This window comes from Streptopelia decaocto, assembly GCF_964273445.1.
Source record: "Streptopelia decaocto genome assembly, chromosome: 19".
NCBI lineage: Eukaryota > Metazoa > Chordata > Aves > Columbiformes > Columbidae > Streptopelia > Streptopelia decaocto.
The window spans coordinates 5043522-5182096 of record NC_138674.1 but is presented as its reverse complement, the minus strand read 5'-3'; the positions used below and the strand labels follow the sequence as shown (position 1 = coordinate 5182096).

Below are 138575 nucleotides of genomic sequence, written 5' to 3'. Positions count from 1 at the left end.
ACACAGGGAAAAGCTCGACTTTCCCCTGCACTGGTGGGTACAGAGATCTTGCTGTTCCTGAGAGCAGAGGGTTTGCAGCGCTTCATCCTCCTGCATCTCTCTGTTTGATGTTTATACAGCCCCCAGTCCTCCTGCGGACTCAGAGAATTGTTTTGGTTGGGAGAAACGATTAAATCATTGAGTCCAACCATTCCCCACCCCTGTCCCTGCCCCATGTCCTGAGAACCTCATGTCCATCTGTCCAGCCCTCCAGGGATGGTGACTCCAGCACTGCCCTGGGCAGCCTGTTCCAATGCCCCACAGCCCTTTGGGGAAGAAATTGTTCCCAGATCCAACCTCAACCTCCCCTGGCGCAACTTGAGGCCGTTTCCTCTGCTCCTGGCGCTTGTTCCTGGGGAGCAGAGCCCGACCCCCCCTGGCTCCAAGCTCCTTTCAGGCCGTTCAGAGATCAGAAGGTCTCCCCTCAGCTCCTGTTCTCCAGCTGAACCCCCAGCTCCCTCAGCCGCTCCCATCACACTTGTGCTCCAGCCCCTCACCAGCTCCATTCCCTTCTCTCCACTCGCTCCAGCACCTCAAGGCCTTTCTTGGTGTGAGGGACCCAAAACTGCTCCCAGGATTCGAGGTTTGGCCTCCCCAGTGTGCAGGGGGCAACGTCCCTCTCCCCAGTTCCCTACCAGGGAGGTCAGCAGGTTGGAGACCCAGAGATGGGGCTTCAGCTGCCTGCGGTGACCTGGAGATTCGGAGCTGCTGCAAGGAGTGGGCGCAAAGGCTGTGCCCTGTGTGCAGCCCCAGGTTGCCGTTTGATCCTCCTCTTGGCCGCACTCAGCCAGCTTGCCTCCCTCGCCATCTCCTTGTAGGACTTTGTTGTTTGCATATCTCGAGGTTTGTGTTGGCCCCGTGTTCAAAAGCATCGAGGCCCCTCTGGGTTGGAGTTCTGCCACTTGCGTTAGCTGCTCACAGTATTTTGGGGTTATCTGCAAATTTGCACATCAAGGGGCCTCTTGATAGTGTCTCACCGGATACCTTTCAGGAAAGAGGAGAGAGAAACAGAGGCATTTGTATTGTGCCAAGGAGCTGCGTGGTGGCTGAGGCTGGCGCTCAGGTGCTTGCCCTGCACGTGAGCCCATGTCCCTGGGGCTGCTGATTTCCCATGGTCCTGGAGGATTTGGAGGTGCCCGAGCACAGGGGGAAGGCAGTGGCTCCAGGTGCTTTGGGGACATGGTGCCAGAGCCCGCTGGGTTTGGTGCCATCAGGGGTCAGCTCCTGCTCTTTGTGCGACCTGAACTCTACCCCTGCCCTGTGGTGGCAGAAATGGAAGAGGTGTTGGGGGAGAAGAAGCTGTGTTTCCAGCCACGGGGACAAGCTGGACACTCTACAGCACCAAGGGTCGGTCACCCTGGGCCCTGGCGAGGGGTAATAGCAGGGCTGTGACCTAACGAGGTGCCGGTGCCCTGGGTACCTCTGCGAGTGCAGTCTCCCATCATTGTCCCGCTTCCTCCCTTTTCCTGGCACAGAAAGGGGTTGTGAGGCCCCACGGCTCCCAGGACAGGGGAATTTCTGCTGCTCCTGCCTGGCAGGACCAGTGGAGGCAGCGAATACTGCTGGGTGCTGTCACCGTGGGTCCCGTGGGCATCCCAAGTCCTGCTAATTAGCAGCTTGGTGCATCTGTGCAAACAGCAAACATCCGTGGGTGGTCTCCATGTGTGCGGATATGGAACAGCTGCTGGAGCACTGCTGGTGGCTGCCCCGTCCCTGCCCCGTCCCTGCCCCGTCCCTGCCCCGTCCCTGCCCCATCTCTGCCCCATCTCTGCCCCATCCATGCCCCATCCCTGTCCCATCTCTGCCCCATCCCTGCCCCATCCCTGTCCCATCTCTGCCCCATCCCTGTCCCTGCCGTCCCGCCCTGACGCTGCCTCTGCCTGTGCTTCTGCCGCAGGATGCCGAACTGGGGAGGAGGAAAGAAGTGTGGAGTGTGCCAGAAGGCCGTGTACTTCGCCGAGGAGGTGCAATGTGAAGGCGGCAGCTTCCACAAGTCCTGCTTCTTGTGCAGTGAGTACCAGCTCTTCCTTCGCCCCCCTCCCTACCCGCTTCCTGGCTCTCCGCCCCCGTCATGTCCTGTTTATGGGCCGTGGAAAAGCTCATTAGGGTTTCTCTCCGAGCAGCCCGGCTGCGGGAGCTGTGTGGCAGGCTTTCTGCTGTTCTCCAGACTTGGTGGTTAGTTCTGCTGAAGGAAGACAGAGCATCCCAGGACATCAGGGGCCATCCAGGCTGTCAGGGCTGACCTCAGCCAGCACCCACGCAAAGCCTGGGGCTGTCCCTACACGGGGAGAGGCGAGGCTGAGCCCTTTAGTCTGTCTCCAGATGTTCGAGATTAGAGCATGAGACAGGGACTCTCCAAACAGTGGCAGCAGGAGGTGCATGTCCCATGCCCTGCACTGGGGTGACGCCAGCTTTAGTCTTCTAAGTGGCTTTGCCACACTGAAAAGGTGATTTGGCCTTGGGCACTGGCGTGGGATCTGTCCCTGTGTCCCAGGAGATGATGGGAGGAAGATGTGGTCCTGTCCTGGCCCTTCTGCTGATGGAAAGCTTACTGTGAAGTGATAAAGCATCCCCCCCAGCCTGCCTGGAAATCTGCTACTGTTGTGTGTTTAGACCCAAGTGTCACCTCCAGGGAGGAGCAGGAGGACAGGATCTGGCTGGGGGTTGACTCAGTGCAGATGTCCCTTCCTCTGCAGACCCTGCAGGTACTCTTGGGTTCATGCTGCGGGTCCCCAGACACCCTTCCCCTGCCCTTGGGGACAACAGGGCAGCAGTGAGGGACAGGTCACCATGGGGAGTGTCACCGTGCTGAGAGCAGCTCCTCAAACCTGGGGGATCCATCCAGGGGGGCTCAGGACCTTTGAACAAAAAGATGACCACTGTCCTCAGCCTGTGTTTTGCCAGATTTCTGTCCCCTGCCCTCGAAGACTGTCACATAACAGAACTAGTGATTCCCGTGTGCAACCAGGAACGTGCATGTTTGTGTCCACTGATGGCTCATCAGCCCATGGCATCTGACACAGACTGGAACAGGTGGTGGATGCCCCATCCCTGGGGACATCCCAGACCAGGCTGGATGTGGCTCTGAGCAACCTGAGCTGGTGCAGATGTCCCTGCTCATGGCAGGGGGGGCACTGGGGGAGCTGGGAAGGTCCTTCCAACCCAAACTGTCCTATAATTCTATGATTCTAAGTGTGTCTTCAGAGCTGTCTTTGCAGCAGAGCCTCACTGAGGTTCAGCATTTTCTCAGCCCGTCCCTGTACCCTGTTCCCCGTGTCACCGTCCCGTTGCAGCAGGGAGCACAGATGGGATCTTTCCCACATGGGCAGCGAGCAGAGCTGGGCTCTATAAACAGGCACACAGCTAGAACTCATCCAGGAGGCTTATTCCAGCAGGGAAATACCAGTGTCCCCATGGGGCCGATCCCTGCCATGCTGCTGTGTCCACCTGGCATGGATACTGGATATTCTTGGCCAGTCTGCCTGGGACACGGCATGCACAGCTGGATGCAGATGTGCAAGAGAGAGGCTGTTGCTCCCTGTGCGGCAGGAAGAGTGGCCGGCGTCACCGGTAGCTCTTGAATGTGGGAGTTTCCAGGCTGGAAAGCTCATTTTGGCTGGAGAGGACTAAGAAAGGGAGTTGCAGAGAGGTTTTCCCAGGCGGGCAGGGGTTGGCAGGCTGTTGTGTCCTTCCGGCAGCCGCTCTCTGCAGCGGGAAGTTGTGTTTCTGCTGCAGCCTCAGATAAGGAGGGTGGGAACGTGAAAGGGCTGGAGCACAAGTGTGATGGGAGCGGCTGAGGGAGCTGGGGGGTTCAGCTGGAGAACAGGAGCTGAGGGGAGACCTTCTGATCTCTGAACTGCCTGAAAGGAGCTTGGAGCCAGGGGGGTCGGGCTCTGCTCCCCAGGAACAAGCGCCAGGAGCAGAGGAAACGGCCTCAAGTTGCGCCAGGGGAGGTTGAGGTTGGATGTGGGGAACAATTTCTTCCCCAAAGGGCTGTGGGGCATTGGAACAGGCTGCCCAGGGCAGTGCTGGAGTCACCATCCCTGGAGGGCTGGACAGACGGACATGAGGTTCTCAGGACATGGGGCAGTGCCAGGGCTGGGGGAACGGTTGGACTCGATGATCTTGAGGGTCTTTCCAACCAAAATGATTCCATGATTCTATGTTACCCTCATCTCTCTCCCACCAGTGGCTTTTGCTGTCTGAGTCCATGTTGGTGGAAAACCTCAGTGTGGGTGTAAAGATGTTATTGCACCACATCTGCCCTTCCCTGTGACCCCGTGCACACAGCGGGACTTCTTGGGAAAGCTGTGCGATGCTGGCACCATGAAATCAGGCAAAAGGCCTTGCTTTGGGAAGGCCAATATGGGGAAGAAGGTCACCCAGTGTCCCCTCATGGCAGCAGGTCCCCAGGGAGTGCTCCAGAGCCGACAGCAGCCAGCGCTCCTGTCCCTGTGCCTTGCGGATGGACAGACTCCATACGCACCCCAGTGTCCTGCCCATCCAGCTGCAGGTGATGCTGAGCTGCACCCAAATCCAGCATTCCCAGTCTGTTCCCCAGTGCTGCGTTTGGGCCTCATCAGGGAACCCGAAGCCATTATCTTTAGGGAAGAAAAAACAAATACTTCAACCTGATCTGCCATAAAAATAATCAAAAAAGGAGCCAAACCTACCGCAGTGCATCAGAACCAGAGATCGGCTCAGGGAGTGACTTGGTGATTGACTCGGTGGCATCGATCCAACTGAGCTGATAGTACAGGGTGGAAATGTGCTGCAGTGAGAGTGTTTGGCCTCTGCAAGTGGCAGCAGCTCTTGTCGAATTGTTTTGTGGAGCAACTCCCTGCTCTTAGAAAAACAAAGGGTCCTTAACCCGATGAGTGCGGTGCGCTGGAATTTCTGCAATGCAGAAAGCCAGGAGCTGGGGGTTGATTTCTAGGAAGCAGACCAGGAAAGAATGTTTTCTGCCGCCTCTCAAAGCGCCTGTGGCTGGTACACATGAGGGACTGGGAGAGCTTTGCTTAGAGCTCTAAATCCACCAACACGGTGGGAGAGACAGACGCCAATGAGATCAGTCCCTCCCACCGCTAGGACAAAGCTCTTTCAATGTGCCAGTAAAAGTGCCCAAATTCCCCTCCTGGAGGGTCTGGATGCAACGTTGCTCCCCATGAGCTCCAGGTAACTCAGAGACACCCCAACACCAGCCCAGGAGCTTGGCAGCTCTGGGACCAGTTAACCAGAGCTGGTCTTCATCAACGAGGATGCTCCATCCCCAGCTCCTGCTGGGGTGGGATGGGAGAGGACCCTTCCAGACCCTTCTTAGATGGCAGGAGATGTTTCCCTTCCCACCTCCTCCCAGCAGCAGCACACGGGGTTTTCTGCGGCCCCGGAGGAGAAGCACCATATTTAGTAATTGTGCCGAGGAAAGCTGCATCTCACCCTGCGCTCAGCGCCGCGGTTTGCGCTGCTGGGAGCCGAGCTCTGCTCTGTTTGCATTCCTGTGATATTGGTAAAGGCCAAGAAACGTTTCTGCTGGCCAAGAGGCCAGCATGCCGCTGGAAGCCTTGACATTTAAGGCGTGTAAGCGGGATGGGGAAGGCTGTGTGGCTGCTGTAACAGGATCTGTTTTGGGGCCGGCTGCCAGCGCTGCGGACTCTGCCCCGGGCGTCTGGATGCTGCACCGGGCAGGTAAACACAGCAGATCACTGCGAGCCCGGTTGGGTGCTGTTTGCCTCCCGCCCCGGCCTACTGGGTGATGTGTTCCAGGAAGGGTTTGGAAGCCAACGTGAAGGCTGAGATCAGAGCTGGGACAGGGGTTGGGCAAACCTAAACTCGGGAGCAGAGTCTGTGTGGGCTGAGCCCAGCACCAAGCTCAAAGCTCTGGCTGGGCTGAGCTGTGACCCTGAGCGTGGCTGCTGGCTCCTCCTGTCCCACCTGACGTCCCATACTGATCCCTGGTTGTGGCTCGGACCGGGGCGACGTGTTAACACAAACCCTTCCATCGTGGTCTCAGGGTCTGGAGAGGCAACTGTGCACAATAGCGTACCGTGCCAAAGACTTACTGTGGTGATGGCTGCAGCTCTGCTTTTAGTTAAACACAAAGCAAAATATATTTGCTTGCGTTACTTTCCCCCAGCGCCTGTTGCTGCGATTTGCAGCGGGCTGGGATGTGGCAGAGCTGCGGTGGGGCAGGACGTCCATCCCTGCCAACCCCGCGGTGACTTGTAGGGAAATGTCAACCCCCCTCTGGTTTAAGTGCATCAAGAGCTTACCCTGTAGCTTTGGTGGTTGCTTCCTTTTAAAGCCAGACAATGTTCTTGTTGTGATCCTTATCTCTGGCTGTTTTGCATGCGCTCCCTTCAGCACTGACCTCGGCTGGGGTTTCCTACTCCTTGAAAGCTGAGCTGTGCTCTCCTTGTGAGGACTTGTTTTCTGCACCTAATTAGCAGGCTCTGGATGAGCAGGCTAATGGCACCGCCCTCCTCTCTTTTCCAGTGGTCTGTAAGAAGAACCTGGACAGCACCACTGTTGCTGTGCATGGAGACGAGATCTACTGCAAGTCGTGCTACGGCAAGAAGTACGGCCCCAAGGGCTACGGCTACGGGCTGGGAGCTGGGACCCTCAGCACAGACAAGGGCGAGTCTCTGGGAATCAAATATGAAGAGTGAGTTTAAGTCTTGTTTTCAAAACCATGCCTGTTGTGGGCACCTTTTCCCCCACATCTATATGCTTTTGATGCGTGGATGTGCAGCCTGTGCTGAACTTGGAGCGGTGTGTAATCTGGAGAGCGCCGTGGGCTGCTCTGCCTTTCTGCTCCTCGGGGGAAACCCGCTGAACCCTCTTGGCAGGGTGGGATGGGGCTTGATGGGACATGCCCCCATTGCCCGGGCACGCTGCCCGTCCCCTCCCAGCACGCAGCCGTGAGGCTGGAGTTTCCGTGCGGCTCAACACATTGTGCCTAAAGCTCCAGGCCCTTCAAAACTGGGATTTGTGATTCCATAGCTCTTGCTTGTGCAGCCCTAATCACAAACTCCTTCCCATCCACAGGGGCCAGCCCCACCGACCCACCAACCCAAACGCATCCCGAATGGCCCAGAAGGTCGGGGGTTCTGATGGGTGCCCTCGCTGTGGCCAAGCGGTGTATGCGGCTGAGAAGGTGATTGGAGCTGGAAAGGTAAGAATGGGGATGGATGGATGGATGGATGGATGGATGGATGGATGGATGGGACACACACATGCCACGAGTTGCTGTGTGGCAGGGAGACCTTCAGAGAAGGTCTGGACCTGACCCACAGGCTGTTCAGGCTGGACTAGGGATCTGGTGGCCATGGTCACCAGGAGGTCTGGCACCAAAAGGAGATCTTGGCATGTCTGGAAACCAGGTTCTCCAGGCTGCATTGCTCTTGCAGATTTGTAGATGGGAGAGAAATACATTTTATATTAAATATTCGGAGCACTGCTCAGCAGAGGTCACAGTGGATGTCCCCAGTGCCAGATGTGTTGGTAGGATGAGCAGCGATGTGGGCCGTGGCCACCGCCACCACTAACTGAACAAGCGCAACGTCCAGTGAGGCTCTGCCCCTGTGCCGCGGGCTGGGACGCCACAGCCCGGGTTTGTGCCAGGAAATGGATTCCAGTGGCCAGTGCTGCCCACGAACAGGGCACGGGGTTGCAGCTGTGGGCACCCGCTCGGTGCTTCTCTCCTGGGCTGTTCTGCTGGTGGACAGGATCTGCTCAGGGCCAGGTGGGAAGGACGTTCTGCAACAGCCCTGGGACATCCTGTGTCAAGTTTATCACCTCACTAGGGTCCTTTGCATCCCGAGCTGTGGCCTCATCCTCACCCAGCTCTGGGAAGCTCTCGGTGGGGCACAGGGACATATTCTGCTCTGCCAGCCCTGGGAACCTGGCTGAGGTCCCTGCCCTGGAGCAACCTCCCTTCCAAGGTTGGGTACAGGTGCAGAGCTGGCCAAGGCGGCGGCTTAGGCCTGGCTTTGTGCCGCAGGGGATGGGATGGCCATGCTGGGAAACCCTCCCCGGTGACATGGGGACACTCACTGACCCCTCTGTGCTCTGCCCTCCCTGGGGCTTCTCTGTTTGTCCTCTGTCCCCAGAGCAAGGGGAGACGCATCCAGTCCACAGCAAGGGCCTCCTGGCATCCCTGTGCCCCAGCTGGCAGTGCAGGGGTTTGTGATGGACACTTGGAGTGTCAGCCCAGGGTCAGAAACAAAACTTACCCTTAAAGTCACAATCTGGGCTTCCTACGTTTCTGGCCTCGATGTTTATGGGGAACCAAAGCTGGCAAAGCAATTACACTCCAGCAAACCCGTGGAGGATTCCAGAGCATGTATTCCATGTACTAATGTTTGCTGGATGACTCCATCTGCTACCTCCTCCTCCAGCCCCCCAATTTCACATTTTCTTCCAAAAAAGGTTTTGTGTTTTCCAAAGTGTTTATTTAAATTCCTCCGTGAGCAGCTCTGGCCACTCGAGGTTTGCTCGGAGGCTGTGAGCTCATTTATCCCCAGGGGACTGGCAGAGCCATGGGGGGAGTTTTATTTTTAAACCCTGGCTGATTTCTGCATTCTTAGTGTCTGTTTGCTGCCTTCCTTGGAGCTGGAGCTGTGGAGGGGCAGGTGTCCCAGCCCTGGTGCCACCCCAGGGTAACGTACGGCAGCTGTGGGTCTCAGCTGGATAACTCAGGGGATTTATCACGCTGCTCAAGTGAGGACAATCTCCAAAGAGGGGAGTGATTGCTCCCCACAAATTATTGTACAAATTATTGTACAAATTATTGTACAAATTGTGATACAAATGACTTCTGTGAATCATGGTGACAGCTCTCTGGAACCAGATCGCCATGGGAGCCATGACCACACCTGATGTGCCCTCTCTGTATCTTCCCCCCGGGGCTGGGGGGACGGCTCTGTCCAGGCAAACACTTTTATCCCATTCAGACCTCTTTGCCAAGCGCTTTGGGTCAGAAACAGAAAAGTGACCCTGTTTGGTAGCCAGAGCATCCCTGGGTGTTGTCTGACCGGGCTCTGCTCCTGTCCCGCAGTCCTGGCACAAGTCCTGCTTCCGCTGCGCCAAGTGTGGCAAGAGCCTGGAGTCCACCACCCTGGCAGACAAAGACGGGGAGATCTACTGCAAAGGTGAGTGTCCCCGTCCCCGCCGGCTTGTCCTGGACTCCAAAGGGTGGAGGTGGCGGGGGGAGCAACCCCTGTGCAGGGAACCTGGATGGGACGACGGTTTGGGGAGGTGGTGGCTGCACCAGTGGGGTGATTTCCTACTACACCTGGGGCCTCTTTGCCCAACAAATATGACAAATCCTGTCCTGTTTAAGTCCTCCTGCTTCGAGAGGAGGACCCGCTTGTGTTTGGCTACCGGCCTTACCCATCTCTGCATTCCCATCCTCTGCAGGTTGCTACGCCAAGAACTTCGGTCCCAAGGGCTTTGGCTTTGGGCAGGGTGCCGGGGCGCTGATCCACTCGCAGTGAGGCAGGAGGAGCTGGGCTTTCCGCTCGCCCTGGGCTAGTCCAGACCAGCCTGGGCTGCCCGACGCTTCCTGCGCCCGCAGTGAGCATCCCCACCGTCATCAGTATCCACCCGCTGCTTCCCAGCACGAGCCCCTTGCTCCCCGCCCTGACCCAGCGCACCCCAAAGCTGGGGGAGTCCCAGCGTGGTCCCCACCGGGTCCTGCCGGTGCGGGTGCTGGCGGGGAGACAGCTCAGCTCGCACCCACCCGCAGCGAGGCCCGTGGGCCCGAAATGTTTTGCTCCGCGTTGCCTGTCCTGGCGGGATGCCAGCTCAGCCGGGCCATGCCGTGCCATGCCGTGCCATGCCGTGCCATGCCGTGCCACCAAGCAAGCAATAAACATCAAAGCTGACCCATGCCTGGCCTTGCTGGAGAGTTTATTCCCCATCTGGGGCTGGGTGACCAGAGCTGGAGGTGAGGAGGTAGAGGGAGGACAGGAAATATTTCCAATTATGTCTTGCAATTAAAGCAGGAAGGCAGGAGCTGCTCGATGCAGGGTGACGTGGCCCAGCTGAGCCCTGCGGGTCGCTGAATTGGGCTCTCCCGCACTGCAAAAGCATTTCCAAAGCAGCAGCTGATGCTGGGAGGCCCAGCGCAGACCTTCGTGGGTGTGTTGGTAGCACAACACGTGTGCACGCCCTGTGAAACCCCTATCCCTGCTTCTCCGTGGCGCGTCTCCAAACAGGCGTGCCCGGCAGTGCTGAATAATTAACAGCTTTTCACCTACTCCCTGGATTTTTGCAGCATTGTGGATCGTTAAGCCGTCAGTTCCAAGATATAATTAGTTTTCATCTAAACTCTTCACTTTCTTTCTGTGATTCTCTCTTTGACCGGCGTGACATACCCACAAGATCAGCCTCACTGCAACTTGGAGTTATGAACTCCACGGGGAATTCACTTTTGGGGATTTTTTTAAGTTATAAACATTGTGGTTGAGTAAATGAGACGGGTAGTGTTTTGAGAAGCACAACAGAGGCAGAAATCCTTTTGAGGGACAGGGCTTGGGCTCCTTTATCAACTTAAACGCTTTGCTCCTGTTCATCACACCCTTGTTTTTGAAACTGAGGTGGGGAGAAAGCTCTTCAAGCATCTCCAAAAATCCCTCCCCCAGGTTTCCCAGCCTGGGACCCAAATTCTAGCTGGTCCCATTGCCGTGGGGTGTGTGGTTGGGTTTGGTGAGGTGACAGCAGGTGGCACTTGGGGCAGGCGGCCGGGGCTGAGGGGCGGGAGCTGGAGCACCTGGGGCTCAGGTGCCACCTTGGTGTGGAGACCGAAACCTGGCAGAGGCCCCCGAGGTGTGGGGGTGAGGAACCCACCTGCCTTCTCCATGAGTGGGAGGTGGATGCTGGATGTGCCACAGGTGCCCAGGCAACGCTGTTTAATCAATAAAGCAAGAACCAGTTTTCTGAAGTCTCTTCTTCCCGTAGTTTGTAGGGGTTGTGTCACAGAGAGGGGAGGTACGGAAGTATCGCAAGGGTGATGGAACCCAGAGGGCCATTTGCTCCTGGACACCTGGTCAAAGGCAGGAGAAAACGCTGGATTTGGGTTCTGTGGGGTCACAGAAAGACGTAGGGTGTAAGGGCCCAACAGAGGTCTGAGTCCAACCTCCTCTTGCGCAGGGCTCGCTCCAAAGGTCAGGTGCGCCACACCTGCTGGTGTCCACTCGGCTTTGGAAGCCCTCCAAGGATGGAGGGCCCACCACTGCAGGTCTTGTCACAGCACATACACCCAGGGAAGGTCATTTTCCTTTCAGAGCTCCCCTTGTGGCACTTGTGCCTGTTGTCTCTTGTCCTTTTGCCGTGCCCTTCTGTGTCTCCCTTCTCCACGCAGTGGAAAACTGAAGTTGGGTCTCCCCAAGCCCTCTCTTCTCCAGGCCTCTGAGTCTCTGCTGAGGTTTCAGCCCCAAAGGCCCCAGGTGACAACACGAGCAGTGTCCTGGGGCAGGGACCTTGCCCTGAAGCTGCACTGTTCACCCGAGTGACAGACAGGCTGTCGGTGGGGACACCAGGACCGGCACCGCTGGGGCTGCACAGCCCGAGGGCATGAGCTGCTGGGCTGGAATTAGAGGTGCTTTTGGGGCACCCCCTGCCCAAACGGCAGCGGGACGGCTGTGACCATCTGCTACCCTCTGCTGGTTACTGCTCCCCGTGCGCGGCTGGCGCCAGACAGACGGACACTCTGGACACCTGCACCCAAGTGTTCAACTCCCTTTAGAGGCAGCAGAGCAGCGTTGCACCCAGCAGCCACTGCTCGGGGCTGGAGGCCTCGGGAAAGGGCTGCGGGACCCAAACCTGCCCAGAAACAGCCAAACCAGGGGGTCGATTAGTGGCCGAGCACCTGCAGCCTGCAGGGACCCCTTACAAAGGGTGGGACTGGAGCCCCCCGAACCTCCATGGGCAGCGGTGCCGGGGGATCTTGTGGTGGGTGATGCCACATTGTCACCTCCCCGTGCTGGCCGTGAACTCTTTGTGGGGGTGTAACCCAGCAGCTGCTGAGTGGTGAGGAGGGAGATCGGGCTGGCTGGTGAACCACAAGTGCCTGTGGACACCCCAGCTCACTGGGCCAGAGCCCAGAGTGACAGTCCCAAAACTATTCACCCAAAATTTCCAAGGCTCAGCATCCCTAGAACTGAACTTGACCTGTGTGTCGGAAAACAGCCTTGGATGCTCTTTTGTGGGGGGGAACCACACACCTGCTCTGCTCTTCTAAAATGCCAGGGTGCTCGGGGTGACCTCCGGGCTGTGCCAGCCCCCCCCAGCTGTGCCAGCCCCCCCAGCTGTGCCAGCCCCCCCCAGCTGTGCCAGCCCCCCCAGCTGTGCCAGCCCCCCAGCTGTGCCAGCCCCCAAGCTGTGCCAGCCCCCCCAGCTGTGCCAGCCCGCGCTGCCTTTGGCCGCAGGGCCGGTGAGGGCCGCGGGGCAGCCGGGGCCGCCCGACATCACGAAACCGGGTCTCCTGAGACAGCCGGGCCTGGTGCCAGCGTGGCGAGGTTGGCCCCAGGGAGCATGAACCAGTTCCTGGCTCCAGCAGCCGCTGCCCTGCCCTCTTAATGAGGGATAATTAGGTGCATCTCATCAGCGCTGCAGACTTGCCCCCCCGGCCATGCCGGCTGCAGGCGATGCCCCCAGCGGGGATGGGGATGATGGGGGGGTTGGGGCTCAGCAGGGGGCACCGGGGGGGCTCTGTGGGGACACAAGCATGGGGATGTGAGGAGTGAGTGGCTGCAAGCCAGGGAGCCGTGGGTCGACCTGCTGCTGGACCCAGCCAGTCACCCCAGCGTGTCCCTCAGGGGATTTTCCCCTTCCAGACCACACCTGGGTGAAGGGACCCACATGCTCAGCATCTCCAGGGGCACATCCAGCTGCCCAGCAGGCTGTGACCATCACCCCCATGGTCAGCACCCCAGATGTCCCCGCCGGCAGCCCGGCACGGTGAACCCGCGGTGCCAGGCGCTGGCACAGGAACAGACAAGGCTGCGGTGCCCACGAATGAGCCGGGCTGGAAAGGAGCCGGGCTGTGGCTGCAGGGGAGGGTGGACTCGGGCAGGACTGGGCTGTGCTGCCCGGCCCTGGTCCCGCGCTGGGTCTGTGTCCCCCCGCACAGCTCACATGAGCCTGGGGGGTGCTGGTCCTTGCAGTGGGACAGGCTGGGGGCTTCAAATCCCTGTCCCAGGGGATCTGGGGAAGGGGAGCTTTGTGTGCTGAGGGCTGCGTGGGTGCTGGGTGTCCAGGGCTGTCCCCATTGCAGGGCACCCTGCACAACCACCCTGGAGTGGTGTCGCCAGACATCTCCTGCCTGCCCGTGTCCCCCCTCCCAGGGGTCTCCACAGCCTCTGCCCGGCTGGTGCTGCACACACAGCACATGCCACAGCACCCCATAACCTTCTGCCCTGGATACAACTGCACCTCATAGTGCCTTCCTGGCTGGCACTGCACCCTCAGCCCCCACCCCAACTGGCACTGCACCCTGTAGCTCCTTCCTGGCTGGCACTGCACCCAGAGGCCCCATCCCAGCTGGGGCTGCACCCAACAACCCATCTACAAGGGACACTGCGCCCCACAACCCTGCGCCTGGTGGGGGCTGCACCCCACAGGCCCGCTACCCACAAGCACTGCACCCTATAGCCCTATTCCAGCTGGCACTGCACCTCCCACAGCTGGCACTGCACCTCCCACAGCTGACAGTGCACCCCTAAGAGCTGGCACAGCACCCAAACAGCTGGTACTGCAACCCACAGAGCTGAAAATGCACCCCACAGCTGGCACTGCACCCCAACAGCTGAAAATCCACCCCCAAGAGCTGGCACCACACATTCCACAGCTGGCACTGCACCCCAACAGCTGGTACTGCACCCTCCACAGCTGGCACTCCGCCCCCACAGCTGGCACTGCAACCCCACAGCTGGCACTGCACCCGTGCCCAGGTCACTGTACACAAGTCCCCGAGCCTGTCCCGGCCCCGCCGCCGTGCAGACCTGTGCCCACACGCTGCCTGTTCACGCCAGGCCCCGGGGCAGCGCCTGCCCGCGGGCTCCCCGAACGGGCTCCCGGTGAAGCGGGGCTGTGCCGGGCCTGGCCGGGCTGCGCCTGGGCGTGAAGGCTGCCTGTGCGGCAGGAGGGGCCAGGCGAGGCGGGGAGGAATGCGAGTGGGAGAGCAGTCGGGCATGTAGCGACAGCTCCTGGGGCGCGCGGAGCCGGGGATCCCACACGCTGCGCAGAGCGGGGAGCAGAGCCCTGGCAGCAGCGCTGGCGGCCGGCATGGGGGACCCCATTGCTCACCCCCTCTGAGAGCTGGGGTGCGGACGGCGACGAGTGCCAAGGGGCAGCACGGCTGCCGTGGGGCTCCTGGCCCCAGGAGCTCAGCTCCGACGTGGGGGGCTGGAAATCCCCCCGTGGGTGATGCTCGACTGTGCCGACACGAGGTGCTGAGCATCCCGGGGGGCCGAGGAGCTGCAATGACCCCCGAGAAGGTGCTGAGGGAGGGGGTGCTGGAGAAGCGGAGCGGGGGGCTGCTGCAGCTCTGGAAGAAGAAGCGGTGCCTGCTGACGGAGAAGGGGCTGCAGCTCTTCGAGCCCAAGGGCTCGCGGCGCAAGGAGCTGAGCTTCTCCCGCATGAAGGCGGTGGAGTGCGTGGAGTGGAAGGAGCGGCACATCTACTTCACGGTGGTGATGGACGACAGCCACGAGATCGACTTCCGCTGCGCCCAGGAGGACCCGGGCTGGAACGCTGAGATCACCATGGGCCTCGTCCGCTTCAAGAACCAGCAGGCGATCCAGGTCGTGCGCGCCCGGCACAGCTGCCGAGCAGGTACCAGACCCCCCTGTGCTGTGGGGCAGGGTGCGGGACCCACCAGAGAATGAGGTCCACAGCTGTCGGGTCCCACCTCCAAGTGGTTTGGCCTCCCCATGGGAACCACAGAGGGGGTCCTGTGGGTGGGGAAGGGTCTGCAGAGTGACAGCCCCATGTCCCCCCAGCGCTGGCTGGGCTCTGCCCTTCACATCCCTGCTGGGTGTCACCTCCCTGCATCCCTGCAGAGTCTTTCTAACACCTCCCTATGTCTAAGGTGGCCCTGAGGGACATGGGGCTCTTTGCCATCTGGCACGTGGGATGGCGGTGAGGACCGTGTCTGGCTCCGCTCCCTGGCTCCCCTCAGGGCCAGATCCTGCCCCAGGTCCCAGCGCTGGCCAGGAGGGGTAACACGCACCTTCTCTCCGCAGTGGTGCAGTTCGACACAGCCCCGGGGGGACAGCCCATGGACACGCCACATCCGAGGAGCAGGATGGAGATGGCCCTTGGCTCAGCAGGTGGTGGGGAGAACGGCATCCCGGCGGGGAAGTGAGGCCACTGCTGTCTGCAGCCGGGATGGGGACGGTGGCCCCAGGGAAGCTGGTGCAGGCGCTGGCTCCCTGCGTCCTGGGGCAGGACAGAAGCACCGCGGAAATTGGGCTGCACAGCTGCAGGGGTCCAGCCACATCTCCTTAGCATGACGGGGCAAAGGACACGGTCAGGGCCACCAGCTGGGGCTCTGGACATGGCAGGAGGTGACATCCCTGCCTGGGGGTCCATCATCCCTCACCTGACAAGGGCAGGACCTTGGTGGACTGTTGGGGACTATTGCACCTCTCCTGCAGGACAGGGGATGGCATGGATGAGGTTGAGCCTGGAAGAAGCTTTGCCTGAGCACCAGTGACACTGGGACAGATGGATGTGGCTGAGGATAAGGCTCCCCCGGAGCCCCCACGTTGAAAAGGGGCTGGAGAGCTGCTGCTGCAGCAGGGACACCTCCAGGCACCGGACCTGGATGGCACGGTGACGCAACCATGCTTCTGGACATTGTCCTGCCCTGGGCTGCCCTTGGGCTAATGGGGGACTCTGGGGAAGGCAATGGGGACCCTGACTCCCTGTACAAAAAGTGTCCCCAAACAAGACCTTCTGCTGCTTCTCCTGGTGTTACTTTGGTTTGTGGGACCCTGCAGGGTGTGGGAGAGCACAAATCCTGCACAGAGCTTCACTGGTTGTGGGCATCCCCCTAAATCTGGCAGCATCCCCCAGGCAGGCACCAAGCCCCCCGCTGCACCCCGAGCTTTGCCAGTCACCCATCCCGCTGCTCCCGTGTCCCCAGGGATTCCCATGGCGGTTTGTGGGCGGGTGACCCGGAGCAGCGCTGCCTGGCTTTGCAGGCGGGACGGCAGGCAGGGGAAGGGACGGCTCTGCCCCGACAGGCAGCGCAGACACCAGCGCCTCGAGCCACCTGGCTCCGCAAGCCGGAGCCTGATCCCCAGCCCACGGCCGGAGGCACCGCGGATCCTCCCGGAGATTGCCCGGCTGCGTGGGAATTGGGGAGCGTGGTGCCCCGTCCCCTCGGGCTGCTGCAGCCGCCCCAACCTGCGCCCTGGTCACCTGCTCCCAACCCCAGGGGGGCCATGGGGTCCCATCGCAGTGCCAGGGCAGCTCCGGGATGGCTTTCATAGAATCACAGAATGGTTTGGGTTGGAGGGACCTTCCCAGCTCCCCCAGTGCCCCCCCTGCCATGAGCAGGGACATCTGCACCAGCTCAGGTTGCTCAGAGCCCCGTCCAGCCTGGCCTGGGATGTCTCCAGGGATGCTTCAGCCACCACCTCTCTGGCCAACCTGGGCCAGGCTCTCACCACCCTCAGGGACAACAATTTCTTCCTCATGTCCAGCCTGAATCTCCCTCCTTTAGTTTAAAACCATCACCCCTTGTCCTGTCGCAACAGCCCCTGCACAAAAGTCTATCCCCATCTTTCTTATCGGCCCCTTTTAAGTCCAGAAAGGTCACAATAAAGTCTCTGAGGGGGACCTTATTGGGAGGTACCTTATTGGTGAGGGATGGTGACATGGTCAGAGCCCGCTCACCGTGCAGGGCCAGGCTCAGGCCGGCTCTTTCCCAAAAGTCTGGGAATGAGCAGTTTTGTGCTTTTCCACCTTGCTTGGCCTTTCCTGGTTCTCAGAGCTTCCTGGCGGTCCAAGCTGAGGGGACACAGAACCAAACCCCGCACAGGCCCTGAGCTCTGCACTGTCCCTGGGCAGGGACAGAGGCACCACACCATGGCGGGTTCCAGGGATGGTGGGACTTGGTCTCCTGGCTGCAGGGAGATGTTCTGGGCGCAGAGCCCCCTAACCTGGGTCCCCACACACTTGTCTGGAGGGAACGGGGTTGTCAGTTGTCAGAGGAAGGTGCTGATGCTCACACAGCATTTCTATGGCAAGGATCTCTGTCCTGGCTTTTCTCAGAAATCCCCAGCTCCCCGAGTCAGGGGATTCCGTGGGGCTCATTCAAAGTGCCGTGAGCATCCTGGCAGGGCAGCACCCAGGGGTGGGAGCACCCAGCACGAGGGGTTTTTTCAAGTCTGCTGAATTTTGAGCCAGTTTGGGGGGGAGCCTGACTCCTCACTTGCAGCTTTTCTGCTCTCGTACTCACTGTAAACAGGTATTTTCTGTTCTCCAAGCGCCAGCAAGGAGCTGGGGAACGATCGAGGTGGGTGTGTGTGAGCACCAGCCGTGGCTGGCGACACATCCCCTGCGCACTGACGGATGGGGCAACAGAGACCCAGTGGCACCCACAACCTGGGGGGAAATTTAGACACTTAATAGAGGGAGAGGGATAGAAAGAGCAAAGCAAATCGCTACGCTGATGTTTCAGGTCCAGGCATGGGGAAGGTCAGGGTTTTCCATCCCCATTCCAAGCTCCTCATCACCTCCAGACCAACATGCAGCCAGTGCCACTGCCTGTACCGTGTGTCCCCCCACGGCTGGGATTTTCCTCTGTGCAGACACCCAAATGTGCCAGATCCCCCTTGGCGGGTGGGTTCCCAGGGTGCAGGGGGTGGGGGGAAGGCAGGACGGGGTCACTCGCCGCCGGGAAGGGCTGAGATTTGCATGCAGAGCAAAAGGTCATGGAGAGATGGAAAAGAAAATAAACATCCAAAGAGACTCCGGCAGCCAGAGGAGCAGGACCGGGGCGGGCGGCTGGTGCATCCCCCATCACCAGGAGCACAGTCCCAGGCCCAGATGGGTGAAACTGGGGAAATGGGGTGATTTTACCCGGGATAAAACTCCTACAGGCATGGGCTCAGAGCCCAGCCGGGTTTGCAGAGGAAAGCAAGCATGGAGGGAACGGAGGGAGAAGGGCCCTGGGAGCATTGCAGGGGGTCAAGCACTGTCACAGTATTTTTACTTGACTGTTTGCACAGTTAGGGATATGAGGGAACGTGTGTGGCTCTTCAGCCTGAAAAGCAGAGCCAGGACACACAGGAAGCTTTTCCAATGCTCCTGGAGGTGGGGAAACTGAGGCACGGCAGGGGTTTGGGAGGTACCTGGCCTCCTAGCCCCCCCACGGCACATTGGCTCCTGCTGCGAGCAGGGACCGGCTCCTGGGGACCCCTGTGCTGGGGGACACTGAGCAGAGCTGGGGCTGAGCCCCAAAGTACAGCGAGGTGCCCTGGAGCTCCCAAGTTCAAAGGCAGGAGCCTGAAAAGCCGGATTTGCTGCTCCCAGGCCCGAGGTGCAGCATTGACCCCCCACATTGCTTGGAGGGTGTTGGGGTGCAGGATGGGGCCGCCCTGTGCCCCCAGCCCTGGGGCCAGCAGCTCCACCAGCGCCCATGGGTGCTGGGGCTGGCACCACCTCCGGGGTGGCTGCAGGGGAGGGGGCAGCAGGAGCTGCAGGGCCCTTTATTTCAGCAATCCCAGCACCCCGCCCTGGCTGTGGGGTCAGTTTGGGGCTGGCTGGACCCCCTGGTGCAGGTTGGGGGGTCACGCTGCCGCGACGGGCGTTTACAGCGTGATGGTGCCAACGCGTTTTGGCAGGTGGGACCGTGTGTTCCTCCTCCGCCACCGTGTGCCCGCGGGGGGGCTGGCGGTGCCTCGCTCCGCCTCCGAACATCGGTGGAATTCGTGGGTGATTTTTCCTCAGATAAAACGAAACAAGATATAGTTGTAGCAAGCAGCATATTTATTAGCTTTGGGCCGAGTGTCTGGCTTCCTGCAGATGCTCCTAAAATTATTGCATTGTTGACCATCCTTATTTATAATTCCTAAATCATCAGATTTCATTTTGGAATCCAGGACCTGCCCCTGCTCCCTCAGGGCTGCCCCATTCCCCCCCCCCCACCACTGCTGGGTTTGACCATCGCCAATAAAGTCCTTGAGTTTTAGCATAGGAAGAAATGCCATTGTTGATAACGTAGAGCTCGGGGTGCTGCGGGGGGCCCAGGCACGGACACAGGCTGCGCAGGGGTGGCGTGTGTGGGAATTCGCCATCCTAAATGTCCCCATGATGTGCCTTGGGGAAGGTGTCCCAGGGAGGTGGAGGCGATGGTGAGCGATGGGCGCGTCCATGGAACGGGGCTGCGGGAGCCGCCGGGAGGGACGCGAGGGGGCTCAGCGCCCCATCTGGCACCACATCAAGGAGTAAAAATACCAGCCAAGCGTTGCTGGAGCTGCAGAGGGCAGCAACGGAGCTGAGCACACGCCAGCACCGCGCTGTCACCCTCTGTCCCCGAGCAGGAGTCACCAGGCTGCCCTGGCCATGGGGATGGCTCAGCCTTGCAGCTGAAGGGGATGCTGAAACACGTCGAGTGTCCTGGAGACAGATGGGACGGCCTGGAAATACCCTGAAAATGTCTTTACAAGCGTGTCAGGGTCCCTGCCTGCGCCTGGAATTTTGGATTATTGGGAATAGTCTTTCCCAATGTGAAATATTTTGCCTGAGGCTGGAAACGACGCTGGTTTTTAAGATATTTGAACTGACATCACTGTTGAACCGCGTCAGCCCATTAACATGAACAGAACAGCGAATACCCTCCTCTTGTTTATAAGACTTGACAAGATCAACATTGGGAAGGTTTCATGTGTCACTTGGCAAAACCATGGAAAGCTTAAATTCTTCAGTGGGTGGCTCAGCTCCATTTTAATAATGTCTTTCTATTGTCCCAAAGTAGATAATTCTTCCTTATTTAATAAAGATTTTTCTATGTGCCAATGGCATAAGGCAGGGAGCTGTTCGTAAAGGACCCGCTGACTTTGAGAGACCCTTCCTCAGCTTCAGCACCTTCTGTGAGCATTCAAAGTCTTCCCTAACGAAACAACCGCTCATCACTGTTTGCAAACCAGGAATGCAGACCCAAAATGTCCTCATTCTGCAGACTGGAGAGGAGGGATGGAGAGATCCTGGGCTCCTCACAGTCCTGCTGCTGCTGGGCCCCCACGTCAGCACCGAGGCTTTGAAACGGATGCCGAAGCCCCAAATCGAGGGGTCCTGCTGTCCCATCCTTTTCTCGCTCTTTCCTCCTCGTCCCAGCACAGGATGAAACCTGAGACTGGAGCAAATGGCATCCAAATCAGCCCTTATCCCGCAGCAGCGGGAGCTGGTGGGTCCCCGGAGCACGTCTGCAGGGAATGCAGAGCCTTTGTCACAGGCTAATTTTGGCTCCTCTGTGCTCCGAAAACAATCCCAAGGCAGCCAGGAGGAAAGATGCTGGAGGCACAGCCCGACGGGGGCTTTTTCCTTATAAAGGTCTAACGGGGCTGGTATAAATCCGCCTCCTCCTCGGTGCTGGGAACAGATCTGCGGCGCTGGCGCTTGGAGCCGGGAAAGGGGAAACATCTTTGGAGGGGCCCCCGAGGAGTGTGGGCGCTGGGGGGTTCCCCTGTGCTTGCTGGGACCTGACTAGGGCATGTCAGACAAGGATGGGACGGACACTGACGCTGCCGTTTGCGGGAGGAGTTGGGGAAGGAGCTGGGGAAGGGGCTGTGCATCCCCTGCTCTGTGGGACGGGGGGGTGACTTTGCTCCCCACCATGAGAGCTGCCCTTTGCATGCAGCTGTGTGCCCCTCCGTGACCATAATAGTCTCAGGATTAAAATACCGGGCATTGTCCCTGCTGGGCTGCACGCTGGGAATTGTTTGCTCCTAAACTTGCCCCTAAAAATATCGCAGGGAACAGGTGCTGCCTGCCCCTGCCATGTGAAGCCTCCCTCGGCGGGGACCCTGGGCGAGGGGCTCGCTGGGGTGCAGATGGGCGAGACGGCAGCTTTCCTGCTGCTTTTCAGGAATTTCACGGGGAAAACATCAGGGTTTATGGGGGGCTGAAAGCTGCTTGAACACTTCAACCCCCTGTGCTGTACTGGGTGAGTCTGGACCATCCTGCTCCCCAAAGAGGGGACTGCCCCATCCTTAATCCCAACCGATCATCTGGCCTGATGCTGTAACCCCGTCTCTGTTTCACCGCATCGCCCCTTGACAGTGTGTCCTGTCGTGGCCCCGGGTGGCTTTGTCCTGGCTGTGGTGGCTCCAGGGAGGCCCCTCAGCCAGTATTCCCGTGGGGACATCACTTTGTGCTTGCAGCATTGCGGAGCATGTGTGCACCATCGGGCTCAGCACCGTGTCATCTCCCCAGGCTGCTCACACTCCCCCATCTCCCCTTCTGGGACTTTCTGAAAGAAAAAAGCAAACAAAAGCAAAAACTTCAGGAGATTTTCTGCCTGCTCACGGTGTCGGCCTCTTCGCAGGCTCAGGGCTTTGCCAGCACCCCCAATGCTGGTTTACATCAAGAGGAGCGAGGCAGATGCGCCACGATGAATACATCCCGTCTGCATTGGCATTGCCGTCACGCCACAGCCAGCCCGACCCGGCACATCTCGTGCTCACACACCACACGCGTGTGAGCAAAGCGCTGGGTGGCGAGTGCTGGCCAAGCTGGGCGACCCGCATGCAAACAGCACAGGAATTCACCAAGCCCTCTGTGTGTGGGGGCCGGGGGCGCAATGAATCACGGGGGCACCGACGTGCGCGGGTGATGTGTGTGCCCCAGGTGTGTGCAGCTCGTCATGGGGCACCGGGGCTTGTGCACACGAGAGGGGATTTGTGCTATTTTTACTGACCACTTGCAGGCAGGCTGTGGTTTCACACTCCCCCTGCGCCGCCGGCCCCCGGCAGTGCGCGGCTCTGCGGGGACCAGCCGTCACCTCCTCCTGCACAGCACAGGTAAGTGCCCCGTGTCCCCCCGTGTCCCCCGGGTGTGCTGGTGGTGACACAGGCGTGGGACACCTGGTATCTGTAGAGAGGAGCCCCCGGCATGGGATTTATCTGCATTTCTCCCCCTGTCTGAGGTTGTTCTCTGCTCTTGGAGAGAGGATGTTTGAGGCTGCAATGGGGAGAAACACCATGAAAATTCCCAGCTGAGCTTCAGAGCTGAGATTTGCTTGATTTTTCCGAAAACTGGCAAACGGGGCCGTTCTGGGGAGCATTTGCTCATGTGTCACAGCCTGATTGCTCATGGTCACTTGTGTGACCGGGGAGGTGCGAGCAGAGCGCGGGGACATCGCGTCAGCTGGGGCTGTGTCTGTGGGATGTCTCTGGCCCCCTGGGATGGGGAGGATGTCAGGACTGACCTTGTTTGGATTTTGGGGGTTATTTCTTTTGAGGATTTCTGTGATCTAAAGGTTTAACAAGCTTTTTAAGCTTTTCATGGGTGGGGGCATGCAAACAGTGCTGAATTACCTCATCTAGACCCTCTCATCCCCATCAGAGAGCGAAGCCTCTTGCGGATGCTCCAGATGGAGCCCAAAAGTCGCTGCATGGGGGCACTGGGGACGTCGTAGTGACACAGCCGAGTCCTGGCTGTCCCTTGGGGAGCCCATTTAGAAACATCTGGGCCTAAAAACGGGGTGACCTTGGCAGAGGTCATCAGCCCGAGGTGCAGTCCCACCTTCCAGTGGGTCGCGAAAGGCAGGAGATGTGAGAGGCTTTGCCCAGTCCCTGATCACATCCACGGAGCCAAAGGCTTTTCTGCCATCCCCAAAATAAATTGGGGGGAGCAGCTGCCACCCGCCCTGCTCAGCGCCTTCCCTGCGTGTTCTCTGGAGCGTTTGTTGGATCGCCAAAAACCTCTGAAAAAGCACAAAACCAGGGGGTCCATCTGGATCTGAGTGATGTGGCTTCTTGCAGAAAAAATCCCTGTTCTTGGGATTTTAGCTTGTAAACCTGGAGATCTGGCGGGCTCTGCGGGAGGTGATTCCTGATGGCTTTCTATGGCTTTTCCTTCATCAACTCTGTTCCTTCAGGCCGCGGCTCTGGCCCGGCAGCGCGGGACACGGGGAGGGGACAGGGACAAGCGATGGAGCTGGGAGCTGCACGGAGATTCGCTTGGGACGGGCTCCTGGGAGCAGCTGTTTGAGACAAGAATGTTTTCTTTCCCCCAGGAGGAATCTCTTGGATTTAAGCAATTTCCAAATTGAGGGGGATGTAAAGAGATAGAGGCAAAAAAATCCCAACTTTGCCATTTCCATTCTAAGGACTAAACTCACAGCTGGAAAACACTGTTTCTTCCTGAAATACAGCATTAGTTTTGTACTACTCAGGCGTGCGCGGTGCCCCAGCTCCTTGGCAGGAGAGGGCAGTGTTAGCGGCAGTGTGGCGGGGCAGCGCGTTTGGAAGCAGCTGCCAGGGCATAGGGTTACACATAAAATGTAAAATATGAAACCGTATTTCACCAGGGATGCTGATGCGAAAGGCAAATGCTCAGCCGCTTGGCAGGGGCTTGTTGCCCCTCGCTCTGTCTCCCCCGAGACGGATTGGGCTCCACCGTCTTTGCCATTGCCCACGGGGAGCTGCGGGACGGGACTCCCCGAGCCAACACAACCCGAGGCGCCCCGTTTGTTGTGCTCTTCCCAGCCACGCTCGCCCCCGGCTGGGGTGGGTGATGCAGCCAGCGGGGAGCAGCTCGGAGCTTGGGAAACCCCCCGGGGAGCAGGAGCCGGGTCCTGCAGGGCCGGCTGCCGGCAGGTCGGAGCTCGCCCCAGATCAGGATTCCTCGGAGCGCTGCGGTTCATCTCGCTGTTTCACGGTGCAGTTGCGGAGTCGCTTCCCTGCGCCGACAGCACGGGGCAGCACCGGACCTCGGGAACCTCCGCTGCCGCTTCCTGGGTTCGGGTGGATTTGGGATTTGCTCCTTTGTTTCAGCTTCTTTCCCTTTTTCTTGCAGGTGAACAGTGTTACACCGCGATGCCGGAGCCGTAAGTAGCACAAGTTTCCCTTGGATTTCGCTAAACCCTCAGCTGGCTGCTGGGCTGCTCGTGCTGGCTGAGCTTGTCCATTTTTTGGGGGGGTTTAGCTGGGAGTGCAGCCCATGAACCACCTGTGCCGTTCCCCTTGCAAAAAACTGTTTTTAAATAAAAATTGTTAGCCATTTCAATGTCCCAATTCAAACCCCGGGGCTTTCACAGATACCGAAATTGGGATCTGAGGTGGGCAGCACTTGTTTTGCCATGAGGGTTTTCCTAGTACATTGTACAAATATAACATATTTCCCAGTGTGAACAGAAGAGAGAATCCACCCTGCAGGGCTTTCATCAAGCAATGGCACTGGGATGCCCCAGCCCTGCAAACCTGAACAGGGTCCAAGCATCCTGCATGAGGATGCGTGAGGAACGTGTGAACGAGGGTGTTGTGACCCGAACCTCAGGGACCCAGCCAGGGCTGGCCCTACGGGCACTGTGACAGCTCCTGTGCCACATTTTCAGTGGCATTTTGGCTTTCTGAGCCATAGCTGTGAGTGCCCACTGCATTTCCAGAGAGCACATCATCTCAAACCTGGCTCACCTGCAGATGATGACTGTTAGATAGAGAAATAAGGAAACCAGCTGCAATGAATTAGTTTGATGGGGAGGAGCTGAGGGAGCTGGGGGGTTCAGCTGGAGAACAGGAGCTGAGGGGAGACCTTCTGATCTCTGAACTGCCTGAAAGGAGCTTGGAGCCAGGGGGGGTCGGGCTCTGCTCCCCAGGAACAAGCACCAGGAGCAGAGGAAACGGCCTCAAGTTGTGCCAGGGGAGGTTGAGGTTGGATGTGGGGAACAATTTCTTCCCCAAAGGGCTGTGGGGCATTGGAACAGGCTGCCCAGGGCAGTGCTGGAGTCACCATCCCTGGAGGGTTGGACAGACGGACATGAGGTTCTCAGGACATGGGGCAGGGACAGGGGTGGGGGAATGGTTGGACTCGATGATCTTGAGGGTCTTTTCCAACTACAATGATTCTATGTTTCTATAAGTCACATGAAATGCTTTTCTTGACTGTCACCTCTTTTTGACTCTTATTCACTGGTGCCTTGTTCTCTTCTCTTGTTCCTTACTGCTCCCTCCCGAATTCCTGCATGCAGGGAGGTAAGTGCTTTTCCTTTTGGGAGCGACCTCCATGCTGCTCTGCGTTTGCTGTGGGTTTGTTTTCAAAGGGTTTATGTTTTTCTCTCCTTTCCTCTAGAGAAAATCCAAGATCACAGCCTCACGCAAACTCTTGTTGAAGGTGAGTCCTGAGGGCTGGAAACTCCCTGGGGTTTGTCTTGCTGGGGAAAAGGAGCTGGGCTGAGGTGCGTGGTTGGTGGGACATTGATGGGGAGAGGCAGAAGGATGGGCAGCTCTTGTTCCCACCTCTTGTTTCTCAGAAATCCTCCCTCATGTGGTCTTCGTGGCCCACACACCAAACAAACCTCCCCTCGTCTCCACTTTAAGGTGGGGAGAAACTCCAATGCCTTCAGCTCTAAAGCCACAGCCTCGAGTTTGTGTACCAGCAGCTCTGCAGCACAAGCTTGAGAGCTCCTCGCGTTGTGGCTTGGGAAAATCATTTATTGCCACAGCAGAGCAAAGCGATGCAAAGAAAGTGCCGATGTCAGCACCCATCGGGACCACCGCAGCCCTGCGGCACCTCTGGCCATGCTGTGTCCCTGCCTGCGGGGCCACCACACGAAAGGTGTCGGGATTTTTTGACGTGTGTTGCAGCAGCACGGCAGTTTTGGGAGGACAGCCGCAGCAGGGAGGCAGGCAGGGATGTCCCGTCCCACACATGTTGCACAAGGAGGCTCAGGGGGAACAGAGGAGCCCATATGTTCATGCTTCTGCCATTTACCTGTGTTTGTAGAGTTTGATGCTGGCAAAAGCAAAGGAGGAGTGGGAGCAGGAGATCGTGGACAAGCAAGCGGAGAAGGAAAGATACTTGGCTGAGCGGGTCACACCGCTGCACACCAATGGCCTTTCCTTGAGCCAGCTCCAGGTATCTCCCAGGGTTGACAGTGCAGTGAGCTCCTTGGGAGCGTGGAGCATCGCTCACCGCTCTGCTGTTGTGTTTGGCCCCCAGGACCTGTGCAGGGAGCTGCATGAGAAGGTTGAAATTGTGGATGAAGAGAGATACGACATTGAAGCAAAATGCAACCATAACACTCGGGAGGTAGGAGACAGGATGGGCTGTTCACTCCTCCGTTAACTCTCTCCCACATGGTAGCTGGGGCCTCGGTGGGGGTCTGTCGTGGACTGGGCTGAGCTTGGACGTAGGGCTTGCACCAGGGTTATCTAAGGGTTGGTGTTTGCTCTGCAAGGTGTCACTCAGCACAAGGTTCGTCCCTGTCTCAGGGAATTCAAACTGTCCGCTGGGTCCAGAGGAAGCCTCCTCATTCTGATCATCCCTTGTACCTTCTCATGGTACAGCTGCCACCCCAGCAGGCTGGGGCAAGGCAGTGACAACAGCTCTGTGCTCAGAGGGACAGCTGGGGAAGAAGGTCCCCATGGCTGCAGGAGATGTACAGACCCCCCTGGCGCTCGGTCTTGGCAGAGACTCCTGCTTCACACAGGAGCTTTCTGTGCAAGGCAGCCATGCAGTGACCTCCCACTCCTCCTCCTTTCCTCACCCTGCAGATTAAGGATCTGAAAATCAAGGTGCTTGACCTGCGAGGAAAGTTCAAGCGCCCGCCGCTGCGGCGAGTCCGCGTCTCCGCCGATGCCATGCTGAGGGCTCTGCTGGGCTCCAAGCACAAGGTCTCCATGGACCTGAGAGCCAACCTGAAGTCTGTCAAGAAGGAGGACACGGAGAAGGTGGGTGACTCTTCTAGAGGCCAGAGATGGAGACACCTCCTAGGGATGCCCTTGCCCACATTCTCCATGGTCCCCTGTGAAGCCTGCGTGGGTTCTGCTCATCCCTTGTAAGCCTCAGAAATAATCCTTGCGAGGTACTGCCATTGTGGGATGCTGTAGGACCACCTGGGAGCAGTTGGACTGGGCCAGGTGACCGGTGGATGATAACAAGTGAGATTTAGCACTGCGGCCATGATGCTTTTGTCTCCCAGAGCACCCAGGGGTCTTTTGGGTGGGGGTCCCTTGGCCTGTCTGTTGAGCTGTGATTGCAGAGTTTGGTTTCTGGTCTTCTAGGGAACCAGAAGAGCTCAAATTCAGTGCAATCACACCCAGAAAACACCCAAGAAACTCCCAGACCCAGATTAGATAAGGCAGAGCAAGTCTGATAAGCTTGCTTGGCTTGAGATAAATGGCCCAGGTCACACCAGGTTTGCAGAGACATGAGAGGGGAAAGTCTCAGTACCAGAGCTAGGGAATGATGCTCAAACCTGCCTGGGGTGTGCAGGCACCCCAACGTGAAGAGTTGTGCCAGTTTTGTAGGGCTTCCCCCAAAACCAAGGTTTTAGCCTTTGGTCCCAGCTCAGTAAGTGGGATGAGAATCACAATTTGCAATTATTTTTCCTTTTTTTTTTTGTTTCCCTCCCTTGTTGTTAGTATAGCATGTTTTCAGTACTTTGGATAGAAAACTGTGTTTACAGTCCTCAACACCAGGTGGTGAATAGATTTGAGTTCATTTTAGATGTCGTGAGATGATTTTGGGGCACGGCTTGTAATCTATGAATGCTTGTGGGTTGGCAGAGCAGACACCTGGGCCTGATCCCAGAGCTGCCGTCATCTCCCCTCGCTGCTCTGGGAGCGGCTGCCAGGCTCTCACCGTCACACCAGCAACCCCAGTGTCCTCCAGATGCTTGGAGAAGGTGCAGATGGGTTTTATATGGGCTGGGATGTCTATGCAGAAAGCGTTTTTGCTTGTGTTTGCCCCAGTGTGCTGGTGTAAATCTAGAGTAAGTCCAATGTGGTGATTTCTTCTTCCTAAAGAGATTTTCTGGGATTTTTGTGCCTACTGCATGAATGAAATTTAGACAGGCTTTGGCAGGGGGGGATCCACATGAATTCAGACATCCAGCTCTGGGTCCTCAGCACAGGACACACATGGAGCTGCTGGAGAGGGGCCAGAGGAGCCACAAGAATGATCCGAGGCTGGAACAGCTCTGCTGGGGGACAGGCTGAGAGAGTTGGGGTGTTCAGCTGGAGAAGAGAAGCTCCAGGGAGACCTTATTGTGATCTTTCCATACTTAAAATGGGACAATATGAAAGGTGGGGACAGGCTTTTGAGCAGGGGCTGTTGCAACAGGACAAGGGGTGATGGTTTTAAACTAAAGGAGGGAGATTCAGGCTGGACATGAGGAAGAAATTGTTGGCCCTGAGGGTGGTGAGAGCCTGGCCCAGGTTGGCCAGAGAGGTGGTGGATGAACCATCCCTGGAGACATCCCAGGCCAGGCTGGACGGGGCTCTGAGCAACCTGAGCTGGTGCAGATGTCCCTGCTCATGGCAGGGGGGGCACTGGGGGAGCTGGGAAGGTCCCTCCAACCCAAACCATCCTGTGATTCTATGATTTCCTGAGGACATCAGACCACTGTTTCCCATCTCTTGGCCAGCTTCCCACACAGTGGCACATGGTGGGGCTGGGTCAGAGACCGAGGGTGTTTGTAAGAGGGCAGCTACCTTCCTCCTGCTGTCTGCATGCCGGGCCAAGTGCTCTGTGCAACAGGATGGGACAGTATGGGGCTGCTGGTCACCCTCTCACATGGCCATTGCAACCTCTGTCCCCATCCCTCCCCACAGGAGCGCCCCGTGGAAGTGGGCGACTGGCGCAAGAACGTGGAGGCCATGTCAGGGATGGAGGGGAGAAAGAAGATGTTCGATGCTGCCAAGTCCCCAACAGGCCAGTGAGAGGTAGGGGACCGTCCTCTTCCCCTGCGATGCCCTGTGCCCCCTGCAGCATCCCCCTTCTTCACCCTGGACCCCCACTGCAGAAAAGGCACCAGCTGCCCCATCTCCCACCCCACACATGACAGGTGCCTGTCCTGCATGTCCCCACCTCACACTCACCCTACACATTTTGGGCATCGCTGGCTCCAGCTTTCAGCACCCAAAATCTCCTCTTCTGCCCCACTGCTCCGCTCTGTTTCTTTCCCACAGGACCGTGGGGATGAAGAGCCACCTCCCTGCTGCCTCCCTGTCCCCGGCTGTCCCTTGTGTGCTTTGCCTCTCACCCTGAATTCACCACTGAGATGAAACATATGGACGACTGTGTGGGAAGGAGATCCGAGCTTCTTTCTGTCAGCTCTGCCACCAGCCCTGCTCCTGCACGGCCCCGGCACAGTGTCCCCCTGGTGTCACCTGAACAGGCCAGGCTGTCTCCAGGAGGCCGCCATCCAACTGTCCCCTCCTGCCACTGCACAGAGACCCTGGGGGCAGCTGCTGGTCCCCTCTGTCCCCCTTTCCCTGGCGGGTGCAGCCTGAGATGTACCCGCGTGGCTGCATGTGTATTAAAGGACGGTGTCCCGGGCAGAGCGCTGCGTGGGCTTGTCACTGTGGGAGCACTGGCCAGGGGATGGTGATGGCCCACAGCCCTGTGGGGACCTTTTCTGCCACCCTGCGATGTCCCCATGCTGTCCCCTGGGATCAGAATTGGTTTGGGCTTATCCCTTCTGGCCCCCCTGGTTGTTCCCAGTGGCCCACAAGCTCTACTGAGACCCCCAGCCCCACGCAGAGCCCCTCTCCCCTCCCCTGCACCGCAGCCCCTGCAGCAGTTCACCAGCCCCAAAGGTAGCGAGGTTTGGGTCTTGCTGTGGAGATGATGGTTCACTAGCTCCCCCAACCCCTTCTGCTCCTCTGGGTTTGGAAAAACCTTCAGAGCTTTTTCACCCAGGCACCAGCTGTCCCACCGGCTGCCCCATCACAGGCACGGGAGCCAGGGGAAGTGGGACAGCCCCATTTCAAGGCTTAAATTGAGCAGTGTTTCAGATAGAACTAGGGGTGATGGTTTTAAACTAAAGGAGGGAGATTCAGGCCGGACATGAGGAAGAAATTGTTGGCCCTGAGGGTGGTGAGAGCCTGGCCCAGGTTGGCCAGAGAGGTGGTGGCTGAACCATCCCTGAGACATCCCAGGCCAGGCTGGACGGGGCTCTGAGCAACCTGAGCTGGTGCAGATGTCCCTGCTCATGGCAGGGGGGGCACTGGGGGAGCTGGGAAGGTCCCTTCAACCCAAACCATTCTATGATTCTGTGATCAGCGATCATACATGGCGAGATCCCACCACTAAAGGTAAAAGGTTTTGGTGGTGATCTCGCCCCTCCAAGCTTGCAGGAGCTCTGCCGAGGCAGCGTCCTGGGATCTCGCTATCCCCAGAGGGAACTCACACACTCAGCAGTGATCCTGGCAGAGGAAGAAAGGTGTGGAGGGAGAGGTAATCACTGCTACCTGACCAACTGGTATAGCTGGAAAATGCAGGGAGGTTTCATGGAAACAAAGGCTTCTTCAGACGTGGAACAAAAAATGGCAAGCCGACTCCAGGTTGAGAACAGTTGCTCTGAGCTTAGTGCAATTATGGTAATTTGGTAATTAAAAAAAAAAAGGGGGTGGTGTTTGTGGTGCAGGGAGGGCTGGTAGTGAGATGAAAGGCAACATGGGCGATGGGTCTGCGGGACCAGGCTCCGGTCGATGCTGAGAATCGAGCCTGTGCCCAGCTCATCGACAGACCCTGCGCACCAAGACACCGAAGCCGCTGTAGAGCAAAACCTGTGGGCCAGCGGCACGTCTCTGCAGCCCCGGTACGAGCAGCCGTGTGTATCAGCAGAGCCCACACGTACTCATCACAGGCTAGAGCTGAGTCTGTGGGGCTGCCTTGTGTTGTAGGTTAGCGGGGGGAAGAAAAACCTCATCCCAAAACTCTTTGTTCTGCAAGTTCCCCTACTTCTTCAAAGTATGACGCTCCCCAGTCACCATGTCTTGCTTTCATCCTTCTACAGTGAAAAACCACATTGATCAGTCATGGGGAAATGAAGTTTTATGGATTGCAGCTTTATTAGAAACACGGAAAAAATGCCATGTGCTTGCAGGGGTTGAATCCCAAGGGGAAAATGCATGTGTCTGCTCTGAGCACAGAGCTCTCCGGGTTGGAGCAGGGGACGGGGAGCCAAGTCTTCTCCTCCACCTCCGCTCCAGAGCTGCTTCTGTGGCTCTGGGCAGATTGAGCCTTTTGTCCCAGGATGTTCCTGGCTTCCCTTGCCCAGAGCCAGCTCTGCAGTCCCACCATTGTTTCCCTCCTAGGTGACAATAATCTCGACTTCTCTCTGAATTAGAAGGGAACTCTATGGTAATCCCTTGTTACTGAAAATTCAGCCCAAATAAGGGACTTGCAAGGCTCTTATAAGGGAGAAAACCTGATGCTGGAATGGTCGCTTATGAAATTGTATTTATTTCCAAAAGAAATGCAAAAGCCAGTCCTGTCTCCTCGAACGGAGCAGAGCCCTGTCCCTGCCCTCTGCCAGGCTGCTCCATTGCAGCCAAGAGCCCCCAAAGCAAAGAGCTGGAAGCTTGAAGTTGCCAACATCATTTAAATTGAACAGTAGAAAAAATACTAATCAATCCAATGATTTTCTACTGGAAAGGTTTTTTTTCTGACAAAACTACAATGAGGGAGATGCAAAGGGCTTGTCCTGACATGGCCTTTCAAAAACGTCCCTCCTAGTTGGCTGTAAAATGGTCCTGAGATGCTCTACAACCTCCTTGCTAATCAGCCATGGCTGGAGACGACTGAATCGTGCCCAAATATTTCCCTGAGCGTATTTGCAGCTCGGCAGGTGGCTGGACCTGCAAAGGGAGGAAGGGGAGGAGGATTAGCAGCAGCGGGCAGCCCCGGGGTAGGAAGGGGTAAAGTTTACCCCATCCACGGTGCTCTCAGTGCCAGGTCAAACCCTGTGGCTGCAGCTGCACAGGAGGTGACCTGGGACCATCGCACCACTTGGGAGGGTTGTAGCACACCACCCACCACCCCGAGGGTTGTCACTGCCTTCCTGTGTGTCCCTTGCAGTATAAACTGGGGAGAAATGGGTTTCTTCACCCCTATCTTCCCCTTCTGCTGCCTTCCAGGCTGGGGTCCTGCAGCGGGGCTGGGTTGGAGTACAGCGCTTGGCATGAGCAGGTACATCCACCGTGTCCACCTTCCCTTGCTGTGCCCTCCCACTGCTCGTGTTAGAGGGGATTTCTCACTAATTGCAACTAATTTCACATGCTATCAGGGTTGCAGTCTGTCATACAGCTGCTGGCAATTAGTCACACATTCTATCCATTACCTGAAAAGTCTCCTCTGCCACCACTTCTGGGGATGTCCATGGTTCTCCATGGGGCATCACAGCAGATGGCATCTAATAAGATGAGACCTGCAGAGGAAAATGGGAACATGAAGGCCACTGTAGAATCTATGGGGCACCATGGTGGCATTTCTGAACCAGGATTTGTCTAGCTCTTGTAGCTAGGTATAAGGTAGTTTGGCCAATGTATATTCCCTTCCTGCAGAAAGCATGAGTCCATGGTTGGGTTTTGTTCAGTTTCTGAGCAACACACATCAGTCTCAGACATTTTCTGGCTTTCTTCTCACAGCAGAGCTATCTCCGTGCTATCAGTCTCTAGCGCATTGCACACATCTTCCTGAAAGCTGAGGGAATTGTGGCTGGGGACGGACAGCCCTGGACCATCCCAGCGCCTGCAGAGCACCAGGGAGACCTTTGTGTGCGGGGGGGAGCGGAGGTTCCTACAAGGTTTGCTGGTGGGACCTTGGCGAGTGCTGCAGTTGTGGGATGGCACCTGAGCCAGGGTGAAAATCAACATTCCTGGCCATCGAGCCCCATGGCCTGACCTGCTGGGGAAGCTGATGATGCTGGTGACTCCGCTCCATTGACAGCAACAGGGATGAGCCCATGGAGCCCGGGGAGCAGCTGAGCGCTGGTTGATGCTGGGGATGGGCACGGGTGGAGGTGGCAGGTTCAGTGCTGGGCCCACGGGGAGGCTGAGGAATGCCCTAATTACAGCCTGGTGGTGGAAATTGGGAGATCTGCACTGCCCTGTAGCCAAAGAAACAGACTCTCTGCCTAGGGATGAGACGCAGGACACTGTTCCCAAGGGAAAAATAAAACCAACCCTGCTGATACTGGTCTGGCTCCTTAGTGGGTATAAATGTGTGTCTTCTGCTGATCTGCATCAGATGAAGATCTGATGAAGATGCAGCTCTGCCTGCAGAGCCCTCCCGTGCAGCGGCTGGAAAGCCACCCCCAGGCAAAGGGGAACCTGCAGAGAAATGTGGTTTTACACACGGCAGAGCCCTGTGGCACAACTCCTCTGGGCGCCAGCTCAGAGCTTTGCTCTCCCGTCGTAGATCTGGGACAGCAGATACGGCAGCCTGGTGCGTAGGATAAATGTCAGACTGGTTCCCCTGAGCACGGACCCAAGACCCTGCCTAGTTTCATCACCTTCAGCTTCCTGGACCTGCAGTTGGGTCTGTGCTTTGGTGAGGACCTCAGTGAGGTGAAAATATAATAGTTTTCATAAAGGGAATAGATTTCACAAAGTGACTGGCATTCACCGAAGCATCAATGAACTGGTGGATAAGGGTGACCTGGTTGATAAGATTTCAAGAAGCAAAGACCTTTAGATCAGCCATTGCTAAGAGGGAAAGTCCAAGTAGAGGTAAATAATCAATTAGCAGATAGGAACTGATAAACAAACTCTACTGATAATTCTTGTGTTTTCAGGCTGATGATGCAGCTGTTCAGAAAAATCTTGCAGGGCTTGGGGTTTGGGGTTAAAATGGCAGGGGATGCTTGGGGGAGTATGAAGACACACAGGGAAAAATCCAGCATGACTTCATGTACAAGACGATGGGCTCTGGGTTGGCCATTGCCTGCTTGGGAGTGATAGGTTTGGATTATGGTAAAAATGAAAAAACAGGAGGAACATCAGGGGAAACATGAGCTAAATGCTCCATAGCAGCGAAGATCTCGAACCATGAGAGATTAGTGATTTGTGCTGCCAAACAGCCCAGCAGGACCCCATTCAAACTGAGGAAGAGGTGGGAGCTTTTCCTGCAGTGGGGAACAGACTCCTTGCTGAAGGATGGTTTTATACTAACAGCTTTCCTGGGTTTGAGGGAAACTGGGCAAATCCACGGAGGAAAAAAACACTAAAGGGTCTTAAATAAGGAGGAAATGACCTTCAGCTCAAAAGGTCTCTGAGATGAAAATAAAGACCGGGGGAGTGTGAGGGGTGAGTGTCATCGAGGTTTGTCCTCTGCCTAATCCCCGGTCGCTAAATGCCTGTCTAGAATTTCTCCACCTTAACAAGAAGAGGAATCATAAAACATGAAGTTTTATATTCCCTTGCCGTGTAGAACCGTGCTGGGGCTGTTCTTTCACCACATTTGGTCTAAACCGTTACTGTTAAGTCCTGTGCTTCAGTGATATCCTTTGGCAACGAGTTTTGCAACTGAAGTGCTCACTATGCATTAACGAGAGAGGTTTATTGCTTTATAGCAACTTGCTGATGCCGAACTGCTATATATAGTTTGTCAGCAATTAGCAGGACACTTGCAAAGTTATTTAAGTAATTTTTTTTCCTGTATGAATGAAAACACTTGAAAGACAACTGATGACTGCAAGAAGGAAGAAAACCAGAGAACAAGCCCTCCTTGGAGCGGATGGCTCATTACATAGGGCTATCTTATAGAAATGGGATTTTACTCAGGAACCTTTGATTAAAATAGTTCCTTTGGTTCTCAGGTCCCAGGCACACCCCTGTGGGCTGGAGGAATATGTGGCAAGCCCAGCCTTATAACCAGTCCCTTGGGGATGGGTCTCACCAGGATCATAGAAGCATAGAATGGTTTGGGTTGTAGGGACCTTCCCAGCTGCCCCAGTGCCCCCCTGCCATGAGCAGGGACATCTTCACCAGCTCAGGTTGCTCAGAGCGCTGTCCTTGTGTCCTGGCCATGTGGTGTGGTGGGACTGGCCCCAGGCGGAAACCAGGCTTGCACCTGGCTCTGTTGTGCCTGGATGCCCCCGTCACCCCGATCAGACAGCCCCCCCATTGCCTTCACACCTGCCTTTTGAAGGAGAGTGTTGCCCTGTGTACATCTGGGGGGTCAGGGTCTCAGGACCAGCCTGGTGGGCATGACAGGTTTGATGGATGGGTCCAGGCATGGGCCCAGCCTGGACAGACAGCCCCCCTCTGGCACAGGGCTTCAGCACCCAAAAACCGGAGCCCCCGAGGCATCTGCCAGGTACTCCGAGCCTTCATGAGTGCTCCCTACTGCAGCAAAGCTCACAACGACAGGGAATCCCTGATGGCTCAATCCAAGATGTCCAGAAAAGGCTGAAAGGAGCGGGGCAGCCTCCCACGCTCTTCGGAAAACACTGGACTGCACCCAGACGGAGGTGTTTTAATAACTGTTTTGGATCCCTGGGAGCCAGCCTCCTCCCACTCAGCCCAAGGTAATTCACCTCCTCCGCTGGTGCTGGAGGAGTTGTTGACTGGTGGAGAGCGGCTGGTAGAACAGGTTCTCTGCAGGGAGTTGTCTCCGAAACCCTGGGAGACCTGGACGGATGGAGCCCTGAGCGTGGGTCTCTGCTCGAACCCTGGCACAGGAGTGATTAGCTTTTGTGTGGCACTCCTGGGCAGGGCGGCTTTTGCGCGGCACCACTAGTAGACAAATTACAGCCTTGCCTCTGTCAAGGTAGATAAGAAACCATGTGATGCAGCCTGATGGTAAACGAGTTGCAGGCAGGGTAAAGGTGCACAGGGAAATAACCTTGGAGGGAGTTCCTCCCTCCTCGGGGAGCGGAGTCTTTGTGCAGCGCAGATCTCCGCGGGTCCAACAGCCCCTTGGCCTTGATGCCCACGCAAGTTTTCGGGGCTCTCTGAATCTCACACAAAGCAGGAATGTCTTCTAGCAGAAGGAACTGGTCGGATCTCTCCAGGTAGGTGCTGTGGTTTAATGCTTAACCCTTTCCAGCGGTGGGGTGGAGGGGGCGAGGGGGAGCTGCCGGCATGGTGGGGTTTTGGGGAGGATGGGAAGAGGGGACAGCCACCGCGGGGCCGGTGCTTGCAGAGAGGTGCTAACTCCGGCGAGTGCTCAGCGCTGCTGGAGCTTCTCGTGTGTGGGCAAGATCAGAGACAAGTTCATTTCTGCTGCACGGGGAAGGTGAGCGCTATGCAGGAAAATGGCTCTGGAAATGCATCCTTGCCCCATATTGGGTATATTTTTGGTCTGGTTTGCCTTTCCTTGGGGTAGGAGCTGGCTGGCTGGGCTGTGGGCTTGCTCTGGAGCTGGCTGCGGGGTTTTTTCACTCGCCCCGTATCCGTACAGCCCCTGGGTGCATGTCCCGACTCCGCCATGCAGAGGTTGCAGCCTCTGCCCATCCGGCGCTGAGCAAGCCCTGATTCATTGGCAGCGCTGAATGATCCCCAGCCCCGCGGCATTCGCCAGTCTGCTCAGTCTTTCCTAAAAAGTGATTTTGTCTCCAACGAAGGAGGGGCAGGTGGGGCTCACGGGTGAGTCAGGGGCTCACGCAAAGCCTGGGTGATGTGGGGATCACCCCCGACCCCCCGCAGAATCCAGGACAGGCACTGCCAGCCTCGGCTGCCCAGGCGGGGTGGCAGCGACTCAAACACAGCCGTGATCTCCCACCAAAAGGAGCAGAAATCCTGGAAATGCTGGTTCCAAGACCTCAGTGCAAACCCCGGTATTTAGGGTAGGACACCCACCACGGCCAGCCCAGAAATGGGAATTAAGTGCCACCCCGTTGCTCATTGCTGGCACACACCCTGTCTCCATCACGGATCCAGAGGGCATCCCAGCCCCAAACGGATCATCTTCTGCAGCGCAGACCTGCCCCAACGCCAGCCCGCGGGGTCCTGCGCCCAGGCTGTTTCACAACCTGGGAAGGCAGTTTCTCTCTCATTAGATGAGACAGCGTTCACTGAAACAGCACAAATGTCAGATATCTCAGCACTAATGATTAACAGGGCAGGAGAGGACAAGGCAGGGGCAGACTTGCTGATCTTTTTTTATTCATCTCTTTGAGGTTAAAAAAGGTAAGACAGTGAGAAATGAATCCCTCTTGGAAAACAGGAGGGAAAGACTCGCAAAGCAAATCCAGAGCCTAATGGGTGGTTTACCTAATTATTAATAATGAGAAACTGCATGTTGATAATGCCAGATTATGTGCTGCCTCTGCAGGAGCCAAGTGAATTCAAGGCAGGAAAATCTCATTTTCATTTTGAAGGAGCTTGTGCATGTGAAAGAGAAGAAGTAACTGTCTCTCAAGGGGTTTAAAGTGGCGTTAGCACTGTGCTGTCACCGCTCGAGGGACATGCAGAGGGTGCTTAGAAGAGGCAGCTGCGTGCATACGTCCCCACGCATGTGCTGCCTTTGTGGGGTGGGAAGGTGTGTGTGCAGTGATTGCTGCAGCACATCGTGCCGGGAGATCACACCACGCCGTGCAAACAGAACCGTGCTGCCTTCCCAGTGCAGCTAAGCCGTGCACAAATATTTACAGGGTCAGGCCCAAGGAGCTGAGCAGGGAGGTGTCCCCGACGTGGTGAGAGCTGGATGGGGATGCTCATGGGCTCCCTGGGGCAGCTCCCAGCCTTCTCCATCCCCGTCTTGCCCGATGCCAAGAGCAGCATCAGGGACCACCCTGCAGCCCCCCAGATGTGGGTCCCATTGCTGTTGGGGTCTGAAGGTGCCTGGTGGAACAGGAGGAGGTGGGGATGGAGGGAAAGGCAGCACAGCCCCAGCATCGCCCTGTCCCCAAACAGGCGCTGAGTCTCAGCCAGGACCCGTCCCCCCTTCGCTCTCCGTTCTGCTCTGCTGACCCCTCCGCCCTCCCCCGCCTCCCTCCACCAGGAAGAACAGAAGCCGTGAATATTTGCGGGGGGTAATGCGGTTTAATTTATGACCCAGCTTTCATTACACAGTAACTCGTAAACCGTGCTGCAAGTCACCGTGTCCGCAGCGGCGATACCACAGGCCTGGACCTGCTCTGACTTTCATGTTCTTAAAAGTCAAATTCAAAGTAAACTCTGAGTCTGGATGAAACCAGAGTGCCAGCTCCAGAGCTGGGTCACCGTGAAGGGACAGATCCTGCCAGGGAGGGCTCTTGGGGCTGTGGGGACCTCCACTGGCACCCGTGCATGTTTTTGCAGCTGGTTGAGGACTGCAGCTGTAAGTAAATCAACAGTGTCGAGAAAAGCTCAATCCAGCCAGTAAAGACATATTCCAACACAGTTCATGCACCAATAGAGCGGGTGGGCATGTTTTGCACAAAGAAAGGAAGGGAAAACTGGTCTTCCCCAAATGAGTTTTTACTCAGGCTGACATTTTATCCAAAAAAATATCCATTTGGCTTGTGCAAAATAAAATCTTTAAAGATGACTCCTTAAAGATGATTACAAACCTTGTCTTTCTAGTACAATCTGTGATTATCAACACTTCCCAGTCGAAGAGGAGCTCCTGTTGTCCCTGTTTCCAGGCTGAGCTTGTCAGCAGTGCTTACCCTTCAGCCTCTGATGCTTTTGCGTCTGAGGCTTTTTGCTCAATAAAAATGAAAATGCCATTGCCACAACTCGTGTTGGGGCTAAAATCTTCTGCCACTAGTGGTTACCCTCCCAGTTCATGTGGTTGAGATCTGTGTGGTGGCTCTCAGATCTTGGCCTTGATGAGTTACAGGTTAAATATCCTTGCCCGGGAAGGTTTGCTTAATGTAGGGATTCCTTTTAAATGAGTGCTCCCTCCAAAAGAACAAATTAGGAGTTGTAAAGCCAAGTGCTTGTGTTGGGAAATGCCTGCATCAGCTGGGTGGAGCGAGAGTGCTTTGCCACACATTGCTCGCGTTGGCGTCCCTCTCCTCCAGCCCCCATGCAGGTGGGGATGGCAATGTCCGTCAGCCCCTTGGCCCTTGCCCAAGGGTGTCTCAGTCTCCTTTCCTGTCTGGAAACAGACCTGCAAGCTCCCTGTGGAGGACACGCTTCACCATTTCCTTGTGTTTCATCCCAAACAGCCTGGCCAGGCAGAGGACCCTTGAGGATGAAGAAGAACAGCAAAGGGAGCGCCGGCGAAGGCACCGGAGCCTGCTGTCCTCCTCATCAACAGATGAAGAACCTCCTAGACCTGGGAAAGACACCAGTCCAGCTTCTAGCAGGTGTGTGGGGTCCTGCCAGCCTCGGTCTTCCTCATGATGCTGATGGTTCACAGCTTGCTGCCTTGTTTTTCTCAACCCTAGAATCATAGAATCATAGAACATCCTGAGTGGAAGGATCATGGAGTCCAACTCCTGTCTCTGTATAGGACAACCCTAAACTTCACACCATGTGTCTGAGGGTGTTGTTAAATTGATTCTTGAACACCATCAGACTTGGGGCTGTGACACCTCCCCGGGGGAGCCTGTTCAGTGTCCAGCACCTCTGGGTGAAGAACCTTTTCCTCATGTCCCACTGACGCCCCCTGGCACATCTTCTGCCACTTCCTCAGGTCCCCTGAGCCAAAGCTGCTGCAGCTGGTGGAGTCTCTTGCGGATGAGAGTGGGATGAGCTGTGGGAAGAGCAGGGGTCCAACAAGCCCTTGGGCAGAAGGATGGGTTTCAAGGGAGGAACACGAGAAGAGGGCTGTACCTCTGGTGGGCTCAGTCCAGGGCCTTGGCATGTCCCATGGCACAGAGAGCCGGCGTGCCAGGGTGAGGGTTGGTGCCGGGGCTGAGCTCAGGGCGGTGCTGGCCATGCCCTGGTGGGATCTGGAGCAGGTAAGAGCAGACAGGCACCCAACTCTGCAGGACAGGTGAGCTGAGCATGCAGAGCCTGGCTCTTCTCCTCCTCCTCCTCCCATGAAACTTGCAGGGATGTTGTGTGGCCTTTGCTGAAGTGGGGAGGTGACCCAATGGCTTTCCAGGGGTGCTCCCCAAGTCCCTTGCTGCAGGGAGCTGGGATTTGGAGGTGCCCTGAGATCAGGCTGCCCTTACACAACCCGTCCTACTCCCTAAATTGATCCTGGAAATGTCCAATATTCAGAAGGGTTTTGTCCACAGTGGCACTCTTGCTCTAGAGATGTTTCTGTGTTTCAGACAGGTGGGATTTTTATGTCCCCCCAGAGCCTTTCATCTGGGTTGACCTGACATGCAGCACAAAATCCATCACTCTGGCCCTGGGGTGCTGAGGTTGACCCCCCATTTTGTCTCTGTCTCCAGACCTCAATCCTTGGTGAAGCCGGTGTCTCCAGAGGATGGAGAGGAGCGTAAGCTCTCGGAGGCACTGAAGACGCAAGAAGGGAGAAGGACAAGGGCCCCGATGGCTGTCTCTGCAAAGCTGAGGCAGGAGAAGGAGCAGCAGGAGCCAAGGGTGGGATTGAGCCGTACGAGGACAGGGATGCAACCGCGTGTGGGGCAGGAGAACATCCAGGATGGCGAGCGGGGTCAGGATGCGGCCAAGGGCAGAGGGAACCCACCAGGACACCAGCACCCGGAGCCAGCCTCGGAGAAGAAGGCAGTGGTGAGGGGACGTCTCTGGGACAAAGAGGGACAAGGTGTGGGGACACCTCGGGAGGAGCCAAGGAAGGAGGTGGGGGAGCCGCCGAAGAGGACATCGCCGGAGCTGGGGGGCTGCCGGCTGCGTGAAGTGAAGATCCTGACTGGGCAGGGAAGCCGCAGTGTGGAGGAGAAGACCGCCTTGGTGGTGACCGCATCACAAGACCAGCAGGTGAGCAGGAACAGACAAGGAACCAGCCCTTGGGGTGAGAGCTCCTGCGTGCTGGGAGGACGGCAGAGAGAGGGAGAGCCCAAAGTTACCAGGAGGGAAATGGGACCCATGGGCTTTGGGGGAAGCTCTGAGAGCTGTAATCTACGAGGTGGTGGACAGGGTCCCACCACATCCTTTCCCTCCCTTGCATGTACTACTCTGATCACCTTCTCCAGCAAGCCCCTACTGATGGCCATCATGCTTTCACTGAGGAGGTGTTTGGGGCTTTGCATATCTGAGACAGCCAAGGTTTGGAGGATTTCCTTCTCAAACTCCTGCCTCCAAACCTGCTTCCCACCCTGACTGCTCTGCTCCCTGTGCCTCAGCCTCTCTGCAGACTCTGCAGGGATGCATTGGACGTCTGCTTTTTCCTCAGCAACCACCCAGAAATCCCTCAAAGGAGGTAATACAGCTGTCTCTCACCCGAGAAGAACCCGCAGACAAGTCAGATACTTCTCCAACTCATGTCACCTACAGCAGCTCCATCAGACGAACCAGCCCAAGAACTGTCTCCTTTCGGGTAAGAGCTAAAGCAAGTGGGTTGCTTCGGTCTCCATGTTATGTGGGCAGAACCTGTTCCCAATAGTACGTTCAAAATCTGGGCATTGAAGTTCTGCTTCAGCCTTTTCTCCGTTTCCATTGGCTGTGCCTGACCAAAGGCCTGTGATGATGAACACGTCCATGTTCGTATGCTTTGTGCTGGCATGGAAACTTGTGGGAAGTAATGAGAAAACAGGGAGCTCGTTGTCCCCAGATTTTCCAAAGACTCACAGGAATGACCATCTGCCCTCTGGCATTTCTCTGAGAGCACAGGATAAAAACAAAATCAATCCTTCTTTCTGTTCCTTTTTACATTTCTGAGAATATCTTAAATTCTAGACTGTTCAAAAAAGATCTTTGGAATAAAGTGCTTGGAGAGGCTGGGAAAGCCAAGAGCTGTTTGAGATCCTCCCTGCTGTGGATCAGGGCTGACTGGCCAGGCTTAGCTGGCAGTCATAATGCTTTATTGGGAATAAAACTGCTAGCACTACAACATGTCTCTTGTCTGAAGGGCTCTGAGATACAAGTTCTGGTGTGGATGAAAATGGAGCTTGTTTGAAAACGAGGGAGACAAATCTGAGACAGTTTCTCCCATATTTATCTTTGATAACCAAAGATGTCTTATTTCCTTGTGTCTTCCAGGTGATCTCAAGAAAACAGAAAGAAGAAAGCCAAAGCCCTCTCTCAAGGAGGTCAGCACCTCTCTTCTTGTTACTTTGGTCTGGCTGGGCAGGATTTGTCATCCTTTGTTTTCCAAGGGAGGAGCAGGTGATGGGACCTGGTACCAGCTAGTGAGTGCCCTGGCACAGGTCTGCTGAACATTGGTCCCTGGAGTGCCTGGTGATTGGGCAGGGGACAGGACAATGTCCAACGTACAGCTTGCATCTGCACAAGATCCCTCAGCTGGCTCCTGCTCTCTCTTGGTTGATGCAGCTTCTCACTGGTGCTTGTGTCTGCACAGGAGTGGTTAAGTGTTGAGCGGTGCAGCACCACAACAGGGTCCCATCCTTGGAGATAAGAACACCCACTCTACAGGTCCATGAGCAACCTGATCTGGCTTTGGTGGCCAGATCAAGCAGTCTTCCACATCTCCATGGCAAGGTTTGGACAGGTGGCATAAAAACCCTTGAGGAACCAAGGGCTCAGGTGTGAATGCAAGGAGTGGAGAGGATGCCCTCCCTCACCTGTGAAAGTGGCGCAGGACGCTAGGCTTGCATGAATGCATACTACGGGAAAGCTTATACTGATATCGATGAAGATGCAGTTCAGACCTGGCAGTGGTGAAGACAGGGAAAACTGAGGAGCTCAAAGCTATTTTTCAGTGTACAGTGTGGCCCCAGTAAGGTGGTGAGACCCAGAGATCTCGGTCACCAGCAGGGAATGAGCTGCCTCGATTCACTCGGTGGAGGGATGCAGGAGAAGTGCCTGGGTTGGATGGGGTCTTCTCCCAGGACCATGGGCTGAGTCCCAGGGCATCCTAAGGAGGCTGTGTTCAACTCCCTCCCCTCTTCTTCACCAGTGCGAGTCTGAGGATCCCAGGGAGCAGCAGCACCATTGAGGAGAAGCTGGAAAAGTACAACTCAGCTGTGCAGGTACCAAAATCCCTTGGCACAGCTGGGCTGGTGTGAGGGATGTGTGGGGAGAGAGGTGACCTGGATCAGAACAGGGAAGGGAGAGAGGGATTGAGCTGCACTGAACAACGAGCACTAACGGGGTTGAAGAAGATTGGATCTGGGGAACAATTTCTTCCCCAAAGGGCTGTGGGGCATTGGAACAGGCTGCCCAGGGCAGTGCTGGAGTCACCATCCCTGGAGGGCTGGACAGACGGACATGAGGTTCTCAGGGACATGGGGCAGTGGTGGACTTGACAGTGTTAGGTTAATGGTTGGACTCGATCTTAAAGATCTTTTCCAACCAAAACAATTCTATGATTCTAAGGTGGTCCCAAGGTAGAAAAAAGAGATTGGCCTCAGGGTTTTAGGAGCACCGAGGGGATGTCCATTGGAAAGGGTCATGGGGATGTTGCATGGTCCTGCTGGGGGAAGCAATGGAGCAAGCCCCTAAGCTGGTGATGGGCAGGGAGGGGACAGACCCCAATGGGTTTGGGGCACAAGCCAGAAGCTGGACTGTGCTTTTTACCGCTTGGGGTGCAGCGCAGCCCCTGCTGATGCTCCTCTCTCCTCCCAGCGCTCGGAGGTGGTGAAATCATCCCTGACCATTCAGAAGAGCCTCTTGCTGTCCTCGGACGGGGTGGCCAGCAAGCGCAACTTCTTCGAGGGAAGCGCTCCCAGCAAGGCTGAGCCGCTCGCTGTCAGGAAGGTAAGAGCTGGCCTGACCTTTCAGAGGGGGCTTGCGTTGGGGCAGGCACCAGCTTTTTGGGCGAATCTTCCCCTCTTTGGACACAAAAGCCCAGCGCAACAAGCTGCTGCCCGGATGCAGTTTGGTGGGAGCTCGGTGCCTGTTGAGCCCAGACTGGGCTGGGCTGGGCTCAGGCAGTGGCTGCCACCGAAACTCTGCTCTGGCGGTGTGTGGGTTCATGCTGATGCGCTGGTATTTAAGGAGCTGGGTTGGAGCCAAGGTGTAGGCTGGGCTCTGCCTGATGCAGGTTTGCTCAGTCTCCCCGTGCCCTGGGGACTGTCGCAGGTTATGTTGGTGCAGTGGGAGAGCTGCTGCCATAAACCTGATGTCACTCTCTGTCCCACAGGACAACCTGAAGATCCCGGGATCAGTGACATCGCGCATTAATCTGTGGATCAGCCGAGCTCAGGAGCCTGCCAAGGAGGAAAAGAGCAAGGTACTGGCTTATCCTGACACCTCGGGCTAGAACCCTGAGGCTAGGCAGCACAGCAGGATGTGTCCCTGCACCTGGGCTGGTGGGGATGGAAGGGCTGATGAACCCTTGGCTGAAACCATTAAAGGGTCCGAGAGGACCTTAGAAAGGGTCAAAGGTTTTGGTGCTGCAGGGCCATCATGGTGAGATGTTGGGGCTCTGCTTGTTGCTGTGCCTTGATCCTGAGCCCAAAGTGCCCAAGGCAGCTGCTCCCAGCCCGTGGTGCAGTGAGGAAGGAGCAGATACCAGGTGGGTGTATGTCCCAGGGGACATGCAGGGGACCTGGCCCCGCCACCAGTGAGAGAGATCACCCCAGCATGATCCATCTCTACCAGTGTCTGAAGGACCAGACCTGATCCGGAGGCCACTGAAGATGAACGATATGCTCAGTCCTTCAGTGCTGGGCTCTGCGGGGCCTGGAGACCTGTGTGTGCACTGAGAGGTCCTGCTGCATGTCACGTTTGGAGCGATTTGCACCACTGTGTGTATCCCAGCCCCCCAAAATGGGGTGTCTTGTGGCTGTGGGGTCAAAGTGCCCAGCTGAGGGGACTCAGGTGTCACCACTTTGCCACCATGACTGCTCCATGGACATGGATGTGAGGGAGACAAACAAAAGACCCTTTGGCCTTAGATGATTTGGCTGTGCTTGGAAAGGAGAGGTTCAGCCAGACTCTTATCGCTGTTTACAGCAACAAGGTGTTTTGCTGCTGCTCGTAGCAGAGTCTCCTGCAGCCGCCCGGGTGCGGGACCAGGAGGGGCAGCTCCAGCCCAGCCCTGCAGCCGGGCAGGCAGGTCCGGGCACCCCCTGCGCTGAGCTGCGGGGATTAGCGCTGCCCAGACGTGTCTGCACTGGAGACTGCGCTGGCTCCGTCTGCCAGGAAAGGGTTTGCTCCTGGGGTCACCCCTGGGTAAAGCTTGCAGCTCCTCTATCAGGTTTTCCTGTAATAACGCCTGCTGCCCTCTGCCTCTGTGGGCTGGAGCTGCACTTGGTTTGGAGGGTTTACCAGGTGCAGCATCTGCATCTCCAGCTGCTGGTTTTACCTGGGGCATGTGTGCTCAAGGTTTGGTTAAAGTCAGAGCAAGGCAACACTGCACATGATGCATGGGAAGAACCTGCTTGTGCCACTGACACCTCTCCTGTTTGCAGGACATCAGGAAAATAAACAGCCTGACAAACCGTGATGTCTGGGTGAAGCAGCCTGGGGACACCCCTGGAGACACCAAGGTAGACATGGAGCTGCTCTGAAAGCTGGTGAATCCTCTGAGCTACAGGCAGAGCTGGGACCTGCCCGCTGGTGTGGGGCAGGTGTGGGAGAACAAGGTTATGGGGGTGAGAGGGGTCGTGGGGGACATCTAGGACCCAAAGACTTGGGAGACTCAGCAGGAGGGGACAACTGGAGGCAGCTGTAAGGGTGGGAAGTCTGATCTGGGAGAAGAAGGCAAGTGGCATGTGGTGGGATTTAGGGGATGCCTTCCTGTCCCATCCCCTGTTTGGAAGAAGTGTGGTCCTGGTTAAAGCAGCTGCCTTTGCGGGGTTTGCAGCCTCAGGCACAGTCTCACTGTTCCTCGCTTTCTTTTCCAGTTGTAATAACATCAGTGGTAATATCAGACAATCTGGGAAAAACTGAAGATCAAAGCCCAGCCCTACCGAACCGTCCAGCAGCCCACTGCCATGAGAGTCCCCGCACCACCTGTAGGTGCACCCCGGGTCGCCAGGGTCCTCTGCTCATGGGATGGGAAGCAAGAAGGCTGGAAGGTTATTCCTGTGCCCCCAGTCCTGACTCACTGCCTGTGCAGGAGCACCCAGGCCTGGAGGCTCCTTGCAGACGCTGAGTGCAGACTCTTGCCTCATTTCCTCACAACATTTTGGTGTTTTGCTCCTAATCTCTGCCCGTGCCTCATAACTGTTCTAGCAAAGGGGATCAACCTGTTTGTCTCCCTTGCAGCTGGATGATGCCAGTGGGGCAAGAAACTGCCTGGCCAAGGGACATTCAGCTGCGTGTCCATGGATCATGTAATAGAATTACAGAATCATAGAATTGTTTGGGTTGCAAGGGACCTTCAAACTCATCGAGTCCAACCCACCTGCCATGAGCAGGGACATCTTCACCTGGCTCAGGTTGCTCAGAGCAGTCCCTGCTGCCTGTTCATATGGGGTGAGGTGGGACGGGCAGATGTCACTCCCCCCTCCCAAGCTGTCACTGCTGGAGGGACCCAACCAAAGGCAAACGGTGTTTGCCAAGTCACGCGTGCACTGGTGCATCTTGGAGATGCCTCATGGAAGAAAGATGGACATGATGGTCCTGGTGCTTCCCTCCAGCATGCAGCTGAGCCAGAGCCTTGGCCTTCTCCCCCCTGCCCTTGCCATCCCCTGCCCTCTACAAGCAGTGACCCCTTTCTCCCAGTGGTACGGGAAGGGTGGCCTGGCCACAACTCTATTTTTTAGGTTGCATGGAGCCGAGTGCCCCATTTTTGCCCCCTTCCCCAAACCATTTCCTCCTTGCCCTTTGCCTATGCAGACCCTTGATTCTGCACCCCCCGGCTGCTGAGCCCACCCAGACGGGATGTGGGGTGCTCTCTTAAGTCCAGCTTCAGGGTGCCGTGGGCAGCCCATAAAATGATGCTCAGACACTTGTGCTGGGGCCATTCAATGGGCTAGAGCTGTGCCTTGAGCAACCGTTGTGGTGTCCAAATCCGGTGTGGGACTCTACTGCTGCTCCTGGATCTGATCTTGCTTGTTGGGCTTTGGAAATGACCTGGTTTTCTCTGTGTCTTTTTATTTTTCTAATAAAAATTGCTCTATTTAAGACACTCCCAGTGACCATCTTTGGGGCTGGGAGCGGGAATTGTTCATTTCCTTTCTTCTAGTAAGAGGAGAAAAGGCAAAAATCCGACACAAATGTGTTCTGCGTAGGTAAAAGCAGCCTGAGACTCTTCCCTTCTCATTACAGCATCTTGGACTCGATGCAGCATCTGAGCAAGCCTGGGCTGGGGGCTACAATGGAGGGTCTGGTCCTTTGCTCATGGCTGCGTCCTCTTATCAGTGTCCTCAGCCCTAGAAAAGTGACAGCTGGCTGGCTTGTGTCAGCCCCTCGGGTACTCACGTATCTCGGTCTGGAGGGTTTTAAATAGCAAACCTCTGAGGCCACACAATAGCTTGGGCTTATATGGGCTCCTGGGGGGGAAGGGGGAGCGGCGGAGGGGGCCGGGGCCGCGGCTGCCGAAATAGCAGCTCACAAGTGTTGCATTCCTTGCTGGGCGCCGGGCACATTCCTCCCGACGCTGCCCGCCCCGGGGTGGGCGCTGGAGCCCCCTTAAAGCCTTCTGCCCCCAAAGAGCATTTCCCAGACACCCCACCAGCTTCCCCTTGGCTCCCGGGACCTCACTGGTACCCGTGCAGAGGTAAGGCTGGGCAGTGGGATGCTCAGGGCAGTTGTTACAGACCCACAAGGGATCCGGCTCAGGGTTACTGGTCCTGCACTGGGATGTATTTTTGCCATGAAGGCATTCCCATGGATAAAGCACCCAGACCCACTCCAGGGGGTTGTGTTTGCAACTTGCCTAATGCCTATTGAACCACCCTGACGTGTGTCAAGGCAGCTGAGAAGGATTTTGGCTGCCCTGGTGATGGGGAAATCACAGAGATCCCCATTCCCAGAGTATCTGGAGGGGACAGGAGGGATGCGATGCCCATGGTGGGGGTCAGGCCAAACTGGACCTGGCCCGCTGGCAGACCGTGGGATGGGTTAGAGCTGGGGTGGGTTATAGCTGAGGTGGGTTATAGCTGGGGTGGGTTAGAGCTGGGGTGGGTTAGAGCTGGGATGGGTTAGAGCTGAGGTGGGTTAGAGCTGGGATGGGTTAGAGCTGGGGTGGGTTAGAGCTGGGATGGGTTAGAGCTGGGATGGGTTAGAGCTGGGGTGGGTTAGAGCTGGGGTGGGTTAGAGCTGGGGTGGGTTAGTGCTGGGATGGGTTAGAGCTGGGGTGGGTTAGAGCTGGGGTGGGTTAGATCTGGGGTGGGTTAGAGCTGGGATGCTCCTGTGCATGGTCTGACGCTGCTGCGGGAGAAGTGATGTGACCCATGCTGTAGCAAACGCTCGGCAACGAGAGCTCCATGTCTGGGTAGCCTGGAGGAAAGCGGGGACTGCAAACCATGGAGGGTTAACTCAGCCCTAGGGGTGTGACCAGCCGGCCCTGAGCTGATGGAAAAGGGGATTTTTAAGGAACAGGAGGGATATCTGGAGTATTTATTCCACAGCAAATAATGGGCATTTTTTTTCAGTCAAAAAAAATGTGCAGTGATTCCTCTTTAACTCTGCAATATATCTGCTGGGTTTTCTTAACTCTTTCAAAACAAGGATTCAAAACTTTAATGGAAAGGTTTATATGTTTCTGTGCAAAGGATGGATGAATATTTCCCAGAACCTGGTACATCATCGATTTTTCTTGTATGCCCCCTTCACAGTCCTGGTTTTATTGTTATTCCTCAGCAAATGCTCTGTGGGATCTGGTGATGTGTGAGAGAGGAGGTGAAAGGAAACGTAGAAATGAATTTTCACAAAGGCGTGTTTGCATTTGTCATGGCCAGGAGGGAACCTCCGCTCCTGTCGTGAGAGGTTCACATGGAGTCTTGGGTGCTCAAGAGGCCACATAAATGATTTGGCCAAACTCTGGGGGTAGCAGGACTGTGCTAAGCCTGGGGGAAAAGTAGGGGCAGGAACTGGTGTTTGATGGGGAGCAGAGATTGAGGGGATGTTGCTGGACCGGGGTGCATACGGTCAAGCCCCAATGCATCAGAGGGAACGCCAGCAGCAGAAGTGGGCAGTGAACCCAAGGCAGATGGGGCTGGTTTCTGACTTTGTCTCCAAAAAGTACCTTCTGAGTCATTGCTCAAAAGTGAGATTTGACAACCCCCTGGGAGCCACAGCTATGCAGCAGCACCCCTCCTGTAACGCGCCTTTCCCGTGCTTGTGGATTCCAGTCCTTGATTCAGCATCTTGAATAAGCCACCCCAAAGCCTGTCCTACCCATCCCGGGTAACAAATGCTCAACAGATGTAGCCAGGAGCAGTTGTTCCCAGACACCCGTCAGGAGGAGAAGTGAAGCAGGCTGGGCAGGGAACAGGTGGTTTAGCACATGGAAGTTATTTCTAGAGCTGCCTTGCGTTGTCCCGCTGCATCTTTGCTGAGGTCTGGCACGAACACGAGTGATGGACGGGCTGTGCGTGGGCTGGGGCTGATGCTCAGGGCTGCTCCGGGATGCCCAGGGCTGGGGCTGATGCTCAGGGCTGCTCCGGGATGCCCAGGGCTGGGGCTGATGCTCAGGGCTGCTCCGGGATGCCCAGGGCTGGGGCTGATGCTCAGGGCTGGTCTGTGCAAACCTTGTGGTGGAAACTAGATGAGATGGCATGATGAATGAAGTCCTCCCGGCCACGTCTGCGATGGAGATGGGTGTGCTGGGAAGATGAGCACAGATGTTTCTGCAGAGTTATTTGCCCTATTGCTAAACTAGGCTGTGAATTATTCCTTTTAGCTGACTTCAGCCTCAGGGCCGGGACAGAATGCTCCTGATGAGCCCAGATCGCCCCTTTCCAGAGCGTGTTCTGCACTCAGAGGTCTGGGAGGTCTCACCAAGATCTGCTGTGGCTTGTGCAGGGCTGTAAATCTGAGATTACGGGCTGTCCCTGCAACTTTCTATATCCCAACCGAGCTAAGAATAGTCAAAAAGCAAAACAAACGGAATGTTATAATTGGTTTGTTTCCCGTGCCCTGAGCAAACACAGCCCCCTGAGATAGCTGTGTGTCCTGGACACGGCTCCTGACAGCAGTTATCGGTGTTGTGCGAGGCTGTGTCTAATCTCCTGCCTCCTATTTGGGGCAAGCTGTGATCCTGGGACGGGAGGGGATGGGGGAGCCTTATCTCTGTTGAGATAATGCTGTCACAGCCTGGCTGGGGACAACTTAAAGCTCCAAGTGATTCGGAGAGACGCAGCATCTCTGTGTCCGTGTCTCAGGCACCGGAGGACAGGCTGTGCTTGTCCTTATCTCAGCTCCTAACTCTCGCTTTTTCCAATCTGCCTCGAATTCTGCTAGATAACCAGGCATGTCGGACTCCGAAGAGGTTGTTGAAGAATGTGAGCAGTAAGTGGTGTGTTTTTAAACACCCTTCCTTTCTCCTTATACTTTCCCTCCCATGGGGTCGCAGAATTGCTTAGGGGTGCTGTTTGGAGGGCCCCAGAAGTGGGGAGTTTTACATTAGGAGCTGTATCAACACATACAGAGCAAGGCACAGGCCCTGCATTAAAATTGCTGGGGTCCAAATCAGTGAGATAGTGCTTGGAAAACCAGATGTCATCAGTGTGCTGCTGGGGTCCTACTGCTTCATCCAGAGCATCGCTCCCCAAGGCCCAGATTTGAGGATGATTTTTGCTAGTGAGGGCTGCTGGACCATAAGATGCAACCCGGAGAGAAAGGGCTCAATATCTGAGCTGTATGGTTACAGGGATCAGTCCAAACACAGCTCCTGCTTCTCATCCACCAGCAGAAAATGTAGATCTGAATCCTCCTCTGACATTTAAATGTCACGACAGACTCGCATGTCTGGCCAGCATCCCCTGGACTCTCCTGGGGACAGACTGTGCATCTCCCCTGAGGTCAGGAAAGACCTTTGGGGCAAAGGTGGGATGCGAGATGCCCTTTTCTAGGATTGCAGGCCATGGGCACTTGATCTTCTCAGGCTGCAAAATGGTGTTGAACTCTGACCACTGTCAAAGTGTTGGTTGAGCACTTAGCCCCTGTGTCCACAGCCTACGGGTGATCTGGGTCTTGTCCTGTCCCCTCTGCCACCTCACAGTGTGGCACCCAGCAGCCTGCCCAGTGACCACCGCCCATTCCTACCAAAAACGGGAGCCAACATGGAGGAGATTTCAAATTCCCCTTTGGCCTCGCTGATAGACACATGCCCTGTTGCAGCATGTCTCTCTAACTCTGCGTATTTGTGTTGTGCTTTGCAGGGAGCAGGAAGGTAAGAGGATGGGGAGCATCTACCGCTGCCCTGAGGCTGAAGCTAAGAAATGATCAGAGCAGCTTCAATAACGTGTGTCTTTTTCCCTTCCCTCTCTCCTGTCCACACGTGTGCTCTGAGAAGAGGAGTACGTGGAAGAAGGTAGGTGTTTCACACGTGGGTGCGAGGACCAAAGACAAGGGCTGTTAGTGTTTTCTTGAGTGGGTTATGGTGTGGCTCCTTGACTGCAATGGTCAAATCATGACCAGGACAGGCAAATGAGACCATATTCTAGATTTCTTCATCTGAAACATCAGTAGGATCAAACCCAGCCTGCATTTTCTTGGGATCTATTATGTCGGAGTGATCCCTTGACTTGAAACGAGTGGAAATGTTGGACTTGGGCACTGGCACAGGTGTGAACCCAATAACTCAATGGGTGCTGGAGCCTCAGCTGAATGTAAATGAATGATGCTCAAGCACAAGCCTCCAGTTGCCTCAGTCCCATGAAGAAGCAAAAGCCACGATGCACACAGCTGCTCTGGGGCACAGCTGGGCTGGGTTTGGGGCTGGGTTTGGGGCTGGGTTTGGGAGCTGGGTTTGGGGCTGGGTTTTGCTGAGCCTCTTGCAGCTCCAGGGCGCTGCCAGGCACCTGGACTGCTGCACAGCAAACCGTCCTGAACGTTAAAAGCAAAGGGAGGCACAAGGGGGAACCTACCGCGGTGCTAGAGCCCTTGTCTCATGCACACCATAGCTACACCCCACAGCTTTATGGCATCCAACTAACCTCTGTGCTTATTCCTTTCCCTCCTCCCTGGCTCAGAAGAGGAAGAATGGATAGAGGAAGAAGACGGTAGTTATTGTACCTTTCTTTATTTCATCTCTCCACTGCTGCTGTGAATTGTTGTGGATCGGTGTGTCTTTTGCCTCTCCCTAGTTGGGAAATGGTTTTCTTTCATTCTTCCACTTATCTCTCTTGCTTCTTGCACTCCCCCGTTCCCACCCTGCTGTGCTGTGTGTATCTATCTGCTCCTGTGTCTGTGGCTTCTCTCTTACATCTATCGACCAAATGTGGTTTGCTATCTTCTCTTTCTTTCCTTTTCTCTTGCTGTGGGACCACAAGTCTTCCCAGGACCTGTGGGCCCCAGACTCTGACTCCAATGGAGGACTCTTGTGGGGATACTGCTCCCTCCAGTGGAAAAATGCTCCAACAGTGTCATAAATGAGATCATGAAGGTGCTGAAGGCATGTTCTCTAATGCCAGCCAGGCTTGTTCTTTGCTGGTTAGAGGAGAGCAATAGAAATCACTCCCCCATCCAGGGCTCTGAGACTATGGATAGCAGGAGAGGGAATGAGGGACAAACCAAGAGGGTGCTATAAATCCTTTGATTTTAGTTTTTCCCCTGCCCAAGCACAGAGATCTTGGGTGAAGGTTAGAGCGAAGCCCTTTGCTTTCTGAGCCCTGGTTCTTTCTCCTGTGGCTGTGTCTCCACGGGTCTCTCGCCTGGTTCCGTGCCACCGTTGTCCTGGTACCGCGGTCCACAGGGAGCAGAGAGAGCGGGGGCTGTTGGACTCATGCTGCACGTTATTCCACAGGCCAGGAAGAACAAGCAGAGGAGGCGGAGGAGGAAACCGAAGAAACCAAGGCAGAAGGTGTGTGGTGGCTTTGGCAGCGGGCTCTCATGGCTTGAATGGAGCCATGCTCTGTTTCAGTGGGGTCCTGGCAGGGTCTGGCATGTCCCAGCATGATCTGTGACAATGGGCCAGTGATACAGATGGGCAGCTCGCTCCTGGATCTGTGGTTTCCAGTAAGGAGGATGTCAAAGCTGAGCTGCCCTTTCTTGATCTACCGAGTGCTTTGGCCCTGCAAGCATGAGGATAATGTGGGTTTTTTTCTGCTGGTTGCTGATCAGTTTGTGTCCAGCACTTTGAAATAATGCCAAAAACGAGTTAAGTGTGTTCCACCAAGAGGTTCCTGTAGCCTTAGAGGGGGAATTTGCAGAGCTGAGGTCATGCTTCGTTGTGTCTCACCATCCGAAGAGCACTGGGCTTCATGAGACCTCTGTGGTGCCGATGGGGTTGTCCGATGCATGTCCCTGTGCTGTCACGGCTGGTGGGGCCAGCTCAGATCCCCGAGTCAGGGTCCTGGGACCCCTCTGTGCTGGGGGATGTGGCTGCCTTCACCCATCGATGCTCATATTCTGCCCATTGCTTTTGAAACAGAACAAGAAGATGAAACGAAAGCACCAGAAGAAGGTAAAGCGGGAATGGAGGAGGGACAGGTTTTTGCCATTTCAGTCTTGATCCCAGTCTCCCAAGGCACTGGTCCCACTGGGGTTTTCAGTCTTGAATTCACTGGCTGCTGAAGAGAGAAAATATGTGCTAAATGGGCCAAAGCTGCCCTGGCCCATCCTCCACCAGGGTTGGGGCAGCAGGTGGTCTGCAGGAGGGATGGCTTTGTGCTGTCTAGGTAAGAAGATCACCCAAAATACAGATGGAGAGGGTAGTATTACTGCTTTCCCAGCCCGAGCTATTGCAAAGCTTGTCTGGGTTCCTCCTGGAGAGAATCTGGGGCTCTCCTGGTCTGTCTGTGGGTGAGGGATGTCCGTGAGGGACCCGATCTCTCCTGGTTGATCCTGGGGGGATGGAGCTGTGGTGGGGACAAGCACAAGCAGAGGGGAACAGCCTGGCTGGGCAGGGGGCATGGCAGGACTGGCCTTTGGGAGCCAAAGCATCATGTTTTCCACAGGTGGAGAGGGGGATGGAGAGAAGGAGCCTGGGGAAGGTGAAGTATCCATCCTCGTTCTTCTCTGGGGTGGGAGGGACTATCCTTTCACCTGTGTAAGGAGGTACCAAACACCTATCTGCTCAACCAGGAGCATGAAGATGAGTCTTGGGTTTTGTCACACAGATGGACACCCCACTGGCTGGCTGTTTGCTGGAGGGTGATCCCCAGAGCAGTCTGTGCTGAGCTCAGCTTAGTGTTGTGGGGTTTGGGTCAAGGTGTGAATGCAAACGCCTCTGTGACACTAACGTTGTCTTTCTCTCCTGCTCCTGGGGACCCGCAGGTGAATCGAAGCCAAAGCCCAAGTAAGTGTTGGTGCATTTTCTCTGGTGCAAGGTCTGAACTAGAAGCTGCACCAGGGCAGAGGCTTCGTGTGGTGGGCTTAGCACCACGATGCACAAAGGGCATGGGACAGGGGGCCTCAAAAGCATGAAAGCAGGGTGAGGACCTGGGTATGGATAGAAAAAAGGAGAGAAACAGACAGATAAACATAGAATATGAAGAGGATCCTAAGAATGAAGTCTTGAAGCATTTGTGTGCTCCTTGGAGGAGGCCCAGCCGTCCTGTGGCCCTGCAGCTGGTAAAAACCTGCGTGCACCCCTGCCTGGGGTACATGGTCCATGGCACAGCCAGGGTCTCACCTCTCCAACCTGCTCCTGGCCATGGCTAGCGTGGGGCAGGCACTGCATGAGTGCCAGCATCCCCGGGACAGGAGCACCCGCCTGAAGAAAAGGGGCTGCGAACCATTGCCAGGAGGCTGCAGGTCCTCATGGAACACCGGATTGCTCCATGCCAGGAGGCAGATCTGCCCTCAGCTGTGATCTCCTCATCCCTTTGTGTCTTTATGTGCCCCTACTGAGCACCTCCTGCCCTCCCTCAAGCCCACAGAGGATGAGGATGGTTTCCAGCTCCCTGTGCCAGGTCACACTGGAGCACACTGTTCCTCTGTCCTCTTTTGGGTGAGCAGGGGGTACCTGCCAGCCCCAGGGTGCCTGGCAAAGGGTCGTGGCCAAGGTTGCCTTCAGCTTGCAGAGTTATTCCAGCCATCTGGGCACCTTGGAGTGTTTCCTGGGAATACCAGAGGTCTTCCTCTGAGCCTGTCCAGCTGGCAACCTCCAACAATTACACTTCCTTGTCCTCAAAATGTACCCAGTCTGCATCCCCGGGGGCTCCGAGGCTCAGAGGGGAGGGCTGGGCAGATCAATGCATGGATGAAAAGCACCGGCCTGTCCCAGGGGTCTGCTGCAGGCTCACCATCCTCCTGCTCACCTTCCATTGCAGGGTCTTCATGCCAAACCTGGTGCCTCCCAAAATCCCAGATGGCGAGAGACTGGATTTTGATGTGAGTAGTGCACTCAGGGTCAACCCCCACCAGGTGATCCCCTCACATCGCTCCTCCACACGGTGTCCAGGATCTCTGCAGCTCCTGGAGGGCTTCACTCGTGGGTGGGAGCACAGCCATCAGTGCTGTTTCTGTCTGGTGCAGGACATCCACCGCAAGCGCATGGAGAAGGACCTGAATGAACTGCAGGCCCTCATCGAAGCCCACTTTGAGAGCAGGAAGAAGGAGGAAGAGGAGCTCATCTCCCTCAAGGACAGGATTGTATGTCTGCAGAGCCCCCCCTGCCACCCTTATTACCATCCCTGTGGGCAAACACCATCCTTTCCTCACAGTCCCAACCACAAGACCTGAGACATCCCATGTCCCTGCAAGTCAGAGACTGAGATTTGATCCAGGTTTTGTACCATCATGATGGGAAGCCACTAGTCTGGCTGACTGATGGACACACACTTTCCTCTGCAGGCTCTGGTCCATGTGCTCTCCTGGGAGATGTGGGAGCAGCAGATGTGCTCTTGGGGCTCTTAGGGCTTTTGGGGTCAGGGATGTGTCCCTAGGGACAGGGAGGGTGCAGACTGGGGTGTCCAAGCCAACGTCCTTTCCTCCTGCAGGAGCAGCGGCGAGCAGAGAGGGCAGAGCAGCAGCGGATTCGCAGCGAGAGGGAGAAGGAGCGCCAAGCCCGCATGGCCGTGAGTGTCCCTCCGGGGCTGGGGGGCTTGGGGTGGTCTTGGGGAGCACAAGCACACAGGTGCACGAGCTGTGTGTTGCATGCAAGACAGTCCATGAGGTCTCCATCCATCCACTCCTGACCCACTCCTGATCCTGGCAGGAAGAAAGAGCTCGCAAAGAGGAAGAGGAGGCACGGAAGAGGGCTGAGGAAGAAGCACGGAAGAAGAAAGCTTTGTCCAACATGCTGCATTTTGGAGGTTACATGCAAAAGGTGTGATCCCACCTCAGATGGTTGCAATGAAGCCACTGGTGCTCCTGGGAAGGGCTTGACCATGGGCTGGCCCCACAGCACCATGCACGTTCTCTGCTGGTAGACTGTGGTTGCTACAAGCAGCAGAAGAAAGGCCACCAGAGCTGGGTCACAGCAGAGGTCAGAGGACCAAAGTGAGGCCACATGCTGGCCTCATCCCTGGCTCTGGGACAGGGATGGGGTGTGAGGGGTGTCTTGTCCACTATTTCCAAAATTTCTTTGAGGACCTCATGTGCTTCTGGACTCCCAAAAGCAGAGGGTGTTGGGGGCAGAGCTAAGGACAGGGGCAGAGCAAAAGCTGGGCAGATTTCCTTCCCTCTGACAGACTGATGGTTTCCTCAGTCAGAGAAAAAGGGTGGGAAGAGGCAAACGGAGCGGGAAAAGAAGAAGAAGATCCTCAGCGAACGGCGGAAGCCCCTGAACATTGACCATCTCAGCGAAGACAAGCTGAGGTGAGCACGGGCTGCGGGAGGGATGTCCAGGACAGGGGCTCTGCTTTGGGTCCCACCTCCTGGGACAGGACCCTGGGCCGGCGATGGCTTTGTGGGGCTTGCAACCTGGACAAGAGGTGGTGGCACAGCTGGGAGATGGGCTGTGACACGCCACCGGGAACATGGGCTCGGTGGCTCTGCTGGGCCACCGCTGCCAGGCTGCTGCTGGCCATCAGAGGGAGCCATGCTCACATGCATGGGACATGCATGTCTCATGTATCCCAACTTCCCACCCATGTGTTCCGTCCCCACCTGGGACTGGCCAACGCACCCCTGGGTGTGCACAGAGCCTGCAGAGACCCATCCTGGGGCAGCGGGTGGCATCACTGCCCTGTCCCCTGCAGTGACCTCCCTGTGAGCCCCATCCATTTTCGGCACTGACACCAGCCAGCTCTTCCCACAGGGAAAAGGCCAAGGAGCTCTGGCAAACCATCCGCGACCTAGAGGCTGAGAAATTTGACCTGCAGGAAAAGTTCAAGCGGCAGAAATACGAGGTGAGCCAGGAGGTCCTCCTGTGGGTTTGCTCGCCCTCCATGTGCCCGGCTGCTCCTTCTGCTCCCACGTTGGACACGAGGTGTGTTGTCCGGCTGGTGATGCTGTTGCAGGAAAACTGGCTGCATCAGAAAAGGATCCCCTTGTGCATGGGGTGACAGACACCCGTGAGGCTCTGCACCGCAAAGCCACATCTGCCTCCCTTTTGGAGATAAGCCTGGATCAAACCAACCCTCCTAGTGCTTGCCAGTTGTCCTGTGTGAGCCCACAGCTGTGAAATGCTGCAGGATGTGGCAGCTGCTGAAAGGGTCCTTGTGGTTGCCCTGTGACCTCCCAGCTCCTGGGGACATTTGCTTTGTGCCACAACAGGCTTCCTGCTGCCCTGTTCATCACAGCCCTGTGTTAAACCCCACATGAGAACCCAAGGGAACAGAGATCAGTGATGCACCTTCACCCCAACCCTTGCCCCTGCGTGGAGCATCCTGCCAGGCCTCACCATCCATCCATGTTTCTCTTGCAGATCAACGTCCTCCGAAACCGTGTCAGTGACCACCAGAAAGTGTAAGTGTCTGGTCAAGCTGAGCATCCTTCCTCGACACCTCCTGCCCTTCCAGCTCCCTGCTCCCCAGGCCCCAGCTCCCTCCCTGGGTATCTCCTGACTCTCCTGCACCCTTGCAGAGCCACCTCCTGTCCTTTCCATTCCTGCCCCTGGTCCCACTGGTGCCCAGTGTTCATGGACCTGCAGCTCTGGCCCAGGGACCTTAGTCTGTGCTGCTTTGCCTCCATTGACAGACCCCTCATTGCCTCCCACCTCCATCAGCTTCCCCCTGCCCCAGAGACCCCGGCTGGGGATGGACCCCAGGATGACCCCACCTCTGCACAGGGAACCTTGTGTCCCATGGGGTCCTGCCACCCCTCAGCCGCTCCCAGCCCTGGGGGCTCTGCCCAGCATCTCAGACAAAGTGCTGGTGATCCCAGCTTGTGCGGGAGGAGAACTCCCATGGGTGGTGGCAGCTATGCAGCCCTGCAAGGACAGGGGACCCTGCCCCTGTGCCTGTGTCCCTGGCACAGGACTGGGAGACCCTTCATAGGAGGGTGGAGATGGGTGTTTAACCCTTATCCCTGAGAACACCACGCTGCTCTTGCATCCCCATCCCACCCTGCCATCTCGCACAAGAGGTGCTCAGCCTGTCCTGTGTGACATTCGGCAGCATCTCCCCCCACTTACACCAAATCTCTTTTCTCTTCTGCCCCAACACGGCCTGTTCCTGCAGCAAAGGGTGAGTACAGGCATTTCCTGAGTGCCGTGTCCCCCACCGTGTGTGTGCTGCATGGGCACTGGGGCTGATGTGGCGCCAGCAGAAAGGCTGGGGATGGGCACCCAGAGATGGGCTGGTGGCTCCTGGGGTAATGTGCCAGAAATGCCCTTCACTGTCCACGTGAGCCGCCTCCTCTCTGCTCACCCATGCCCGGAGTGGTGCCCGTTCCCCTGGTGTTGGTTGAGGAGAGCGATGTGGTGGGTGCTGGAAACAGCCTCACAGGTTCTGGTTCCCGGAGAAGGGTCCTGCGGCTGCCCTCATCCATCCACAGCCAAGATTCAGCTCCGTCATTTCTTCTCTGAAAGATCCTTGGGAGGGAGGAACATGGGAAGGGAATTTGGGCTCCTTAGAAACACCTGCAAAATGCATGAGCTTGTTCCTGTACAGTCCCAAAACACACAGACTGACTCAGGTCCCGGGCTCTTACCTGGGACCACTAAAGACCTTTTTCCTCACAGGGCAGTGACCACCAACCAGAGATGGCTTGGTCCTCTTTGCAGGGTTGATTCTCCTCCGATGGCACCCATCTTCCCCCTCCTTTCACAGTCACTAATAACTTTTTGCCTGTGCTTTTCTGCTTCCCTTCCAGGGCAAAGGGTGCCCGCGGCAAGACCATGGTTGGCGGCCGGTGGAAATAGATGACTCGGAAGGCAAAGGAGGCTCCATGTATTGCCTTTCAGTTGCCCAGCTGGCTTCACCACGTCGTGGAGCCAGCACCTGCCTCCCGCTGCACAGAGCCTGCAAAGACCCTGCTGCAGGCACCGTGTGGTCTGGGGGGCAGATGCTTCGCAAGGTCCGTTCCTCATCTCCACACCCCCAGCTGATGTTGTGTCTGTAAATAAAGAGAATGGTGAGGGGGTGTGGGTGTTGTCTCCATCCCAAACGAGCCCAGAGGGAACAGCCCCAGGACAGTCCCAGCAGAGCTCGGCTGAGTGAGTGCAGCTGCACACCCGCTCCCTGGGCTGCACGAGGATGCATCGACCACCCAGGACCTCCTGAGTAACACGTCCCCTTGCCTCGCAGCATCTCACACCTGAAGTCCTCGGGAGGTTTTATAACAGACCTCGGTTATCTGACCTGCTTCTCCTACTGCAATTTGGGGCAAGCCTACTTATGGCCACTTTATCTCCTGCTTTGCTACATCAGAACCCCCTCACTCGTCTCTGTGCCTCCGGTGGGACAGCATGGATGGGGCACAGCTTCCAAGCCCCTTGGTCCATGGATTATCTGCAAACCCTATTCCCAAACCACTTTAATCCCTACTCTTTCCTCTTCCCAAAGGGTCCGGATCAGCTGCATTTGCCTCTGCATGTTTCTGACAGCAGGCAGAGATGAGTCAGTGTGGAGAGACCATTCATCTGTCCTTTCAGGGGTGCAGATCTCTCTCATCCAGCTGTTGGCACCTCTGCAGCACACTCCCAGATGCAATGCCCATGGGGGCACATCAGCTGTATAATCCCAAGTGTTCACAGTGCCTGGATCTGCACTGTCAGCCAGCAGAAAACACCAGACTGGGGTGACCTGGGGCAAGATGTCCCTTGCTGTTGTTCAGCAGCATCCACGAGGCATTTCCCAGCGCAGTGGTGAGGGGGACGGATACACAGGATGGTGGATCTTCAAGGGATTCTTGTCCCTTGGCAAGACAACTTGTTTTGCTGACTTCAACTACTGCCATCAGGTTTTGGGGAGAAAGGCTCTGGGAAACCTCAGCTTAAGTGAGGCAGCAAATGGAGGGCAACCAGCCCCCATCACCTGCCTCCTCAAAAATGAGGTGTGGAAGGATGAATGTGATCCCTTATTGGGACAAAAGGGGAGAGCTGAGGAGGGTGGTAGTGCTGGGACATGAAACCCTTGGAGGGTGGCTGAGCGAAGGTCCGTCAAGTGACATTTCCACCCTGCCCAATGCATGGCTCTGGGCTTGGAAAACAATATCCCCTTCTCCCGGGCTGCAAAGATCCACCCTCAAAACCGTTCTGGCAGACAAGGGCCGGTGCCGCGCAGGGGTGCTGCAGCCGCTCTGCCCGTCCCCGCGGGGCTGGCAGCGCCCAGGGTGCGGGTTTGGGGACACTCCCTGCTTCCCACAGCGGTGCCTGTCCCGGCAGCGCGCTGGCCCCCCGCCAGCCCGGCTCCCTGCGCCGGGGCCGAAACCCGCGCGCTCCCTCCCTGCCCGGCACCTCCCTCCTGCGCCCCGTGCTCGGTGGCACAGCCCTGCCGGAGAGCTGAGTCAGCGCCCAGCCCTGCCACCGACCCTCCCCTGCGCCCTCTCCCACCCGTGTCCGTGGCTTTGCGCTGCGAGCGGGCTGCTGCCGTGCTCGGACATGGCAGGCTGCTGCCGACCTGGGGTACAAAGCGTCCCCCTCCTGTGCTCCAAATGAGTGTCCCAACACTCCTGCACAAGCCCAGACCCCAGCAGACCTGTGCCCATCTCTCACGAGTATGTGCACCTCATGGCCTGTTGATATAGCCCCATGCCAGGGGCCTCCCCAGGGTACCACCATCCCCACGCCATGGAATGGGTGCAGAAGAGGATGCATTTGTTACCAAGAAGGTGCTGATAAAATACTGAGCTGATGTTCTGAGCTGTGGTTGTGTTAAACCAGAGATGACTGTAAGACACTCTAATGCTCTTTGCCCAGTCAAGACCCAGGACCATGAGCAGAGGCAAAGCCAGGCTCAAATACAAATATTGTAGAGCCTGGTCTTGCCATACAGCTGCAAACAGAAGCAGCCTGCTGATGTCTTTGTTCAGGTCACGTCGGCCAGGCATGCTCTGGACAGCACAGGAGATTCTGCGATTGCTGTCTGGATGCCCCCTGGCCAAGCTGTGTCCCAAGAAGCCAGGGTCATGCATGTGCCCGTGCTATCAGCTTCATGGTCCATGATGTAGCTGCAGTGAGTGGTCCACGAGGACCTGTGGGACAATGGAGAGGCAGCTCTTGGTGCTGAAATGCTGCCAGGGCCAAGTGCGTCTCTCCAGATGGGGATGTGGAACCTCTTGCTCGCAGTTGTGATACATGATGAAGGTTGTCCTCATCCCCATCTTGAAGCTCTTGGAGTGCTGCTTCCCCCCATTGGGCACAACACTAAATCTGAGGTGGCCCCTACAGGGGCAGGACACAGGAGATTTGAGTCCTCTGGGGCTGGAGAGGGGGTGCCAGCACCAGCAGGACACACACACCAGGTCCGTGACAACAGCAGATCCTGGCTGGCACAGAGTCCCCACTGCCCAGGCTGTGGAAAAATGAAGCAATACAGCTTCTGATACTTTGAAGATCTAACAACAGGCTGTGTTTTAAAAGAGAGAAAAAGGATGTAACCGTTGAATTTCGAAACACCTTGCAGACCTGGAGTTCTCATCTTCAGAGTCCCAAGCTGTCGTGTTGCTGTGATGTTCTTCCTCAGCACACTCCTCTGCAGGGCAGGTCCAATTGTTCGTGAAAGCACCTGACGTTTGCAAGTTTTTTATGATGATTTTTAAACGCCTTATAAAACTTCAAGTTTCATTTAAAATCTTAGCGCTGTGAATCACTGCCTATAGCAGTTAATTCATAAGTATCAATTGCTTTTAATTGGTTAAAGTCAGCCATGGTTTATGCTGATTCCACAGATGTGTTAAATCATCAATGAAGTCTTTAATACACCACAAGCACAGTTTAGCATCTACGCAATGACCCATGTCCATCAGACAAGTCCCGCTGACAAAGCAGGCAACAATGCTCTGGGATGGCAAGAAAGAGGCTTTAGCTGCTGTCTGGAAGCAGCATTTTATTGGCACTTAGTGGAAGGAAAATAAGCTTCCCGGTGATGGCTGAATCATTGTTTTTGCATGTGCTCTCATGCCCAGGTTTCAGTTGAAGTCCCAGGTGTAATCCATTCTTTTTGGTGCATGGAGCACTGAGATGCTGAGACCTAAGAGGAGTTGGGATAAGCCTAGAAAGCCCTTGAGGTGCTGGAGCAAGTTGAGAGAAGGGAATGGAGCTGGGGAAGGGGCTGGAGCACAAGTGTGATGGGAGCGACTGAGGGACCTGGGGGGTTCAACCTGGAGAACAGGAGTTTGTCCTACAAAGCTTGTACCAGCACTGGTGTGGCCAGCAGGCCCAGGGCAGTGACCGTCACTGTGCTGGGTGCTGGGGAGGCCAAATCTCAAATCCTGAGGTCAGTTTAGGTTGGATCTTGGGAACAATTTCTTCCCCAAAGGGCTGTGGGCCATTGGAACAGGCTGCCCAGGGCAGTGCTGGAGTCACCATCCCTGGAGGGTCGGACAGACGGACATGAGGTTCTCAGGACATGGGGCAGTGCCAGGGGTGGGGCAACAGTTGGACTCCATGATCTTGAGGGTTCCTATCAGGTAATTGTAGAGAGTATCAGTCCCAGCTGATGGGCTGTCCTGGGTCACAAGCACGCAACAGCAGAGGATGCATTTTAGGGTATCATTCATCTGTAGCAGGATGAATCTGTGCTCTGTCAGAGGAAGCGGAGGGCTCAGGGCTGTGCTGGCCACAGGGAGCTGGGCCAGAGGAGCCTGAGGGCACTGGACAAGACCCATCAGAGAAGCAGGTTGGGTGGTCCAAAGGGAAGGCAGATGCAATGCTGAGTTTCAGTTTTATCCTCTCAGATGGCAGTTCTCAGGTCCTAAGTCTGTGGATGGTCAAAAACACAGTCAGACATTAACATGTTTGAGGAGGGATGTGATTTTGCTCACAAAGCACTGTCGCCTTGGCCAAGACCGAGGTCCTGCACTCTGTACTCTCACTGCATGGAGCCAGCACAGGGTATGTGCCCTGTTCCACAGAAGGTCCAGTTTGGGCCTGCTGGAAATTGGAAGAGATGGAAATGCCTGCTGAAAGGTGAACTTGCAGGATTGCCTTCAGACCTGGCATGACCCGTGCCTGGGAAAATCCCCATTACACAGCAATTCTCTTTGCATGTCTTCCCACGGGAAATAAATATGCAAGAAGCTGGTCTGCTGCAGATTTATTCAAGCGCACTGCCAGACACAAAGTGCCTGACCGCTGCCCCGAGATGCCACCACCCCTGCCCGATCCCTGCCCGATCCCTGCCCGATCCCTGCCCCATCCCTGCCCGATCCCTGCCCCATCCCTGCCCGATCCCTGCCCGATCCCTGCCCCATCCCTGCCCGATCCCTGCCTGATCCCTGCCCCATCCCTGCCCGATCCCTGCCCGATCCCTGCCTGATCCCTGCCCCATCCCTGCCCGATCCCTGCCTGATCCCTGCCCCATCCCTGCCCGATCCCTGCCTCATCCCTGCCCGATCCCTGCCCCATCCCTGCCTGATCCCTGCCCGATCCCTGCCTGATCTCTGCCCTCTGTTTGCTGCGGCTGCTGGAGTTCATGCTGATGAAGCCTGATGCTGCTGAGCAGCTCAGCACCTGCACAGAGAAGATGGTTTAATTGCCCAGCTTGTCTTTGAGGCTGGACCTTAAACAAAAGGCACAGATGTGGAGAGAAGAGCAGCAGAGGAAGGCAACACATCCCTTATCAACAACTCAGAGGTGACAGCAATTGATGGTGAGGCAGAAGATTCAAGTTCCTATCTCCTGGTTTGATATGAGTATGGCTTTGAGCTCTGTTTTGTAACGTTGGCTTAGCTGCAGCATTCGATACTCTCTTCACATGACGCTGGTTTATAATTCCAGCACTACACACTGCAACTGATGTGTTAGATTGTGGCGCAGTGCAATATTGAAATTACTCTATTGACAGCGCTGTCCTGGTTTCAGAAGAGTTGTGAGCCATTTGTACCTTTTATCTGCTCTGGTAAACAAACACGGTTGTGCCTGCATGGAGCAATAAATCTGACTTTGATATCATGACAAGGACAGGACACTTTGATCCAAGGAAACACTTTGATCTTTCACTGTGAACCAGATGCTGTTGATTAGCTGCAAAAATAGAGCAATTATCATAACTTTTCAGGTGGTGTTGCAGTGCTGTGACCTGTCAGCTGTGTGCCATGCCACACCTTAAATAGACAGAATATGAATTTCTGCTAAGTTCTGTAATTATTGAATTCTGGTGATATTTTTGACCAGTATATTTTGGAAAGGGAACATTTGGCTTTGAGAGGTTTTCCATCTCAGATTTTTTGTCCAGGCCAGTGTTTCAAACACTTTGAAATCACTACAAGCAGAATCATCCTGGCGTAAGAAGCATTTCTAGGGGATGGAAGACATGTCTCCTCCCTTGGGCTGAGCATCTCATGGAGGTCCCATCACCTGCCTTGCTGCCCAGAGCACATCCTTTGTGGCCACCAAGTGGGGTTGGCTGTACAAAGGGCTCCATGGTGGAGCAGCCACAGCACAGTAGAGATCTCAGCATCGCTGGGCTCCAGATGCATCTGTAGGATCCCTGACCACCATCAGCTCCAGCCAGGACTCAACTTGCTCCTCCTCCAACATACAGAGTAAATCAGGTGCCGTAGGTCCAGATTCATCCCAGCGTCACTTATTAGATGAACTCATGGCCTTGACTTCAATTCCAGGTCTCTCCTGGCAGTGGGCAGAGATAAATATCTCCAGAGGGTGATTCAATGTTATGAGACCTGGCAGGGCAAAGCCAGGAAGTCCTCGATGGAACACTGCGGCAGGATGGGAACCAGCTCCTGGTTATTTGCTCAATGGGACAATTAGTCCTGTAAGCTCCTGAGCCCTGTGATTAACTGCAGCCATCCAAACATCATCACTGTGAAGGAAGAGTAACTAAAGGAGGTCCTCCTTCCCCTCTACTCCGCCCTGGTGAGACCCCATCTGGAATATTGTGTCCAGTTGTGGCCCCTCAGTTCCAGAAGGGCAGGGAACTGCTGGAGAGGGTCCAGCGCAGGGCAACAAAGATGATTAAGGTAGTGGAGCATCTCCCGTGTGAGGAAAGGCTGAGGGAGCTGGGTCTCTAGTTTGGAGAAGAGGAGACTGAGGGGTGACCTTATTAAAGTTTATAAATATATAAAGGATGAGTGTCAGGAGGATGGAGCCAGGCTCTTCTCGGTGGCAACCAGTGATAGGACAAGGGGTAATGAGATCAATTTGAGAAGAAACTTCTTCTCAGTGAGGGTGGCAGATCCTGGCCCAGGCTGCCCAGGGGGGTTGTGGAGTCTCCTTCTGTGCAGACATTCCAACCCGCCTGGACACCTTCCTGTGTAACCTCATCTGGGTGTTCCTGCTCCAGTGGGAGGATTGGACTAGATGAGCTTTTGAGGTCCCTTCCAATCCCAAACATACTGTGATACTGTGATACTGTGATACTGTGATTTTGGAAGTCATTGGCATTTGCAGGCCCTTGGGCTAAGGGCAGGACAACCTCCCAGCATGCAAGCCGATAACTCAGAAAGAAGCAATTCTATTTGGGGAAGAGGGAAAAATGGTGCAAAAGTCCCCAAAGCTTCTGCCCATGAACCAGGAGAGGAACTGAGGGGAAGAAATCACTGTCTGCTACAATTCCTGGCTGTGGTTGGCTCCATGCAGCATGAATACCAGTTGTGGATGCTTCACGAAGATGTGGGCTCTCATGGGCACAAAAATCCCTCATCGATGTTTTCCCAGACCTTGGTGCACCGAGACGGAGATTTTGGAAATTTGGCCCCGTGCTCTATGGAAAAGCGTTTGGCAGAGAACACCTTCCTAACAGATGTGAGGGTCACGGCTACAGAAAGAAGCTGCTTTAAGAAACTTGAATCCTTTGGTGGAAGTTGCAGTTTCAAATTGAGCTTTCTGATGCCTTAGACAAAACAAGGGGGCAGTGGGGTGGGTGTACATGGACACCCCAGCACCCCTGGGACTGAGGTGTTGGGAGATGGGGGCTGGAATCCCCAAAGTGTGTCCTGGGGCTGGGTGACTCCCTTGGACAGACACCTCCCACAGCTGTATTATTCCTCCACACTCCCCCACACCCTTTGGGCTGAAATTTGCTGAGGATCTGGGGGAAGTAGGTTTAATTTTGTCCATCATTTAGAGGTTCTGCCTCCAAGGCAGACCAGGGACATTTCCTGGTGGAAATATACCCAGGTAGGTAGGAGTTTCCAAGGCAAAATTCTTGGCCTGAAATGTCTAAATTCTTTTGTAGGGCTGAGTCTTTGAGATCATTTAACCCTCGAAAGAAAACGATGTTCTCATCTCTATTTTGTTCAAGTAAATGTAACCCACATTCCCCAAAAGCCAAGGACCTGCAAGAGAAGTCGCATTCTTGTGGCAGCTTAATAATTTGCCCAAAGCAAGGAAGAAGAGAGCTGGGACTCCAGCACAGTTCCTCAAGCTGGAGATGCAGCTCGAAGCCCAGGTTGGTAGCACCCAAGGGTACGTCAAGGAAATTCTTCACTAACAGACCCTGGTACGGTGTATTCTTTCTGATTTGGAAAGAATACAAGTCTTTGTATTGTCTTGCATATAAGGATGCACATCTACACACTCAATGCACATCCAGACTCATTGTTCATGCATCTGGAGCCCAGCGATGCTGAGATCTCCTCTGTGCTGTGGCTGCTCCATCATGGAGCCCTTGGTACAGCCAACCCCACTTGGTGGCCACAGAGGATGTGCTCTGGGCAGCAAGGCAGGTGATGGGACCTCCATGAGATGCTCAGCCCAAGGGAGGAGACATGTCTTCCATCCCCTAGAAATGCTTCTTACGCCAGGATGATTCTGCTTGTAGTGATTTCAAAGTGTTTGAAACACTGGCCTGGACAAAAAATCTGAGATGGAAAACATCTCAAAGCCAAATGTTCCTTTTCCAAAAGTCTTGGAAAGAGGCTGTTTACAAATAAAACCTTCCTGAGCAGAGAGGGATGTGCCCTCATTTCACAGAGGTTTGCAGAGGGACTGTTAGCTCAGCAGTTTCAACTCGCGCCGAGCGCGCGTACAAATTAAAAGGAGGAAGCCACATGGTTGGTTTTGGGGCATTCCTGTCGGGGTGATGCTCTTTTGAAGTCGGTGGGGCTTCTCCTGGGCTGGGTCCATCTGCGCCGCTCACACCCCTGGAATGTGGCCAGAGATCGGTGTGACCAGTCAGGCCAGTAAACAGACCTTCCTCCAAAAGGAGTTTTTACTGAAATCTGCAAAGAGCTGTTGCAAGTGCATTGACTCACATGGTTTCTCAGCTCTTAGTCATGAGCTTCTTCTCTGGACAGTTAATTAGTTTGTGCTTGTGGAGTGCTTTGAAGATGCAAAGCAGGCTGGGAAAGAGAATTGTTATTAGCTCATTACCTGCAATCTTTTTTTTTTTTGTGACAGAGCGATGAAGTCCAGGCTCAGCCTAAGATGCTTAACAGCAGTAAAAAACGAATTGTCCACACGCCCAGTTCTGTGTTTATTTCAGGACAGCTCTTTGCCAAAGCTCGCTGGTGCCTCTTTAGGCCAAAGCTCCTTAAGACCAGCTGGGCACAATAGGATGGCTCAGCATCACCACACAGGTAACAGCCAGTGACCCTGAGGTTCAGCCTTAACCTGACAGAACACTTGAAAATTTGGAATTTGAATTGCCAATTTCAATTTTCTTCCTGCTGGTTTCCACTTGGATGCAAAAGGGGACAATGAGGCCTTTAATGATTTACACCCTGACGTGGGTATATCAAGAGTCAAGCTCAGCATCTGAGAACCTGAAACCTTTATAGAGAGGAGTAAAATTCAATAGCCTGGAAGGTTATGAATTAGATGAATTAGCACCTGCCTATGCAAAGCAGCTCATGTGTTTCTGGTTACGTTCAAAGATAAGAAATTATATTAAAAGTATTGTTTTTGTGTCTGCAAAGGACACACTGACCAGACAGTGGATACAGAAGCTCCATCTGCACAGCTGGCCACTCGTTGTTTGTCTGGCAATTTGGGGATCATGCCAGAGGCATCTCAAAAGCTGGAATGAGCAGTGATGTGGCCTCCTGCAAGGAAATGTGACTTCATAATTGGGTGCTTGAACTCTTTTGGCCCGGTGGCCCCATTGCGATGGCCTCACATGCAAAACTGAGCCTCTTATTGAAATCAGGACCATCCCTGAGCATAAATATCCACCTGTTTCTTAGGGAAAGACTGCACGTGGGCTGCACTTGTCACCCTGCGGACCTCCATCCTGAGTCTCCACCTTGACCTGAACACATTCCAGTGATGTTTTGGAACAGCCTTTTTTGGAAGGTTCTTAGGGACGTGGGTTAGTGCTAGAATTAGGTTAGGCTGGACTAGAGTTAGATTGCTAGAGTTAGGTTAGGTTATGGTTGGACTCGATGATCCTGAGGGTCTCTTCCAACTGTAATGATTCTATGATTCTGTATCACAAGCTCCAAGTCTGTGGGAAAAGTCCAGGTTGAGCCGCATCGCTCGGGCACGTGCATGTGCCTGCACACACACACGAGTGAGAGAAGATCTTCCATGACACAGATGTAAATTAAATACCTAGCTGCTTTCGCTGGGCGCTCACTTCCGAACTTCGGGTTTCATCTGATAGCATCTCCCTGGCTGAGCAACCAGACTTCCAGCGCTCACCTTTGCAAAAATCCACAATACAAACCTTGTTTCCTTGTGTTGCTGGACACAAATGATGTAATTCATGATGTCCCTGTTTGGTGAATGAGGTGCCTTGTTTTCATTGCCTTTGCAGGCACCAGTTATACAATTTCCAGCCTTCATTTTGCTGTTGGGTCAGAGCACCACCAGAAAAGGCAAGGCTGGACAGTCAGATGAAGCTTTCTTTGCCACCCAGCCTTTCTTTGTGTCTAACCAGATATAGTGAAAGGAGCCGCAAATTGCAAAGGAAATCCAGTTAGAAGGGCTTCCATGCAAGGATGAGCAGAATGAACCAAGCTCTGAACATGAGTCACAGAGCCCAGCTATTTATGGTGAAGTCCTCTTAATGTGTTACCCTCCAGCACATGGGCAGTGCTGAGCATGTCGAGCTTTTCTCTGCAGACTTTTGCTTGGAAATAAAAGAAAACAAACACCCTAGACAGCTTAATGACTGCAGGAGGTGGGTTGTTCAGAGAAGTGGTGATGGCAAGACAAGAATTGGGAATATTCTAATGGTGGGTGCGCCATGGACACAGCACAAGGCTGCAGGAGCATTGCAAAGCTTCTGTCTGGTATCACCCGCTTTGTTTCGTTCTCTTGTCAGAAAAACACAAGAAATATGTTGTTTATCATCCCGTCCTGCCAGGGTAGAGCTGCTCTGACATCCTAGAAAGGTTGTCCCTTGGTAACATTAGAATGGGTGTTTCTGTGTATGTGCACTCACAAAAGATAAAGAGTGAGGTTCAGGCCACCTAGCTATGTCTGAGCATTGTTTATCTCAATCTAGACTTCCTTAATCAGCAATGGAAGTAGAAATTATTAATTTGCCCCTCCATCCAACTCTGATGATGGGGTGAGTATTCCTCTCCACTAGCTATTACATGGAGGGAACCCAGAGTGACTATCTTAGGCTTCAGTGTCTAATTTTAAGCTGCCCAGGTGAGGGTGGATTGATCCGAAGAGATTTCTCCTAACAGGGAGTGAGCAATACAGACCAGGCTGGTAGGGAAAGTTGTTTAGATGTGGTTGTTTAGTCCAGTTTATGGAGAGTTGGTGTTTGGCAGCTTTAAAAATAGAAAAAATGCAAGCAAGCTGTGCTGCAGGCCCTGCAAAGCCATGGGGCTGAGAAAATGGGTATGTGTGGGCAAATGATAGCTGCCCATAGCTAGAGGGAAGAGGAGGCGATGGTAGACCTTCCCCTCCCACACTGCTGGCACAGGGTACCCCTCGCTGTCACTGCTGGCAACTTCATGATGAACAAATTACACTTGGAGACCCCCAAGATTACTTCGAAAACATGTAAGCATCAATTATCATTCTTGAAAATCCCAGGATCCCATTAAAGCATTTCACCTTGGAACAGGGGACAACGCAAAATCACCACTGGCTTTGGACAGCCCTTCCCTGTTGAGTGAAATTTAAGGCCCTGAAATTTAAGTCTGGTATTAGTCAGTGCCAAGCCTGGTGGCTCTGGCCGGGTTCAGACATGAAGGCTCAGATTTTGGGCTCTCTCCCAGGGATGCAGCACGAGTTCTGTGCTGGAGGCAGATTCCTGATCAGTGATGTGCATCCTGCGTGCTGAGCCCTTCCAGCAGCCAGCAGGGATCTGGGGGTATCTCAGAGCGCCTCAGGTGATACAAGGAGTTTTGTGCCAGGATTTCCGAGAAAGAAGAGGCACAGCAAGCTCTAAATGAGATAAACTCACTCCTAGCTGGGCCTAAGATGCTGAAGAAGAATGTGAGGAGCTGCACATCTCACCCAGGATGGAGCCTTAGAGAGAGACCATCATAGTGTCAGCATTGGTGTCTCTGCTTGTACCAAGCTCCTCTACTTTCCGTGACCCCAAATGAGGGTGAGAGGGTGGTGACAAGAGCCTAGGCAGGGGATTCTTGTGTTCCTGGTCAGTCTGGGACATCTGTAAGCATGGATAGAACGAGCCGCAGTGCTCTGACATGGTGACCATCTTGCTAAGTGGAACCAACTATTTTGGTCTGTCTTCTCCTTGGGGTTTGCCCTCAGGTTCTGCCACACTGGTGCTCCTGTGATGAGCAGTCCAGCTTTGAGCTGGAGGGCATGGAGGTGCACCCATTGAACCCCTGCCAGGAAGGGTCATTCCCTTTGGATAGTTCATGGAACATGCCTGCAGCTCTGCTGCTGCCAGGTCACGCTCACAACTCTGTCCTTAGCACAACCATGGGGCTGCATGATATTGCACATGTCCATCCATCATGACTTACTCATAGAATCATAGAATCATTCTTGATGGAAGAGACCCTCAAGATCATCAAGTCTAACCGTTCCCCCACCCCTGGCACTGCCCCATGTCCTGAGAACCTCATGTCCATCTGTCCAGCCCTCCAGGGATGGTGACTCCAGCACTGCCCTGGGCAGCCAGTTCCAATGCCCCACAGCCCTTTGGGGAAGAAATTGTTCCCACATCCAACCTCAACCTCCCCTGGCGCAACTTGAGGCCGTTTCCTCTGCTCCTGGCGCTTGTTCCTGGGGAGCAGAGCCCGACCCCCCTGGCTCCAAGCTCCTTTCAGGCAGTTCAGAGATCAGAAGGTCTCCCCTCAGCTCCTGTTCTCCAGCTGAACCCCCAAGTCCCTCAGCCGCTCCCATCACACTTGTGCTCCAGCCCCTCACCAGCTCCGTTCCCTTCTCTCCACTCGCTCCAGCACCTCAAGGCCATTCCCTCCTTGCCCCCTGGAGACCTGCCAGTCCCTGTCAGTCTTTCCTGGGTGTGCTTTGATAGCTGGAGGAAAAAAATCCCCCATCCATTCTCATTCTCCCACCAGCTAATTAGCCACACTGGCTAATTCAGCACCAGGATTCACCCCTGTTTTAACCCCAGCTTTACAGGCGGCAGCACCCGGGAGTGGGGATCAGTTCCCGGGGGCCCCCGTGAGTGCGAACCACCCTCTTGTCCTTTGCCTTTCTTTTGGGTGCCTCTCCGCGGGCTCTGCTTCCTGCTGTTCAAAGCAAGGTGGGGCTCTGACTCACCCCCATCTGGGTCTCGCCGTGCGGCAGGACTCGCCGCGGCTCCGTTGCCTTTCCCACGGTGCCTGAGCCCTGCAGTGATGTTGCTGCTTCACCCGGGAGCTCGCGGCGGGCAGGTTCCCGGGGCAGAAAGGCGATGGGTGTGGATTTTCCTCTGTGTACCAAGGAGTCATCACTTCAAATAGCATAAACACTCACCTGAGCCATCTCCTCCTTCTCCCCTTTCTCCTGGCTCTTTAACCCTCTGCTTCTCCACATCCTGCAGGAAATTATTTCTATGTTGCTTTTGGGTTACCCTTGAAAAAAAACAAATATTTGGGATAGTCACAGACAGTTTCTTATTGCACAGAGAATGGCAGGAGTCATTTAGGTGATGTGCTGCCGCCTGGGAAATCCAGAGTCTTACAGAATCAGAGACTGGCTGGGGTTGGAAGGGAACTCACCCAGTCCAGCCCCCCTGCTAAAGCGGGGTCACCAGAGCAGACCGCGCAGGATCGCGTCCGGGTGGGTTTGAATGTCTCGCTGTGATCCTGCCAATGGCCCCACTGTGACACTAAAGTGGTGCCTTACCCCCTCTGCCTATTTCTCCCGCCCTGAAATGAAACAAGAACTGATTTTCATCGTGGGTAAAACGTGCTGAAGAAAAGCTCAGGGTGGAACTCAAAGGCACTCAGATCATCTCCATTTTTTTTGCTTTATATTTTTTGAGCGTTTCTTTCAGCCCTGCTGATGAGAGACTGATTTTCCTGTTCTGCCAGGACAGAGCCTTGTTGATTGAAGCAGGAGTTACCTGTCCCGTGAGATAAAGAGTCTTCCTGGGGAAAGAATAGAAAATATAAGGAAGAAAGCAATAAGATGCACAAAGCAAATCTCTGCTACACTTTATTGTACAGCACCCAGTCTGGGTCATCTCTCAGACTGAAACTTGGCCTCGGGACACAAAAGCAGTTATAGTTATTGCCTGAGCTCAGCTCTGTTAGGTAAGATCCTGCAGCGCACTTGTGAGGCTTTTTGCGGAGCGAAGTGCCAGGGAAAGGAGGGAGGAACTGCTGTTCTCTGGGAAAGTATTTGGGTTTTGTGCTGCCAGAAACTTCCAATAGTGTTATCGCTTTTGAAAATTTCTACCTGCTTTTTTTTCCCATGGCGTTGGACACCTGCGCAATGAGGGGTTGTTCACTGCCGCACGGGCTGGGGGTATCTCGGCTCTGCAGCACAGGGGCAATGTGCTGCTGTGCTAGCTGGGGGTGTTTTAACTGCTTTGCTGCTCATTTGCAGAACTGCAGACAACTCCACGGGCAGGTCAAGGGAGAAACGGGGCTCAGGAAGGGCTCCTGCAGGCTCTGTGTGTGGGTACGACAGACTCGAGCTCCGGGGCTCACGCGTCAGCCATGCTCAGATCTGGCCACCTCTCAGCTTTAGGACATCAGAGATCTCCTTCAAGACCTGGAATACTGGCCAAAGTGTTAATCAAGACAACATCTACCACCTAAAAATCACTGCCAGCAGTTCCACCTTGCCATGCAATCCCCCTATGCCCTGCAGAGATTCCTGCAGCCTCTTTATTGTGCTGAAATGTTGTTTTGCTCATCAGCAGCAGCTGCTGGGCTGGGGAGGCTGGGAACACCAAGGGTCTCCTTTCAACCAAGCACAGCACATTCAGCACAAAACAAGAGCGCAGGGGGGTGGTGGCAGGGAGGTAATTACCCTCTCATCAAAGCCTTTCCTGCATGAGATTATCAAGTTGCAGAGGGCTGTAATGAGAGCCGGAGCTGGAAGAGCACTGTGGAGGCTTGGTCGGAGGGATAATGGTCCAGAAGTGGATGTCACATGCTAACAAACTACACAGAATTTCCTAAATCTGGGGAATGTTGCTCTGGTTGTCACTACACCCACCCTGCTGGATGTTTAAAAGGCTCAGGTAGAGCTGCAACATTTTCCTGCATCCCAGCAGTGCAAAGCAGAGATCTCTTGTTAGACAAAAGAAAGGGACGTGTTTGGCATGCCCCATGGGATTACTATTGCAACAACACTTCATCAGTAGGGTAAAACTAACCTGTCTCACAACGGTCTAAACCCAGCTCACATTCCCTATTAGTGGGTGAACAATCCAACGCTTGGTGAATTCTGCTTCACAATGAAAGGAAGCGCCGACATCGGAGGATCAAAAAGCAACGTCGCTATGAACTCTTGGTCACCACAAGCCAGTTATCCCTGTGGTAACTTTTCTGTCACCTCCTGCTTAAAACCTGAAGAGCCAGAAGGATCGTGAGGCCCCTCAAAAGGCTTTCCTGAGACAAAGGCAAGCTTAGAAAACACCAAGAAAGGGGCCAAGTACATCTTGGATAGGTAACAACTTCCATGCTCAGCTAGATTAAATCTGCAAGGACACATAACTGTGGGAAAGACACAAATGAGTGTTGTATGATAGAGGAGCACAAAGTCATGCACGTTATGGGGAAGGTAACGAGGGGATGAGTCACGGTGCCTTCCTCCTGACCCAGGCCCCCGGCTCCTGCGGTGGAGATGCCCTGGGGTGTGGGTGCACGAGCGCGGTGGGGGCTCCGGTGCCGTGATTGCGCTGAGGCTCTTCTGCACACGCCTTGCTGGTATGGGCTGCCACGTGTCCTCCGGCGCTGTGCCGTGCGGACCGGGGCGCTCCCGAGGCACCTGGCTGTGGGGCCGCGATGCCGCGGCCGTGCCGCTGCTTGGGCTGATCTCATGCAGCCTGTGGGAAACCGAGGTAGAGGAGCATCTCCAGCAGGAGATGTTGGTGCTGTGGGGTCGTTGGTGCTGTCGTGGTGTGCGGCTGGGGCTTGGTGTTTCCTAGGGGAGCGCAACGTGGTCTCTGTGCCAACTGGGACCTGCTCTTGACTGGGAAGTGGTGATCTGGGCTGTGGCCTGGGGGAGTCAGGCACTTCTGGGCATGTCTTTGGGGAAGGTGTCTCATGGGCTGGAGATTGGGGTTTGCTCTGAAAATATAATGGGGAATGATAAAGGACTCAAAAGTTGCACTGTGGGATGGGAGAGGGGGCTACAATGGGGGCTGCTTTGCCGGTGGGATAAGGATTTTCTGGTGAAGTCCCATGTGTTATTTGAGATTCCACGAGCTGTGTGATCTGTGAAGTTTCCAAGGACTTAGTGATTGCTCTGTTTTGGAGGAGGAGTGCTCTGTGGCTACTCTGTACCCTGCAGCACCCATTTTCCTTCCCTTGGGTCCTACTGGACCACCAATGCATTGGAGGTAAATCAGTGCATCTGTCACTGTCTGCCCCACAGCGTCTCTGCCCTCTGACCCAGCCCCTAGACCGGATCCATCTTTCAGTGCATTTTTAATCATACAAAGAACACCTTGGTTGTCTTTTTCTTGCAAACTGCCCTATGGTCTTTGTGTCTCTAAAGACTGCCTTGGCCAACACCGGGCTTTTCTTATGGGTTCATACAGAGGATAAAGTTCGCAAAATAACAAGACATACTAGTTTCTTGGTATTCATTTTACATGCTGCAAATGGGTAGAGATGGAAGCACATAGTCATGTATCAACTCTATTGCTGAGCAACTCAGTTTCAAAATCGGAGACATGCTGAGAGTTATGATGACACGTCCTGCCCTTCTTCAGTGTCCAGAGAGCCTGCTCAAGAGTATAGAGGTAGGAGTCATCTGCATTAATTTTAGACATTCTGTGCTAGACTCAGTAGAAGACAACTTGCTCGTCTATCCTATAATTTATATGACCTTTCTTAGATGTGCCTTCAGATGTGATTTGTGCCTGAAGAAGCTGCAGAATGGACATCACCAGTGTGTATGTGATATCAACACTTAATCCTCCTGAGGACTTCTGGATACACTGCTCCTAAATGAACTTTTACAAGATAATTACTTAGGAACTACATTCAAAACCAATGGCAAATATGCCTGCTGCACTGTGGACTGAAAACAGCTTAAGTAAGGAATGATCAGAGTTGCCAACGCAATTTAGGTTTTGAAGTGCTGCTGTATAGGGCCCACCCAAAACTGGTTAAGATGTCTGGGTTTGGGCACTTTGCCTTTGTGTTTAATCCTTCAGTGCTTGCCAACGCCTCAAAAATCTCAGCAGGGCAGCAGGGTGCTCTTGGAAAGGATTTCTGAGCAGTGTGGAAGGGGGTGATGCCCTTTTCCCATGCATGGAATCACAGGCCGTACCAAGCTGGTCTGATAGGCTGTGGATCCTCTTTTCATAAGATGCTTGTCACTGCTAAGGATTATTCCTCAGCCTGGCCTTGAATAAACGAAACAAGCTCACCTCAAAGCTGAGATCACATTCCCCTTTGCCAGGTTTCTTCTCTGAAGAACCTTCTTCTGGAGGAGATCAAGACGATGCTGCTTCCGTATTTCTTTGTAAGGCTGCCACCAGTGTTTATACACCATGGTGCTCTCAAGTACTGACTACAGAGTCATCTGTGCACCTTGCACGTCAGCTGTCCCCATGTAGTCCGGGCTTAAGCTACTGCAGGATGTGATGCAGAGACCAAATTCTTAGATGTTGTCGATAGCGACTTCATGGAGCAGATTGGGAAATTCCCAAAGCAGACACAGCCTTAAATTTGGTCCTGATTAGCACAGAAGGTCTGGCCTCAAATCTTACATAACATCAACATCTAGATCAGCAAAAGCCTGATTAACAAACCTTTCAAACACTTTCCTAACACCGTGGCAAGACGAGCAAAATAAAACCATCCAAACCAGGAAGCTTGAAGAAATTCCAGCAATTTTTATTGATTTCAGCTTTTCCAATGAAGCAAATACATACAGTACAGCCAAAACAAAACTCTGATATATTATTCTCACATACCTATATCTTACAGAATACACTGTATAGCTATGGACTGGTAGGCTATGTTGGTCTCAACCTGGTGTGTGCTCAGAGAGGAATCAAACTGCCTACTGCCTTCTACTCGTCCATGAGGCTTCTGAAATGCTGGGGGGGGTTGGATTGTACATACACAAAACAAACGAAGCATTGGTGAGAAAATAGACCGAAAAGCTCTGCTAAACCCAGGACAAACGAGTATGGTATTTATTTACATATTTGTGTGTCCTGCGCACAAATCGGGCCCCAACTGCTGTTATTTCTGCTGCCGGCAGAGTGAACGGTGCTGCTGGCTGTGGTCCTTCCCTCCTCAGTAATTCTCCATCACTACGACCCAGGGTACCAACTATGTTCTGTAGACCTGCCCTTGCCTGTATCATTGGGGTACACCCCACCTTGGCTCTTAAAGAAGCAAGAAACAGCTCATCGAAGAGGATGTCACAGTTAAAAATGTGCATTGAAGAAGCAACACCTCCCTAGAATGAAGGGAAAAAATGTATTGGAGGTGAAAACAGCATCATTTATGATGGAGGGAACCTCATCGAGCTCGCGAAATTGCTGGTGATGAGCAACACCAGTTACTCTGATAAGTCGGATTTTCCTTTCCCTTCTCACAACTGGGCACTAATTCGCCGACTTGGGTAGAGTCTGTAATCCGGATTTTAAAAGAGAGACTGAGAGGAAAACAGAGCTGAGCATCAGAGGATTTCCTGGGGAAGAAACAGCTGCAGGTCAGCCGTGGGATGGCAGAGCGGTCCCAGTTCCCACTGCTCTCTTGAGTTAGCACTATGGAGAGCTATGAAAGCAATAACATACAGCATGATACAAATAAATCAGATTGGAATGAACCAGCTCAAAGCAGGGATAACGTCAAAGGCAGAGATCGCTCAGGGCTGTGCCCACTCATGCTTTGAAGATCTCTGAGGATGGAGACATTTTATTTTTATCATTTTGTCAGCTTTGGAAAAACAATTTCGCTGCGCTTCATAAAATTTATGTGAGAAAAGTATTTACCAACACCAAAGTCTCTTTGAGTCTAATACTTACTAATGAAATCTCCAGTGCTTGTAAATTTAATTGGGAGACGATGATCACATAGCTACAGGTCTTTGTGCCTTGTATAGTCATCCAGTAAATCACATTACTGGTGAACGCAGCAGAAGTGTTTTCAAATAAAGCCTAAATAACAGCCAATTAGAATGAATTTCCTAAATATTCCATCATTATATTTTGTAGTCAGGTTTTCCCAATTAGTTTTACAGAGAAAAACCATGAGCTCCCAGGATCTGTCAAACATGCAATCACAGGAACAAATCCGAACGCAAAACTGCACGCGACACAATTTTTGCACCGAAACTGCAGCAACGATCCTTTCTGTGGATACTGCAGCTGTTTGGCACATCCAGAGTCCTGGGTCCGGCCGAAAACATCTTGAACGGCGCATGTGAGAATGTGCATCCAGCCAGGGGAGGTACGGCAGGTACGGCTGCTCTTTAAACCCTCCTGAAACCGTCCTACCGGCTCCTCCTGGTTCTACTCTCCACTTCAAAGGTGCCTTTTTATTATTATTATCATGTTTTTTTCCCTCTCTCATTTGGCTGGGAGCTCTGCGCGGAAAGCTCTCGACTTGAACGTGGGTGAAAGCGAACAGATAGCTGCTTGTTCAAGTGCTCAAGATTAAGCCACCCTTTGTAGTCCAGGATTAAAACCAGCTGGGGAATGAGCTCCCTCTGCGGACACGTGCTCCCCACGGTCTAAACGGGGGACGAATGAGCGTTTCTTAGCTCTGGAGCTGTGCCAGAACAAATCTGAACTTCACAGATGGCTCTTTCGGAGGCACAAATCACCCCAGTCCTGTGATGTAAGTGGGGACCCGGTGATTTGCATCAACAGAAAAGAAATAAGATTGTTTTTCCCTTTCTAGACTCGGCTCCATGATTTGTCCTTACCAAGCACCCCCTGATATTTGCACAACAGGGTCCTGTGCCCCTGCACAGCTTGAAGAAGCAATAACCATGTATGTGGGACAGGCAGCAAATGCATCCTCAGCCGGGCCTTTCCCTGGGGATCTGGGTTGCGGTTAGAGGATGTTTTCCTTCTGGACAGAGGGAGATCAGCCTCGTTCATCACACCGTTACTGTCATAAGGAGTGAGTCGCCCTAAAATGAGCCCAGCAGTCCCCTTAGCATCATGTCATTGAAACCACTGAGAAATGAAATACTCCCAGACCCGACTCCACACAAGTGCTTCCATTCCTTTGCGTATCAATACTAATTCTTGACATTGATCAATATAAACAAAGCGTGATTAAAAAGCCCACATCCCTCACTTTCTTCCAGTCCTGTGTGGCAGTCGGTGATCCCAGGGCAAAAATGAAAGAGAGCAAAACCCACTTTGCCTGTCTCCAGCTTCTCAAGTGCCACATTTGTCCAGGTACAGTCAGGAGATCGAGTGGTTCTGGTGCTCAAGGTGGTTCGGGACCCGGGGATATTCATGCTCTGCAGATGTGTTATGACTGTCCCCTCACATACAGCTTCAGATAAGGGTTACTGAAACCCGGGAGAGAATTTGCAGGTGTCATTTTGCTTCTTGAGATAAAGAAGTGGCAGGAAAGAAAATACTAGTAACTGTAAGTGCTCATTGGAGAGAGATTCATAAGCAGAAAAGAAGCCCATGTTGATAAACGTGAGGAATAACCAGCCTTTGTAAAGAAGAGTATTGTTGTGTGCATCTGTTTATAATGGCCATATGCAGGGGGGGAACTCAACCTAAAATGGGCAATTTTGTATACTTGTGGGTAAAACGAGGGTTTTGGTGTCATGGTATTTGGTGCATGAATAAGGTAGAATCGGACAAAACTCTGCAAGGGGGTTAAACTGCACAACTCGCGTCGGCTTTCGGTGAAGACGGGGGACTAAGCCTGTAGGAAGATCCTACTTACCATGTGTGCGCGTGTATGTTGCCTGCACGCACACATACACAGCGGCACATACATAGTTACACAGACACACTCTTTGCAAAACCAACAAATATCGACATCAAGAAAGTATAACCTCAATAAAAGTCCCTTCTCCCCGCTAAAAAGAAGAAAATGCTTAAAAATATCAGTGTCATCCACATGAAATCCGTATGTCATTTGGCTTTACAGTTGAGTTAAACTCAGAAACACTCTACGTCTTTAAAATCCTAAGTAATTGGGAAAGAGTTGTCTTCCTGGACGTGAACCAATTCCAGATTCTGAAATGGAGAAAAACAGAGACAAACCAAAAACCCCAGACAATTAAAGCATTCAAGAAACCTTTTCATTACACTCAATCCCAACTTTCAATCTTTTCTCTTGTCCTGTACCCCGTTTCCATACTGCCCATAGCTTTTCCCCCACCCTCTCTGAGTCCCAGTGGAACATCCCAGCAGAGCAAGAAGTGGAATCTCTATTTGAGCAGAAGGAAGAAATTGGCTTTTGCACCATTTTGTCTGACATCAGGGCTGTGCTCAGTTTGATCACAAAGAGCACGGTGGGGAAGGGAGCAAATAATTCATCCTGGATAATCTCCGTCCCCATCACAGAGACATCTGATACTTGAAAAGTGCAAAACTGCTTAGAGTTTTGCCCTTCAGTGGGAATTATGTATCAAAAGTGCGTTACAGATTCAATCCGAATTTCATAGCGATGCCCTGAAAATTCCACCTCTGATTAATCTATTGGTATTTCTCAAATGTCAGCACATAGTTCCATATTTTGATGTGAGGTTTACAGGTTATCAAGTGCTCAAAATATCCCTAAGGGTGATGGTTGATGCCATAGGTTGTGCTGGAATGAATTGCATGTTATGGACACTATCTGGATAAAATTATTCCAAATTCAGCAAAGAAAGTGCTCTCAGAGAGATTCCTGTGAAAAGCCCCACCTGAGAGGATCTGGCAAAATGCAATTAGTCAGTTATCACTTGCAAAGTAATTAAGGAAGATGTGAGGTGCACCAAGTCCAGCCGCTCTGCCTGTCCCATGTCACCCACGCTGGGCATGTCCGAAATGCACAGCTGTGTCCTGCGGGCAACATCTGCACGAAACCCAGGGACTGCGCGACTTTGCACCAAAAGAAACACTTTGCAGTTTGGGTTGATAAGATTGGTGATGAAAATCTCATAAGCCCACTTGAGGGGAGGGAGATTAAAACCAGCAAAGAGCTCACGGGGCTCAGGCATCGTCCCTTTGTCCCCATCCCACCCGCTCCCCACCATGAGGGGCCCGTTCTCACCTGCAGCCTGAATGTCCCTGGAGAGGCTCCTAAAATCTGGAGGAGAGGGTCCTGAAGGTCGTTCCAGCTAAAGATCCCATCATGTTCTTATCAAATCCTTGCTGCAAAGGCAGATGTATATAGAGTGCAGTGAGCGCATATTGGTTTCAAAACTGATAGCTGCCTGCTGTTGTGCGCCAGAGCCTCCCGCCCCACTGTTCTCCACCTAAAAAGTGTGCTTTGTGTTCTCCAACAGCATCCTCCATCCTCCCTCTGTGCGCCTTCGATATGTGAACCTTACTAATGGACTCAATCTTCTTTGTGTTGTCTTTATCCACCAAGCGCTGGACTTCTCCAGCCTTACCTGAGGACACCTTTACTTCACCGAATATTATTTAACCTTATTCCTCACCCTGGAAAAGTGGCAAAGAGGTATGCATGATGCATAGATCCTCACAGACTCCCATCCTGCTCGTCTGATGTGTGCCTATGTAATGAACATCTGCGTGAACACAGGAGTGACTCAGTCACATCAAAATGAGTTGGCACAGGCTCCTGAGCAGAGCTTGGCGCAAGCTACACGAGATCCTACGGAGAAAGTCCCTAACTGTAAATATGAGAATTATATTTAGGTCCTTCTCTACCTTCCTGCCCCTAGGGTAGTGCTCTTTGTGGATGGTGCTCCTTCTCTTTAATCTGGCCCTTTACTCTCTGCAGGTGCTGCTGCTGCGGAGTTGGGAAAACCCAGTTGGTTCAAAGGGAGCCACTGGGAGCTGGGAGCTGGCTCGGGGCCCCGCCTGGCTTGGCATTTTTGCAGTTTCTGTTGCAGAGAGCAAAACAAATCCTAAATCCTCCTCTTCTTGGTTTAAAAGATTACTCCAACTGTAGGGGTGTTGTAACCACAGGGTAGGGTTATGGACACAGAATAAAGTGTGGGGAGGGAGGAGAGGAGGAGCATTGCCAGAGATCTGTTGGGACACGCTGATCCTACACAACGGACTGCAGGGAAGGGATCTCCCAAGCTAGTTTGGAACATCCTGGTCCATTCCCAGCACAGAGCAGTGCTGTGGCACGACAGCTTTGACCCAAGAGCATCACGGAAGAGCTGGCACCATCCCCAGGGTGCAAACTGCCCGACGGACACGCCGTGATCCACTTAGTCCTAAGATCAGTCCCGTAGCTCTGGTTGCGACTCGCTGTCTCTGGCTCAGATTGAGGAGGGTGCTGAGAGCATCGCGGTCCTCCCAGCGCCACGGGCTCCTCCCAGCCGCTGCCCGTACTCGCTGCTGAATCACAGCCCTTGCAAACTCACCGACTTCAGCCAGCGAGACGAAGTGCTGGGGCCCCGACGCCCAGCGAGGAGTCAGCGGGAGAAAGCCAGAGACACATTCTTGGTCATACAAGGAGCCAAACTAAGAGAACGGGTTCGTTGTCTTGAGGAAAAGCCACAATGCGGATGACCTCACATTCAAAAAACACTTTGAAATATTTAAGTTTAATTGTTGTTTTTGTTGTTTTAGTTTCCCATTGCTGGCTTTTTTCCACAGACATCAGTATGCCAACGCTGGGTTGGACGAGGCCTTGAGCAACCTGGTCTACTGGAAGGCGTCCCTGCCCATGGCAGAGGGGTTGGAACAAGATGAACTTTAAAGTCCCTTCCAACCCAAACCATTCTATGATTCTATATGACCAGGGTTGTTCTTATCAGCCAAAAAGCAGAAGCATTTTCCTTACCTGCTTGAGCACGCTCTGGAGCTCCCTGTTGGACCAAAGATCTGTCAGGAGGAGGCGAGCGGCTTCAGCCGCTTTTGGACAGGAGCTGGGAAGATGAAAGCAGACCTGGTGAATGATGACAAGCCACAGAGCAGCAGCCCACGTGCTTTACTGACAGCTTTTAGATAAGCCCATCCTAGCTGGGAGGCTGGCTAGACTTGACAGACAGCTGTCAATAAAACCATCCTTGCTCTCTCAGCGATGTGATGTGATGACAACCGCTGGGACCGGAACTGGACAAATGAAAAATTGGGGAGGATTTGAGTGGAAAAAGTGAGCTGAAGGTTTGTTTCTGGAGTGTGAAATTTGGGAGAGGGAGAGAGAAGGTGCCAACCCTTCTCTGGAGCCCGCAGGGCGCATTGCTCGAGAGGGCAGCAGAGGAACGGGCTCCGTGCCGCTGGTGAGGACGGAGGAGACGAGAGCATTCGTAACAACAACATCTGCAACCAGAAGTCCTTACTCAGCACAAGTTAATAGATACTTGCTCACGTAACAGCTCCGAAACCGTGAGTCATAGCAGTACCTTTTACAATTTTGGAACATTTCATATGACAACCTAGATATAAACCTTCTCGCTGGTTCTTATCGCTGTTCCTGATCTGCTGGACCCGGTCCTGCCTGTGGGAGACTCCTGATCTGAGTTTAGTGTGACGGCCCCAGTCTGTCTCGGAGTGAGGGATTGGTGTGAAACCAGGCTCGGGACCCTCCCTGTATGATACAGCTTCACAAATCATCCTGTCCTCAAAACAGCCCTCATCAGATCATAGGAAATGAGACGGCGGTCACCAGGAACCACCTGGGGCCTGCAAGCACCATACTCTGAGTGTGGAAGGACGGTATTGAGCATTAAAAAAGAAATGTAATATTCAATATTTTGGCAACTTAGAGTAAAAATAACAAAGAGTGAAGAAGCACCATCATCACTATGATGCCTGTGTCATAGATGAGGGTATATGTAGGAGACAGAGCCAATCGTTTAATTGGGATGCTCCAGGAAGGAGAAGAAACCACAGCTATCAGATAAACTGCTGAACCGTTGCTGCCTTTCATCCAGAATCCAGCTGCAAGAAACACCCAGACAAAGCAACCTCAGCTTTGAAGAGGGCTGGTTGGCATTTGAGAAGAAAGGAGAAGATCCATAGCTTGTCTGTAACCTGGAAGCTCCTTCTGAAACATCAATACAGAATTGTTCAAGCATATTAAACTAATGATTTACAGCTTCAAATGCAATGAGGGGCCAGTTTTAAAAGAAATTACTAGGTAAAAACAATTTGTTTTGTGGCAGAAGCAGCATGTGCCAGGGAGGAACCAAACCAACCAAACCAACAGCCGTGTTGGGGGTGAGGGAAGTGTGTCCACAGGGAAACTGAGGCAGATCAACAGAGAACACTCTGCAAAATCCTAACAAGGCTCAACAGGGCATGGTGTTCTCCATGGGGATGCGATCACCACTGAGACCTCCTCTGTTCCCTGTTTCTGCTGGTGAGCTAAAGGGGTGGAATGTTCCACTCAACACCAACATTAGCGTGGGGAACACGGGGTCTGTGTCCAGCCCCAAGAGGGGTGTTGGATCTGCTGGGTGAGGCTCTTTAAGATGTAGAGCAGGAAAAATCTCAACTTAAAATCTCATGTTTGTCTTCACAGGCTATACAGGGAAGTGGGAAAAGTTCGCTAACTTGTGAACGAGCGGGTGTCCAAGTCACTAGAGGGGAGATCTCCTTCACATCAGCTATATGGGAACAGTCTGAAATGATATGGCTTGGATAAGTAAGATTAGTCCTGGGTGTGATTTGTTGTCATTTTTTCATAAGAATTGAACAGCATAAAAATCTTTGGGGACAGAAATGAATAATGGATGAAAACGTACAATTCAAGTTTTGAACATGGTAGGAAGCAGGGAGTTTCTCAGAAGGAATTCATGATGAAGACAGGAGGAACACACTGAAGACATCTCCAGAGCTTAGTAACTCCTTGCAGTTTAGTGAGTCATTGCAAACAAAGCTCATCACACAAAGCAGTCACGATAATTAAGATATGCACAACCCCAGTTATGCAACACTTTGCTGAAGTAGCAAATGAGCTGACGACGGGTCGGAGGGATCCAAAGCGGGACTTTAGGCAGAAGTTAACGCCATTCAAAACAAAGAAGAGTTAGAAGAGGGCAGGGTTTCATGTTAATCGGGCTTATTGTAGAGTGGAAGCACATAAAAGCAGCAAGCTGACTGATTTTTGTTGGCCAAGGTCCAAACTAACCAAGGAGGCCACATCTAATGACCGAGAGTCTCTGCTACCATGAAACAAGTGGTAGGTTGTAAAGGGTTTATCAAAGGATGATGGAGAAGGCATGTGAATGTCTTTTCACAATAGAACACAGTAGGTTGCTTGTATAAGGTATTTTAAAACAAAGACAGAGGGTAGGAGAGGTGAAAGTCTAGGAAGGAGAATACATGGTCAAAGACCACCTAAGTTTGAAACCAGTTTGGCCAGAAATGAACATCTGTTTTGGCAAAGGGTGAGAAGCTTTTGCATAGGGCTGTAGGGAGTACGGACAGGTTTCCTACCACCAAAGCTCAAACCAAGTCCTAAAAGAAAAGGTGGTAATATACGTTGGGATTGCTCAGTTGTAAATTACATGTGAGTAGACCAAGAGGGGTACTTACAAATAAATAAATATATATATATGTGTGTTTGCGCTTCATCAAAGCTGTGTCTTTGCCACTTGAGGCGGCTATTCCAACAGAAAGATGAACGAATCTGAATATTAAAACTAAGCACAATCCCATGGTATCAGCGGTGCTTGAATCTCAGACCTGACCTTCATCATGAGGTGTGGGTGGGAAATGCAGGTGCCAGGGAGTCCAGCTGCGCTCTGACATCCCCGCTTTGAAGGGCTGGAATTTTTAACAGGGTTTAAGATGTTGGTCTTTCTGTTCTTTTTAGAATCTCTTAAAATTCAGCCAGCAAATTTCCCGAGGCCCTTTCACAAATCTCACCACGATGGCTCATGCCTGCTCCCAAGAAAACAGTGCTGAGGATTTGTGTCTACCAACATGCTGGATTCTGGTTTGGCTCTCTCGATGTACAGGCACAGGGAAAGAACAATGCTTTCCTATGGCTCTGAAGGGTGTTGGGAAGGCTCTAGGGGTTAATCTGGCTTTGCAGAGAGTGGATGGGCTCAAAAACGTCTTTGCACGAGCTTTCTGCCCCAAACTCACCCATTTCGGCACAGGCTCACTACATTATTTAGCATGTTGCTTGTCAAGTAAGACTTTCCCAGGTGCGGGTTGGACATGATGAGGTTCCTCAGAGTGTAACAAGCTGATGTCATGATCTCACTGTAGCTGTTGGTATTTCCAGACTGGAATGACAGGAGACGTGATACATCTGGGAGCACCTGGTGAGCTAAAGAGGTGGAATGTTCCAATCAACATTTAAATACGACCGACCACAAGTGAATGATACTATTTGTGTTAGCACTATCCAATGCAAGAATGCAGTGTTCTCTCCAGAAGGAGACACTAGTAACGTTGGACAGTAATGACATAATAGTCATTACTTGATTTCCAGAGCCAAAATTGGTGCTGCAGGCTTCTGGAAGGGCAATGATATTGGTCATGGGTAGTCAAGTCCAACTCAGTTCCCCAAACACTATCATCCTCGTGATCCTGCAGATTTGTCAGTATCTATAAAGCATACTACATACTTTAGAGACTTTGAGGCAGCACGTCTCATTAATTAAGCTTGCAGATATCACCTGTAATTGTCCAGAAGAAAATGACACTGCTTCGCCCCATTTCAGAGCTTGGTTAAGTCCTGTTATGGGGTTTACAAAGTGAGGCAGGTGATATAAGAGAGTTAGAAATCAGGAACCCTTCTGAAATCTACTGTGGGGGAAACTACTTACCCATGGTTTTGTGCAGAACAGGATGCCGGGACATGTTGCTCAGCAAAGAAGCCCCAGACCGGACAACATCGGAGCTGTTGGACTGGAGGAGCCGTGCGATGCGAGGCAACCCCTTCTCCTTCAAACCAATCAATTGGCTCATTGCGTTGGACATCTGGGAGACAGAACAGAGACGTCCAATGACTTCTAATGCTGAGAGGGCACAACTGGAGTGATGTATGGCAAACATGGCTAGACTAGAAAATATCTCTATATTATAATACCTTCTTCTGCCATCACAATCCCACTTATTTTGTCCTTTAGCCCTCTTCTCCACAGGCATTTGCAATATCAGCCTCTCATACTCTGTGATATTCCAGTAAATTGGAGCAGTTTTACCTCAATGTCCACACTGCCCTCATCCAATGCTCTTGCAGCTTGCTGCCAGGCCACAAGGAATAAGAACGGCTAATGATACCTTTAAAGTACAAGCTGAAGACCAAAAGCACTCATCGTCAATCCTGATCTGCTTGCTTATGTAAATCTAGAAGATATCAGGACACAGCCAATGCAGGTGGGTGTTCATGGACGCTGAAGCACATACCCTTAACAAATTGCCCTCTTATCGATAGAGTTAAAACTGAACTTCTCAGCTACTGCCCCACCAGAAAGGCCGCTGGAGGTTGTCACACCACCAGTGACACGTGTCCATCAACAGTGACGTGGGGATGGTGGGAACCCTCTTGCAGTGGGCTGAGACCCCATTTGCCTCCAGAAGGAACATGTACCACATTACAGACTCACACCAGCAGGACTAGGGTGGGTAAAGCTCAGTGGGAGAAGAGATTCAGAGTTCTCCTCTATAAGCTAAAAGGTTCTAGGAAGCTTCGGAAGCGTGTCCTCTTTTTCCCTTTCCTTCAAGTGACAGCAAACCGAGCTGGAATAAGACCCTTGAAAAGAGAAGCCACACCTGCACACCCAAACAAATTCCAACCATTCCCTTCCAGGAGGCTGAAATAAGTTGCTTCAGCACTGTCAGAGCTGGTTTTTGTTTGTTTGTTTGCTTTCCCCCTGCCCAAAAGCCATTCTTGTGTAACGATCTTGATTGCTGAAAGCCTTTTCTCTTCCACGTAGCTCCAGCCCCATTGCTCTGATCAGCTCTACCCATCCTGCCACAGCCTCTCTCCACCTCATTAGTGCCACTGGCTAGTTAAACTGAAAAATAAAACTGGAGGGGGGTTCCCAAAGCATTTCTCATTGAAAGACTTGTAACAAAAGCTCTCTGGTTAATGCTGTCCTAGCAGCGAAGGCTCCTCTCGTGAGTCACCCCGTGTTTCTGGGTGGAACACTTCACACACGTGACACACCTTTCCTACGTATGAAATAATTATCTCTTTATCTCCCTAGCCATCTTATTTAAATAGGAATTGATGAAGTTCGACACAAACAGACAAGTCGAGGTTTGTCCATTTGAAGGCAGCCTGCGAGGACAAGTCCATGGTGGTGACGGGCACAGCAGAGTTGCTGGTGTGACGTGGCCCTCGCCGTGCCCTGTCTCCTGCAATACCCATGGCGTCACGCAGCCCATGTCACCTCCATACCGACAGGTTAGGACATCTGTCAGAGCTATTTTACAAGCAGCTCTGATGTGAGGACAAGCCACAATCCACAGCACAACCCACCCTGTTATTAGAGCCACCTCCCACTTAGAAAACGCACACAGGTGGTGGAGCACGCACATCCTTCCTCTCTCCTTTCATGACATCTGTCCATATGTGCACATCTGGGCACATCCTCGCTGGTGTCCTGAGTGGAGGGCTCCAATGCCAGTAGATTCTGGTGGCACGACCAACCCCGTAAAGTGTCTAAATCTGGGACAAACCCCTGGTATGCTGATTTTAGCCCCCATGAGACCCTATTTTGGCATTAATAAATCCCTCAGCTGGAGGATTCACTGTGGAAAGCCTTGCAATAGTGCTTTGAGGTTTGCAGAGGACGTTTTCCTTTCTCACTACTGTGAAGTGCTGGGTGTGTGCAGACAGAAGCACTTACCAGCCCTCTGCTTGCAGTGAGGTTCTGCAGAGCTCCAGCACAAGCTTCCAGGGTGGCATCTTTCTTGCTCTGGTCCATCAGGGACAGGTAGGTGCGGATGGCATCTGAGTGGTAGAGCCAGCTGGGTCCCTTGGGTTTAAAATCCTCCTCGGGAAGGGGGACACCGTACTCGTCATTCTACAAAGAGACAAGAAACTTGGAGTTCAGATCCTGCTTTTTGCTTGTAGCCCCTGTCTGGGGCTGATATCACATTTCCAAGCCCTTTGCAGCACATCTCACCTCCATTTTACCGCTCCTGCTGTTGAAGCAGCCTGTGAGAGTTTTGTCCATGTAAACGCTCCGGGCCATGTGGTTGAGCTGGGTGTATCTGTTGGGAACTTCGGCATCCAGGCGGTAGGAGAGGTTGTGCAGGATGCAGATGCAGTTCTCCACAGACTGAAATCACCCCCAGAAGAAAAAAAGCAAGCAACACATTAGGCAGAAAAATATGGAGCAGCACCTGCTATAGCTACAGAGAGGACATCTACCATGCCATAATTAGCTTTTTCTAGCAGTTATAGTATGTAAGTTCCTGACCCTGCTTAAGGGAGCAATGGATGAGAAAGCAGAGGGAGGAAGAGAAGGATGAAGGCCACACAGCCCAAATGCCACGCTGTGGATCTCAGTGACCCGACTGACTCAGTGAACCTTGGAAGGTCCCACTACCCAGACAAGGTAAAGAGGAAAATAGGGGGCAGAAGTTGGTTATATCAAACTGCCCACCATGAAATGCCAAATCTTGAAAGTCTTCCTCTTGCCTTAGTCAACTCCCAATGATTTTGTCCAAGTCACAGCTACAGATTAAGGGACATTTTTTCACCAAGATCAGGCCTTTAAGCCTCCTTTACCTGGAACACTCAATGTCAAGAGCGAGGGAGAATTTTCACTTGATACCCGTAACCAACACCAAAACATGTGGTTACATTTCCAAAGAGCTGCGTTCGGTATGTGCTGCTGAAACCTGTCTTCTTGCAAAAGCCGTCCCCAAAAGAGGATTGGCTCAATCCTCAGTTCATTTGCAATAATCTTTGTACTTTGCTGGGCACTGAGGACTTCAGGGCGTCTGGCCAGTATGAACTCCTGAAAATGTGGCTCTAAACACTATTTTGCCCAAGGTAATGGCCATTTCTAACACATACAGCAGTGACGGTCACAGATAGGGGACTGACAAACAAATGCCAGGTCCTGGCTTCTTGCTGAATGTGATGCCAGTCTGGGTCCTGCTGGATGAAGAGATGTGGTGGGAAGAGCAAGCGATGGAAGATGGAGGATGGAGGATGGAGGATGGAGGAGGGAAGGGAAGGGAAGGGAAGGGAAGGGAAGGGAAGGGAAGGGAAGGGAAGGGAAGGGAAGGGAAGGGAAGGGAAGGGAAGGGAAGGGAAGGGAAGGGAAGGGAAGGGAAGGGAAGGGAAGGGAAGGGAAGGGAAGGGAAGGGAAGGGAAGGGAAGGGAAGGGAAGGGAAGGGAAGGGAAGGGAAGGGAAGGGAAGGGAAGGGAAGGGAAGGGAAATTTGGGCTCAGGAGCCAAAATATTTTGCTGTCTCTCTGTGTTTGGTAAAGGGAAACTGTAAACCCCACCTCTACTTCAGGCCCAGAGCACAGAGGACTTGCAGTTCTATGACGGATCACACTGGGATGTGGGAGGAAAGAGCAGCCACAAAGAGCACGGTCCCCTCTTGTGTTTGTGTGGAAGGGATTTTGAGATATTCCCAAAGCTGCAATTATGACTTACGGGGTTCAACTCTAGCAAACAGCTCAGGGTGAGCATCTGGTACCTTATCATCGGGTCGGTTAGAAGCCACGCAGTTCTGGGCATAAGTCATGACCGAATCGATCAAACCAGGGTAATTCCTCATGGTCTGGCGCCCCATGTCTGCAGAACTCAAGTTTCTGAAGAAAGACATCGCAAAGCATGACAGGAGAGAATGAGGAGAGAGGATTAGTCAGGCTCACTTAGTAATCTCTGTGGGCTCTGTTCTGGCTATGTCTGTAGCTGAATTTAAGGATATTTTTTGTAGGTTCAGCAAGGCTGGTGTACTGCTCTCATTTTGGAGGCCTTCTGTGGGACTGCAATGGTGCATAGCATGCTTGTTGTGCTTTAGGACTGATTTAATCTAGGAAAATGTCCTATTGAAGAGCTCTGCACAGAAGACATCCTCCTAGTGAGAGTAACTGTCAGAAATTTTCTGTCTTAGGGGCTACGCATGTGACATTACACCAACCCATCACCTCCTTGGAGGTGTTTCCAAAGAGGAGACTGAGCGAAGGCCATCTGGGGTTCCTGTGAAAGTCTGTGGTTGTAAGCAGGGAGCTACAGAGAGTCAACAGCAATATTTGCGTGGGAAACAGGGGCAGAGATGCTGCGGGGCAGCGATCGCTGCAACCAGAGGGACTGAGCAGTTTGCAGTGTTGTAATGTACTCCTGAGCGCTGCTTGCTGCCACGACAGGGGGGGGTTTCCACTAACAGGAAATGTTTTTTGTTGTTTTGTTGTTTTGTTTGGGTTTTTTTGCGGTTCTTTTCTTTTTCTTCTTCTTCTTTTTCTTCCCTGTTTTATTGCCTTGTAGCTTGCAAATGAAAAACAAAGAGACGTTGGCAGTCGTTGTGAGATATTCACTCCAGGCATTCCAGAACTGGATTTGATGTTTGCTGTGATTTGCAGCCTCCTCATTACCATGAATTCATCTGCAATCCAGAAATGCTTGAGCAGCAATGGCTGGAGCCCAGGGCGAACCCAAGGCTGTTCTCATCTCTGCACCGTGATGTGGCAGGACAGTGAGTCAGAGCAATCCTGGAGCAGGGGCTGCAGACCCAACCCCTATATTTCCTTACTCGGTTTGCTCCCCAGTCCTGTCCCCCACAGGCTCTGGAGCACCCTCGCTGACCCACATCCGGCCATTGTCACTGGGGGTGTTGGATATTTCTGCCACAGACTGTAATGCCCCGTTTCCCCGAAAATAAGACAGGGTCTTATACAACTTTTCCTCCAAAAGATGCTTCCTTTTTTACGTGCATAGCTGCCTGGACACTATTTAAATTGCCTTTTTTTGTCAACTGTAACTAGGGCTTATTTTTGGAGTAGGGCTTATATTTTAAGCATCCTCAAAATTCCTGAAAAATTATGCTAGGGCTTATTTTTGGGGAAACAGGGTATGTCGAAGGAGACAGAGCCTGCCTTGAGTTAAACCCTATTTTACAAGCTACCATCATACTCTTTCCTTCGTTTTAATGGGATATTTTGTGACATCAGCAGGTTGAGATGGTCTTAAGTGTGGAGAACCTCATCTGCGACGTCCACCACGCATCCCGACACGCGACTGCACGGGGAAGGTGCTTCCCAAGGTGGGGAAGGGAACAGTGCCCGCTGTATTTCAGCCATGGTTCCCAGCCGCAGAAGACGATAGTATCACGTCTCCAAAGGCCCCCACTGTATTCACCCATTTCGTTTCATAAGCAGATACAGCTCCTACCAGCTGCATGTCTGGTCGGGGTGTGGTTGGCGCTCTGCTCCCTCGGGGAGAGCTGCAGTTGATGAAAGTACCTAATTATACAGGGTATTTTCCCCCCCCCACTTGTTCCCAGTGAGACGAGGAGCTCGCGCCCAAGTGGAGGAGGGCGGTAGGTGAAACAGCAAGTCAGGGCGAAGATCCTCTACAAAAGGGCTCGTAATAAATAAATAGATAAATAAATAAACTACTCTGGGCTCAATCTGCGCCTCCTGTTTTGTTGCTCACCCACCCGATGAAATGAGCCAGGAAAACTCCAGGGCAATGGGACTGCTCTGTACTAAAAGAGTTAGTAAAATCAGGGTGAAAATGCTTTTTTTCCCCACACAGATTACTCTGTCTTTTTGGCACCTAAAAGCCAAACCAGTTTGTTTTCTAGCAACCACAATTTTCTCTGGAAGCCTCAAAAATCTAGGGGCAAAAAGCATCGAGTTTCTTAGTCTGAGCTGAACACTGTCAGGTCTCAATATTGCAGCTGTCCCATGGCAAAGCAACTTTAGATTATTGTTAGACAGCTTCAGCTTTTGCCCACGGACACAAGCTACAGTAAGTCTCTGCTTGATGACTCACCTCAGACATCCTGTAGCATTGAAGAATACTTCTGGGTCAATAATTTCTCTTGTCCTATTGCAGTTGCCATCAGACCAGCCAGAGAAAGGGATGATAACACAGTCTGTCAAGACGGGGAGGGCCTCCTGTATCAACTCTTCTTTTAATTCATCGGTGGAGGAGAGGTTCCAAAGCAGTCCTAGGGAGGAGATGGGAGACAAGGTCAGAGTGAATTCCAGCAACAAAGTCCTTTGCTCCATCCCTCTTTGAACTAAGGGTGCAGAGGTTGCGCTAAACCTCATTGCTGTCCATTCCTGTGGGTATCATGTGGAGGTGGGCATCAAAGCATCCTCCCTCCTCCCAAATTTGGTGTTTATTGCCATTACGTTGCAGAGGGAAGGAATCTCTGCAGGGGTCTCATCAAGAACTTTATCACAGCATAGGGTGACCTGTACCAACAAACTCCCATCAATCCTTCAAGAAAAGGTGAGACACCAGTGAGAGGACCTGCCCAACCATATTGGGATCCCCAGTGCCATCAGTCAACCCTGGGAACAGCATGAGGAGCAGGGGTGCAGGAAGGCATGGGAACGGCAGGGTGACCACGGCTCTGGGGGGAAACCTGGGGCAGGTGTTCCCCCAATGATGTGAAGAACCCTTAGGGGCCATCAAAGGGCCAGGACCTCCTCTGCCTTCTGTTTTAGGTTGCTACAGGAGCATAAAACACACTCTTTGTGGTAAGGCAGCACCGCGGTTTCTGGTTCTTTTTGTGCTGGAGCAACACAGACCACAGGCAAGGAGGAGCATGGTCCTTGCTTGGGAATGAGCATCTGCTGTGTACCTGTCAGTTGCTTCTGAATCTCGGTGTTCCCCGTCCTCCGTAGGAGGCTCACGCACTCCCTTATCCCATTCTGCCGCCGGGTTTCTATCTTGTTGGTTGGATTCTTGAAGACCAGATTTCGCAGGGCTCCAGCCGCCGCCCGCTGGACGTTCTGGTTTGTGCTGCGGAGCAGCTCGACGAGCTTGGCAATTCCCCCCAGCCGATAGACCTGCAGCAGGAGAGACATGCTGCCCTCAGCATGGTGTGCAGAGCATCCCCGGGACAGGGACAGCTAGAACTGCCACGGCAACGTAAAGGAGTCAACACGGCACGTTCTCAGGAGAGCTGGAAAAGCAGACCTGGCAGTAAAGGAGCTTGCAGAAGGGCTGTCTGGATCACATCAGAAGTCATGAGCACAAAGGTTTTGACCTTGAGGTTGGAGCTTGAAGTAGAAGACATCTAGAGGTAGATGTCTATGAGTAATGGCCGTGGACTGAACCTTTTTCTGATGTAAACGTGCTTGCTCCCACAAACTTTCACCTACCTCCATCAGTCTGCATCAGGTGAGAATGTTGCCCTGTCTATACGTAGAGGCCATTATAGCCATATAATGACATGATGTGGTAATTTATCTGCCTCCTGTAAATCACAGGCTGAGCTTAGAGGGTTGGTCATGGCATGATGTAAACAGCCTGGAGCTCAGCCAGGAGCTGCCCTGGGCTGCGCTGCAGAACTCAGCAGGGGCAGCATCAGGAAGGGGGGTGCACCCCGACCCGCAGGACACCGCACACATTCCGGGGGGGCTGGAAGGCAAATGCCTCCAGCCGAGCTCTCCAAAATGATGGGGGGTCCTGCTGGGGGATGTCATCCAGGGGACAAGAGCCCACCTGGAGCCCCTCCTGGCACAGACCAACCCAGATTTGCTGACAATTCAAAACCAATGAGCACCTTTTAGAAAGGAAAGCAAACAAACGTGTGCTGGGATGACTCACATACCTGCTCTGACACATCTTTCTGGGACAGGCCAGGCGCAGAGAGTGTTTTTACGGTAACGAAGGGTGTGGCCACCCCCCAATTAGTGACTGTAATGTGGGCTGGGGGACCTGCACTGGGTTCAGCCACAGCGGGGGCACAGAGGTGCATCCCCACACTGCACCAGCATGTCCAGTTCCACAGCTCACATGTGGAACTGGGTACAACTGTACACAGAAGGGGACACAACATCTGGAGCTGCTCCCCTGTCACCAAAACCCTTCAATCTGTGTCACAGCAGCTTACGGTGATAATGTGGCCACAGTCTCTTCTACTGCACAGCAACTATTCCCCTGTGTTGAAATCTTGGCCTGACTGTTGTTGAGAGAAAGTGGCCACTAATAGTTGAAAAAACTACTTAATTAATTCCCAAGTGTGACTAAGGAGGTATGAGGCTCCATAATTCACATGGTGTGAATTTTAGGGTTGTCCTGTGCAGGGATAGGAATTGGACTCGATGATCCTTGTGTGTCCCTTCCAACTTAGGACAATTCTGTGGCGATTGTGCCAGGAAATGGAAAGTCACCTCTGTAGGGATGGCATCTGGAGAAACCCATGTTTGCAAGACTGCAAATGTGCAAGGATGGGGATAAATGATTGTGACAGTTTTGATATGGCACATCCATCCTTGAGACTGCCTCCTCTGCTGCATCTTGGCATCAATTTCACAATCAGAGAGTAAGAAAAATAAGCTGTCCTGTAAGAAGGCCGTCTGCTTGATCAGATATCTTTGTACATGATCACTAATTAACCCACTGGCTCAGGTGGCTGAAATGGCTGAAAAAGGCTGAAACATCACTGAACGATACACAATGAAGATCGCAGTGGGATTCAGGGCAATTTTGTGTGGCTCTGATGCTGCAGCTCCGAGATAACAAAAGATTCACTTGGAAAAGGGTACAATTGCAGGCAGAAGAGGACACAGCATCTGGAGCTGCTCCTGTGTCACCAAAACCCTTCAACCTGTGTCACAGCAGCTTAGAGGGATAATGTGGCCACAGTTTCTCCTACTGCATAGCAACTATTCTCCTGTGCTAAAATCTTGGCCTGACTGCCGTTGAAAGTGGCCACTCACAGCCAAAAAACCTACTTAATTAATTCCTGAGTGTGACTAATGAGGTGTGAGACTCCACTGTGAAAATCAAGGGGACCTGTGGCTCCTTGGTGCTGAGTTTCATGCGTCTGGTGTGTGGCAGCAGAGCTCCGAAGGGGTTTGCTCACCTCTTGCTTGGCAGACTCGTCCTGGAAGCAGGTGTGCTGGAGGTAGTAAGCACCCATGGCCTGGTATTTGTCATCGGAGGAGCACAGGAGCTGTATCGCTTTCTGGATGGTCATTGTACCGCCGTCTATCTCATCGCCACATATTCTGTGTTAAAGAGAAACACAGCGTTGGTTGAGTGCTCAGCTGCATCAGTACTGGGAATTATTAGGAAGGAACCAAGTACAAAATGTAAGATATTATCACATATTGCCATATAAACCACCTGGTGCATCCCTGTCTCAAAAAAAAGAGATCATAAAAGTGGAAAAGATACAGTGGAGGACTCTAAGCCTAAAAAGTTATGGATCCAGCCTATCCAGAAACAAAGGAGACAGCTTGGTTGAGGTGCTAGATGTCTAATTGTGTTTAAGGTGGAAGGATTAAGGAGCAGAGAACCAGTATTCACTGTTCCTCACATAAAAGAATCAGTGGACAAGAGTGAAAACATCCATCAGGTTATTAGGACAATCTAAAGCAGGCAGATGCTCTACCCACAGCATGTGATCCTTTGATGTGAGATGTGGTGGAAGCAAAAATGTGAGAGCAGGAGATGGTCTACATTGAGCTTATGAAATACTAATAATAGCATTGAGACATCCTGCTCCCAGGGTATGTTTACATTGGGCTCCACGCTCTTCATAAAAGTTGGTCACTGTCATCATCCCCTGTTCTAGGTAAAGAATGTGCCTACAGACTCCGGGGGAAAGCCATGGATACCTCTGGCCTGGAGCAGGACGGAAACCTTGGGAAGAACATAAACACCTGAAGATTTGTCCCCTTGTTTAGAAATACGAAGGTCCCGCGCTCTTTGGGTTGTGCTTATTTAGCATCATCTGTGATTTTTCAACCGGATAAAAGCAGAAAACTGTACAAACTTTCAGACTGATGAAGGGGCTCTGAACTGCCAAGCTTCTCTGTGTTTCCATTTCTATAAGGCAGTCTAATAAAAGCTATTGTGTCCCTTTAGCATCCTTGCACCTTCAGTGCACAGCAGCAGTGTCTGCTTCAATTTGCATCGCAGTAAATGACCATGAAAAGTTGAGGACTGAGACAAGCCAAAGCTTCAGCTCCTGCTTGGTTATTACTATTGCAGCAGTGATGGGATACAAATGGGAAAGGTTTTCTGGACAGGGGACGAAATATTGTTGTGCCCAATGCATGTTGTTCCCTGTTCAGGTTCTTGTTGCGAGTGATGGGGAGTTTTACCTGGGGATGGGGAGATCAGTTCCTGTCTGAGCCACATTGATTTGTGTACAAGCTCTTGCTCCATCTCATACTAATGACAGCGCAGAGGGGCTGATCACCTTCATACAATCCAACAGACTAACAAAACAGTGTTTGCAATAAGTTCTTTAAACGAGCTTAGCACATTTTAGGTATTAAATATTACTATGAGGGATTGGCTTCTTCTAGGCAGGCTCATTTCGATTGTGCCAAAGAAATGTAAGAATAAAGGCCTAGAAAGGGTACGCAGGTGTCACCACCACCATCAGTTTGCAATAAGATGAACTATTTTGTCCTTAAGCACCCAAAGGTTCACTTTCAGAACAGGCCAGAGAAACATATCCACAATTCTATAGCAAGTTTTATATCAAAGGTCGACAATTCCGCTGTGACAAGGGAAGACAGCATGACAGACTGTTTTGTCTCCCTTGCCCTCACGGGTACAAAGTTGGACACAGTTTAAATTACTCATTTAAGGACTTGTGTAGTCAATGGAGAGAAATAGGTGCTTCTAAAGAACAATTTGCCTTGGTGCCTTAGACTTTTTTCCTAAGACAGGACGACCTGCCCTCTGGAGATACCTGTTGGTGTTCAGGAATGACAGACAACGGCCTTGGATTGGACCTTGAGCATTCGATGTCTAAGGTTAGATGAACCTCATTTCACTTTAATTTCTATGCTAACAACGACACATCAGTTCATCATTTGATTTTTCATCAGTTTGAACTTCTATCAACATTTGGCTCCAAGAAGCTTCCATTACACTCGCAGCAAGGAAAGGCAAAACTGGAAAGACAAAGTTTAAACTAAAAATTATGGAGCCTTAGAAATCTCTGTTTTGGATCCAGGATGCTGTGATATTCTTTAAGTCCTTTTCATGCTCCTGAGACACATAATAGAGCTGAGACACTGATGGGCCCAGCATGAGTAGCACCAGCAGTGATTTCCCCTAGCTGAGAATATAATCACCCTAGCAAAGCCCATGCTAATGGAGATCGTTCATCAGCCACTCGGGGATGTTTCTAACCAGATCTACACTACGAGAACAACAAGCTGCTCCAAGACGAATTCTTGGACTGTGGCCATCTCCAACCTGGGCCAATGTGCCTGGTAGGAAGAGCTCCAAAGATTGTTCTTCTTCCACAAGAAAGAAGCAATCAGAATAGGGAGAGACCTCAATTACAAATGATTCAACAGGAGACAAATTAGATGATCAGATTCAGGTGTGGAAGGGAAACAAATACGAGGATCAGTATCACAGAAAGGCAAATTCCCTCCTTTGATACTAATGTCTTTGGTTCAGTTTCCATTAGCGGATTGGTTTGTCTTAATCAGATCTAAGTCTCCATCCTGGTTTAGGGCTATGAGTTCCAGGAGAGGAGGAAGCCAGCCAACTCTAACAAATTGCACTGTTCATTAACAAAATCAGAGTGAAGACACTCAAAACAGAGCATCTAGCACATCCCAGCCCAAGTCAGGCAACACCTGAGCAAACCCAACAGCTGGCTTCATGCCAAGCAGCCATATCCACCCATGGGACAGTCCACCAAGGTTTTGGTGCCACTGAAAGCTCAGCTGGAGCTTCCCCTCAGGCTTCGCTTGGTGGGTAGATACTGGGGAAGATGACACTGATCATTTATCCCAAATAAGAACAAAACAAAATGACAGTGTCTATCTTCAGATGTGGCTCTGCTTTCATTGAAGAACTTACGTTTTCATGCTGATCTTTGGTTTAGGCCAAAAGAGAGGAGATCTATCAGAAAACACCCTCAGTATTTTTCTGACTCTTCTAATAACTTGTCTATGTTTTCACTGTTTATAGTTCTTCCAGAAAGACTGAGCTCTTGCCTGGGATTGAATGGTTACAGGACACACACTTGCTGCCCCTGAGCTTCAGCCAGAGCTCACAGAGGCTGCTGCAGCTCGGCTGGGGCCAAGTGAGCATCACCATAGACAAATATGAGCACATGGAAAATGCAAAGGGTTGTCCCAGCCTTTACTGCCGCCTCTGCAGCTGCCAGCCAGGGTATTCAAGGCCTTTAACAGAGTAGCACCAAAATATTACATATTTCCAGGTGCCCTGAGAGACACTTGCTTTCATACGATCTCTAACTGGGTGTTTTAGGCTCTTTCTCCCGTGTGCAGAGAACACCAAAGGGAAATGCATCCACATCTTCAAACGAGGCCGAAGGTGCCTGCGGTATTACAGATGACAACACATACTGTAGGTGTCCGCTAATGGCTCCTGATCTATATCACCAACCCTCAAGGTGGGGAACATCTACAGACACCCCAGCTCACCTCTTCATCTTCACAAACGAGAATACCCTGAGTCTTCGCAAGGGGTGAGATCGGTCTGGCCTCTCAGTGATGTCTCCAGCTCAGACACCAGGGTTTCCCCTGAAGCCAATCAAGAGACACTGATTTTGTTAAGGGGTAACTCACTGATTTCCCTCAAATTTCAGCTCCACTGGCTTCTGGCTGCATCTCCGTGTGAATAGCAGGGGTGGGCATCTCCTGGAGAAGTGATGCGCATGTAACCAGCTGAGTCCTGCACAGACTATTGCAGAGCCACAATCTGTCCCAGCCCTGGGCTGTCAGTCCTGTGTGCAGATGAGATCTGAAGCTCCACGTGCAACACGTCTGCAAGCACAACTCATCCAATGCCAGCCGGTGGGAGCCACAGTTTCCCTGAACCTCAGCTTCCAGCTGGAGAAGGACAGACTCAAATCTCCTAGGATGCATTAAACATCACATCCTTTATCACCGCTTCTCCTTGTCGCTACCTGATGACCAGGAAGGATGTAGAGACTTTTTTCCTGACCGGGTTGAACTGCAACTTGTTATTTAGCCCAAAGCTGGCTAGCTCAAGGTGACACACCGTCACTTGGAGCATGTTGCGAGTACCACCCATCGGAGAGAATGGTTAAAGTCAGGCAAATCTGCACAGTCTTCACCAGCTGTGAACCCACTGTTGCTGCAGGTTTGCAGGTCTGTGGGATGTCACGAGAGCCCAAAAAGGAGAAGGGTTTAAGGGAGAAGAGGGAGCCCTGGACACCAAGAGGACTCCGTCCATCTCCATCAGGTAGAAGGAGTCACTCCAGAGAGCTGTATTGTGGCAAAATGCGAGTGTTGCTCCTTGAGAACTGCAGGCAGGAGCCATCAGAACAACCCATGAGCTTCTGAGCACAGGACAGATAAACTGAGCTTGGAAATGTTGTTCCAGAGATGACATGATGCTTACAAAGGCTTAAGCCCCTGAGTGGTTATAGAGAAGTGTGTCTGGAAGGGACATCAGAAGGTCCCTCTCTGCCCACTGAGCCAGGATAATAGCAACAGGGATGGTGGAAGAGGATACATTAATATTTCAGGAGATTTCTCAAAGCAAGTCAGTACTGTTTAACCTCCTGATCTGAACAAACAGTGCAAAACTCAGCTTTAATCACCAGAACCAATACTACGGGGTGAGTAAAACCCTACATCATAGTTTAGTTTATCATAGAAACATAGAATGGTTTTTCCCATAACAACATTTAGATATTAAACCACTCAGCAGGCTGGAGGAAAGGTGCTTTCATCAACTAGAGTTGCTTCTGTAAGAGGAAGGACTCTTCTGGGAGATCATTATTGAAGAGATAGTTCTCACACAGCCCAAGCCAGTTCAATAAATGGAAGCAACCACACAATCAAGAAAAATCCCAGAAATTAAATAACTTCATGACCAAATGCAGAGGGACTGTTCAGTACGGATAGTTTGACAGTTCTTGCATACTCAGTATTTTGATACCTCCACACCACTCTCGCTACCTGAAATGTCCAGTGACCCCTTTTTTATCTCACACCATCCAAGGAGATCAGATCCATAGCAAAGGACACTGGAGAAGCACCACTCCTGAACCAGCACTGGCACTGTCCACAGTTACCGCATTTCAGGGCATCTTTGTGTCACAGACAGACCCAGCGGGTCCCAGGTCCCTCTGTAACCACCCTCACAGCAACGGGAGCCACCCCACTGGGTCACCTCCGAAAGCATGGAAACCATCTAACCCTTCCCTTGCTCACAGACAACATGGCCACCTACACAGGAGATTTGTAGCATGAAAATTGAACACAAAATTATCCTTGTTACAAAGGCAAAAACTCTACCTGAGGAACTACTAGAATAGGAAGAGCAGAGCCTCAAATGCTATTATCCAGCTAAGCCTTCTTCCTGCAGAGGTTAATCATGGGATGCCTACAAGCAAACCTCTCCCAGTGCTACCCAAATGAAGATGGAGCTTTCCGAGTGCAGGATCCTCCACCGAGAAACAGCCCTACCCATCAAAGAGAGCCCAGATATGGTCCTAACCCACCTCTGAAGGCCCCTGCCCAACAAAAACACACTCCAGACCAAGGCTACCAGCAACCTGCCAGTTATTCTCAGGGATAATGGCCTTCCAAATGAGTAGTTTTTTCAAAGAGGACAAATTCTTAGTGTATTTCCAAAACCATAAGGACAAGTGCTGTCAAACTCATCTCCTTTGAGCCAAGAGCAGAAGCGCTTGGAGCAACTGCTCTCTGAACTAACCCAGCTCTGCAGGGGGGTTCACACGGAGCCGGGGGTGTGTCCCAGCCAAATCAGGGGACACAGCCCCAGCTGGGCCAACCACGGCTCCAAGCCTTGACGTTTCCCCATCAGAACCAGTTCTGCCAGATAAGCCATGCCCCAAGCCAGCGAGTGGATAAACGGAGCCACTCCCTAACCCAAGGGCACCCAGCGCCCAAGAGCATTCCTCTCGCAACAGCCGCTCTCCTTCCCTTCACAAAATCCCATTATTCTTCTAGTGACCTCTCCAAAGCAGGACCAACGAGCACTGCGCAGAGCCAGGCTTGCTTTAGACAGAGCCTACCTGGGACTAACTTCTCAAAAGCAACATTTTCCCTAGACATAAACCAGCTGTAGCCCCATGTTTAAACATTACGCCATCCCTCCCACTACACTGTTATACTCTTTAGTCAGAAATTCCCTGGAACCAGTTACTTCCAGTTTATATAATGTCTTTGTTTCCCATTCCAGAGGAATTACAAAGCCTCTGAGAGCAGCAAGGCAATGCCACCAGTTGGCCAGGGCTAATTTGCGTGTGTTAAACATGAAGTAACTGGGCACATGACAACTGGTTCCATGACAACATGCTAACAGGCAAGTGACATTTCTTGGCATACGCACGCTGGGACATATTTCTCTTACTCAATACAAAACAGGCTGAGCAGAGAATCAGCCAGAGAGATCTGGAAATCAACGTTCAGATGTGAAAAGGGACATGGTCTGGCTCACAGCGCTGACTGTGAGGGAGGATTTTCTCTATATCTACAACAGGTCTTGGGTCAAAGGCTCAACATTCTCAGGCCTTTGGTGTGAGTTACGACAAAGGCTACGAGCCCCGTTAGTCACTCTCACAGCCTGCAGTGTGCAAGTTCTCTTTAGGAGCAGGGACCAGCAGGAATGAGCTGGGGGGCTTCTGGGCTTTGTGTGACGAGGTGACACGTCTGCATGGGAGTTGTGATAACTTCTGGATTGGTGCAAGCAAGCCCTGTATGACAGCGATGCAGCAATAGTGCTGCAGAAGCACCTGGGAACATCTGTGGATGATGCAGACCCTCCTCCTCCAGCCCAATAAAACATCACAGCCTTGAACTGCAATGTTTTGCGGTTCAAAACCTAAAAAACATAGTCCTCCATGCCTATAGTTTCTGCAGACCACATCCCTTCCAAGACTATGGCTGGTGCTCCAGAGCTGGAGGCAACGCAGCCATCAGCATCAGGGCAGCTTTCAATCAACATCACTGTAACGCCATCAAAACCCCACCAATTTGGTTTGGGATTTTTTTGTGAGCGCTCTGCTGCATCGCACAGATACATCAGCCTGGGAGTGTCTGGGCTCGCCGGTGTGTTTTACACACCCTGTTGTTGTAGGTGATGTTCGCAATGAGGGACCTGGTGCTAACTGAGACGTGAAGGACCATCCTCCACCCTTGCATAACTCCTAACCCCAGTGGGGCTGGATGCTCTGCACAGGAAGGAATTGAAGACCTTCTGTTTCCTCCTCTTCCCTGGCTGGGTAAATTATTCCAGTTAGGCTATTTTTCTTCCAATTTATGGGTCACTTTTTCTGGAACCTGAATCAAATCTTTCAGCAGAACGAAGCAAGGGATGGATGGATGGATGGATGGATGGATGGAAAGACAGAGAGATACATACAATCGCTCAGCAGCTTTTTGGCTTTGATCTGCATCAGACCCTCAGTTGATTTTTTTAAGGATTTTGTGCCAAATGAGAGCAGACTGACAGCCAGGGGAGGAACCCAGAGCCCCTTCTGCTCTTCACCTCCCTCGCCTTGCAAAGGAGCTGTTGGCCAACACCACCATAGAGACTGGGAGATCATCTTGCCCGACACCACACAGCTGCAGCAGAGATGTTCAGACTGAGCCAGACTTATTGGTTTCCCTCCATGGGCCATGAAAAGAAATAAGCCCTTTAAGACCGTGACTCATCTGACCCACTTAAGACTCTACTGCAGGATGCAATTAAGCACGGTGTGCACGAGTGAGCAGATCTCCTGTGGCTATAAAGCAGCTCAGACGACCGGCTCAGATGGACAAACCTCCGCAGCACATGTCTACATTCACACACATTCAACCAGTTGCGGCAAACACTTACTTGGAGCTGGACTGAGTCTGTCCATAAACCGCGTCCTGCTTGCAGCTCGTCATGGGCTGGGCATAGACCACATCGGGCTTGTTGCTCGAGGGGCAGGAGAGGGCCCGTGTTGGCATTTTTTTACTTGTCCTGGTAGTTCCTTGCTGGGTGCTGCAGCTGCTGTAGATGCTTTGGCGGTTCAAGGTTGCCTTGTGCTCTGCCCGGCCCCCGACCTGAGTCTTCCTCAGCGTGCTGCGGGGCGGTTCGCAGTAGAGGTCGGGCTCGCTGCGGCTGCTCTTGATGTTCTGCACGAAGCAGTAGTCGCTGCCGGGCCGGGCCGGGCTGCAGACCGCCTTACTGTAGTGCTTGCTGCCCCAGCCCTCCATCTGGCTGTACGAGCTGTAGCGCCTGTTCTCCACGTCCCGCTTCAGCGTCCCGTTGTACAGCTGCTCAACGAGAAAACGGGAGACAAAACCAGAGAGGAATTAGGGCTGAGCTGGAGATCGACGTGGCCAAGCGCACTATGGGTGTTGCGGCTGCTGAATTCCTATGGCCCTCTTGGTGGCCCGATCGCCTGGTCCTTGCTGCGTGAGCCTGGAAGGAAGAGCAAAGCCACCTCCTTGCACCGAAACATTAAACCCCAAGCATCGCAGCAAACCTACGTGGGACTTGAGCTGAATAACTTTAGGCATCAAGCCCGTGAGGAGCTGAATTGTGTCCTGCATCCCTCGCTGTCCTCAAAGGTCCATGGGTGTTTATGTGCCTGTGGCAGACGCAGGACCCTAAATCACTGCTCCATGACAGTGGCAAGCACAGAACAAGCCCACTCGCAGCGCTTCCAAAGGTGCCAAACCCTCCTTTGATATCTGGGGACACTTAGTCAATAGGATATGGCACCAGGAGCTTGAAATCAGAAAGCCCAAACATGACCCTGTCACTAGAGCAAATGACTTATTTCCAACATCTGGGGTCTAACCCAACCTGTAAGTGCAGGAGCCAAAATCCTTGTATCTCATGAAAAGTCACACCACATCCTTTGCCATCACAGAGGACATTGCCCCATTCTGACCTTCCGTTACTACCTGCATTTATTTGTAATTTCCTTATGCTATTTTGTTCCCCTTCCATCTATAAGTTCCTTAGGAAGGGAGTAAAGGGAGTGAAAAATCAGTAAGGGATTCCTGAATGTCATTGTGCCAAGAGACAAGTAGAGACAACGAATATCTGTTTATGAGTTACAAGGTGTGTAGTATCAGCCCATATAATGGGATGTTCTGAGAACAATGGGGTATATGCAATAAGAATTGAGATTACTAAACCAGGAAGAAAAAAACATAAGAATAAAAGACAGTAAAAAACCACAACTACAATTAATCAAACAAGAAAATGGGCACAAAAAGAACTAAAGAACAGATCTTCCCACCTCATCCTCCTTTGGTTTATCTTGGGAAAGCTCACCCATGGTTGGGTCAAGGCTTTTTTTCTCACCTAACTTTAAGCAGATGCACTTTGGGTGCCTCTTTCTGCAAAAGCCATCCAAGGATCCCTTGGTCTGGGACAGAAAAGTCAGTGCTGGCACCTTATTATTTCCATGGAGGTCAAGGCACAAGGTGGGAAAGGTCTGTGCCTGGTGCAATAGTCCATGCAATTAAAATAAATCCATATTTCCTAACATAGGAACACCCATGACAAAAATTGGTATCTTCTGCAGGCTTGCCCTGAGTCCCACCACTATGTCCCATCATTCCTGTCTCCAACACTTCACGGAAATGTCATTATGTTAATTAATTAAGCCAAATATTTCCATTAACAAACTGATCTTCAGGAATGCGGTGAATCCTCTCTGCTGCATCCCGGAGAGCTGCACAGGTAACAGCTGAAAACTTTAGAGGTTGTTATTGAGCACACGTGCCACCGGGAGAAGAAGAAACCCTTGAGTCCATCTACGATAACCAGATTGCTCCATCATTGGAGCACCAGTCTGAAGTAGTTTTCATACTTTCATTCTGCACGTTTGCATCTAAACAGGTGAATTGCTGGAAGGGGAGAAAAGGGGAGCAAATTCTCTTTGCATTTACTCCAGAGGACACAGAAAAAACCTGTTAGTACTGCAGCACAGCAGGTAACAGGTTTGGTGCATCCTGCAGAGCTCCCAGGGGTTTGGAAGAAGAATTTGCATGTGATAAGAAGAGCAAGGACAAGGCACATGGGTAAGGGAGAGGAGTCTCAGGAGTTCCCCTGGCAGCAGGACAAGCCCATTGGAAATTCCAGGATGGCCACGCACAGAGGTGCTCTCCATCCTGGTCGTGCTTTGGATGCAGTGACAGCAAAGTGACCTTTCATTGAGTCATAGAATCACAGAATCATTTTGGTTGGAAAGCCCCTCAAGATCAACGAGTCCAACCATCCCCCACCCCTGGCACTGCCCCATGTCCTGAGAACCTCATGTCCGTCTGTCCAGCCCTCCAGGGATGGTGACTCCAGCACTGCCCTGGGCAGCCTGTTCCAATGCCCCACAGCCCTTTGGGGAAGAAATTGTTCCCAGATCCAACCTCAACCTCCCCTGGCGCAACTTGAGGCCGTTTCCTCTGCTCCTGGCGCTTGTTCCTGGGGAGCAGAGCCCGACCCCCCTGGCTCCAAGCTCCTTTCAGGCAGTTCAGAGATCAGAAGGTCTCCCCTCAGCTCCTGTTCTCCAGCTGAACCCCCGGCTCCCTCAGCCGCTCCCATCACACTTGTGCTCCAGCCCCTCACCAGCTCCGTTCCCTTCTCTCCACTCGCTCCAGCACCTCAAGGGCTTTCTTGGCATGAGAGGCCCGAAACTGAACACAGGACTCAAGGTTTGACCTCCCCAGCACCGAGTACAGTGGCACAATCACCTCTCTGGTCCTGCAGCCTGTTCCAATGCCCCACAGCCCTTTGGGGAATAAATTATTCCCAAGATCCAACCTCAACCTCTGCTGGTGCAACTTGAGGCCATTTCCTCTCATCCTAACACTTCTTACTTGAAAGAAGAGCCCAACACCCTCCATGCTACGACCTTCTTCATGATCTACCCCATTGCGGATGAGTACATCCTTCTAAGGGTGATATCATCCTCATTTTTTCTTCATTTTCCCGGGTTCAGAAACCCTCAGTTCATTAGGGAAGCAGCAGAACATTTCAGGCAGGACTTTGGTGCTCGGTGGAGTGGGGAACGCGCTCCCAGGGCTCAGCGCTGGCAGCAGCTGCAGGACAGAGCAGCAGCTTGTTAGATGGGAGCTCTGCCGTTTCGCTTTATGACTCAGTATAAACCGGGATTATTTTTTGGGGCTGCCAGAAGCTTGGCAGAGCCGTGGAGCCCCTGGGCATTTGCCGAAACTAATTCAACTAACCAGGGAAGAGCTAACTTGTCATTTCTCTAAAGCTATTGTTTGCTTCCCAGCATACTCACAATGGGCTCTCGGCCAGCAGAGCGGGCGAGGGAAGGCGTGAGGCCGTGTTTATAAATATAGAATTATCAATTCTGTATTTCCTGCTGTGTTTTATAGTGGCACAGAGCATTGTCCTCTTTCTTGCCAGCCCTGAGATGGGCGAAGCAAAGCGACCGCCTGTGTGGAAAGACGTCTTTCTGCAACACAGGGAGCCCTGGGCTGCAAGTCGGTGCAGGTCCTGGCAGGGCGGGGAAGCCTTTTGCAAACTCATGGGAAAATAGTTCCCGTGTGATGTGAAGCTCATTACCAAAGTCAGTGCATGACTTTTATTGCTGATTCTACCAGATGCTTGGCTGAGCCCATTTTAATCTCTTTCAAGTGGCACCGACCTAATTGGTATCTTAGGATTCCTCTTTGCAGCAGGAGCCTGATTCAAAGCCTCCAAATCGATGAGGAGTCTCCGTCCGGCTTCGGAGCATTTCAGCCCTGCTTGCCAAATACTCCACAAATCCTTGCACAGACGTAGCTGACCTGATCGCTTCTTGATCTCGGAAAAGCGCCGTGTCCGTGCCTTAAGAGTAGCTTTCTCTGGCTAAAAACTCTGTCTTCATTTCAGATGCTCACCAAGCTAAGCCGGAGACCTTCACTTCTGACAGCGGAGCGAACGCAGCCCAGGGAACAGGTTGTTGTTTCTTGGCTGGATGCGGTGATCAGTGAGGATGCACAGCAAGGCGTTCTGCTCGTCTGCAGAGAGGTCGCACCTCTGAGGGTGAAGGCGACGCTGCTACGTAGCCTGTGGTTTGAACAGCCACTTGACAACACTCTTGTCACTTTTGCTCATGTCATTATGCGTGTAGAGTGAGCTCTCCCTATGCAGAATAGCAGTACTGAAAAGGAATAATCCATCTCTCGCCTTCAAACCTCACCTGGAACCAGTTCAGAAGAGCACAGGTTGTCGCCAAGACTTCTCCCCGTGAGACCTGAGGGGTTGGGACAACCTGGTAGGTCTATGAGCCAAATGCCATCAAGCACCCACAGTCATGTGTGCTTGTGGGATGCACAAGGATGGTCACGTGCAGCTGGGAAACAGCGACAGCCTGAGTTTTAGCCTGAACTTCTTCCCCCAAACGTGAAATGAGTCTGTATGTTTGGGGACAAGCCTTGGGAGCCGTCCATTCATATTAAAATGAGGAGGGGAGGAAAGATGAGCACTGATAGTGTGTCAGTGTTCCTATCAGGCCCAAGGACTAAGTGCTTCCCTTCCCCAGCAGCAGCAAAGACCTGTCTTTACATTAATAAGTATTTGTGGGTCACCAGTTCTCATCCTGCAACACGGGACCATCAGTTGGAACACCCAACAGTCGCACAAGCCAGGTAAAGAAATGTCTTTAACCTCTTATTTCAACTGGAATAAAACTGGTGCTAGAAAGTCAAAATGGCTTTAACACAATCATCGATCGTGAGGATTTTTCTGTCTTTTTTTTCTTCTATAAACCCTTTAGTTTCAAAGTCTCTGCCCCCCATGTTTTCCAGAGCGGCAGAAGCGCAGGGCCAGGCGCAGCAGCCCCGGAATCGCGCTCCAATCTCAGCTCTGCCTTTCCACGTCAAGGCCCTCCCAGATAACTGGGTGTTTCTGACTTCTGCATCTAAGGACGCGATCAGTTCATTACCTGGCTCTCATTTTTCCCCTTGCAATTTGTTTGTTTCTAGAGCAGCAGACAGAACGAAGTGAAGGGCTCCGTATAAACACGTCAGGAGCAGGTTTCTCCCAGGCTGGAGGGCAAAGCACAGGCGATGCAACCTGACAGCGTCCCACCCTGAGTGATGGGTGGGGAAAACTCTCCGTGCCGCTTGCGAAACGCTCCAGCCGCCGCCTGCTACGCGCTCCGTTGCAAAAAATGCAAAACCAGCAAATGTATTGTTTATCTATTTCTGAAATGCTCTTTCCCACCTCTCCTGGGTGCTGCCTTTCCGTGCACTGTTTCATCTGGTTCTTTATGCAGCTGAGATTTACGTCTGGATGGTTTGGTTTGTTCTGTCCAACTTGCTGCTCTAAACCATGGAGTCTCTTGCAAAATCTCACCAGGGGCTGACCAAGCAATGATGTGCAACAACTATCAATCCTTGTTTTCTTTGGTAAGGTTGCCCAAACCACTCTTTTTTATAACTTGAATGTATCATCACAGGAAATAACAAATTTTGCCCTAAAATCCTTATGGAACAAAGCTCCCACTGACAAGGAGAGGGTTTTGTCCACAGAGGCAAAGCCAGCCAGGGGCAGCAGGGACCATTCCCATCTGTTTGAAGGGCATCGGGCTGCATGTCTTGTGGCAAACACCTCCCATGCAGATAATATATTTGGGAGAGAAGGTTCTGCAACTTTGTCCCACAGAGGAAATTTGTTTAAGAGTCTACATACAGTCTCTAGTGCAGAGGGATCCCCGAAGTGCATGTTTTTTCATTAGTGTCATAACAGATATAATTACTAGAGAAACTAAGCTGGGTGGCCAGTGTAGCGTGGAGCACAAGACCCCAGTAGCGGTGCCTGAGGAGAGCAGTGGGGAGCACTGGTGGCCCAGTGGCCACTGGTCCCCAGCTCTCATGTGCCAGGACCCACCTCAGTTACCTGCTTTAATGGCTGCAGCAGGAGATGTGTCAAATACCCTTTGGTCTGGGAGCTGAGCTGCTCTTCCGAACATTACAAGCCACAGGTTGAGATCAGCTCTGTGGGGATGATGATTTGCTCTACCTGATGGAGACAGAACACCCGAGATGTGCCTGTGACCCTATCAACACACACACAGTGTGACAGGGACCTTGTTCAGGGCAGTGCTTGGGGGGGACATGCCGCAACTTCTACCCAAATCACGCCGATGTGTTTCCTTCTTGTGGGAGCAGCAGCACAGGGAGTTGGGGGTGCTCCTGCATCTGGTCCTGATTCTGCATCTGGTCCTGATTCTGCATCTTTGTCCTGAGTCTGCATCTTTGTCCTGAGTCTGCATCTTTGTCCTGAGTCTGCATCTTTGTCCTGAGTCTGCATCTGGTTCTGATTCTGCATCTGGTCCTGATTCTGCATCTTTGTCCTGATTCTGCATCTTTGTCCTGAGTCTGCATCTGGTCCTGATTCTGCATCTGGTCCTGATTCTGCATCTGGTCCTGATTCTGCATCTTTGTCCTGACTCTGCATCTGGTCCTGATTCTGCATCTGATTGTGATTCTGCATCTTTGTCCTGACTCTGCATCTGGTCCTGATTCTGCATCTTTGTCCTGATTCTGCATCAACCCAACAGTGCCAAGACAGACATGGGACACCCCTGGCCCCCTAGCCGGGCTGGACCTGCTGCAGGTGCGAATGAAGCCTCAGAGGGTCTGTGCCGGCAGCGTGTGTCCCGGCTCCGTGTGTTGCCTTCCTGCGGTGTTGGGGATTTGGCTGGGCACTTGGGGTGAAGAGCAGACGTGCTGCAACCCTTGGGCCATGAGGCTGTGACAGTAGCTTTGGAGTTGGACTTGATGATCCTTGTGGGTCCCTTCCAACTCAGGACACTCTGTGATTCTACGATTTAAACCCAGTGCTGGGCAGATCCCATTTCTGGGGTGGTATGAGGGTGCCAGAGTCGAGGGTGCAGCTCATGCTGAGGATTCTCCTGCCATGACTGCGCTGCTCTGGGTGCCCAGTTTAGCTTGTTCAAACCTCCCTCATGTTTGTCTGTGTAAATTGTGGCCACCACCGCACCTCCTGTGGGACCTCAGGCACTGCTCGGGACTTGCGTCAGGACACGGCGTAGCCGGCTCCTGCGGTCTGGTGGCTTTGGGAACAGGTGGCCACTCACAACTCACGCTGTCAGTAGGGTGACAAATGTCCCTAAGGGTCTTCTGGGCTGAACAGCACCTGGACTGAAAGATCACCTAACACAGAGAGGTTTGCGGTCACTAATGCGGCCGTCACTGTGTCCAACCGCAGTCACCGTGCAATGGGACCAGGGACGCCGTCCCTGGAGGATGAGCCACCCCTGACACGTGAGCCAAGGAAATGCCAAGTGCAGCTCTGCCGAGGTGGGGACGTGGGGTGGCCCCACTGGGTCCAGTGTCACCTACACTGCACATGAGCCAGCACTCATTGCAGTGCCGGTTACAGTGATGCTACGAACAGGGCACTTCGCAGTAGGAACAAGCAGAAAATAGTCTCTAAGAAAGGGTAAATAAAGGGTTTTAGTGAGAAGTGTGGACTGAGCCAGAGAGAGCATTGTCTCCAGGTCTATAATTTATTTCGCTCTAATATTTGAACATCAGTAACTTAAATCAGGAAGAAAACTCAGAAGCAAAAAGCTTGAGGTTTCCAAGAAGACATAAAACCAGACGGACTAAGGCAGGAATAATAGCTTTAAGAGCTGTGGGTGAGACAGGGTAAACGACATACTTTCTTGCTATGAAGATGTCATTTAGAGTCACTAGCTAAGGCAACGCACCGATAAGAGCAGCGCCTAAGTTGCAGGTGCTGTGGAGCAGCAGTATGGGCATGGATTGCTTGTTACACCCTTTGAACTCTAGAAGCATTCAAAGTAATTTTCCTGAATATTATACCGGGTCATTTCCCTGAAATAGCTGAATTTCCCTGTGCATCTCAAAAGACTTTGACACTTCTCAGAAACATTCACAGCATCAGTCCAGCAATTCTGTCCTCAAAACCAGATTTGCTTTATCTTTGTTCTCATGTCTTACAGCCCAGCAATGACAAGCAGGAAACACTTTTAAAAAGCTCAGACAGAGCCTGTACACGTTTCAAATAGGCCCATAGACAAAAGTTCAAGTTAACCCAAGCTGGAGGTTGGTTGTGGATGTGTGTGAACCCTTAATAGTTTTCTGGAAGAAGCAAAATGGAGGCGGTTCCTTGGGGAGCGTGATGTCTGTTAAGCTTGTTAAGCAGATTTAGGCTTGAGGTTATATGTTCCAATGTGCCAATGGCACTTGGGACTCATGGCCCCTAACTGCTGTCATCTGCCTGCTGGGTGACTGCTCCATCCAGATACCATCCAGAGGGGCTGATTCATCCTGACCTGACAGATCTCCAAGATAGGGGAGATGAATCACCTCCTCAGCCCTCTCTCTTTGTTGGCCATGGGAGGAGTCTAGACGACTTGTTAAGACTCAACGTCTGATTTTCAGATAGACACAGTTAGGTAAGACAAATTTTACTGTGAATCCTTCCCGAGTCCCTGTTCTTTTTTTTCTAAAGAAGCCCAGGTCTTGAAGATCTTTACAAAATTTGTCTGGAATGAGAGGCTTGTAAGACACTTAAGTTTGGAGAAAGACCTTCAGGAAATGCAGAGGAGTTCACAGAACATACATAAAGGTCTTTTCCAACCAAAATTATTCCCTGATTCTACAAGTCTGTGGTGAACCAGAAGTTCATGAGCTGCTGTGTGCACGGTACCCGGTGGTGTCTGATGGGGGCCCTGACCTTCATCATCACCTTGCAAACTCTTCACCAAAACACCATCCTCACCGCTGGGCTGAAACCCCCAGCAGCCAGGGGCATTTCTAACTCCCTAACACTTGTCCAAATGTTGCAATGATTGGGAAGAAGATAATGAATGAACAAAATTAAACAAGAAACACCAGCACCACTAGCTGTAGTGGCACCTTGTCAGCATGAGCGTGAGCTGGGGGGCAACTGCAGAGCTGGGGCTTTGCTTCTCTCTTTAATAAAAAAACCAGTTAGAAACTACTGGAATGGGTGCTACAGAGCAGTTTTGCTTAGACAAAGCATAGCAAACTCCATTCAGGAGTCACAATAGACCAACAGCAATACATCATCAAAACAAAACATCACAAGCATTTGACTTACAAAGCCCAGAGACTCCACCTCCGGCCCAGGAGGTCCCTCAGATGCTAATTTCTCATGGCCACAAAAACACTTCAGGTTGTGTCCTTGACTGGTTACCATGCTTAGACCCTTCTGCAGGGCCCCATCACTGCCTTGGTGATGGAGACAGGACATTTGGATGGATGGATCTCTGCTCTGACCCACCCTTTTGGTCTTAGACCAGGCAGAAACACTATCTGGGATTTAACCAGCTCATCAAGGGACATTGAAACAAGTTGACAGACAGTCTGTAAATAAAAATGTCAAAGATGTGCCAACCCTTCCTACAGGACACTCAAGAGGCAGCAAACCCAGCGATGCAAACCCAGCAAAGTGACATTATCACTGCCTTGAAGCAAGCACGCTACGCCACGGCCATTAAGAAAGGCAACAGATAAATCTCAGCTCAGGAATGCGATTGCCATGAACAGGCAGAGGATCGGGCAACCACCAGGAAAAGCTCCAGCCATCTGTCTCTGTGCTTGAAGCCAACATAAGCAGCTTTCCTGGTTTGAGCCTTTGATGGTTGACTGGGAGACGCTTTACAGCTCCAGAGTTGTTGAAAGGAGCCCTTTCTTTTTCTCGTATTCAAATCCCAGATCGGTGAATTGCTCCTTTCTACTTCAGAGTTGACGAAAACCAAGGAAGAACAGAACACAGGTGGAAAGGCAACACAAGCAGCTGTCCCAGTAGACACTGGGGTGGTCAGGAGTGGTTCCCAGTGTACCAAGGGTCTGTCACCAAGGACAAGACCAGGACCTCTGTGGGATGTATGAACTCCAGCTGCACAAAGACAAGCACTATCTCACCCGTGATTTTTCTGGCATTCTGTAATATTTTCTCTGGAAACCAGTGTGGGAGAAACGGACCACCTCTTTTCCAAGCTCAGAGGATATCTGAAAAGGACCTGCACTAGCATTGAGACTGGGAACTGCAACACAGTGACGCAAATCCCCCAATCATCACCACTCAACCACATTAATGTTGTTCACAGAGAAGTTTTCGCGCAGGGTAACAAAAATGGCTCCAGGTGAGCAATGGATGTGCTCCAAACTTGAACTGAGACATAAGAGTCCGAACCCAAACCTCTAGTGCCGTGGGGATATTCATCCACAAACCCAGAGTAAATCTTGTCCACACTAAAATCCCCAGCCACATACACATATAGGCGCCTCAATCGACTGATCCTCTTCCACTACATTTAATTAGTTTCTAAGATACCCATGCATCATCTCTCAGATAATTTCTGAAGTGCCCTTGCTCCGTGACTGCTCCTGCTAAAGGTGCTTTCTGCACAGGTTACCTCGAGAACACGCCACAGTTCCCAGATAAAAGAATATCTTACCGGGTATCCCCAGCTGCTGTTCCCCGTTTGGGTTTTGGTGTAATAGCTGCCTCGGGATGTCCCGTAGCCATAACCGTCAGCTAAACCGTCATACATGGAACCTGGAAAGGGAAAAAGCATGGTCAGCAGGAGAAAGTGGCCCAGCAAGCACCCCTTTGGACACAGCTCTTTATCTCCCAGCAACCTGAGATCCTTTCTGCTTGTTACTGAAGAATAATAGAGTTAGAAACCCTAAGGAACACAAGCGGTAAGTCAAGCCCTTGCCATTGTAGCAAGTCATAGATGTTCATTTCATAAGAGCTCTCAAAAACTCCAGCCCCCAGAACACAAGCAACAGCACAAAATACCAAGCGCCATAAAATATGCGGTGGGAAAGAGCAGATGGGGTCAGAGAGGGGGGCGATACCTTAGGGCTTCGCTATGTGAGCGGAGCGGGGTGATGTTTTGTGTTACACATCCCAGAAGGTCTGAACCTGGAACATTCTGACTTGGAGGTAAGTAAAACTTGCCTCATCTCTGAAGGCAAAACCCATCCCCAACCCTTTTGCCAGGCTGGTTTTCCTGCTCTGAATACTATAATCACGTCAACACAAGCAGCCTGAGCGAGGCTTGCTAAATCCAATCAATAGTAAGTAACCAACAAGATGGGTGAATGATTCCAAGGTCTACTCAACACCTGGGGATCTGAAATAGTCAAACACTAAAAAACCTAATTGCACCACCTTAGATTTCACTTTCCAGTCTCTAAAAGATCACTCTGTGTATTTGTACTTTCTTTTCCTGAAAATGTATCAAGCTCCATCATTCTCTTTAGAGGCATTGGGGAGATATGTGAGACTACATCTCAGATATGTTCTGTAAAGATGCCAATATCTTGGATCGCAAGGAAACCCATCAGCTGTTTCTACTGTTTCTCAGTGCTTTATTCTGAGCGTTTGGATTTACCTGTCTCAGCCCCTCTAAAAGCTCTTTCAGGTGGTTTTCACCAGGAGCCCTTGGCAGCGCAATTTTTGGAACTCTCCTAAAAGTATTTTACTCAACGCAACATTCATCACTACAAGAACAAAATGAAGTGATTTGTTCTCTTTCCATGCCTGAATTCCCTGAACCTCCTTCAGATGATCCAAAGGAGTTTAAGGTTGTTTCATTCTCAAAAGTGCTCAATAATTGCTGCATCCCAAGTTCCGTTATGAGGAAGTGCAAACTCTACACTCCCATTAGCTTCCAGGGGAAGCTCTGAATGTCTAACGAAGCACAAAATCAGGACTTACCTGTCTTAAGTTATGCACCTAAACTGGTGGGTAATGTCAGAAATATCCTAATCTCTCTGTTTGATAAGACTCATCTCTTAGATAAACTGGATAAGCTCAACCACAAAGGCCCTGAAGCCACTCAGGTCTCCTACAGCCACCGATCCCTGGAATAAATCTGGTTTATTGCCTCGCCCCAGGCATCCAGAACCTGTTATGGTGATTCGGTGCGTGGCTGAAAATTCTTGCATTTTCTCAGGAAGATCATTCCCGTAGATGTGGTATTAATAATGCAATTTGCTTTCTGTTGTCAACAAGAGAGGAGCGAGACTGCATGGACGGCAGCGTCTGAAAAGCATCACTGAACGCGGAATAAGCAGCAGTGAAGTAGTTTCACAGGCTTGTGCAGAAAACCAGAGGATCTTGTTTTCCATGGTCTAGAGACTTGCTGGTCATTGTTTCCTCTAAACATCTCTCCAGCCTTGATTGCTTCATAAATATTAATTAGCACAGAACTTGCTGATAAGCCAAGGAAATGGCCGTTGACATGCAATGGGAGAAACACAGCTGTGTCCCTCCCCACCCTGAGACCGCGATGAAACTCCAGATCAGGATGCTAGTGCTGGGCTACAGAATCCTTCTGGTTGGAAGAGACCCTCAAGATCATCAAGTCCAACCAAGACCGTCAAGTCCAACCAAGACCGTCAAGTCCAACCAGAAGCGAGCAGAAGCAAGGTAAGGGTTTGGAGCGGTGAGTTTGGGACAGGTGATTCACCGGGGGACAGAGTTACCTGCTAACAAGAGTCCTGAGCACAAAGATAAAACAAGCCCGTGATAATAGTTTCCTGGGAATTACTTCTTGCAATCGGCCTTTTGTTCCATGCAAACATGATGCAACTACAGGCACCTGGGAGCATTTTCGTGACAGTGGGAGCAGTTGGAAGGGAAGGTTTCTGGGCATGACTCACAGGTTCATCTGACCAGTCCTCCCTGGGAATCATGTTTTGCCTCTCAGGGTCCATTCCTGCCATGCACAGCTCTAAAAGCTGTAGGGTTGAGCAGGGAGACACCAAAAATAAGCCACTTTAGGCACATCTCTAATTTTCTTGTGTAAATTTGCCATTACATGACCAAATTCAAGCGAGCAAGTTGTTCACGCAAGTTTACGTTCCTCAGTTGTTGAAAAAGCGCCCTTCACCTCCAAGAACTTGTATGTAAGAGTTTATAAAGATATAATTACATATAACCTCAAATGTTCAAGGCATTTGGAAGCTGCTTTGCTGGTTGGAGAAGGTGCTTCTCCTGCCACCGCACAACTGGGGTTGGTGGCTTGGAAAGCTCACTCTGAAGGCCAGGAAGAACCTGGGGACTTTGTGATGGAGGTGGCTAAAGAAAACATCCCCTTTGTTTAGTCCTGCAAGTTTAGACACTTGTGTTTCATCTGGAGAGCCAGCCTGGAGGTGCATCCCCACCCTCGGGGAGAGGAAGGATATTCCTCTTTTCAACCACCTCAAGGGTAAAGACCGTAAAACTGGTCAGAGATCCTGAGAATCTGGGATAAAAGCGGACTATTTCCTGGAAAAAAAGCAAAACAAAGCATTTTGGCACGGGGTGTAAATGCTCTTTGTGGGAGATGCCACCCCGGTGCTTTTTTCTGGTTATCTCCATATGTCTGTGTTCCATTTGTTGTCACCCAAGCAGCTCTTTAGGTCTCTGAAGTGCCCTCTTGCACTTGGACAAACACAGAGTCAATTAAATTAAACCCACAGTGTTAGTAGTAGATAATAGATGGGACAGAGGCAGAAAAACATGGATGAGGGTCTCTCAGATGAAGCACAGCCTGCAATGACCATGGCGTTGGGCAGAAGACACCCAGGGTCTGTCACCGCAGGGACCCCTCACGCCCATCCCCTAATGGTTGTTCCTCCAAGGCATTTCTTTCACATCTAAAGTCTCATTTCACTTCAGTGGGACAGTTCACAAGGGCAAAAACTCAACTACAAGAAGTACGAATTGCAAGTTCATGCACTTAACTGCTGTGAGCCCCACAACTTGCCCACCTCACCCTCATCCTCCTCTCTACAGCTGCTGACAATCGTTGCAGAGCAAACCCAGACTCCCATCAAACCCAATGTGCTTGATGAATTATTTACTCACTTCAAAGGCAACTTTGCACCCCTTGAAGCCGAGAGAGTGACAGCAAGGAGAAGAATTTCATTAAAAGTGCCATTTTTCAAGCACGACGGTGAAAGGCTTCAGCCGGACACATAAAGCTAACAGGGAGCATTGTGGAAATGGATGCACGTTAATAAATATTAATCTGTGGCAGGGAAAGGCAAGACAAGAACCAGTCACTGGTAGTGCAGGCTAGACGGGTTAAATAATCAACTATGCACGGCTTTAAAACAATAAGGATGATTAAACATAGGAAAAACGTAGTAAGAGAAGAGGGCCTGTGGGAGGCACAAAGCAAAGCCTGGATGCCTCCCAGGAGAGAAGTGTTGGTAGAATCCCAGAGATTGAGGTTCTTGAAGGAATGACCCAACTTCACTTCTGCGTTCTGGCCTAGGAGCTAAAGGGTTTGGGTGGTTTTTTCAATCCCAATAATCGAAGGTCTGTGGAAGAACAGACGGCTTTCACTGAACCGTCTCACACTGGGGGAAGGTTAAAGTCTTCAAAGGATTTACTAACTCTAGAATCTCTCCTTCACATCAGAGTAATGACCATTAGAGCTAGGTGGGATCTCATTAGAACTAGGTGGGATCTCATTAGAACTAGGTGGGATCCCATTAGAACTAGGTGGGATCTCATTAGAACTAGGTGGGATCTCATTAGAGCTAGGTGGGATCCCATTAGAGCTAGGTGGGATCTCATTAGAGCTAGGTGGGATCCTGTTAGAGCTAGGTGGGATCCTGTTAGAGCTAGGTGGGATCCCGTTAGAACTAGGTGGGATCTCGTTAGAGGCAGGTGGGATCCCATTAGAACTAGGTGGGATCTCACTAGAGCCAGGTGGGATTTCTCCCCTCTCAGCCACAGCCTGAATAGCAAATCTCTAAATCACAGCTCAGCCACAGGACAGCTGGACATGAAGCTCCTCGGGCGGGTTTCCTCAGATCTTTGCTCCCTGCTCTGTCCCACCAACCAGCGACGAGTCACTGACCAAACCTTTCTTTGCCGACAGGAGCTGTTGGCTACGAGGAGCTGGTTCAGCTCGGCCTGGCCTTTTCTCCTGCCATGCCATGGAAATGCATTGTCCCTGGAAATGTGCATTACTTGCAGATTCAGAAGGAGCCATCCAGTTATCTGTTACCATGGAGAGAAGGGCAGATATGCCCTAGGGAAGACTCCAAAGACCCAAAACCCAAAGAGAGAAGATTCCACAGACCCAAAACCCAAATGATGGAGCCACCCTTGGAAACGCCTGCAGCTGGTGTGCTGAGAAAAGGCCCCGCTGTGGGTGCAGGATTGTACAGCTTGCAACTGGTTTCTGCTCACTGCCCTACCCAGTGCACACCAGTTGGAGCCCAGATGGATGACCTTGCCCTGCGGTGGCTTGTGCAAGTGCTGGGTGACACCAGATCTTCAGAGAGTGGCCACAACACCTCGATCTGCTGGGCTCCAAGTAACCAACTAATTCTATGTATCCATCAGCTAGCAGGACATTGAGGAAACATCTGTTGACCCTCTAAAGAAACTCCAGTTGTGGGATACAACAATACGCATCCCTGCTAAGTGCCAGAGGGGTCCGTGTCCATGCTCCCCATCCTATGCAGACAGGGACACGCGTTTCTGAAGCTGGAGGAAGCTCTGAGCCGCGCTTCGGCTCCTGCCCAAACCACAGATCAAAATGAGCAACAAGAGCTGGACCTGGACCAACAGACACATGAAGAAAAGTGTCCAGGTGCAAAGAAACAAAGCACTCAAACAATTATCAGGGAGTTTTGTGGATTATCCAGCTTGTGCTGCCTTTGAGAAGCATCTCTGAGAAATCACGGGGGGGATTCAGAAGCATTCAAACAGGTGGATGTCTACGCCTGACAGCCTGTTTGTAGGAAACATTAATGCTTCTCATCAGGTCTGCTCAGCAAACCTTTGGACTACTAGGAGTAAAAATCAATGCAACATTCCACCTTGAAAGCTTAACCTGACACTCTCAGGCTCCAGCCCAGGGGAAAAGCCCAAGAATAAGCTGCAATTTCTTGCCCATCTGGGATTCCCTCCAGAAGCGCACGGGGGTGAACCCGCCAGCTGGAGCTCCGTGCCGGCCAAGCTCCCCGTGGTGGGAACGGGGCGGCCCCAGCCCCGCGTTTGGAGGCAGCTCCTGGGAGCTGGATGTGACTCAGCTTCCCTGGGACACAGAAACCAGAGCTGCCCATTTCCCCGCAGTTCCCATCCCAGAGCGGCTGGGGAGGGGTTGAGCTGCCGCTTGTCGAGCCCAGACGGGCAGCTCGGGAATTCGCTTTGCCCAGAGGTTTCACCTGGGATCCTCTCCAAGCAGAAAACCCCCTCTGCCTCCCGGCCGTCCTGCCCGTGGGCAGCACTGAGGGACATCTCTCTGCCTCTTGTCCTGCTTCGTATTTTATTTTGTCCAGTCTTGCACTGTGACACCTTAAGCAATAAACCCTCCTGAAATACAAGATTTGCATCTCCCATTGCCTTCCATTGTGGCAGCAGAAGAAAGCTCTCCTCGCTCCATCCCCAACCCGTCCCTTAGAGTCTGTGTCCACAAACACGCAAAAAAAAACAGAGAAAGCAGAGATTTGTTCCTGGCCGTGCCCATCACAGGTCACTGCACACACAACAGCCACCATGAAGCTCCTCTGCTCCTTCCATCGCAGCAATTGCAATGTCAACGGCCAGGATGGCTCCTATGGGAGTTCCACCTCCAATCTTCACCCTGCAGCCAAGTGCCACCCGGCTTCTCTTGGTCAATGAGCCCAAACCGTGTGTCTGGACCCTGACACTGCAGTGCTGGATTGAGCCTCATGATCCAGCGTGGAAAAGCTGCTGGGTGAAACGTAATCCCCAAAAGAGGCAGCAGAGACTGTCCCAGCTTGCCAGCAAACACCTCCCTACATGTTGCTTGCTCCAGACGTGACCGAACGGTTCAGTCCCAGCCCCAGCACCCCCTCTCCCCAAAACCTCGGGCTTTCCGCTTCCCGGTGAGCTCAGCCAGGCCGCTGAGCTCGCTGCAGCTGCTCGCAAAGCACATCCAAGAGCCGGGAGGTTTTGCACTGTGGCTGTCACAGCCCTCTGGGTTTGCAGCTCCCGGCTGGGGAAAGCTGGGCTTTACCTCCAAATCAGCTTTCTCCAGACACCGGACAGCAAAGAATAACATTTGCCAAGCCTTGATCTCACTCCGGGACTCGGCTGATTTCTTGTTTTCTCAGACTCAATGCATGGGTTGGACCAGCTGCACAGATCCCTACACCGCTTTGTACCCATCTGCAAAATGGAAGGGGCTGCGAAGCATCCCCGCTGAAGCAAGGCAAGTAAGAAAAGGGCATCTCCCCTCCTAACTCATCTCCTTCCTAACACACTGGGGTGACTCAGAGGCTCCCACAGCTCTCAACCTGCAAATGGAGGGCACACTGGGAGCTTCAGAGGCAAATCCTGAGCTCAGGTGTGTGTTCTATGTGCAGGCAGAGCTGCCCGCTCGCCACCTGCGCAGCGCTTGTAGGCAGCCGAGCCCTGGCTTGGAGCGGCAACGCCGTGAGCTTGGGCCACCCCAGGAGGGGACGGGGCTGCTGGAGGATTCCAGCCACGGGGGCACTTGCAGAGGAAGGATTTGCAAAGGTTAGGCAGCTACTCCAGCTTTAGAGCCACGGATCAAATGGCTAACAGTGCCACACTGAAATGTTCGAGAGCCTCAGGGATGTGGAGCAGTGTGGGGAGATCAGCTCCACCGGGGGGTCGATGCATCCAGCTCCACGTCTTGTCCTAACTCTTCCATCCAGTGCAAGAAAACTCAGCATCCCCTGCCCGGGGTAACCCAGGAGATACACAAACCAATCTGTCCCCCACAACCAAAACCCCACAAAATGACCCCACAGCATCTGCTCAGTCCCCAGAGGGGACCCCTTTGCTGTCCAGAGCGCGGTGGGATTTTACCTCGGTTGGAGTGGCCCACGCTGGACGACACGGACGACTTTTGCTTCTGCCGCTTCACCGTCATCATCACTTGCTCCTGGACGCGCTGTTTGCCCGTGCCCTTAGTTTTCAGCTTGTGGTCCGAGGGCAGAGCCAGCGTGGAGCTGGCCTGATCTTGGAAGCACTCATAGGCCAAGGCCGTTTTCAGCGGAGAGTGAAGCATGGCTGCGAGCAGAGCGGGGGGCGAGGGGGCTGCGCTTCACCTGACCACGCGCAACACGGGGCGACAGCAAAGGCGTCTGGTGCTGGGGTTAATCTCCCGAATCCCTCCTTGCCATACGTCCCCCGGCCGAGGGTGTCTCAGGGCTCCTGCTCCCGGCTCGGCTCCCCGGCGTGTGAGCAGGCACACCCTCTGCCAGACTGGATATACAGCCCTGCCTGCACACACCCACGCGCTGCCGCCGCGGCTCCGCAGCCCCCGCGCCGGCGCTGCGGGGCACAGGGCTCCCCGCGGCCCTCGCCCCAAATCTGCCGCCCCCAGCCCGCGCCCCAACGGATGGGTCGAGGGGAGCACGCGGGTCCCGGTGGGAAGTGGGAGGAACGAGGGGCTGGGGATGGACATCACCATTTCCTTCGCCATGGAGGGCTCATGGGTGGGGCTTGGTGGATCTGGGTAGGAAACGGTGCTCTTCGGCAGCTGGAGGATCTTCCACGCAACCTGCTCGTCTTGTATTTTATTATTTCCCTTAATCTAAACCAGATCAAAATGGTGTCTCAGCGCCAAGAGCCTGAGGACGGCCCTGTTAGCAGGAGGCAGCATCGCACACGCGTGGGTCAGAGCAGCAACACTGCCCATGGTGCGGGTCCTGCCGAGATGCTCCCAGGTCAATGTGTCCCCCTCCCCATTTGCAAAACCTTGCTCTGGCTGCACAGGCTGCAAACCCACCTGCTGAGCCCAGGACTGCAGGAGTGGGGGCCAAGGAGGGTCCTGTTGGGCTCCTGGGGGTGACACCCCTTCCCAAAGGGGGTGACACTATTTGCAGGGACAGCCCTACACCCTGGCTCTCCTCCACTAAGAAACAGGGGCAGTCACCAGGCAAAGAACTGGGGCAATCATTGCAAGTAACTTGGGGTAGCACGGATTAAAATAGGCCTTTTAGCAAGAGGAATGGAAGATAAAATGGCTGTACAAGAAATGACATGTCAGTTTATGACTTTGAGCAGAGAACTTTCTCTCTGCCAAGCCACACTGCAGGGACTCGTTTGCAGAGAACCGAACAGCTCAGTGCTGGTGTGACCAGTTTCAGGTCACAGCAAGCGCTGGCAAAGCTCCTGCCAAGCAACGGGAGGCTGATACAGGAGAAGAGGCACAAAACCCATCAGGGGGATAACTAAGGGGGGGGTGTCCAGGGCAGCAGCTCCCTGGGACCAGGTCCTGGGTGCCAACATCAGCACAGAGCCAGGAGGAGGGTGCTGTAGTGGAGAGGACTTGTGGGGTTTCTCTCTGGTAGGAATAGTCAGTTCCAAGGGTGCTTTCAGCTGGGTCCCTCCTTGGAAGCAGCTTTATTTGATTTCATAAGAGCAAGAGTGGTATCAGAAAACACAGGGCGCGCTCCTGGGATGATGAACATTGTGCACCTTCCTCTTCTGATGCTCCAGGAGGCTCCTCCAGTGAACTCCAACAGCAGAAACCCAAACTTTGGCAATGAGACAGAGGCCTAGAGCAAACAGAGGGTAATTAATTACCTATGGTCCCCTTTTGCCAGGTTTCCCGACACCTCTGCTCAATCAGCCTGGACATTCAGACCATGGCCCTGCAAGGCCAGAGGAGTCAGTGCTGCCCAAGCCTGGGTGGCCCAGTGAGACGGAGGAGGATTTTCTGCTGCTCCTCTGCATTTCGCAGAGTGGGGATAAGTCTTCCAGTCCAGGTAGGGAACAGCGAAGCAATACCTGGGTGTTGTTTTCTTCTGTCCTACTTGTTTCTCCTGAAAGCTTGTTATCGATGCCAAGCGATGTTTTCGCAAATCAATGACAGGCTGTCAGCGTCGGAAGGCTTCTGCACAACAAAGTGCCCAGCTCTTGCAAACCTGTAATGTCATTTCCCCCCCCGGCGAGGAACAGCCCTCACCCTGTCCCGCACGGGAGAGCCAAGTGTTTATCACATCCCGTCATTTGCTGGCGGATAATACAAATGCTGCGCTCTGGCATCTGCCCTGTTTCATAACTCACCCAAAATGCTGAGCTGGGCTGCGGCGCTGGGGACATGGAGCTTACAGAAGCTTTCAAGAAACAATAGTTTCTTCAGGCGGGTTTGCACGGTCTAGCCCAAGGGAGGGAATCTCCCAGGTTTCTGCAACAGACTCCAAACCCACCTCTAAAAGAGCTAAAGGTACTTAAAGAAAGGAGTTTATTGCACCCCTATGCAAACTGCTGTTCCTGCTCTGAATCACGGGTGCTTACTTAGCAGAGCGCGGCGAGTGTCATCCCCGCCAGCCCAGCGCGGCACCGGCGCAGCGGCAGAGCTTGCACCTACCAGCGCCTGGAGCAAATTCCCTGTCTGCCTCTCTGTCTGGAGCGGGCGGGCGGCAGCGGGAACGGCTGGAAGGGAAACAAACCCCGCGCCGAGCGAGGGGGCGACCGGCGAAAGGCGGGAGGTTAGAAAGCAAAACCAAGTCAACACGCAACGGGTGATTTGAGGGAGAGCGGGGCCCTTGCCGCGGCGCGGCGGCTGCGTGAGCGCGGCGAGCACCGCATGGCGATGCCGTGAATCACCGCTCCGCGCCCCACCGCGGGACACGCCTTGTGCATCTGGCCTCTTCAAAGCATTTTTGTACGAGTTCCTGGGATTCCTGCCAACGGGCTGATCGCAATCAAAGGGCTCGCTGGCCCAACGCGGCTCCCAGCGCAGGGTTCGCTGTTCAAACTTGTCGGGCGCTCCTGAGCTGGAAGTGTCTAGAGATCACTGCAAAATCTGCTGGGGGAAAACAGCTGGCCCCCAAAATTAGCGACAGAGTCCTGCTGTGGATTTTTTTAAGCAGCTCGAGTTGTTTCTTCCTGAGGGCGGGTGGCCGCTGGGAGGGACAGAGGTGAGGGTGCTGGATAATGCCATTTTCTGAGCGGTGACTCAGCCTCACCCCAGCACAACTGAGGCTTCCCAGAGCCTGGCAAGGCTTGTCCAGGAGGACAACGGGATTAGCAAAGCCGTAGCTTCACTCTCCCTCTCATGAAAGCCTTTCCTTCTTCTGTAGGACCAGAAAGCACCAGAGAAACGGGGCAGATGGAGAGCTCGGATCTAACAGGGTGACCAGGGCTCAGTTGGAAGTCAGCACGGAGCTGTCAAGGTGAGGAAAGCCAGGCAGAAACCTGCTGAGACACAAGGACAGGATGTTCCTGAGTAAAGCCTTCCCTCTGTTTGTTGCACACGTGTGGCACTGGGATGGTTTTGGGGTGGTGCTGTGGGAGGATGAGATGGTGACAGTGCCGGGCAGATCATGGGCTGGCCCTTGGCAAAGCGGGTAGACTTACCCAAGCCCTGGAGACGTCCCGTTGTGGGTGGGAGTTTATGTGACAAAAAGAAGGAAACCCCTGATCTCTTCCATGGAAAGGAAGGACAGTTCACGTAGAGCAGCTGCAAGGCTACGTGCAGCAAGACGGAAGCCTTGTGTGATGGAGATAGAGTACCTGGGAACAAAGTTAATGCATTGTTAAAGCATGTCCTAAGAGAAATATAGAATAATTTAAATAGGAAGGGACTGACCCTCTGCCCAAGGCAGGGCCAGCTTTGCTGAACCAGATCAGAACCCAGTTGCTCCAGACCTTGTCCCGTTGGGGTCTGATGGAGATCCCACAGCCTCTCTGGACTCTCTCGCAGTATTTGCCTACCCTTGTGGTGATCTTGTTTCCAGGTATCTAAGAGGAATTTGCCACGACCCAGCTTGTTCCCGTTGTCTCTCTTCCTTTCCCCGTGCACCTCAGGAGATCCGGCTCCATCTTCTCTGCATCCTCCAGTAAATGAGCAGCAGAGAGCCATGAGACCCCTCCAAACCTTCCCTTCTCCAGTCTGAACTAACCCAGCTCTCCCAGCCTTTCCTTGTGTGTCCCGTGCTCCATTCCTGGCCATCATGGGCCTGGAGAACAGGCCAAGCCCTTGCCCTTGCCAGCTGGACCTCCATGGATTCAGGTTCCTACTTTTCTGTTTTGCTGCCCCATTTGTGGCAGACGGAACACGTAACACACACAGTGGGACCCAGAGTTGGGCAGGACACCTGTGGGCTGGAGACCACCCTGTGGAGGAACCTGCAGGTGCCTGGCAGAAGGTCCAGGCTCAGCGTTATCAAGGCTGAAGATACCGGTTGTTCCTTCCCTACACTTGGACATTCCCGGTCAAACAGTCACATCGCAGGTCCCACCTTTGATGAGCAACATCACAACCCTGAACTGCTTACAGGTCAGGCTTGTCAGCAGCTAGAGGGACATGCCTTGGTCAGCAGGTCACTCTGGAATGAGGCACCAGGAGTGGCCACGCAGCTGCCAGGGAAGGGCAGGAATCAGGGAGGTGCCCTGCGAGGGGAGGATGGTGATGGAGGAGGAAGGAGCAGAGTTCCTCTCCAGGGGAAGGCCATCAGGTTGGCCAGTCCACCCAGTTTTCATCTCCTTGTGTCCCTATCTCACTTAAGGAGCGTCTGCAAAGCAGGTCAAAGGGCTGCTGATGTCCTGCCATCTCTACCCGGTCCTGTCTGCCAGGGCAATGTCCCACTCAGGGTCAGCTCGGCCCACGGTTGTCTCCTCACTCATGCTTGTGAAGATGCTCTGCAGGGGAGATGCTTCCCACCATGACTCATCACGCAGGGTCCTGCTGGCAAAGCCCCTCCTTGCAGGACAAGGGCAAATCTTGAGTCTGGGGTAACCAGCTCCTGCAGAGCGAGTCCCAGGAGGCTGTGTGGAGATCCCAGCTCAGGATCTCCAGGACAGCCCCTCTCCCAAGGACTGGCCTGGTGCACCTCAGTGGCAGGACAGGACACATGCGAGGGGACGGGTGCGATGAGGGACTCCCTGTGCTCATGGCACCTTTGGTGATGTTGCAGCCTGTTCTTGGGGACAAATTACCTGGGCTGCTGGAAAAGGCTTCCATTGAAAGTGGGCAATGCTGTTGAGATAAGCACAGGAGGCTGGTCTATGTGTCTGTGTCGTGTTACTGCTCACCACATCAGCACTCAGGGCTGGGGTCTCGTGGCTGCCTGTGGGGACACGTCAGCCCCCCAGCAAGGTTGTGTTCCCACTCCAGGCTGCCAAGTGACAGTGGATCCTGCTTGACCGTGCCCTGACAGCCCTCTGTGGCCGACACCTTCTCCCCAGCTTCATCTACCTGCTCCATTTCTCTAGGTCTTGAGGAGCACCTGAGGACCTGACCAGTGCCACTCCTACCTCTAGATGTTTAATGGGTTGAAAGCCCCCCTCTCCACACCACCCCTTGTCTGGGAAGTCCAGAGGGAGGAGGCAGTGCTTGAGGATGGCTGGGGTTGGATTAGCCACACTCAGACGGGCGAGAAGAGCCCACACTGCCATGAAAAAAACCCCAGAGATAACTTAAGCGTGTTTCGGAGGCCCCGTGGGGTGCATGAGTGTTACCTGGGTGGTGCCCTGTAACTGCAGTCAAGTCAGGTCCTGCCAGGTGCATCTGCTGCTTCCAGGAGCGGTTGGAGGGAGGGCAGGGCTGTGGGGCTCCATCTCCAGAGCTCTTGCTGCCAGGCCCAGGAGAACATGATTGCACTGTGCAAAAAGCCAAGGAGAGGACTTGAGCCCATGCCCACCATAAGACACAGCCCAGGGACGTGACTACAACCAGAGAGATGTGACTGGTCTCCCGCAGCTGGGGACCCAGGTGGAGAAGAGGAGGTGGACACACACCGCAACCAGGTGGACTCCTCACCTCCCTGTGCCCATTGCAACCTGGGCCAGCTCAGAAACGCTGCAGGGAAGGGGGAGCTTGTTCCCACTGTGAAAGGCACAGAGGTGACAGGACAAAATTGGGAGTGAGAGTCTAAATGGTGCGAGGATGCCCTTGATTCCACGGCGTTGTGAAATCCCCTGCGCGGCTGGTGGGGGAGGAAACCTCACGGACCAGCTTATGTAAAGATTTAGCAACATATCCCAGTGTGACCCGACTCGTTGCAGCAGCTGCTGGCGAGGGGAGGGGGAGAGGGAGGGAGGTGATCACGCCACAGTCCCCTGGGACAGACGGGGAACACGGTGTGCGACCGGGAGCGGAGGAGGCCGCGGGCACCGCGTGGGCCGTCAGCCACGTCATGGCAAACGCTGGCTGCTCCGCCGGCTTACGTGTGGCCATGTGCCCACAGCACGGCTGGCACGGCCATCGCCCCATCACCGTGTGCTCTGCGGGGAGGAGCAGATGCTCCCGGCATCATAGAATCACAGAATCATAGAAACGTTTTGGTTGGAAAAGAGCCTCAAGACCATCGAGTCCAACCATTAACGCAACACTGTCACTAAACCATGTCAATGGAGCCTTTTCGCTTCCCACCTGAGGACCGTTTCAGACAGGGTTTTATTTCTCCCAGCACCCAGCAACAGGGAGTCCCATTTGAGTTTCAACCCAGCTTAAGCACCAAGATTTGACATTGGCATGATTGTCCTCTCACAGGGAGGACCAGAGCTGCCCAAGCATTGAGATCACCAGTCTGTGGTGATGCCATCTCACTACCTGTCCTCCAGGCCTGGCCTCTTACCTACCTGAACTGCAGGAGGGTTCCTCTGCAACTGCCAATATAGGTGGGTCCTCTCCAGGTTAAAATGTTGGGCTGACCCTGTGCATGCAGTATCCCGCAGCGTTAATGCCATCGGTGTCTGACACCAGCAGCACTCGGCACTGCTGCCCGCCAGGATCCATGGTGGGTGACGACGTCCTTCATCACGTTGAAGCCATGTTCAGCCCCTCCTTTGGAAAAGCATCTTCTGGAGGGCTTTGCCCCCTCATCCTCCTTGAAGTTCTGTACTTGGGAAGACTCAATGTCTGCACAGCACCCAGATTCCTCCCTGGTGTGAGATGCACCAGGCCATGCTGATGGAGACCTTCCTCCACCTACATGTAGGGCTGGGGAGGAGAAGATGATCGAGAAGAGAATCATAGAATCATAGAATCATTTTGGTTGGAAGAGACCATCAAAGATCATGGAGTCCAACTGTTCCCCCACCCCTGGCACTGTCCCTGAGAACCTCATCTCCGTGTCTGTTCAACTCCACCACTGCCCTGGGCAGCCTGTTCCAGTGCTTCACAACCCTCTCTGAGAAGAAGTTTTTCCTAATATCCAATCTGAACCTTAACACAGACTCCCAAGTTACTCCCAAGACCAAGTGAGTGGCACCAGGCTCCCACCAGGGAGCCATGGACTGTGGTAGAACATCTCTGCTCCACACTGGGGATAATCACCGGGTGGGAGACACGTGGAGCAGTGCTGACCCATGGGGACCCATCCTTCCTCCCACCCATCCCAAGGTCCTGTGGTGTCAGGGTGAAGCGCAGGGAGACAGAATGGGGTGGGAGGATGAAAAAGGCACATGAACATCAAGCATGGGGCAGAAGGAGCCTTCAGAGGATGTTATTTACTCACCCGGTATCCACTGCGGGGTGGGACGTGAATGATGATAATGATCCCAATCATAAAGGGTGAACCAGATAACCTGGAAGCTCATTCTCTTATTCAAATAAGTTATGAAACCCTGTTAAATAAAAATTACTATGAACCAATCAATAGATTTATATGAGTCACACTACTAACATTTTTAAGGATATTGTTTGTTTTAATAGTGAAATCTAACACAAGTGATTAGAGATAATATTTGAGGCTGATCTGCACGTCATGCAGGTGTTATCTGTTTCACTCGTGTCTGCTTTTCAGGAAGAGCCCATCCTGAGTTGGGTTTTCAAGATGGACAAGTATTCACACGTTCACCTTCAGACTGAACAGGGCAAACAGATTTTCCAAGCTAATTTATGGCCGGGCATGGGAACGACCTTCAGGTAACAGTGCTCACGATGAGGCAAGGAGCTTCCCCAACATCCAAGAGGATGCTCAACCACCCAAGTCGTACCTGTGCACTCGGTGCTGACCCTTGCACGGCTTCCAAGTGCCTTTCGCCAGGCTTCTTCTTGCAACATCTCCTCTCTATTGGAAATACGCTCAACGCCGGGCTGAATTTTCGCAGTTGTATCTATACGTGCAGGGGGAATCTGGGCCGCTCCGGGAAACACAGCGTTGCCCGTCCAGCTTCCCTCCCTGTGGCACCGCACATCGGGGAAGAAACGCGGCTGCCCCAGCGCCGGGGCAGCTCGACCTGGCTCCGATACCACCCCGAGGAGCTCCCCTCCCCTCGGCCTTGCTTTAAGGTGCAATTTATTCCGCCTCCTGGCTGCTTGGCCAGGCTCCCGCTCCACATCCAGCCCCAGGCACCACGGAGGGACTTGGTGACGCTGGCTGACAAATCCCAAGTGGATTTGGAGGGGTAGAAACAGCGCTCGGCACTGAGTTGGTGTCTGATGTCTTGGCTGTGACACAAAATAAAGGAGGACAAGAGGAGGTTGGTCCTCCAGGGTGCATCCCTCGCCTCTTGCCATGCTGCTGGAGGACAGCACGCACCCACCTGGTTTATGATGGAAAACATGACCCAAGCCATCCATGCAGGACTGTCCCACACACGACATGCCCTGGTGCAGAGAAGGCAGGCTGAGGTTTTTGCACCAGCTCCTCCTACCATTTGCTTGGCTGCCGAAGCCCAAGTGAGATGTATCATTGTCAAGGGCCATCTCCCTTTTACGGGTCTTCTGTAGGATACAATAAACTATCCCACGTATGTCAGAGCCCTTCACTAGGGAAAAACCATTGAAACATTGAGGTTGGAAATGGCTTTGAGAGGTCCCGAGTCCAATATCATGTTCAAAGTAGAGCTCACTGCAATGCCAGCTCAGCTTGGTCCAGTCCTTTCCCAGCTGAGTTCCGAATATCTTCAGTACAAGATCCCATCCCATGGCTGCACGGCTCTCACGGGAAAAAGCTTTATCCTCAGGTACAGTTGAGATTGTCCCTGTTGCAGCTTCTGCAAGTGTCACTTGTCCTTTCTCAGGGGACCTTAGAGAAGGACCTGGTCCTTCCTGCTGTGGTGGACAAAGGCTGCTGGGTCACCTCTGCTTCTCCAGGGTGAAGGCACCACCTCCTCCAACCTCCCCATACACGCTGCGTGTGTTCCCTGACCAAGGAAGAACTTCATGGACCTACAGGGATCTTCAGCCCACAGATGAGGGTTGATCACTGTGCAAGCAAACTGGCCAAATACAGTCAGTTTTAACTCCAGTGTCGTTCATAACATCTGGGGGGTTGCAAACATCCTTGGGAAAGGGAAGGAATGAGTGATCTGGCAGCTAATACCCGGCTAACGAGGCTGATGATCTGCGGTGTGAAGGTGCCAAGGTTGCAGAGTAGGTTCATCCCTTCTGTGACACCAGAAAGCGATTTCTCTGTTCTTTAAAGACACGGTAACCGCTGAGGTTGAAACACACATATAATTTCATTAAAATTAGATCATTAAGGACTCTTACCTTGTTCTGTAGATCAAAGTGCCTCGTCTTCCTTTTGCAATAAAACCAGCCTGAAATCTTATACAAATGTTTGATCTAGAAAACCAGAAAGGATGTTCCAGTAGTTATTAAGTAGCAGCTGCCCTGAATAATTGTTAACCTCCAATTTCAGTTGATTTGGCAAAATAAAATAAAATTAAGAGCCTTCCGTGCAGAAATGGGTTTTAACACATGCTCTATGTCATATTCTACTTGAGGCCTCATCGCCTGGAAATATTCTGCCCTCGTGGACACTGGACAGGAGTGGAACAGGCACCTTCCTGTAGCCCAGCAGGAGCTTTTTAAGGAGAGGAACCTCCTTGGGAAGGGAAACTGCTTGTCCTTGGCACAGCACGTGGCATTCAAAGCATTTACACCAGCCGGGGAAAGGAAAATAGGGCGAATTTGGAACTAGGACACTTTGTCGGCTTTGGGCACTAAAAAAAGTCCTGTCCCCATGGCCAGGATGCAAAAGCGTTGGCCAAGGGGACTCTTGTCCAGCCCAGGGATGTCCCGAGGGTCTTCCCTGCTCCATGACATTGGCAGCGTCATCACAGCTGATGCAAGAGGGACAAAGCCAGATCCCTGGTCCTGAGCAGGTAGTGTGAGACGTCCCTCTTCAGAGCAGGTTGCATCCATGGATCGTGTTCTTCAGCCCCACGTGGTGGCCTGTGACATAATTATCATTCTCAGAGGGGCTCAAAAGTCAGAAATAATTGGAAGGCAGTGGTGGGGTGGGGTTTTTATAGCGTGAAATCCAGGCTTTGTCCGGCAGAGAGCTGGATGGAATAACTCAAAACAAAGCTGAAGAGTGAGATGACCATGGAGGACTGGACCCCCCTCCTTGGCAGCACATGTACCTAGACAGGTACATCAATGTGTCTCCATCACAGGACACGAACAGACATAAACCACCAGCAGACGATCCATGAGTGCTCCAGATTTCTCTAAGACCCCCAACAGCAATCCCAGCAATCCAAAAATCTCAAGAGCCCCAAGAGAGCTGCTGGAACTGCGGAGGAACAGGAGGCTGCACCCAAACTCTGAGCTGTCCCAGCTGCTGGGGATGGTTATGGGGGAGGTATTTCTTGGACCAGTGGACTGAAAAAAAGGGTCTCGAGGGCAAAAAAAAGAAGCTGGTGGTGATTTGGGGCAAGAACCTTGTACCCCAGTAACATATGGAGCCTACAGCACTGGACTTTAAGGAGAAGACAGACACAGGGTTGGACACAGTGTCCTGCACTGGAGCAGGGGAAGGACCAGGCGACTTTCAGAGCTGCCTTCCCACCCTACAACATGCAATCCTGCCATTCATAGAATGTCCTGAGCTGTAAGGGACACACGAGGATCATGGAGTCCAGCTCCTGTCCCTGCACAGGACACCCCACAGGTCACCCCGTGTGTCTGAGGACATTGTCCAGTCTCTTCTTGAACACTGTCAGGTTGGGGCCGTGACACCTCCCTGGGGAGCCTGTTCAGTGTCCAGCACCTCTGGGTGAAGAACCTTTTCCTCATGTCCCACTGACCCTCCCTGGCTCATCTCCTGCCGTTCCCTGGGCTCTGTCACTGTCACAGAGCAGAGCTCACCCTGCCCCTCCTGCTCCTGCTGAGGAACCTGCAGCCCATGAGCTCTGCCCTCAGTCTGCTCTGCTCCAGCTGAACAAACCCAGGGACTGCAGCCGCTGCTCATCCGGCTTCCCCTCCAAACCTTCCCCAGCTTCGCAGCCTCCTCTGGACACTCTCCAGCAGCTTTATCTCCTTTTCTCCGGTGTCCCCCGCCCTGCACACAGTGAATGCTGCAGGTGAGGCCGCCCCAGCGCAGAGCAGAGCGGGACAATCCCCCCTGCCCGGCTGGCCGTGCTGTGCTGGGTGCACCAAGACACAAGTGGCCAAGGGACTGCCAGGGCTCACACACACACACAGAGAATCCCAGAACCCCAGGCTGGTTGGGGTTGCAGGAGCTCTGTAGATCCCCAGCCCAGCCCTGCTCACGCAGGGTCACAGAGCAGATCACACAGGTGGGTCCAGGGAGTTTGAATGTCTCAGAGAAGGAGTCTCCACACCCGCTCTAGGCAGCCTGGGCCAGGCTCTGGCACCCTCAAAGTAAAGAAGTTTTTCCTCATGTTCAGATGGAGCCTTCTGTGCTTCAGCCCGTAATACACACATGCTCCTGCTGCCCTTCGGACCACAGCTCCCGAAGCCGTGATTTGCCTCGCCGGACAAGTTTTCAAAAGCCAGCTCTCAGCTCCTTGCTCCCAAACACGTGTCCCTGTAATAGAGGCAGTTTATCCTCGGCTAGAATTGAGCAACCCAACCCTCCTCTTGCATTACCGAGCCTTTCAAGCATCATTTGATAAGCAGTATGAGCGCAGCTCCCCGGGCATTGCCACATCTTTTGGCGTGCTTTGCTCTGCCAAAACTGGGTTCCAAGTTACCTATAAATTATGCTTCATCTTGCTCGCCATGCAACGGGCGAGAACAAAGGCCACTACGTGCCACACCAAGGCAGAAGAGCCAAGAGGCGGGCGCAGGCAGCGGTGAGGCGGGCGGCAGTGGCTGGGGGAGGCAAACCAGCCCCAGCCCGCTGCCAGCCTTGCATCAGAGATGTGGAAAGCCGGGGCGGCTGCTGCTGCCAGCAAAGGAGCTGGGGTACGGCGGTGAGGGACAGCGGGGAAAGAGGGCAGAAAATTCTGGTTGTGCCTGCATGGCACTGAGCTGGCCCAGCGGCAAAAGCAGCAGCAGCAAGAAACGCAGGGGACAGACGTTGTCCCAGCTAAGAGGACTTGAAGAACACAGGTGGTCGTACATGGACAGGGTAGGGGAGAAAGGCAGAGCTGTAGGCACAGAGAATGAAACGCTGCACAAGCCAACACCTCTAGAAACTCCAGTTATTCTGAGGCCACCCTAGAATCACAGAATCATTTTGGTTGGAAAGACCCTCAAGATCAAGTCCAACTGTTCCCCCACCCCTGGCACTGCCCCATGTCCTGAGAACTTCATGTCCGTCTGTCCAACCCTCCAGGGATGGTGACTCCAGCACTGCCCTGGGCAGCCTGTTCCAATGCCCCACAGCCCTTTGGGGAAGAAATTGTTCCCCACATCCAACCTCAACCTCCCCTGGTGCAACTTGAGGCCGTTTCCTCTGCTCCTGGCGCTTGTTCCTGGGGAGCAGAGCCCGACCCCCCTGTCTCCAAGCTCCTTTCAGGCAGTTCAGAGATCAGAAGGTCTCCCCTCAGCTCCTGTTCTCCAGCTGAACCCCCCAGCTCCCTCAGCCGCTCCCATCACACTTGTGCTCCAGCCCCTCACCAGCAGGGAATGGCATTGCCCAGACCAGTGGTTCGTAAAAGGTCAGAGAGCAGCTTTGCTTGCACAGGAGTAAATAGGAGGAAATGTCATTCGCAGGGTAACAGAACTTCATAGGTCAATGCCTCTGGGTCTGACATGCAAATCTGCATCTGCTGGAGAAGGTTGTGCCTGCAGAGGGTGAGGAGGAGCCGGTGTCACCAGCAAGGCTGAGGGAAACAAGCCTCAGTCAGTACAAGCACATTATGGTTTGCTACTCTGGGTAATTTTACTCAAGTTTCATTCTAGCATGGTCCTTTTTGGTTGAGTTCTCAGGTAGGTCTGACCCCTTGGAGGGCCCCAGCCCATGGGGCAGACACCCAGCCAGGGCTGGGCAGAAAAGAGCAAACTGGAGGCCTTGAAATTCCCCTTTTACAGCAGGAAGAGCAGATGAGCTGCACAGATGTTCCAACAATTTCCTTATCTTTTTACAAACACCCCAGCTCCTTGTGGCTTACCGGGATCTTTTCCATGAACCCACGTGCCTCCTGAGGCTGCTGCGAGAGTAACCGAGCACACAGCATCACGTTTTACTGAACTGGTGCTGCCTGATGTGTCCTGGCTTCAACTAAAACTCCTTGGATAACAGTGAGCTCCCTCAGATGCAGCAACGCTTGGTTCAATCACACACCTACGGCCCACAGACCGTAACGCAGACGGAGATCCTGTCTGTGCTGCGTTCACCTCGCTTGACTCCAACAGCGAGCTGCAGGGTGTTCGCTTGGTCTTTCACAGTACCAGACCCAGAAGTCAGATTAGGCAGGAAATTATGATCTGGTTGAGACCTTTGCATTGCCAGTATTACTGACAGGTCCATCGAATTGAGAAACTTGTGTGTCTTGCTGTGCTGCCCCACAGAGCTGCCTATGGACAGAAGGTGCCGTGGAGGACACTGTTGTGACCAGCGTCCTGGTCAGCGTGGCCGGGCAGTGCCCTGCGAGCTGCAGCTCTTGACATCAGACAAGAGGTTCGGCTGAGATGGGCAGATGCTGAATCACTGCTGACACAGGCTGCAGAGGGTTTAGAAATACTCCACACTTGGCCAGTTTTACTTCTTTTGCACGGCCAGTTGCAGCAGAGTTTCAGCTGGGCGTCCTAAAGCATTTGGGGGTGACTAACCCAGACAATACCAGCTCTCAGTGCCTGCTCCCCTCTAACTCACCAACAACTGCCAGTGCTAATGCGGACAAGAGATTACAGCTTAAAAGGTGCTGACAGAGCATGCAAGGGAACTCCAGGGCCAGGAAGACATGGGGAAGGTACCCATATGTCCACAGCATCCCGAACCCATGAGGACAAAGCATAAGGATGGGGAAACCTGGTAGAAGTGGAGCTTCCCCCCTTGGAGCATCATCCCTGCCCATGGAGAACCCCAGTACTCCAGGAAGGGAAGGGGCAACCAGTGCAGATCCAGGACCAACAGAGTCAGTGGGTCCATCTTGTCTTCCACCTAGCGCCATGTCTGTCCTCCGCCAACAGACACAGTGGAGGAACAGATCAAGTTCCTTTTACTTCCCTTGAACAAATGAAGCAAAGCTGACCCTGCAGAGTAGGTGCCTCCAGGAAGCCACGGAGCAACTCAAATCCCATTGGGTTCCCATTCACCCTGCCCAGGAGGGGCCGCTACCCAAACCAGCATCCTCCAGCACAAAGCATCCTTCCCTGGCCACTGTCCTGCTGTAGCTGCTACAGGATGCTCTGAAGTTGGGACTACAACCTTCAAAAGTGGGCAATGCTGTGGCCAGTGTTGAGTTCATCCCTCTGATGTGGGTGAGGTGCTGTCCCAAGAATAAATCTTACCCAAGACTGAGGAAAGGAGGGGAGCCATGGAGCCTCAGACCTAGGCTCTAGCCACTGGAACAGGCTGTCCAGGGCAGTGGTGGAGTCACCATCACTGGAGGGTTGAACAGACAGAGATGAGGTTCTCAGGGACATGGGGCAGTGCCAGGGGTGGGGGAACAGTTGGACTCAATGAGCTTGAGGGTCTCTTCCAACCAACATGACTCTGCGATTCTATGGGAGGCTGAAAGCAGACCAGAGCAGTTCGGCCTCTAGTTCTCCCACCTAAGGCAAGACACTAAGCTGGATTTAAGTGAAGGCACAACCCCATCCTGCCCCACCTCATGATGCTGCCCTGGGCTGGTGACCAAGGGGTTCATGCAAACCAGAGCAGCTTGTGTGCACCCACGCTCCACTCCCAGGTCTCTCCATCCTCCAGCCACGCAGCCAGAGCTGAGCAGGGCACAGAGGGGACACAGCGGGACAGGGGAACACGGCTGCGCCCTCCCATGCAGGGTGAATTCACAGAGTCACAGAATCCCAGAATGTCAGGGGTTGGAAGGGACCTGGAAAGCTCATCCAGTGCAATCCCCCCCATGGAGCAGGAACACCCAGATGAGGTTACACAGGAAGGTGTCCAGGCGGGTTGGAATGTCTGCAGAGAAGGAGACTCCACAACCCCCCTGGGCAGCCTGGGCCAGGCTCTACCACCCTCACTGAGAAGAAGTTTCTTCCCAAATTTAAGTGGAATTCCTACCTCTGCAGCCTGTGAACCCCTCTGCGTGTGGTGTTTGTGCTTTTCTCACCTCCCCTGGGAGCTCCAGCAGCATCTCCGGACCAGCTGCACTGACCCTGCACAGGAGCAAAGGGAGGGACAGGGTTTAGAAGCAGAGATGATGATGTTTGGGTCCAGGCTACAGGAACCTATGGAAAAGCACAACACTCAAAGGTTTGGGGGAGAGGCTGCCAGGGCACCCTTGAGCACAGAGCTACACCTGCTCTCATCTCACCATCCAGGAAGGATGTTTTGATCTCATCATCCCTCTAGCCAGGGATTAGACACACCAATGGCAGCTCTTAAACGAAGCCTCATGGAGGGTGTTTGGGCTCTAAAGTGTCTCAAGCCTCTGAGGAGCTGGAATTGCAGAGCCTCCCAGGCTGGAAAACCCTCTGCCTTGTCCCTGGGGAGAGCTGGAGGGCTCTGCAGTCCTGCAGCACCACTCCCTGGAGATGAAGGGATGGGATCGGTTACCAAGTCAGGGAGGAGCATGAACAGAGGCTGCTCCAGAGGCTCAGCTCCCTGTGAGCGCTGCCACATCCAGAGGCAACCGAGTCCTCTCCTGCAGCAGCCACATCCAGGAGATGGGTGCAGATGTTGGCAGATGCTGCTCCAAGGGCTGCACAGTGTCAATCCATCACCATCTTGCCCTGTCAGGAGGATGGGCTGTGAACCCCCTAGAGCTGGAAAGGACTTTTCCTTCCCAAAGGGGAAAGGACCCTGAATTCAACCCCACGGGCTGCTCGTGAACAGACACCGAGACAGCCGGACCTTCCGTGCAGAAGGATGATTCGCTGCCACATCCATGGATGATCTTCACGTCAAAAGGCTTCCCAAGGACACCAGCACCCCACTCCACCTCCCGCCAGCAGCCAAATGACCGTCATCCAAACCGCCGTTAAACTCTGGGGTGCACACAGAGGCAGGACCGCAGCAGTGTCCCCTTCTAGAGGACTTCAGCCACAAAAATGAGGCCTGTGCCCCACCAGCGCTGTCCTGGAGAGAAGGGAGCCAGGACACACGGCTGTACAGGGCGGACGTACAGACACGGACATCTACAGTGCACAGCAGAGTGGGAACATGCAGAGAAGAC

At 53.0% G+C, this 138575-nt stretch overlaps 6 protein-coding genes across 9 annotated transcripts in view; 5 read left to right on the top strand and 1 right to left on the bottom strand.

The window, feature by feature from the left end:
• Positions 1 to 9928, top strand: part of CSRP1 (cysteine and glycine rich protein 1) — a 14562-nt gene extending 4634 nt beyond the window's left edge. Inside the window, exons 2-6 of the mRNA XM_082069267.1 lie at positions 1937 to 2049; positions 6532 to 6700; positions 7084 to 7210; positions 9095 to 9188; positions 9457 to 9928. Coding sequence (XP_081925393.1) covers positions 1938 to 2049; positions 6532 to 6700; positions 7084 to 7210; positions 9095 to 9188; positions 9457 to 9533 — 579 coding nt within the window. The 5' untranslated portion in view covers position 1937 and the 3' untranslated portion in view covers positions 9534 to 9928. The remainder of the gene's footprint in view (positions 1 to 1936; positions 2050 to 6531; positions 6701 to 7083; positions 7211 to 9094; positions 9189 to 9456) is intronic.
• A 4594-nt stretch (positions 9929 to 14522) lies between these two features.
• Positions 14523 to 15406, top strand: PHLDA3 (pleckstrin homology like domain family A member 3; the record flags this gene model as incomplete). Its single annotated transcript, XM_082069229.1, has 2 exons — positions 14523 to 14874; positions 15285 to 15406. 2 exons carry the CDS (start codon positions 14523 to 14525, stop codon positions 15404 to 15406), a joined length of 474 nt encoding a protein of 157 aa, XP_081925355.1.
• A 6610-nt stretch (positions 15407 to 22016) lies between these two features.
• TNNI1 (troponin I1, slow skeletal type) lies at positions 22017 to 29551 on the top strand. Its single transcript, XM_082069207.1, has 8 exons — positions 22017 to 22073; positions 24073 to 24107; positions 25345 to 25386; positions 25999 to 26130; positions 26215 to 26304; positions 26769 to 26945; positions 28830 to 28940; positions 29187 to 29551. Exons 4-7 carry the CDS (start codon positions 26005 to 26007, stop codon positions 28935 to 28937), a joined length of 501 nt encoding a protein of 166 aa, XP_081925333.1. The 5' UTR covers positions 22017 to 22073; positions 24073 to 24107; positions 25345 to 25386; positions 25999 to 26004; the 3' UTR covers positions 28938 to 28940; positions 29187 to 29551.
• Positions 29552 to 35981: 6430 nt separating this feature from the next.
• Positions 35982 to 45850, top strand: LAD1 (ladinin 1; the record flags this gene model as incomplete). The annotated part of the gene is made up of 10 exons (XM_082069030.1): positions 35982 to 36019; positions 39104 to 39244; positions 40283 to 40790; positions 41206 to 41349; positions 42012 to 42061; positions 42889 to 42961; positions 43557 to 43688; positions 44074 to 44163; positions 45347 to 45424; positions 45782 to 45850. 10 exons carry the CDS (start codon positions 35982 to 35984, stop codon positions 45785 to 45787), a joined length of 1260 nt encoding a protein of 419 aa, XP_081925156.1. The 3' UTR covers positions 45788 to 45850.
• Positions 45851 to 52819: 6969 nt separating this feature from the next.
• Positions 52820 to 59454, top strand: TNNT2 (troponin T2, cardiac type). Of its 2 annotated transcripts, none has more exons than XM_082068939.1 (12): positions 52820 to 52851; positions 53422 to 53454; positions 53948 to 53983; positions 54267 to 54288; positions 55265 to 55325; positions 55470 to 55586; positions 55934 to 56011; positions 56152 to 56262; positions 56644 to 56753; positions 57196 to 57286; positions 57805 to 57845; positions 59193 to 59454. In XM_082068939.1, exons 5-12 carry the CDS (start codon positions 55272 to 55274, stop codon positions 59239 to 59241), a joined length of 651 nt encoding a protein of 216 aa, XP_081925065.1. In that variant the 5' UTR covers positions 52820 to 52851; positions 53422 to 53454; positions 53948 to 53983; positions 54267 to 54288; positions 55265 to 55271; the 3' UTR covers positions 59242 to 59454. The 2 variants fall into 2 exon arrangements, with proteins under 2 accessions (XP_081925065.1, XP_081925066.1); XM_082068940.1 differs by having other exon boundaries at positions 57805 to 57851; positions 59193 to 59264.
• Positions 59455 to 76844: 17390 nt separating this feature from the next.
• PKP1 (plakophilin 1) lies at positions 76845 to 130203 on the bottom strand. 3 transcript variants are annotated; one of them, XM_082068909.1, is made up of 18 exons: positions 130065 to 130203; positions 129584 to 129692; positions 128706 to 129066; positions 125481 to 127724; positions 121977 to 125318; positions 114616 to 114716; positions 104019 to 104443; positions 96058 to 96202; positions 93826 to 94033; positions 93006 to 93183; positions 90706 to 90820; positions 89173 to 89328; positions 88894 to 89070; positions 86863 to 87016; positions 86174 to 86360; positions 82920 to 83004; positions 81207 to 81307; positions 76845 to 80185 (listed from the first exon to the last, which is right to left on the bottom strand). In XM_082068909.1, exons 5-17 carry the CDS (start codon positions 122176 to 122178, stop codon positions 81236 to 81238), a joined length of 2205 nt encoding a protein of 734 aa, XP_081925035.1. In that variant the 5' UTR covers positions 122179 to 125318; positions 125481 to 127724; positions 128706 to 129066; positions 129584 to 129692; positions 130065 to 130203; the 3' UTR covers positions 76845 to 80185; positions 81207 to 81235. The 3 variants fall into 3 exon arrangements, 2 of the variants coding, with proteins under 2 accessions (XP_081925035.1, XP_081925036.1); XR_014185682.1 differs by lacking the exons at positions 76845 to 80185; positions 81207 to 81307 and having other exon boundaries at positions 86174 to 86316; XM_082068910.1 differs by lacking the exons at positions 125481 to 127724; positions 128706 to 129066; positions 129584 to 129692; positions 130065 to 130203 and having other exon boundaries at positions 114616 to 121343; positions 121977 to 122069.
• Between the last annotated feature and the right edge of the window lie 8372 nt (positions 130204 to 138575).

What these genes read in the sequence shown, in the direction of transcription:
- TNNT2 (XM_082068939.1), top strand. Translation starts at nt 55,272, where the DNA reads ATGCCAAACCTGGTGCCTCCCAAAATCCCAGATGGCGAGAGACTGGAT. An exon ending in TTGGAGGTTACATGCAAAAG is followed by an intron (nt 56,263 to 56,643) that starts GTGTGATCCCAC and finishes TGGTTTCCTCAG; the next exon opens with TCAGAGAAAAAGGGTGGGAA. An exon ending in TCAAGCGGCAGAAATACGAG is followed by an intron (nt 57,287 to 57,804) that starts GTGAGCCAGGAG and finishes TTTCTCTTGCAG; the next exon opens with ATCAACGTCCTCCGAAACCG.
- PKP1 (XM_082068909.1), bottom strand. Translation starts at nt 122,178, where the DNA reads ATGCTTCACTCTCCGCTGAAAACGGCCTTGGCCTATGAGTGCTTCCAA. An exon ending in ACAGCAGCTGGGGATACCCG is followed by an intron (nt 104,444 to 114,615) that starts GTAAGATATTCT and finishes CTCGTTGAGCAG; the next exon opens with CTGTACAACGGGACGCTGAA. An exon ending in TCACTGCAAGCAGAGGGCTG is followed by an intron (nt 87,017 to 88,893) that starts GTAAGTGCTTCT and finishes TCTGTCTCCCAG; the next exon opens with ATGTCCAACGCAATGAGCCA.
- TNNI1 (XM_082069207.1), top strand. Translation starts at nt 26,005, where the DNA reads ATGCTGGCAAAAGCAAAGGAGGAGTGGGAGCAGGAGATCGTGGACAAG. An exon ending in TTTCCTTGAGCCAGCTCCAG is followed by an intron (nt 26,131 to 26,214) that starts GTATCTCCCAGG and finishes TTTGGCCCCCAG; the next exon opens with GACCTGTGCAGGGAGCTGCA. An exon ending in AGAAGGAGGACACGGAGAAG is followed by an intron (nt 26,946 to 28,829) that starts GTGGGTGACTCT and finishes CCCTCCCCACAG; the next exon opens with GAGCGCCCCGTGGAAGTGGG.